The sequence below is a fragment of the Lagenorhynchus albirostris genome, chromosome 2 (genome assembly GCF_949774975.1).
Source record: "Lagenorhynchus albirostris chromosome 2, mLagAlb1.1, whole genome shotgun sequence".
Classification (NCBI taxonomy): Eukaryota; Metazoa; Chordata; class Mammalia; order Artiodactyla; family Delphinidae; genus Lagenorhynchus; species Lagenorhynchus albirostris.
In genome coordinates, this window is record NC_083096.1 from 98551196 (window position 1) to 98695374 (window position 144179).

Consider the following 144179-nt stretch of genomic DNA (forward strand, 5'->3'; position numbering starts at 1 on the left):
AATTTCTTTTGGATTTCTCCCTTATAAATCATTCCCATCACCATCATCCTTGGGTTTTTAAATATTTGTATTAGCACCTTAAGTACTACTCCACTTACTTTGTCCTACTTATTCATTTACTCCTTGGCCTCCGGAGCTTAGAAAAAAGCCTGGGCACCCTTCCTTTTACAGAACATTGGCAATTTTTTAGGCTCTATCCACAAGCACTCATATTTCATACTTCCTACCTTCCTAAAAGACCTTCCTACATAATCTTTCCCTCTTCCTATATGTTCTGAAAAGAGTCGACAGTTTTATTCTTCTGAAATATGAATTTGATCTTTCTTCTCCCACTCCCCTAATTCACTTTCCCTGAACATCAAATTCTATGTATGGATATATATTTCTATCAGTGTTTCTATCTAATTCTCCTCTCTGCCCCAGGTAAGGACAATTTCCTTTCTCGTCTTTGAATACATTGTATTTCCCTCCCTCTGACACTTAGAGATGACTTCTTTGCTTTTAAGTTCTGCTTTCTCCCTGTAGTAGCTTTCCTGCAACTCACATTAATTTCTATCTTCTTCAACTTATTTTGCACTTACTTTTTGTGCCATACACCACTATTACTAACCATGCTATACTATCGTCGTCTCAATTAGTGCAATAGTTAGCACTACGTTTTGTCAGAATACAGTGACAGTTTGTTTACTATTCTTTTGTCCTGTAATTGTTTCAAGCCTATGTCTTACTTCTCCAACCAGAAAGCAAATTCATTTTAAGAAAACGCACTGTCTCAGAAGCTCTTATGTCTCTTAACTCCTAATATAAGGTAAGGTAATGGACTGTAACTTTTAACTCTTGCCATCCTCATTTACATTGGTTGGAAAACAGCAAAATATTTAGTAAAATTACTTTAATAAGATAATTGAGAGCAGATAGAGCTCTACTGTGTATTTTACAATGACTGAATTTGGTCATAAATATATATTTAACATTGAATAAATACTAGTTCACTAGATTATGCTGCCTTGTGGACCATAATTCTAGATATTTTGTGATCCTACTTACTACCAGAGATAAAATAAATTTTATAAATCCAGATGAGCCATCTTTCCTGAACTCCAAACTCATATATCCAATTGTCTATTCAACATTTCCGCATGATAACTAATCCACTTGTCCAAAACTGAGGACTTGGTATCCACCCTCTTCCTCAAAAAAAAATTATTTCACAACTTCTGCATCTCAATTGATGGCAACTTCCATTTGCTCAGTCCAAGGGTCTTAGAGTTATCATGAATCCTCTCTTTCTCTCAAACCCTGTATCCAATCTCAGGAAATACTGTGGGTTCTACTTTAAAATATATCCACAGTTTAACCAGTTCCCACTACGCTCATTGTACCACTTTGGCTCAAGCTACCATCATTTCGCAGCTGAATTACTGCTGTAGCATCCTGCCTAGTCTCCCTACTTCCATCCTTGCAAAACATGCTAGGTCATTTTACTTCTCTGCTCAGAACACCTCATTGGCTTCTTACCGCACACAGAGCAAAAGCCAAAGTCCTTACAATGGCCTAACAAGACCCATTCATGGACCGAGACTAGTTACAATTCCAATCACATCTCCTGTTATGCTTCCCTTCAGTCCCAGCTGTCTAACCATACTGGCCTTGCTCCTAAAACATGCTACATAAAAGTCCACCCAAGGCCCTTTGCACAGGCTTTTCCTGATCGGCTCTTCCCACTGATATCCTCATGGCTAAGTCCCACCCCTCCTTCAAGGCCTTGTTCAAATGCTCCTCTCTCATGGAGGCTACCTTAAGAGCCCAATTCTAAACTGCAACTTGCCACCCATTAGAGATCTTTATTCTCCTCCCTTGCTCTATTTTCTTTCCACAGCATTTATCACTGTGGCTGTCATGAGAATGTGCCGCTCAGACATCCAACTATGAGAATAAAATCGACCAGGGGTCCCAGCTGTTGTACTCTGAAATCCATCCCTGTATTTGCATCAAGACCGTGCCACTCAGGGGTTACTCCCAGCCATTGATTGAGTCTGGCAGGAATGCTAAAATAGGCTCATTCCTCGGAGACACAGGACCTCTCTGGTAGCTGACTTTGGCTCCAGCACTCTCTGATGGCCTTGCCGATCCTCCTTACACTGAACTGCAGGTTGGACTGTTTTCACCCAACTTCCCCTCCCTCTTGCCTTCAGTCTGGTCAAATATGCACCATGGCCTGACCACTCTCCCAGACCTTCCCAGCTCCACCCTTTGCTGCCTACCTCCCCATTTTTTCTCATACTGTCATTCTCCTAATAAAATCAAACACATTTAATCCATCTTGGCATTTGTTTTTCAAAAGGACTCAGACAACATAGTCATCTTCTCACCTCCTATATTTTGCTTGTTTATTATATTTATCTTTTACTGCCTTCTAGAATATAAGTTCCAGCAGAGCAGGAATTTTGTTTATCCATGTAACTCAAACATCTAGCACAGTACCTGACACATCATAGGGGTTCAACAAATATATGCAGAATAAATGGATAACAAATGCTGAAAATTAGCAATTATTAGTATTATCAGCTAAATAAATGAATAAACACATGATGATCCCAATCAGTTATTACAGTTTTGCTCCCTCTTAAATTCCCTGATTCTCTTATTTAATCTAGTCCTCCCCTTACACTAGAAAACACTTGGGTTTTCCCATTACAGAAATGAGATTTAAGAGGTAAATTAGTTTTAGGAAAAGATCCAGACTAATAATTGGATGGCTGCCATCTGTTCTGAGCAGCAAATATGCAATTCTGACTGAGATATTTATCACTACCGCTCTCTTGTCTTTAATTTCAGCCAGGATCTGCAGATAAACAAAATCAAAAATTTTAAAGGTTTGATCTTTTAAGCTTAAATATCCATCCAATAGCATTCAAGCTTGGCCCACACCTGGTCAATTCTCCCATTCTCTAGTCTCCCTAAATGTCCCTTGAGGATGTATGAGTAAAGACAAACTACACTCATGTATGACTTCAGACTGTGGAAACTGGTGAGTTTCACCTTAGGGTTCTATGGTAGGGTGACTTTAAATGACAATATGGGGAAATCTTTTCTCACTAGGGCCACAAAGGTCACCCAGGGGAGATCCCCACAGAGTTCTAACTAAGGGGTTTAGAACCAGCTCTAAGTGTTCTGGGAGCTAGATGGAGGAGGAGGCTGGGGGCCCAACTCTTTCTCATAACGACTGATGTAACTTTCAACCTGTGTTTCACATTGCCCTGTTTCTTGGGCAGAACTGATGAATGGCTATTAGAAAGTCCAGGTTCCAATCCTGGCATTGCTACTTATTACCTGTGTGACAAATGACCTCTCTGAGCCTCAGTTCCCTCATTTTTAAAATAGGGCTAATATCGCCAGCACCTTGTAAGAAATATCAAACGTAAAACATTTGCCTATAGAGAGTACTGAACAAATGTTAGCCATTATTATTACTGATATCAATAATGCAAAGGAAATAAGAACATCTGTTCAATGTTTGGGGTGTCCTTTTAACCTCTTCAGCTGAATGTTGATATGAAGGTGCTTGATAGCATCTAAACATGTAACAATGAGGTGGATGGTAAATAGGATTTATTACATCAAAATTTAATTAAAGAAATGGTAGGGGAAAGAACACAAAGTCAGCCATAAAGCTTCCCAGCCTCTGCTTTGACCTAAGAGTTTCACTGGGCTTGACTTCCTCTTTCTAAAGGGCCAGGGAATACTCACATGGTGTCAGACTACATGAGTTACAGAATGTCTCATCACACTTTCAAAGTCTCATTCCTTTCTCTTGCATAACTGGTGAGGTCAAGATGGGCAACTTTCTGAGTGTCATTGCTGAATAGGATCCAAGAAAGAACTGCATTCCATAGAAATCCAAGACAAGAAATAAGGGAGGGTGGTACTTGTCATTTAAACCACACTGAACACAGCCGATGGACCAAGTTCTTAACAGAGTCACGTTAATGCCTTTAATTTCTCCATGACCTAAAGATTCCAAAATTTGAAACAAACTGCTGAAGTAGGAGGGGAAGGGGAAGGCAAGGGCAGCCTGACGTAAGTTTACCATATTAAATTCTAAAGTTACTCTAGAATTTTGTATTCTTATCTAAATGCAATTAAAGGAAGAAAGGCAAGCAAGTGACTTGATCCAGTCAAGGTAAGGCTTTGTCTTTGCAACTCTGGAGGACAGTACAGGTAAACAACTTTGTACAAATACACACAGACCCACACATGCAGAGATTTGCTTGTGTGTGGCTAGAGCAGAGGCTGATTAAGCACTCAGTGCATGGGCTTCTAGCGCTACTCCTAGGAAAGAATGAATTGGGTAAGGAACAGTTAATAAGAAAATGTGCCTTGCTAACTGTGCACATTACAACAAAGAGCTGGCAGCTCCTGAAGGAAAAGGGCTTGTACGGCTGCCGTTCAAACTTGTCAGTCAACCCGTGCTAGCAGCCTCAGCGTCTGCTTCCCCAGCACACCCTCATTACATGTGTCTGGCCTGATCTGTACATCTGCTCAGAGACGCTCCTGCCGAGTCGGGGATTTCTGCTTTTCTCCACCGCTGCCAAAGCGGATTTCTCCCTGCTTCTCTGTCACCTCCACTCCTCTCCCCAAGGAGGCTCCTGCTTTATGGTAGTTTTGGACTTCCCTCACTGGCTGCCTGTCCTTGACTTCTAGAATGGAAGAAGCTGAACTGGTGAAGGAGAGACTCCAGGCCATCACAGTAAGTCTTGCATACAGTTATAACTCATGGAGGATGTTGCTCATACAAACAACAGAAGCGTTGCTAGCTGCCCCGGCCGCTGAGCCCCGTAAGTGGAAAAACAGAACTGTCACCTTTCATGGACGACGGGTCTCTGCCACTCTCTTAACCCTGGTGACCCTCTGTAACTCTTGGTTTTCCGAACCTGAGTACAGGGCAAATGTTCTTGATTTCCACAAAAACTGTGCCTATGTTTTAGATAGCAGTCAGAAGCTTTTAAGGCAGTTTGGTTAACCTTCTATGTACCTTAAAAAAAATGCAGATTTTCCTTAAATTTATATTCGACAAACAGTAGATCAAAAAACAGATCCCTAACTTGGAAACTTTTTTAAACAATTAATTCACCAAAAAGTTAAAATCTTTTAAAAGGAGGAGAGAAAAAGAAATAAAACAAATGACTTGAAACTTTTTATTTGTAGTTGTGGAAGTGTGTCCAGAAAGCCTAACAAAATTAAAATGAATGTCGTTGTACTTAAGCTAAGCATTAAACAAGAGAAAAGTAGGTAAAAGCATGTATCAGATTAATTCTAAGATATCAGTTTCCAGCAGAGTCACAAACTGAATAAGATCCTGATAAAGGAATGCAATGCATGCAATGCAATGGATTTGGAAAATATTTCGTTAATACCGGGAAGGAGAATAGTGCATTTTTTATGTTTGTTCTGGGAAAGAGTCAAAGTGTGAAATGAATTACTTTCCTTAAATGATCCAGCTTTTTTTTTTTTTTTAATTTTCCAAAATCCTCTATTTGGCAGTAACCTGGAAATCTCTGGCACAATCACTTATCATTAGCTACAACTTATAATTTTTTTAAAGAAAAACCACTTTGGAAATCAACATCCCAATTTTTTCAGCATTTTCTGCCACTGAAATTAACCGTCAGGAGTACTTTTTAAAAACTGATGCATAATATCACAGATGCGGATTTATTAATTTCAATGTATATTGGACATTACTATCTATAAAAATAACTCTTCATTGCCTTGTGGAAAGAAAACTGATGCAAAATCAGGGTGGGTAGAAAGATATTACTCTTTGCTCTTCAAAGTCCCACAGCATAAATTATTACTATGCTAAGCCCAATTTAGAATTTTTATTAGAAGGATACAATGTTTCAGTTCCACCCAGAAAGATGCAATAACTTGAAATATTTTCTCAGCCAATGGTTAGGAACCAAAAATCCACAGATAAAATTGGCACTTTTCCATAAGACAGTGTTCTCGAAATGTCCAACTTCTAATTAGTACATTTTCCTTTCAGAAAAACTTGGTTTGGATTATTGTTTGTTTTGCTTTGTTCTTTTTTGTTGTTAAACTCAGCCACCATTTCAGCTGTCCCGCTTTAAGGGACAGGAACTGGGCCCTGCTCTGTTGTTTTTGGCGTGGGCCTTTTAGGTTACAGCTGTTGTCTAAAGGTTACTGTATTAGACTGTGTGACTTGTGCAGGCACAAGCTCCGCTTTTCCTGATGCTTCTGTCTCCTAATTAACTAAATTAAATCATGTATCCAATGAAATCCACAAGTAGCCCCTTGTTCCACATTTTCCTTTTTGAATCACAGCCCACCCTTGCTTCCACCCTTTTTACACCCAGTGCACCTTACAACTCGTACTAAAGCGCATGTGTTCTAAAGGTATGACTGCATACAGTTATTCAGGAAAACTAGGAATTTTCACAGAGGGTTCCAAATGCAAATAGAACTAGAACAAAAGTCATAATGCCTTAAATGCCTTACAAGCAGACAAGACAATAAATAGGTTCTTGAATATACTGGTGTGTGTTTTTATGATCATTTAAAAAATAAAATAAAATAACAACTACTTTTTGGAATATTTCATTAGCTTAACCATATCCCATTAGAAAGAATTAAGCAAATCTCCAAAGTAAAATCACAAAGTAATTCTATTTTGGAAGTAAGATACTTGTATAAAGGTTGTAGAGAAAAAATTGAGAAGAGTTTGTGGGAGCAAATCTCCAATAGTGTACACCTCACCAGACTAAGTCCAGTCACAATGGTCACCACCTAAAAGGAAAAAATGGAGCAGTGGTGTGTCCATGGAAACAACACATCCACTCAATTCCCCTGGACACCCTGGGAAATGCCAGCTTTCTCCACCCTTGCCTTACGCAGGAAGCCACCTCAGCTATTGCCCTTCCCCCTGGGGAAATGAAAACACACAGTGTCCAGAGAGTTTGCAGGGATTGTTTCACTTTTGGAAGTACTTAAAATCTTCAAAATCTCTGACCTAGACTAAAACTCAGAGACAATATCCTAATTTTAACTGTTTTCCTCTTATTTCCCTACACTGAAATAATTTTTATATACTTTATAAAATCATAAGACAAAATCAAAATCATAAGACAATTGCCCAATGTAACCCAACACAGCAACTCATAGGCACTTTGTTAGAAAAAATAAAAAACTTTTGACAGTCTAAGAAAGATCTATTTGATTATTATACTAAAAGTTATCCCTCCGATTCCTGGCTGTGTAATGAAATAATCTTCACTGTTATATTTATTACACATGATTTTGAGCGTCCAAAAAGTCATTATTTCCACTGCAAGGAATTTAAAAAACAAATGTATATGCCTATAACTTGACAGACTCAAGTGCCAGTCTTATTGTTCCTCTTTTTAAAAAATCAGATTAAGCGTAGTAAGTAGATGGAATGTGACACCAGGCTCTCAAACTGAAAACAAAATTACTGTGATGGTGACATTCATTTCTCATATCAGTAAGTTGAATTTTAGATTAGTCAGAAGTCCTTCTCAAAGACTTTAAGAGGGGGAATTCCCTGGCGGTCCAGTGGTGAGGACTCTGCGTTTTCACTGCCGAGGGGGTGGATTGGGTTGGGCAACTAAGATCCCGTAAGCCACAGGGCGAGGCCAAAAAAAAAAAAAAAAAAAAAAGACTTAAAGAGAATAAAGACAAAATTATGAAAGTACATAGAAATGATTGTTTAAAAGAAGGCACCTCATTTGGGTATACCAAATATGGGTTATATTTTGTACACTTACTCTCATGTTTCTCCTTCATTACTTTATCCATGTACAGGCATACCTTGGAGATACTGCAGGTTTGGTTCTAGACCACTGCAATAAAGCAAATATCATAAAAAAGTGAGTCACACAAATTTTTTAGTTTCCCAGTAGAGATAAAACTTATGTTTGGACTGCATAATACTATTGCATAATACAGTAGTATTATGTCTAAAAAATAACGTACACACCTTAATTAAAAAAGACTTTATTGCTAAAAAATGCTAACCATCATGAGTCTTCAGCGAGTTGTAATCTTTTTGCCATAGTAACATCAAAGATCACTGATCACAGACAAAGAAATACTGTATGTTTTCACTTATATGTGAAATCTAAAAAATAAAATAAAACAAACAAACAATTATCACAAAACAGAAGCAGACACAGAGGAAAAACTAGTGGTTACCAGAGTAGGGGGAGAGGTGAGGGGCAAAATAGGCAAAGGAGATTAAAGGTACAAACTATTAGGTATAAAATAAATAAGTTACAAGGAGGTAATGTACAGCACGGGGAATACAGTCAGTATTTTATAATAAATTTGTATGGAGTGCAATCTATAAAAATATTGAATTGCTAGGTTGTACACCTGAAACTAATATAATATTGTAAGTCAACTATACTTCAATTTAAAAAAAAGACTGCTCACAATGAAAAATGCCAAACAAAAAGATCCCTGATCACAGATCACCATAACAAATATAATAATAATGAAAAAGTTTGAGTATTGCAACAATCAGCAAAATGTAAAAGTGATCAAATGCTGTTGAAAAAACGGCGCCAATAGACTTGCTCCGCGCCCATTGTCACAAACCTTCAAACTAAAAAAAGAGAAAAAAGCAGTATCTATGGAGCGAAATAAAAGTGAAGCACAATAAAATGAGGTACACCTGTACCAACTCTTCACTTACTAAATTAATGGTCAAAGTATATCTTAGCCAAAGAGTTTAGTTTTCAACTCTAAGTGGAAAACAGGGTACTTCAAACTAATTAAATATTACATTGATTAAAAGGTTTCTTGAGGCTTAAGTTAGTACATAGTGTTTTAACAAATAGCGAATTTTGATACAAAAGGAGAGCTACTGAAGTAGGTGATTGGAAATGTGCCTTGAATATCACTGGAACTGATAATACCAATGTCTCCAGCGTTCTCAGGAAGAGTGAGATGAAGGACTGAAAGAGTTATCCCTACAGGGTTCCTCTCTGGAAGTAAACATGGTCCACACCAAAGAATGATGAAAAGGTGCAGGTAAATTTCCCTCAGAAATAGCAAGATCCCCTTATGACCAGTAATATCCTATGCTGCTCACATCCTCCTCCAATAAGGAACACGTTTTCTTGTCTCCACTCCGATGGTGACATTAGAAAATACTGTTACTAAATACCATGGGGAGACTCAGACTAGAAAACTCCTAGATCTTAAACTGGCTAGAGATCATAGATTCACAAAAATAGGACTGTTTGGGGTGAGGGGGTTGAGCTCAGAAGAATTCTGAGAACTAGAAGCAATGTACAGAGAACAAACCAGCTGAAGAGAAAGGGGGTAAGAATAAAGCTGATATTTTTACTCTTTTCAAAGCTTAACCTTTAATGTTAGAAAGGCATGTTATCCACTCATTCTCTCATTCCCTTTATTCAATTTATGGTTATTGAGCACTTACTCTGTGCCAAACCTCATGCATTCACATTAAAATAAGTGAAGAAAAGGGAATCAGGAGTGTCAGGAGTGGTATGGGATGGGTTGCAATTTGCAGTAGCATGGTCAGGATGGGCCTCGTGGAGAGGGTGACATTTGATCATAGATGAAGGAGGTGAGCTTGGTCAAAAGTTAGACAACAGCAATAATCACAAGGACAAGCACCTGCCTAGGACTGATTCCTTTTGGTAATGAGCCACTTAAAGGCCTGATGCTGGAATCTGAGCAACAGATTTGCAGGCCAAATCTGCTCATGACGCAGAATTATCAAGAGCTCTCACATTTCCCCGGATCCACTCCCTATTTTGTTCCACTCCCAAGGAATTTTTTCTCGACTTGTAAACATAGGAATGTAGGAGGTAGAAAGCTCTTTACATAAAACAGAAATCTACCCAATACAAAAGACCACTATTAAAACAATAACATAAATACACACAGGTTCTATTAATAGTTACTTCCTCAGCACGTTTCCTCTCACTAGACACCCCACCTCATCTCGTTCTCTTTTTTTTCAATATCTGGAATCTTCTAACACTTAATAAAACAGTTAATGACCTCAAAGCAGGACCTGCTACATAATTTGTGAGGCCCCGTACAAGATGAACATGTGGGGATCCCTGCTCAAAAAGTGTTCAGAATTTCAAGGTGGTAACAGCAGAAGTTTAAAAGCATTCAGACTAAACACTGGGCCCTTCTGAGCATGGTGCCCTCATGTATGACTTCACAGGTCACATGTCCAAGAAGCCCAGGCTGCTGGCCAGGTACATTTTTTTTCCCTGTTCATTCTTCCTGTACAAATGAGAGCATGAAAACAAGTGCAAGCCAGCCTGGATCTTGACAGAAGTTAGACCTTAACATGTGTTTGGATCGCTGTGTTATTTAGAGCTCTAAGGACTCCTTAAAGTAATAATGACTAAAAGGAAGCATAATGAACCATTGTTCCACTGTACCTCGCGGTTAAGACAAAGTTACAGGAAGAGTTCCCAATTTGTCATGAGCATCCCAGGACATTCACATAAAGATGGTATGTGGAGATACAGGAATCTCCTAAGTAAAGATGTCCTGTGCCACTATATTCAAACAATAAAGCCTCCACACAATTTTCCACAGTGCTATACTGAGATTACATGTTTCTTCCAGAGAGGGAAAGGTTTCTTCAAACAAAAGTACTATGCCACATTTCTTTGCCAAACATAATAGCCCACCCACAAAGGAGACCATGTGATGAGGTATAATAATTTTGATAGCTTATTAAGGAAACTGCCTTTTGATAACCAGGGGTGGTTTTTCCAGTGTGCTACAGAGCGATAATGCTACTTTGCAAAGCCCTCTACTGACAAGGATCCCCATGAACTTTCTCAACATTACTAGATGGTGAAAAGGAAAAGCTTCTTTTATAGAAAACTGTGATTAAAACAAACCAGAGAGTAAGTCTAACAAAAGTCTAAACAAGTACAGCATAGTTCAGGCTAAAACCAAAACAGAGCTTCCACTTCCTAATCTAAAGTCTCAAACTACCTAGCTTCTCTTGAAATAAAATAAGAATATTTTAATTTTTAATTTATTTAAATGGCAGTGGTGTCATTCTGGGGAGCTCAAGAAGTTTCCTCACCAGGAACCCTGTGACATGTCTATTTTTCTAAAACACCATAGGAGCAGTTTGAGTGAGATCTGAACTTACGGTTTTTATGTAAAACCCCAGTGACTGGATTCACTCTAACCATTTCAGACATAGAGCCAGGTTATTTTCTGAACCTCTGGCTTCTGTCTTAAGCATCAAGTTTTCAATGTGTAACTGCATCAATGATTGATATGGGGTGATACAACATGTTAAAAGGAGCTACAAGAGCTACTCAAAATCAATCTATGCTAACAAATATAGATATAAAGACATATCCTAAGCACAAGAATTCTGCGATTAAAAATAATAATAACACCAAACTCCCGGTCCATCCCTCCCCCATCCCCCTCTCCCTTGGTAACCATAAGTCTGTTCTCTATGTCCATGAGTCTGTTTCTGTTTTGTAAATAAGTTCATTTGTGTCACATTTTAGATTCCAAAAATAAGTGATATCCTATGGTATTTGTCTTTCTCTTTCTGACTTACTTCACTTAGTATGATAATATCTAGGTCCATCCATGCTGCTGCAAATGGCATTATTTCATTCCTTTTTATGGCTGAGTAATACTCCGAGGTATATATGTACCACATCTTCTTTATCCTTTCATCTAATGATGGACATTTAGGCTGTTTCCATATCTTGGCTATTGTGAATAGTGCTGCTATGAACATAGGGGTGCATGTATCTCTTTGAATTATAGTTTTAGGAGTTTGGGGTTAGTAGATGCAAACTATTACATATAGAATGGATAAACAACAAGGTCCTACTGTATAGCACAGGGAACTATATTCAACATCCAGAGATAAACCATAATGGAAAAGAATATTAAAAAGAATATATATAAGCTGAATCACTTTGCTGTACAGCAGAAATTAACACATTATAAATCAACTGTACTTCAATTTTTTTAAAAAAGATGGAAAAAATAGGGCTTCCCTGGTGGCGCAGTGGTTGAGAGTCCGCCTGCCGATGCAGGGGACACGGGTTCGTGCCCCGGTCCGGGAGGATCCCACATGCCGCGGAGCGGCTGGGCCCATGAGCCATGGCCGCTGAGCCTGCACGTCCGGAGCCTGTGCTCCGCAACGGGAGAGGCCACAACAGTGAGAGGCCCGAGTACCGCAAAAAAAAAAAAAAAAAGATGGAAAAAATAATAACAGTTTGGGGTTAACATATACACATTACTATATATAAAATAGATAACCAACAAGGACCTACTGTGTAGCACAGGGAACTATCCTCAGTATCTTGTAATAACCTATAATGGAAAAGAATCTGAAAAAGAATATATATATATATATATATAAATAAATATATATATATATATAAAACTGAATCACTTTGCTGTACACTTGAAACGAACACATTGTAAATTATACTTCAATTTAAAAAATAATAATAACCTATTCTTGCATAGCATTTAGACTTTAAAAATAAAAACAAAAACTTTCACATTCATTATCTCATTTGTCCAAACAGTCGTATGAGTATTTTCAAAAGCAGATGTTGCCATCCCCATTTTATAGGTGAAAAACCTAAGACCAAGGAAAGCTAAGGGATTAGTTAAATAGTAGAAAATGGCAGAGTCTCTGCTCATAACATCACAATAAATTCTAGTAAACTTCAAAACCATAAACCTCACCCTTGTTCAGAACTTCCTCTGTTGTTCACTCTTAATAAAGTTTGAAGTGGAGCAAAGAGAAGAATCTATGGAGGTTCTGCTTCACGTAATCCCCTTTTTTAACCCAAACCAGTCCTTCACACCCTGAAGTCTCCTCTCCTCTTCCCCAGGCTGATAGGAGTAGAAGTGGGAAAGGAAAGAATGTGATGCCATTGCAGAAGCATTTGTTATTGCTTTAACAGGATTGGGACAGAATCATTTTTCGGAGCATCCCATATTCTAAGCCTCGGTTACCTTCTCCCCATCCCACTTCCACTACATAGTCTCTTCCCTTCCAGCCAGGATTTCTTAAGGCAAAGACATTGTTGCATCTCTCACAGCTCCCCCCAACACCGAGCTCCACACTAGCTGGAGCCCAAAAAACCCATTATGAACAAGTGAATGAGTGAATACCATCAAGCTGAAAGGAGGGAGACAGCTAATGATTGTCCACCCAGCTAACAGATTTTTTTTTTTTTTTTACTGAAGACATGGCCAAGTTTACCATCACCCTTTGATTATTCAGGAGTTTGTTTTGTGTTTATCCTTGTTTTGTTTTGTTTTGTTTTGTCACAATTCATTAGAACAAACAGGAAAGGGTAGACAAAGGAATAAAAGAGTAGAACATAAACCACATTCTATTTAGAGATCTGTCAGAATTCGTTGTAAAGCTGGGAAAGAAGACTAAATTTACTAAATAAAATGAGGTTTAGAAAATTTGTGCTTTTTAATTCACCCCATAAGTAGTAGTGATAACTACATCCAATTCCCATGGCTAACATATGAATTAGGGTTTTTCAAAGCTAAATTCAGAAATAATCATAGGACCAGGAGAAAACTTAGAGATTTCATCCACATTCCCATCCGCATTGTACCATGCTCAAGAGATGCTCACCCAGTTTCTCCTTGAGCACTTCCAATATCAGGTGGATTAATACCTCCCAAAACACCCTATTCCATTTGAGAACAACTCTCTGTGTTAAGAGTTCTGACATAATGTACCAGAATCTAGTTTCCTTTAACTGCTTCCCAATCATGACTCTAGCCATTGAAGCTGTACAGCTTTATTTTCTTGATTTCAATCATTCCTCATATCACAGGCTCATTCTAGACACTCTTTTAAATGTCAGTGTCACTCTTAAAATTTGGTGCTGAGAGTTAAACTGAACACTCTGACCAGTACAGAGACCTTACTGCTATAATTTCCCTTGTTTGGCTAATCGTATTTCTACAGATATATTTGGGAAGTGATAAGGAGTAGTATAAGGAGCATTATATTTGGAATTATAGAAAATTAGGCTCAATAGCAATTCCAACACTAGACCAACTTTATGACTTGGGGAAGCTGATAAACTCTCTGGTCCTCACTTCAGTGTCTCTAAAATTAATAATGAATTAACCTGAAAGCTCAGTATTCAGATACACAATGAATATACAAAAATCAATAGCTTTCTGAAAAACAATAATTAGTCAGAAATTGTAATGTGAAAACATCCCATTCCTGATTGCTACATTTTTTTTAAAACTGTTGAAACATAAAAATAATCCTATTTAGAAAATGTGCAGAATTTATATGAAGAAACCTTTATGTTTTTATACCTACTAAGGAACTGTGCAGGATATATATAGTGAAAATTTACTAAGTGATATAATATATATGTCTAGAGAAGCACACCATTCCTTGAGGTAAAGTTTCAATACAAAAAAGCTGTCATATATTTTCAAATTTATTTTAAGCTTAATGCAATTCCGATCAAAATCTCTAACGAGGCATTCTTGTTCACTTCTGATGGCACCATGAAATTGCTAAAACAGGATGATTTGGCAATTGGTAAAAGAAAACTAAAAAACTGTTTTACCCTTTGACCAAGAATTTCATTAACAAGGAAATTTATATAAAGAAAAATAAGAGATGCATACAAGATGGATCCCTAAGATGTTCATAGCATAATAAAATCATTTCTTATAGTATATAGTACAAAAGTGGAAGCAAATTCAACGTCCAAAAATAGGCACTAGTTGAATAAACACAGTGCAAATATACATGTGTGTATATATATGCATGTGAAATAGAATAATGTGCATCCATTAAAAATAATTTAGAGGGCTTCCCTGGTGGCACAATGGTTGAGAGTCCGCCTGCCGATGCAGGGGACACGGGTTCGTGCCCCGGTCCGGGAAGATCCCACATGCCGCGGAGCGGCTGGGCCCGTGAGCCATGGCCGCTGAGCCTGTGCGTCCGGAGCCTGTGCTCCACAACGGGAAAGGCCACAGCAGTGAGAGGCCCTTGTACCGCAAAAATAATAATAATAATTTAGAAAACTATTTAATGACATGGTATATCATTGTGTTCATGATGTATTAAAAAAATAAGATTACTGGGCTTCCCTGGTGGCGCAGTGGTTGAGAATCTGCCTGCTAATGCAGGGGACACAGGTTCGAGCCCTGGTCTGGGAAGATCCCACATGCCGCAGAGCAACTAGCCCCGTGAGCCACAACTACTGAGCCTGTGCGTCTGGAGCCTGTGCTCGGCAACTAGAGAGGCCACAATAGTGAGAGGCCTGCGCACCGCGATGAAGAGTGGCCCCCGCTCGCTGCAACGAGAGAAAGCCCTCGCATAGAAATGAAGACCCAACACAGCCATAAATAAATAAATAAATAAAAATTTAAAAAAAAATAAGATTACTAAGTGTGTAACATACAATTCAAATTTTATATGAGCTATAATATATCATGCAGATGTAAATCATATATAACAGTAGCAATCTCTGATTACCTCTGGATAAAGATAATTACTATTAGAAGTAACTTTTAAAATTCCATCAGGGTGTGTGGTTTTTTTGTTTGTTTGCTTGTTTGGTTGATTGGTTGTTGATTTTTTTTTTTTTTTTTGGCTTGGTAGGGAGTGATGAAGCATAAGGAATTGGTTGAGTTTTCAATTTAGTTTCTATTGGAATGTAACAAAATGATTCCAAAGTCCAACTGGAAAAATAAACTACTGCTACTAATCAAGACATTTTAAAGAAAAGCAACAAAGGAAAACTTGCCCAATAAAATGTTAAATTATCTCATTGGTGCTACATAGTACCAAAATCTATAACTAAAGACACTATACAGATAACCTAGAGCCAGGCCCTAATGTACATTTTTTTGTGTGTAAATGATAAAAGTTAGTAAATGATAAAATTAGTAAACGAAAAAAGTAAACCAATAGGAAAGAATTCTTTGATAAAACTTCAGATTTAGTTTAATATTTGGGAAAAAATATTAGACCCTCAGCATTTACCATAAATCAAAATTAATTAGGCTGGATTTAAGAGGTTTTTTTAAAACTCTTTAGGAAACTGGAAGAAAATATGGGTGAATAATTACTGTATCTCAGATAGTAAAAGATATTAAAAAACGTAAAAGCAATAGGAAAGGGCTTCCCTGGTGGCGCAGTGGTTGAGAGTCATCCTGCCGATGCAGGGGACACAGGTTCGTGCCCCGGTCCGGGAAGATCCCACATGCCGCAGAGAGGCTGGGCCCATGAGCCATGGCTGCTGAGCCTGCGCGTCCAGAGCCTGTGCTCCTGTGCAATGGGAGAGGCCACAACAGTGAGAGGCCCGCATACCACAAAAACAAAAAACAAAACAAAACAAAAAAACGCAACAGGAAAAATCTTTCAGTAATTCTAGGAACACCATAAATAAAATTTAAAGGCAAATAGGAAAAATTATTTACAACTAGTATGGCAAACAAAAGGTTACTATTCCTAATTCAAAGAGTTCTTACAAATTGTTGATTAATTAATAAGCTTTACCCAAAAATAGGTAGCCATCACAAACAGGAAATTTTAAAAAATAAATAATACAAATAGCCAAGAAAATTATGAAAAATATTTGACCACACTAATATCAGAAATCTGATTAAGACATCAAGATAAGACACTATTTTTGCTCTACTTATATTGCTAAAGGATCTTTTACTTATAATATTCCTAATTAGAGTGAGGTAATGGACACTGTTTTGCAGAAATATAAGTTAAAATAACTTTTCATTGAAGTCCTTTACCAATCTGCATCAAGAATTTTTAAAACATCCATACCCCTTGACGAGCTAACTAAATTCTAGGGACCAATAGTGAGGAAATAATCAGACAAAAGTGGTCAAAATTTTACAAATAAGGAACTTTATCATACAACTACTTATTACAGCAAAAGATTCAAAACAACCTAAAAGGCAGAAAAAGGGAGACTGATTAGGCAAATTACAATATTCTGAATAAAATTCAATAATTTTATTAATAAAATTCAATTAAATGAGAAATGCTCATGACACAATATTAAGTGCAAAAGGTGGAACGCAAAACTGTGTGTATGGGCGTCCTTGTGTGGTTTTCACATGTGTGTCTGTATAAATTTTCATATCTGTGTTTTGGGTACACTGAAGAAACATTAGAATAAAATGCACCAAAATGTACATAGTAGTTACTTCTAAAGTAGTGGGAGTATAGGAGATTTTTATATTTTTCTTTAAAGTCGTCTAGATTTTTCAACTGTTCTGCAATTAACATATCCTATAAGTTTCATAGGTTACATTTATTAATAATAAAATTAATCATTAATTTGGGTCCCTTTTTCCTACCAGACAAGATGTTTGAAATCTTGGCTTAGTCATCTTCTATTTCATTGGTTCCCAAACCGGGCTGTTCATTACAGTTGCCTGGAGCAGCTTCTAGCAACAAGTCTTCCAGTGCACACCCACTTCACACTTGAAATTCTGGTTCAGAAAATTAGCTAAATATGTTTATGTTTACTTTTTTATTGGGCTTAGTTTTTTTTTTTTATACAGCAGGTTCTTATTAGTCATCAATTTTATACACATCAGTGTATACATGTCAATCCCAATCACCCAATTCAGCACACCACCATCCCCACCCCCCCACCGTTTTCCCCCCTTGGTGACTATACGTTTGTTCTCTACATCTATGTCTCAACTTCTGCCCTGCAAACCGGTTCATCTGTACCCTTTCTCTAGGTTCCACATATATGCACTAATATACGATATTTGTTTTTCTCTTTCTGACTTACTTCACTCTGTATGAAAGTCTCTAGATCCATCCACGTCTCAACAGATGACTCAATTTCGTTCCTTTTTATGGCTGAGTAATATCCCATTGTATATATGTACCACAACTTCTTTATCCATTCGTCTGTCGATGTGCATTTAGGTTGCTTCCATGACCTGCCTACTGTAAAAAGTGCTGCAATGAACATTGGGGTGCATGTGTCTTTTTGAATTATGGTTTTCTCTGGGTATATGCCCAGTAGTGGGATTACTGGATCATATGGTAATTCTATTTTTAGGTCTTTAAGGAACCTCCATACTGTTCTCCATAGTGGCTCTAGCAATTTACATTCCCACCAACAGTGCAAGAGTGTTCCCTTTTCTCCACACCCTCTCCAGCATTTGTTGTTTGTAGATTTTCTGATGATGCCCATTGTAACTGGTGTCAGGTGACACCTCATTATACTTTTGATTTGCATTTCTCTAATAATTAGTGATGTTGAGCAGTTTTTAATGTGCTTCTTGGCCATCTGTATGTCTTCTTTGGAGAAATGTCTATTTAGGTCTTCTGCCCATTTTTGGATTGGGTTGTTTGTTTCTTTAATATTGAGCTGCATGAGCTCTATTTTTTTTTTTTTTTTTGCAGTACGCGGGTCTCTCACTGCTATGGCTCCTCCCATTGTGGAGCACAGGCTCCAGACACGCAGGCTTAGCGGCCATGGCCCATGGGCCCAGCCGCTCCATGGCATGTGGGATCTTTCTGGACTGGGGCACAAACCCGTGTCCCCTGCATCAGCAGGCGTACATCAACCACTGTGCCACCAGGGAAGCCCCTGCATGAGCTCTTCATTTATTTTGGAGATTAATCCTTTGTCTGTTGATTCGTTTGAAAATACTTTCTCCCATCCTGAGGGTTGTCTTTCCATCTTGTTTATGGTGTCCTTTGCTGTGCAAAAGCTTTTAAGTTTCATTAGGTCCCATTTGTTTATTTTTGTTTTTATTTCCAGTACTCTAGGAGGTGGATCAAAAAAAGTCTTGCTGTGACTTATGTTAAAGAGTGTTCTTCCTATGTTTTCCTCTAAGAGTTTTATATTGTCCTGTCTCATATTTAGATCTTTAGTCCATTTTGATTTTACTTTTGTGTATGGTGTTAGAGAGTGTTCTAATTTCATTCTTTTACATGTAGCTGTCCAGTTTTCCCAGCACCACTTATTGAAGAGACTGTCTTTTCTCCATTGTATATCTTTGCCTACTTTCTCATAGATTAGTTGACCATAGGTGCATGGGTTTATCTCTGGGCTTTCTATCTTGTTCCGTTGATCTAAGTTTCTGTTTTTGTGCCAGTACCATACTGTCTTGATGACTGTAGCTTTGTAGTATAGTCTGAAGTCAGGGAGTGTGATTCTTCCAGCTCCATTTTTTTCCCTCAAGACTGCTTTGGCTATTCAGGGTCTTTTGTGTCTCCATACAAATTTTAAGATTACTTGTTCTAGTTCTGTAAAACATGCCATTGGTAATTTGATAGGGATTGCATTGAATCTGTAGATTGCTTCGGGTAGTATAGTCATTTTCACAATATTGATTCTTCCAATCCAAGTAAATGGTATATCTCTCCATCTATTCATATCATCTTTAATTTCTTTCATCACTGTCTTATAGTTTTCTGCATACAGGTCTTTTGTCTGCCTAGGTAGGTTTATTCCTAAGTATGTTATTCTTTTTGTTACAATGGTAAATGGGAGTGTTTCCTTAATTTCTCTTTCAGATTTTTCATCATGAGTGTATAGGAATTCAAGAGATTTCTGTGCATTAATGTTGTACCCTGCAACTGTACCAAATTCATTGATTAGCTCTAGTAGTTTTCTGGTGGCATTTTTAGGATTCTCTATGTACAGTATCATGTCATCTGCAAAGAGTGACAGTTTTACTTCTTCTTTTCCAATTTGTATTCCTTTTATTTCTTTTTCTTCTCTGATTGCCGTGGATAGAAGTTCCAAGACTATGTTGAATAAGAGTGGTGAGAGTGGACATCCTTGTCTTGTTCCTGATCTTAGAGGAAATGCTTTCACTTTTTCACCATTGAGAATGAAGTTTGCTATGGGTTTGTCATATATGGCCTTTATTATGTTAGAGGTAGGTTCCCTCTACGTCCCTTTCTGTAGAGTTTTTATCATAAATCGGTGTTGAATTTTGTCAAAAGCTTTCTCTGCATCTATTGAGATGATCATATGGTTTTTATTCTTCAATTTGTTAATATGGTGTATCACATTGATTGTTTTGCATATATTGAAGAATCCTTGCATTCCTGGAATAAACCCCACCTGATCATGGTGTATGATCCTTTTAATGTGCTGTTGGATTCTGTTTGCTAGTATTTTGTTGAGGATTTTTGCATCTATGTTCATCAGTGATATTGGCCTGTAGTTTTCTTTCTTTGTGACATCCTTGTCTGGTTTTGGTATCCAGGTGATGGTGACCTCATAGAATGAGTTTGGGAGTGTTCCTCCCTCTGCAATTTTTTGGAAGAGTTTGAGAAGGATGGGTGTTAGCTCTTCCCTAAATATTTGATAGAATTCACCTGTGAAGCCATCTGGTCCTGGACTTTTGTTTGTTGGAAGATTTTTAATCACAGTTTCAATTTCATTACTTGTGATTGGTCTGTTCATATTTTCTGTTTCTGCCTGGTTCAGTCTTGGAAGGTTATACCTTTCTAAGAATTTGTCCATTTCTTCCAGGTTGTCCATTTTATTGGCATAGAGTTGCTTGTAGTAGTCTCTTAGGATTCTTTGTATTTCTGTGGTGTCTGTTGTAACTTCTTTTTCATTCCTAATTTTATTGATTTGAGTCCTCTCCCTCTTTTTCTTGATGAGTCTGGCTAATGGTTTATCAATCTTGTTTATCTTCTCAAAGAACGAGCTTTTAGTTTTATTGATCTTTGCTATTGTTTTCTTTGTTTCTATTTCATTTATTTCTGCTCTGATCTTGATGATTTATTTCCTTCTGCTAACTTTGGGTTTTGTTTGTTCTTCTTTCTCTAGTTTCTTTAGGTGTAAGGTTAGATTTTTTATTTGAGATATTTCTTGTTTCTTGAGGTAGGCTTGTGTAGCTATAAAATTCCCTCTTAAAACTGCTTTTGCTGCATCCCACATGTTTTGGATCATCGTGTTTTCATTGTCATTTGTCTCTAGGTATTTTTTGATTTCCTCTTTGATTTCTTCAGTGATCTCTTGGTTATTTAGTAACATACTGTTTAGCCTCCATGTGTTTGTTTGTTTGTTTTTTGTGTGTGTGTGTGGTACGCGGGCCTCTCACTGTTGTGGCCTCTCCCATTTGGGAGCACAGGCTCTCCTGATGCACAGGCTCAGCGGCCATGGTTCACGGGCCCAGCTGCTCCGCAGCATGTGGGATCTTCCCAGACCGGGGCACAGACCCACGTACCCCGCATCGGCAGGCAGGTGGACTCTCAACCACTGCACCACCAGGGAAGCCCTGTGTTTGTACTTTTTACGTTTTTTTCCCTGTAATTCATTCCTAATCTCAAAGCATTGTATTCAGAAAAGATGCTTGATATGATTTCAATTTTCTTAAATTTACTGAGGCTTGATTTGTGACCCAAGATGTGATCTATCCTGGAGAATATTCCATGCGCACTTGAGAAGAAAGTATAATCTGCTGTTTTTGGATGGAATGTCCTATAAATATCAATTAAATCTATCTGGTCTATTGTGTCATTTAAAGCTTCTCTTTCCGTATTTATTTTCATTTTTGGATGATCTGTCCATTGGTGTAAGTGAGGTGTTAAAGTCCCCCACTATTATTGTGTTACTGTCGATTTCCTCTTTTATAGCTGTTAGCAGTTGCCTTATGTATTGAGGTGCTCCTTTGTTGGGTGCATATATATTTATAATTATTATATCTTCTTCTTGGATTGATCCCTTTATCATTATGTAGTGTCCTTCCTTGTCTCTTGTGTCATTCTTTATTTTAAAGTCTATTTTTTCTTATATGAGTATAGCTACTCCAGCTTTCTTTTGATTTACATTTGCATGGAATATCTTTTTCCATCCCCTCACTTTCAGTCTGTATGTGTCCCTAGGTCTGAAGTGGGTCTCTTGTAGACAGCATATATATGGGTCCTGTTATTGTATCCATTCAGCAAGCGTGTGTCTTTTTGTTGGAGCATGTAATCCATTCATGTTTAAGGTAATTATCAATATGCATGTTCCTATTATCATTTTCTTAATTTTTCTGGGTTTGGTTTTTTAGGTCCTTTTGTTCTCTTGTGTTTCCCACTTAGGGAATTCCTTTAGCATTTGTTGTAGAGCTGGTTTGGTGGTGCTGAATTCTCCTAGCTTTTGCTTGTTTGTAAAGCTTTTGATTTCTCCATCAAATCCGAATAAGATCCTTGCTGGGTAGAGTAATCTTGGTTGTAGGTTCTTCCCTTTCATCACTTTAAGTATATCATGTCACTCCCTTCTGGCTTGTAGAGTTTCTGCTGAGAAATCAGCTGTTAACCTTATGGGAGTTCCCTTGTATGTTATTTGTTGTTTTTCCCTTGGTACTTTCAATAATTTTTCTTTGTCTTTAGTTTTTGCCAGTTTGATTACTATGTGTCTTGGTGTGTTTCTCCTTGGGTTTATCCTGTATGGGACTTGCTGCGCTTCCTGGACTTGGGTGGCTATTTCCTTTCCCATGTTAGGGAAGTTTTGTACTATAATCTCTTCAAATATTTTCTCTGGTCCTTTCTCTCTTCTCCTTCTGGGACCCCTATAATGTGAATTTTGTTGCATTTAATGTTGTCCCAGAGGTCTCTTAGGCTGCCTTCATTTCTTTTCATTCTTTTTTCTTTATTGTGTTCCGCAGCAGTGAATTCCACTATTATGTCTTCCAGGTCACTTATCCGTTCTTCTGTCTCAGTTATTCTGCTATTGATTCCTTCTAGTGTAGTTTTCATTTCAGTTAATTGTATTGTTCATCTCTGTTTGTTTGTTCTTTAATTCTTCTAGGTCTTTGTTAAACATTTCTTGCATCTTCTCGATCTTTGCCTCCATTCTTTTTCCGAGGTCCTGGATCATCTTCACTATCATTATTTTGAATTCTTTTTCTGGAAGGTTGCCTATCTTCACTTCATTTAGTTGTTTTTCTGGGGTTTTTGTCTTGTTCCTTCACCTGGTACATAGCCCTCTGCCCTTTAATTTTGTCTATCTTTCTGTGAATGTGGTTTTTTTCCCACAGGCTGCAGGATTGTAGTTCTTCTTGCTTCTGTTGTCTGCCCTCTGGTAGGGGCTTAGTTTTATTTTTCTGTCCCTTATAGGGCATTGGTTTTTTTAAAAAACACATTAAGACAATCACTTTCAAATATTCCTCTCTCTTCACATTTACACAAATTTCCAAAAGAAAAATAATAAGAAATTTTGTCAAAAGTCATACTAAAACCAAGATATACTGAATTCCCATGATCTAGGTTCCTGTGCTCCTCAGTTTCTTTACCTGCATATGGGGGATAAACATGGTCCATACTTCCTAGAGACTTGGGGAAAATTAAATTGATACATTTAAGTGCTCTAAATAGTTCCTGACTCATAAAAATCTCTCAATAAATCTTAGCTATTGTTACAACCATCATAGTCATCATCATCAGCAGTTCTTAAAAAATTAAGCAAAAGAAATAGTCTTAAATGCTTTGTTTTTAATAACTGAATGCTATCTCTTAGACATTCCTTGTCTAAATACAAGACTGTTTAACAATTCATTCTACAACTTTGCCAGGTATTAACCAATACATTCACCAGTCATTAAATGTTCATAATTGACCTTTTTCTCTCTTCAAAAAACTGGGTCATTTGCCACTTTCAGCCTTATGGTGCCTCTTCACTTCACCCAAGATTCCAAGACTACTTGATAATATTTTCCTGTCGTGTCTATAAATTTTTCTGCTCCCTGAAATAAAACCCGTTGGAGTCTGAGCAGTTCTGTCTTTAGTGCTTTATATCCTCTTGGGCTTTGATTTCCCTTTAAGCATATTTTTTCTACCCTTTCCAGGATCAAGATTATTCTCCTCAATCAAAAAGAATGGAAGTAAAATAGGAGTGAAGTAGTTCTAGTTTATCTCTGACATGTTGATATTACACTCTGTATCTCAGCAGTAGTCCTTTTGCTCTCAACATAACTTAAATATTGAATATATATATATATATATTTACTTGTACACACATGCTTTTTGTGTCCTCAGTGTTTTTCACATGCTTCACATCTTGTCAGCCTGTATTTGTACCTTATTTACATATTTGTACCTATTACAAATGGGTACCACCTGTTTATCTGTATTCTTGGTTTCACGAGCTTTGGGGAAGCTCCCAGTGATATTAAGCTATTTAGTTTGGTTTTGTTTAGTTCTCTTTTCTTTTTACTTGAGATCATTTTTTAATTGGGTATCAACATTTCCATTGGTAAATTGCCCATACTTCATGATCTATCTTCCTTCTTAAAATGCTTGCCTCTTTTTCAAGAAATTTTTAAAATAATTTTTCAAGAATTTAAAAAATCTACTTTCATTGAAATGTAGTAAACCTCTAACTATGCTCAGGATTCAATTCTAGGAGCATTGTGTTAGCACATCCCTTTCCTTCAAGGTTATCATTATATACATTTCACCAGGAAGTTTTGCATTGTCGGTAGTATTTAAGTCCAAATAGTAGCTTCTATTATTGTTCTTTTGAGACCTTAAACAGTGAAAATATCAGCAAAGGTAGTCAAGAAGTTACAAGATACTTCTATCAGAATGAATCTGAAACCATTTGCCTAATTGAATTCACAAAGTTCTATTATCAATAATGTCTAATTAATCCCAAAATAAATTTCCATATGGGTTCCCTTCCTCCAATACCTCTTAAATGTAGGTGTTTCATGAAGGCTCTGTCTTTAGCTCTCCTTTACATAAATATGTCTCTTGTCATGCTCTGATGTAGTCTCCTGGCCTCAGCTACCCCTTCCAAAACTCTGGCATCTTTATCTCTAGCTCTGACTTCCCTTCCGATCTAGCTCCATCCAACATTTCAACTACCTGCCAGATTACTCCACCAGGTTGTTCCAAAGACACCTCAACCTTGGTGTGAATCACCATCTTCCCTCCCAAACTCTCTTTCTTCTCCTGAATTTCCTATTTCTATTAGTGATTCTGTTCTCCTCTCAGTTTACCTGGATATAAAAGCCTTATACCCCATTTGACCTCTTCCTCTCCTGCATCCATATGTCATCAGTTGCCAAGTCCTGCTAATTTTAACTCCTTGGTATCTCTGACATCCACACCCTCTGCTACCTCTTGTTCAAGCTCTCTTGATCTTATGTATGAGTTGTAGCCTAACTGATTATCCCTTTCAAGTTGTCCTCCTTCAGTATCTATAAATCAGGCTATTTTAAACTTCTTAAAACATGGTTTTAATTCTATTATTCCTCTCCCTCTGAAAACCTTTCATTGCTCCCTATCTCAATAAGTAAATAAATTCTAAACTCCTTTCCCTGCTTTTTAGTATTCTCTATTAAGGATTTATCCTCATCTCATTTTCTTATTTCGTTTCCCTCTACTCTCTGTATGACAACTTGGATTCCAGACTTGCTATTCCAAATAATGTCCCAATTTTCTACAACAGGCCTTTGCTCACAATGAGCTCTAGAGGTGAATGCCCTTCCTCCCCACCCCCAGCCCTCCAGCAACTACCCAACATACTCTATTTGGATGCTACTTGAAAGCCTCTCCTAACCAGATCATCTAGAAACAACCACTCCCTTTCGCCCCTCAACTCTCACAAGACCTCACTTGTGCCTTAGTAATGACATTTATCACTTATTTCTTAGACTATAGTTCCTTGCACAAATGATTTTCCTTCTTAAAGACAATGTAACCTCCTTGGTGAAAGTATCTACTTCTGAATAATTTTCAAACATAGCACAACTCTTAACATCACCTTAGCATAGCATTTATAGAGAAGTTCCTAAGTGCTGAATAAATTAAAAATTATATAACTCAGGATCAATCCTGCCTTCTTGATAGATTCAAGCATTTTAGAATATTAGCTAATCATTAATCAATAATATCTCTAAAATACTCACACTCCTAAGTATTGTGCTTACTTTTATCAAGTATGTGATTGTAGTAATATCAATGAATCATAGATGGTCACAATAGCTTTATAGTTGTACAATTTTACTAAATTAATTTTCAAAACAATTAAGAGCTAGGCTTTTACAGAACTGGAATCTGTGGGTGTCAGCTGCTAAAATATTCCAAGTCAGACAGCTGAAAATCTAAGCAATTGTTCATTGAACAAAACGTCTTTACTAGTTGAACACTGAAGGAGTAAACAGGACTTCTCTGGTGGTGCAGTGGTTAAGAATCCGCCTGCCGATGCAGGGGACACGGGCTCGAGCCCCGGTCGGGGAAGATCCCACATGCCGTGGAGCAACTAAGCCCGTGCGCCACAAGCACTGAGCCTGCTCTCTGGAGCCCGTGAGCCACAACTACTGAAGCCTGCGCGCCTAGAGCCTGTGCTTAGCAACAAGAGAAGCCACCACAATGAGAAGCCTGAGCACCGCAACGAAGAGTAGCTCCCGCTCGCTGCAATTAGAGAAAGCCTGCGCATAGCGACGAAGACCCAACGCAGTAAAAAATAAATAAATTTATTTTTTAAAAAAAGAAGTAAACAGAAATATATGTTATTACGAAGTGAGAGAGTGGCATGGACATATATACACTACCAAATGTAAAATCAATAGCTAGTGGGAAGCAGCCACTTAGCACAGGGAGATCAGCTCGGTGCTTTGTGACCACCTAGAGGGGTGGGATAGGGAGGGTGCGAGGGAGACGCAAGAGGGAGGAGATATGGGGATATACGTATATGTATAGCTGATTCACTTTGTTATAAAGCAGAAACTAACACACCACTATAGAGCAATTATACTCCAATAAAGATGTTGAAAAAAAAGAAATGTATGTTATTCGTAATGGTTAACGGTAATAAATATCTGACGTGCTGGATTATGACAAGTGTATATAGAGATGCTCAAGCTTCTGGGGAAATTCTGGGAAGCAGATGGCATTTCAATAAAAATCCATTTATTCCATGATAATTGGGAAGGAAGTAGCTGGCTATGATAACTTTTTGTATACTAGCAATAGAACTACATGTAAAACTTATAATTTATTCTGCCATAATGAAACTAAATTGTTGCCATATATTTTTCAGTAATGCTTATAGATCTTTATGAAATTTGGCAAAAGGATAATAACTTGCTGCTGATGAATACCTTATGAGGAAAAGTACTCCTATGTTAAAATAGAGTCATGCCCATAACATTATAAAATTACCTTCTTAACTTCCTAGACTGATATGAGACAGGCATCACATTACCGCTGAGTGACAAAACATTGGTATTCCTTAGCAACCCTTCGATAAGCATCGTGTTGCCAAAACACTTAGACGCCCTGCCTCTACCCACAGCTTTCATTACCTTATCACTAACCTCAGGATGAAACAAACAACCCAAACTGGTTACCGGCAGTGGTGGGGAAGCGTTGCTGGGTTCAGCAGTCACAGTCACACATACATAACGTGATCTTTTCTATGGGCTGTCCACGCAGAGAGATGGGCGGTTGCATACCAGCATGCAGGGAACTAAAAATGTGCTCCTTTCTAATGAGGGGCCCTCCTTTGGCGCTGGTTGTGCTGGCCTCCAGACCTCAGTACTTCCCGATAGACAGGGCAATGGGGAAGGTGTGAGAAGCTGGACTAATTTCCCACTCAGGGAAATGGTATAGTGAATTGGCTAAGAGGCTGAACTCAGATTGCCTGACTTCAAATCCTGGCTCTGCCACTTACTAGTTGTGAGAACCTGGACTGGTTAGTTAATCTCCAGAAACTTCCATTTCCTCTTCTATGAAATGAAAATACTACAATATCTCTTTGTTATCATGACTATTAAGTGAATATTACTATATCTCTGTTATTATGACTATTAAGTTAAATAGTGCCTGAAAAATACTTACCAAAATGTTTGGCACAATAAGTTTAAAATATTACCAACATTTGCTCGGTAACAGTTTTGAGATATAGTGGAGAACTGACTCACAGAGGTCTTCATAGTTTTTATTCCTAATGACCAGATTTCCTCTAAACAAACAAGTGAATCTGAATATCGATGCGTGTTGCCTAGCTCTTTTTTTCCCAAAAGAGCTGTTTATGCAAGTTAAAAAACAATACAGGCAAGGTCATATACACTTCTTACACACAAAGAGAAACATGACATAAATTTGGACAGCAATGTATTTTCAAATGAATGCTGTTACATTCAACAAATATACCTGAACTTGTGCATCAAAAAGGAGATTTACCTTCAAAAGAGTCACATCAGGAAGCCATGCACTTGTTTCAATAACGCTGCCAAATATTTTTGGAACTCTTCCTTCTAAATTACCTCCTGAGCCTGCTTCAAATTCTTTTAGATGTCTTCATTGGAAACAAATGTTTACCTTTGGGAGTTTTCAATTTTGAAAGCAGATTTAAAAACAACTCATAAATAAGATGGAGGATAATGTCACCTCTGGTCAAAAAATAAGGAAATAAGGGCCTTTTTGCATGGCTTGTAAAACATCTCAAACAACTCCAGACAGGGAATCTCTAAAACATTTCAGACCAATGGAACCATTATCAGAATTAGTGTGTTGCTTTCTGTGTGATTAACAGATTACATGTTTATTTACTTAATTGTATTAAACAAATACTTGTAGAGCACTATGTGTCAAGCCCTGTTCTAGGAGCCTTTGCATATATTAGCTAATTTAATGCTCATCTTATGAGGTAGATGCCCTTATTACTTCCATTTTACAGATGAGGTAATGAGGCACAAAGTTAAGGGTTTTGTCCCAGGACACACAGCTAGTTAATGGCAGAGCCAGAAATTGAAACCAGGCTTTCTATATAGTATAGAGGCTATATTTTCTAAAAAGTACAACTTCTGTGTATAGATAGTTATTCTATCTGGGATTTTAAGGTATTGCAATTTAAACTTGGTGAAAGATACTATACCTCTCCATGAATTTTTTTAACCTCTGCTAGAAGCCCTCTTAGTGTTAACATGCATTATCTGATCCTTCTTTTTTCTCTCTCTCTCTGCCCATAGCAAGGTTTACAGGAGGAAACAGTCTCACTTTCTAGTTTCCTCGTGTTCTATTGCTCTGTAGGCTATCCTGTTTTCCCACATAAGCAGATCTTTTACCCAGCAGTTTCTTCAGCCTTATGCCAGGAACAGTCTCTCTCCTCACAATGTTTCCTCATGCCTATTTCAAAACTCCCTCCTTAAAATTCACATTTTCCATTGCATCTCTAAGGAGCTCAGTCTTGTTAGACTTAATGGGGAAGATAGAAAAGATGAGGGAGGAAGGAAAGACATTAAAATATTTTTAAATTCTCTTTGAAAAAGCACCTTATATCATTTTCCATCAGTAAAATGCTTTGAATGTCTCACTTTGCTCTCCTTTGCCTTGAAATAGGAGTTTCCAAAGCAGCTTCATACCAATGCCAAGAGCATACCACTGGCCAGCCATTCGATAATGACAACATCCCCAAGGAAACATACTTAAGCAAATTGAAAAAAAATAGATTATGCTGGAACACTTTTTATTTCAGGATAAAAGAAAAATACAGGAAGAAATCTCACAGAAGCGTTTGAAAATAGAGGAAGAAAAACTAAAGCACCAGCATTTGAAGGTAACTTATGACTTTAATTTCATTTCAATGATTTTGCATTCAAATATTCTAATTGCACTCAAATTTCAGTAGTAAAGATGCTTTAGGAAGGAAAAAAATTCCAACAGTTATAATAACACCATAAGGGAAGCCAATAAGCTAGTAATATTTGCATATGAGACTAATACCTCCTGGCAAACATGTGGAAAATTGAAAACATGGTTTTATTACTTTTACCCTTTATTACTGAATTTCCTCACTTTCTTGGGTAACCTTGAGACTTCAGTCTTGATAGTTTGGCCCTGAATACAGTCTTGCTTAACATCCCTTGGGAGTGGATCCAGCTGGGAAGTCCGTTTTGAAATCAATGAAAAGCCAGCCCTTACCCAGGGCATGCAAAGCAGACAGTGTCTGGCCTGCTCAAGGATGCTCGTATTCAAAAGCTCAGTGCGATGAATTCAATGTTGTTTGAGTGTGGTTCAAGGTTCTGTTTTATTTTGTTTTGACAGAACATGAGATCATAACCAAAAATAAACCTCCATTTTTAAAATCAGACTTTACATCTTTCATGGGTGTGGTCATTTTGTAATTTAAGCACACTGAGTCTCACATTTTCTTATGTAGCTTAGTCATAGGGTGCAACCAAATGACAAACAGGAGCTCCTTGTGAACAGGCCCAAGCAGGAAACTACTTACCTGGCAGGGCTTCTGTCGATAGATGTAATAAATCCCTCAGTGAAACAATGCCGCACACTCGTGGGGTCTACAATCTTTTGGTAAACTTGCCGAATTCAGCTAAGTCCATCTTTCTGATGGATCAAGTAACCACCTCTTGAGAGAAAAAAGACACAGGTTAGGATTCCAATTAGCCTCAGTTCTCTGGATTCTGTTTGCTTCTTTGCTCCTATACAAATTGACATTTCCAATGTTTGATGAATAATTTCAATATGTAGTCAGCCTGCTATCCTTACAGTTTGTCACATTGAATTTACATGAGTAGGAGACATAGTCAAGAAATGCCGTGTGTACTCCCAGAAAAATCAATGAAATAACAAATCTTACCAAGTCATTGTGATACAAGTCAAATGAAGTCAAAAGCAAGTCTACAACAATTTTTGAGATAGGCAATTTCTAACTCCAAAATCTCCCTCTCTCTCTCTCTCTCTCTCTCTTTCACACACAAACATACACACACACACACACACACACACACACACAATTTGGATCTCACAGTGAACTAATTACTGCTTCTGAGTAATTGCTATCCTTGCAGAATGAGTAGCCAAACAACATTAGAGTTCACAGTAGAAAAAAAGTTTTATATATCCTCTCTGTTCATTCTAGGAAGTAAGTTTCACACAGGAAAATTCTAACACACTGAGAGGTCCATTTCTGAAGTGACACCTCATTTCAATACTTAACAAAAACAGTCCGAAAAGTAATATATACTGTTCCCTATAGGTTTGCTTTCTGGATCCCAGAAGACCTCTTCTAATCCAATCCAGTCAAAGCATGTATCATGCTTTGGACTGCAGTACACAGTTGTGCAGATGGTATACTGCGTAAAGTTACCTGAGACGGGGGGGTGCTGAAATCCTGCCCATACTCCCTTGGAACAGTGTACTCTGGCACAGGGCTGCTTCTGTCTGGAGGACAAAGTTTCTTTCTCTCTGCACAAAAGTGCTGTCCACCTTCCCAAGCTGTGCACTGACCTGAAGGAGTAGGAGTGGGGAACTGTACCTTTTCCTAATTTGCATATTAATGCCTTAGAGACTAGCGGTGGACTTGAGAGTTGTAGCCCTTTTGCTTGCAACCTACCGGGAAATTCAAGGTTAAGTAAATAATTAGTACAAGTTAAAGGATGATTTTTTTTAATTTAAGCATAAGTGTAAGCATTAGTAATTCTTTAATCTGGGGTGGCCAAAAAAAGTTCTGTTAAAGGTGTGGGATTTAACCTGAGTCTTAACTGATAAGTAGAAAACCTTCAGTCAATAAACATTTATTAAGTACCTATTATGTGCAAGGTACTAAGCTGGGCATGAAGAATATAAAATAAGTTTGATCTGTGCCCTTAAATGGTAATTGACACATAAACTTATAATGACATTTATACTGTGATGAACACTATATTCAAGGCATCAACTGCAAAGGGAACATAGAGGAGAGAATGGCTGTTTCAGTAAGCACATTCTTCCAAGTTCTGCAGAAAATGGTTGGCTATTCCAACAGCAACTAGGCACAATTCCAAAGTAGGGTTCAAAAATGTGCAGAAGTGTTCTAAAAATTGATTCCAAAATATCTTCACCAAGTCAAAAAAGCTCTGTTGGCTTCTGCAATTACCAGCCTTTCTTTTTATTTTCTTCTTCATCCATTTGTCTCCATTCCAGTGACTATCCTCACCACTTTCCCGATTGCAAATTATTTCATTACATGTCAATGACTCACTTTGAACAACACAAATGTAAATATTTACAAAGTGCTCCTTCTATGTGAGCAGTACACACACTTCAAAATAGTTGTGGTAACTCACTCTAATATCCTTTAGCTCTGGAACCTGACATTCATACCAATGACATCCTGGAAAGGGAGTTTCCACGGCCATTAACAGCATTCTCACATTCAAACATTCTGAGACTTGCCCACTCTTGATCTTTTTGCCTAGTACTCAACCTAGAAAACTTTTCTGGAAGTCCATTTAAATCATGGTATGAAAAACTAATTTATTCTTAACGTCTCCTGTAACTGCTGTGCAGAATATAGAAGTGTTTCAAGAAAACCTTTCCCTAAAAGACTGCCAAAAGATCTACTACCTGCGTTATCACCTATATTTTTATTTAGTTACTATGGCTTTTGATTCTGAATGTCATTGTTGTGAAATAGATTTTATTCTATTCCTCAATCTCATAGACTAAAGCATAAGTCTAAACTCTGACATAAAAGCAAAATAACTGTCTTGTGGTTACCACAATACGTGATTATACCATATCATTCTGATTGTACATCTAAATTATATATTTTATATTTAGAGGCAAAAAGTTCTCTGCCAGAGTTAAATGACAATTCCTGAACTATGAACAAAGTTTATAAGGCTAAAATTAAAATTATTCTTAGTCCTAACTAGACTAAGAACCAAGAATGAAGCCCCATAATTATGTCACAGGAGCCATTCTCCACCCTCTACAACTCAGCATCATAAGACCATCCCATCTGAGTGTTTCTTACAGTGATATGGATGTAATTGACTGAAACTATCCTTGCAGGTGGTTTGTAAGAACTGTAATTTACTTTGATGGATGTCATCTATATTCTTTACTGTGCATTAGCTATCATCATATTCCATCAAATAAAAATAAACTAAAATCAAGGTAAATTCTTAAATGCTGATATATTGAGATTTTCTTGGCATATTATCAGGAAATAAATCTTGACCTTTATTAATAATATTTACTGTGTCTGTGGGAACACATTTTTACAAACAACTGAACAGCTATAATTAAGGGAAAAGATAACATTGTGGGAAGGAATCTGGCTACAAACTGGAATAATACAAACTGCTTTTATGGGGTGTGTTGTCCACATGAAATTTCTTGAAACTCTGAAAAAAACCAACACAAATATGATGATTTGGGTTAAGATAATTACTGACTTAATCTAGTGGTTTTCAAACTGTGTCCTGTGCATCTGTAGGCTTCCAGGCCCCCTCATTGCTTCAACTAGAGCAGGCCACATTTCATCTATTCTACAAGTTATAATTCCAAATAACACTTATTTGTAATCAGTGTAATATTTTTAATGATTTGAAAAAAAATTGCCTTAGTTAAAATAAACTTCCTTTGGTAATTATCTAGCCCAATCAACCTTATTTAAATTTATTTTAAATTCAGAGGTATTTACATTCCAGTTGTATTAATTCTGTTTTAAAAAACAAGCATGTTTTTTAAAAAAGACAAATATTCCTCTTACTTACTTTCATTCTAATCATGGTGTTAAGAGAGAGAAGTGTCAAAAAAATAAGGAAAATTCCCATTCTTCTCTTCTCACCATTTTAGAAACAGTAAATTCCCAGGGAATAGCTATTGAACAAATAATTTACAAAGGTAGATAGATATATAGTGACAGTACTTTTCTTCAGGAAGAAAAGAAGAAACTCAAACACTTTGAAAATAATATCTAACAGTTTTCCCTTGAGACACAGACAGGATGCTAGCTAAAGCCCCCTGAAGTTTACAGGTCTTCTTCATTTGCTTTGTCTTCTTAGGCTCAAGTCCAGGAATGTAATTATTTCATGCAAATTCGAGGGCACTTTTTTTCCACCTGATGAAACATAAATCTTTTTTGTTTTATTAAAGTTGACAAAAATTCAACTCACACGTATTTAGACAGATCGGTGAATTTTATGTATCATATGATTGGGATGAGTAGGGAGCTGAATGTAACGGATATCTAGAACCAAGGAGGTTCTCAGAAGAAAGAAGGGGTATTGGGTAGGCAAAACAATAAATGTCAACCACAGAGCCTAAGACTGTCATTGAATTAGTTTAAGATACAATAGCAATCTCTTGTTTTGCCCACCATTCCAATTAATCCCACAAACGATTTTTTTTTTTTTTGGAGGGGTCACTATGTACTGTCACTGGGATGAATAGCAAATGGCTTCAAGGAGCTTGTTACTTTGACACAGATATACACCCATCAACCCAACAAATCATAGTAAGGCATCATCATGATGAGGTCCCTACATGACTGTTAAAAATACAGTAAATATACAGTATAGGTAAACATACACTGCTGTGTGATTCTGAAGAAGGAGAGTTCCCTGGGGGTGAAGTGAGGCTGGGGGTGGGGTGGGGGAAGATGCAGAGGTAGGACAGAGATCTTCATAGAGAAGGAGGACCTGAACTAGACCTTAGGATATACATAGGATTCAGATACATAAACCCTGGCTTTAGAAGGGGATCAAGAAGTGTGCAAAGTAGGAAACTATCAGATTTATTCAGGCAAGACAGTGAGAGAAAACAATTTCTCTTTAATATTTCCACCATTGAAATTAATAAGATTTGAAAGCATTCAGATTTTGGAATTTTCGATTGATATAAGAACATATATTTATGTTTCCTGATATCAGAAAAAGGCCTTGAGGGAGAAATGGCTTCTAGATGGAATCAGCAGTGGAAAAGAACAGGAAGAGATGAAGAAACAAAATCAACAAGACCAGCACCAGATCCAGGTTCTAGAACAAAGTATCCTCAGGTATGGCCCTCTCTGAGATACTCCACAACTACCTTTATTTTGACTTTGTCCTATGTTGAATGTATAAAGGCCATTCTCCTTTTTAGGGGCACAATCAGATCTTCCATTTGGATTTCTAAGACTAAGAAAACACACCAGAAAGCAACAACAGAAATTTTGCTGTAAAGGTCCCCAAAACATAGCAACACGAGACTCATTTTTAAAATACATATGGGTGGGGCTTCCCTGGTGGCGCAGTGCTTGAGAGCCCGCCTGCCAATGCAGGGGACACGGGTTCGTGCCCCGGTCCGGGAAGATCCCACATGCCGCGGAGTGGCTGAGCCCATGGGCCATGGCTGCTGAGCCTGTGCGTCCGGAGCCTGTGCTCCACAACGGGAGAGGCCACAACAGTGAGAGGCCCGCGTATCGCAAAAAAAATAAAATAAAAAATAAAATAAAATAAAATAAAATACGTATGGGTGACTTACCCATAGCTCTCTGAGCCCATTTCCTCATCTACAAAATGGTAGTAACAATATCTATCTTTCAGAGTTGTTGAACAGATTAATAAATGCATGTACTAAACTACTAGCACCTACCTGGCATTTGGCAAGAGAGCAAAAGCAGTTCTTCACTGCCTCAACCCCCTCTCTCATCTTAGGACAGGTGACAGTTATAAGAGTGTGTGCATACTCTCCCCCCATCACACCTCTTCCCAGGCCCTCCTTAGCCTCAGCCATGATATTTTGGAAGAGAAGACACTGTAGGACTACTTCACTAACATTTTCTCTCTTCTACTTCTCTGATTGGTCACAGGGGTTGACTTCACTTCTCAGTGTCCTTTCCTGACCATCAAACACAATTAGTACAGACTCAGCAACTTCGGATATAGCAAGTAAAGTGTTTTAATTGCCTTGGCTTAAAATGAGGTGCTGGACCTGAAAAAAATTGGAAAGCTCAAATATAAGATAGGATTATTAATATTATCACAAAGTATAGATAGCACAGAAGAAAAAGGTGTGAGAAATGTCAGAATCATTTTCTAGCCCACACATGGAAAAAAGATGGAATTTTTTGTGGTATGATAATGACAATAATTTAAAGCCTACACATCTTTGAAACATAGGTAACTTTCAAAGCCTCACTCACTGCAAATTTGTTATCTTTTGTGAGGACCATAGGAAAGACCGGGAAGATAAAAATATCCAATAGCTGTGCTATGACCACATTTTGTCCATACTCACCACACTATGTAAACAGATTGCATTAGGCCTTAAATTGACAACATGGGAAAAACAAAACAACTTTCTTTTTGCAACTGATTTTTATTTTACTAGCTTAATTTCATACACTTGTATATTTAATAGCTAAAATCATTGACTGCTCATTCTTATTTAGATGTTTTTAAATTAACCATTCTTTTAAAGTTATATTTTATAACTGAAATGTTTATATTTATAAACTCCTCAGTTGTTTGTTCAAAGATATGAACTGCTACTGAATGGAAGATAGTAAATACTTTTAAAATAACTCAATAAATCAACTCTACAGTTTGGAAAACTTGATTATTCGTAAGGCATCCCTTAGCAAAAGCTTCCTAACAAAGTCTGGTTTAGCTGAAGATTGCTTTCCTCACCCTTCCACACACAATCCTTATCTCTCAAGGAGCTCTGAATTTAATCCCTGTAAACCCTTGCCCTGCACAGACACCTCCTTTCTTCCCCCTCAGAGCCCCTTCTTTGGAGTCTTTCCACATACTGAAAACCTACAACTTTCTCTGCATCTGATGATAAATGAAGTAGTTACATATACTCAAAGTCCATTAACAAGTTTGGGCTCCTTTCTGAGTAATCCAAGAGCATTTACTAGGACTATACTGATGGCTTTCAGGCCTTGCCTAAATGCTCTGAGAATCACATAAGCTTCTAGGAGTTTTGGTAGTGGCTTGCCTAGTTAGGGCTCCTATGTGACGAAAGAGAGAGAAAAAGAGGGAGGGAGGGAGGGAGGAAGGAAGGGACAAAGGGAGCAAGAAAGAAGAATAAAAACAAGGAAGAGGAGGAAACCTATTTGCTGAGCCATATTATGCACCAGGCACTTTGCATATATCATCCCATTGAATCTCCATAACCCTATAAGGCAGGTGTTATGATCTTCACTTTTTGCAGAGAGATTAAAGAATTCGCACTGTTAGGAAGTGGCAGATCAGAGACTACTTAATCTGACTATCCAATGCTGCCTATAAAATAATGGCACACAGCAACATCTGTGGACTGAAAATTCATTACCTTGTAAGAAGTCTTTGAAGCATGTTCTGTCCCTTGGTTCTGCTTTCTCCAAACAGCCTTTACCACAATCAGGATCTTCTTCCACGTCCAATTAATATCTTTGTTAAACTATCAATTAAATGTCTATTCATTACCCAATTTCTGGCATCTCACTGCGACTTTATTTTAGATCTTTAGGATGTCATTAACCCATCAGTGCTCCTTTATTAACACCAAACGATTTTAATCCCCAAATATAAATAATAATAACAGTAATGGTTCATTTTTAAATGGCCTTGTGCAATTTACAAAGCAGTTGCACTTCCATTAAGTCATTGATTACTCACAGCAACCCTAGAAAGAAAGCATCAACACCTCCATTTCATAGATGAAGAAATACGCTCAAAGAGGATAAGGGACTTCACTAAGATCACAGAGCCAGTAAAGGATAGATTTGGGTCTCAAAGTGAGTCAAATTCAGTGCTCTCCAGCTGTAAATAGAGAGCTATAGGTGTCAATGCTCTGGAAGTAGTAAAATACCTGACACCTAAGAGCAAACTGCATGGTTTAAGGAGTAGTCCTAAAAAGATGTATTTGCAAAGAGCTAGTAAAGAATTTGCACCATCATAACCCATAAAGGCATGTTTATCTCATTAAAAATGTGCAGGGAACAGAACATTCTAAAGCAACATACAGAGACAAAAAATAACAGTGCATTGTCAGTATTAAGCAGCCTCCACTACCGCCTAGCATTATAGAAATCACGTTGCCAAAGCAGCTTTACCTGATAACTGAACATTTTTTCCTCAGATATTTCTAAAGCTGCTAAATAATCAGGTACATGTTTTTAAATTCATTCTTTTTCAGAAACAACTACCCACAGTGCTTAAGAAGCTTTTATTACCAGCTAAATACAGTGCATTTTCCTGTAAGCTCTGAATGGCAACCAAGCCAACGGATGAGGTTGAAGTAGGCAGAGCCATCCTCCTTCCCTAAGCAGAGAAAGTATCCCAATCCCTGAATGTGATTTATCACCCTACTTAGGTGCCTGCTCAAGGGTAACATTTGCCATCTGCCAGGCCTCTCAGCTACAGGATAAGATTTTAATAGGCACATCAGAATAGAAATGTTGCTATTACCTCAGAGTCTGTAGCAAGGCCAGACTGCCCATGAAGTTTGCATTCCTTTTACTTCCACGGTTTCATGAGATGAACTGAAAGAGCATGGTCTTTGTCATTCAAATCCCTGTTCTGCCGACCATAATTCATAAGCCTAGCCATGGTCTTTCATCTCTTTGGGCCTCAATTTCCTTGTCTGTAATAGTGGACCATCATGGGACTGGGATGAGTGAAACAACTTCATGAGTGCCTGACACATGGTAGGTGTTCAGAAAACATTAGATACTATTTCTTATAAGGAATCAAAAATAATTAAAAGAAGGACACTGCCTAGAGCTTTATCTGGAGATTTTCATCTTTTGGCTAAGAACTCTCATTTCTTTATGCTAGTACAAAGAATCTTTTTCTCTGAGTAATCTTAGGTTATCCCCCAACTAAGATTCTCTCCATATGGAAAATAATTGATGGATTTTCTTTATGGTTTGAAGACTAAAATGTTAATAATATCAGCTAATTTTTACAGAGCATTTGTTGTAGACCAGGCACTGTACTAAGCACTTCATATATATTATTTCGTGAATTCTCACAACCATCTTATGAGGGAGATAACATTTAACAGGTGAGAAAACTGACATTTATAGAGGTTAATTTGCCCCATGTCATACAGCTAAAAAATTAAGAGCCAGAATTTAAAATAGAATTAAAAGTCCTAATCATAAAAATAAATTGTGTCTTGGATCCATAGCAAAATTTTACAAAAGTTAAATCCTACAAAAGCTATGCTCTACAGCATTTTTAATTTCCAATCCATGCTATCATTTCACTTTTATATGCATCATTTTATAGAGACATTCATGTGACTCTTTATCATATTAAAAGCACTCAGAGTTTCCCTGACTCACACATAACCTTTAAGTAAAGTATGTCTTCATATTTATCCTCTCTTTTTTCCTTTCAAAGAGAGGCAACATTTCAGAAACTAAGTGGGTTTCCATAGTTCATGTTTCTGAGTCACACGTTAGCTCTGGAACGTTAGTGAGCACTTTGACTTGTGCCCTGATTAATACCTTAGGAGAAAACATTCCCAGGGGGAAAACTCTATTGAACATCTTCTGAATCACTTTGCTCAAATTAGAGTTTCAATTTGCCTCCCAAATGAGCCCTGCTCTTAGTGTGACCACTGAACCCTTTACTTCCTGATTGTAGGCACAGGTGCAAATCCAGCACTGACTTCTCAATCCAAATATCCATGCGCACAGATTTATAGGCTGAATTAGAAATCCTGTTCTGTCACTTCTGCTGCTTTCCTCCATCCAATACCTACCCTCAAAAGACACCCCAAGCACCCTAAGAAGTGTCCAAGGGAGCTATGTCATTCACTTGCTAGGTTCCTCTTTGCTATCTAGCTACCCTGGAGTTCTCCATGACTCCCTCTGCCAAACTGCCTTGCATCAAGCTCCCTTCCACATACTTGCTACTTTTTGTACTGTGTCCAAAGACCTCTGACTTCAATTGGAGTACACAGAGTGCCTGAAAGAAATGTCATAAGCTTAAAATGCAAAAGGTTAACTGCCAAGGAGAATGATGCAAATATACTGCATTCCCTTTGAGAAGGATTATCTACTTCTGATTAAATGTTCCCTAGTAACATTTAATATTCCAAAATACCCTTCGGACCATCTGCCTTTCTTTAATGCACTTTCATTCGTCTCCAAATAGGCAGAAACTGCCTTCCACGTATCATACTCAGGGGAAGGTGCATGTGAAGCTTGGATTTCTATGTGATTGAATGTCATGAGAAAAGCTAGATAGTGGGCTGTTATAGCAGCTATAGCTGACTCACATCACTTAAGGGAAATCCCTCCACAGGTGGAGATGGACAACTAGAAAATGCACTCTGCTCAACAGCACGTAGAGCAATAAACTACTCAGTTAACTCAAAAGATAGCAGGCAAGATTCAATTTCAAAAAGGAACCCAAAGTACTGCTATAGAAATATAAAGGTTAAATGACTTTGTCGCTGGTTATGGCTTATCAAAGTTTAGCTCATTATTATTTCTATCCAAGTTTAACCACTACCTAATGTTCTTATCTACCTGTACAAACCAATTGTATCTTAGTGAAAATAATGTCTCATCAAACACAGTGGCACATGCTGCATGGAAAATATCACAGGCTAAATATTTCTGTCTTCCTGCTCTGACCCAACCAGCCACATCTAACATCACATTGCACGGAGATAGACAAGCTGCTCTTCTGTGACAACATAAGAGAAGATAAAGGGGGAAAAGGCAAAAAGGGAGAAAAAAACCCCACCATTTGTTTCTTCTTAAATTTGCTGTTGCCTAGAAACACACAAGAAATTATTCTGAGGCAATTATCTGAGTCAAAATCATTCCAAGCATGTTTTTCACTGCCAGTATTTGACTAACTGGTTTACCAGATTTGTAAGAGTTCATCTGCGGTTATTTTTAATTTCCCAGATATTCTGATTATTTTTAATTCAGGAGCTTTTTTAATTTAACAAAAAGAGCTAAGTTAACCAAATTTCCAGCATAAGGAAAGGGGGAAATTTTATCTCCCCCCACAAAAAGATACAATTCCTAGCACATAGTAGGAATATCTATGACTACATAGCTTAATAAATGAATGAATGATGGATGGATGAATGGACTTGAAAATACCACATATTTAAGGAGACCAGATGAAGATCAGACATTGATTTGAATGTTAGTAAACTACAAAGGAATATCTTGAAATTTTTTAAAAAATAAAGAATAAACACCCAACTATCTTGAGTCAAGGGCAAAGTTACATGGCTATCGTGCCCCTGGTTTTTGAGGCAATTGTTGATAGCATGTTTCACCACCTCATCATTTTACTTTCTCACTTTCCCCCTTCTTCATATGCTCTTTTATTTCCTTATTCCTGCCTTCCAGCATTCTCTCTTGCTCATACCTGCCAATCTCGTTTATATGTTAGTAGAAATAAGGATTAAATGGTTACCTAGAATAAACACTCCCCCACCACAATGGTAAGCTGAAAGGTAGATTAGAATAACCTCTGAGAGCCCTCTCTCCTCACCCGACTGTAATTCAGTAACAACAGCTATCCTTTACAGAGTACATATTATGTACTAAGCATTATTTTGAGAATGACAGTTCTCTGAAGGAAGTCTAATTAGCCTTGTTTTACACATACAGACGCTAAAGCACAGAAAGCTATGAACCTTGTAACAACTGACCTGTAAGTCACACACAGATCTTTCTGATTCCAGACCCTTTCCATCATGCTTCACCCTGCTTATTCTTGATTCATTTCAATGAACATTTATTAAGAACCTGCCACATATAAGTCTTTGTTCTTTTAGAGGAGATTTAAGAATCATAAACTCCTCAAAGCAAATTTTTATTTGTTTACCTCTCTTTACATCCTTTAACTTTTCAATGTACTTTTACATTAAATATCTCATTCAATACAATATTCGGTAACTTGAAACACAAGTTTAAGGCAGTTAACAGGGATGTCATAGATCTTTGGCTGTATTGGCATGAGTAGAGAAGGAAAAAAGGAACAATTGAACAATCCAGAAAGTGGGAGGAGAGTTCGTTTCAGTGATCCATCTTCCAGGTGGCGGTCATGTTCAAAAGCAGAGACTCATTGTGTTAGAGAAAGGGTCTGTGCTGCCATAGGGCCTAGGCTTCCCCATTCCCCAGGAGAGTCCCCAGACACTAAATTTATAGCTCAGAAAACTTCCACACCACCCCCTTGCAATGCAACTTTTGTCTGACATAAAACAAATGTCACTTAGTTCATTTAGACCACCCCAGGCTAACTGGTCTTTGTTGGTTATTCTGTGTTATACTGAGGTTGGAATTTACATTTTTGGTGTTCAAATAATAAGAGTTCTGTTCTTGGCATCAAATATGAACAATTAACACTAGGCGCAAAGTCATAATGAAGTGGATAGAAAGTAGAAAATATAGTGGCTGCTCTATAATAGTGTCAGAGATAAATGTTAGGGGTTACAAGACCCTAAGCCAGTAATTATTTCTGAATGGAGAGAGTCACTGGCTGTATACATCACTGAACAGGTTTTGTCATTTCATAATATGGTTACAAGTAGTATATTCACTAAAATTAGTTTTCCCCTACAGCTTATTTTTTTTTTTAAGAAAAAAAAGCTTTCCAAAATCATGGATAAGCATATCTGCAGTTAACTTGCCATGACCTGGCTACGACATTACTTGAAGGTCACTGGCAGAACATCTGAGAAGCCCATAACTAACCAATTTGCCATATCACACCAACCTCCTGGGTGTACTTTTATTTGTGTTCATTTGAAAATCACATTTGTAACTCGCACATAAAAATAGCTTATTCTCTGAAAACCAGTTTGGATTCTTGTTTTTCATGGCAAATGCATACCTTAATTTACAAAATATTATTCTGAATGAGAGGGTTTGGTTTTCTACTAAATCACTCTCTTGAATGCCTACCAGGCAGTTTCAAATCGTGATAGTATTGTCTGCCCAAAAGATAATTGTTAATATTTACAGTTATATTAGGAGATGAGATTCACCCCTGTAAAATCTGCTCACATGTAACTATAAATTATTCAGCTTTTCTAAACATCTGCTCTGTTCCCAATTATCAGAGCAAACTGACACTTGTTTCAATGTCACTGTTGGGCCAGCTCTCTGCTTCTAGTTATCTTGAAGCTACTGTGCTGTATTGCTTGTCCTGTTCTTCAGTGCTCAGGGTTAGAGGCAGTAGATCTGACTCGGGGCAAACAGTGTTTGCTGTATGCCAAATGCCCTTTAATTCTCTGGCAGGCTTACCCGTGGCATGTGATTATTTGCACTTGTGGGTTAGAGCTTTCTTATTATACATGCTCTTCGGCAAGGGCCGATTGAAAGGCAATTCTTGTCCTATGTCCACGCATAGGAGCATTCTTCATCTTTTTTGATATACTTTTATTTCAGTTTGGTGAAAAAATGTGCCTGACATGTAGTAGGTGCTTAATAAAAGTTTGTTAAATGTTTGATGAAAGTGATTGGACCCCAACTTTAAAAATAAAACAAAACAGCCTACTTTCTACCTGATTACATACTCCCAATTTTATTTGGAAAATATAGTTTGACATTCCCATTGGCCACATTATCTGTAAAGATAAAATATCTATAACCTCTGACCCATTAGTAATAATGTATCTGCCCATTACATGTGATCAACACACAACAGTCAAGAATACCTGATTAAAGTCATCAACTATGTGTATTCAATAGTATCCATTGCAATTTCAGAGCAAATTTTTTAGATGAGTTATGATTAAAAAATAAAATGACTCCCTTTTTTCATTGCAAACTTTAGCCATTCAATATTAACTAGCTTATGTCAACACAAACCATGTCAGATTTGATATATCATTTAGAAACATGTAAATTCTTTAACCACTTGGAGCAAAGACTGATTTATTATTCTATTGCTACTGGTGAACTGCCTGAAATGCAAGATACTAATGATTAATTCTGCAAATCAACAAAAAAAATTATGAAAAAATTTCATAAAATTTGTCACACCAAGACTCATCCTCCAGAAGGTTATACAATAATTAACATACTGGTTTTTTTGCTTTAAAAGCCTCCAGAAGAACAGTGGCTTAAACAGGATTAGAAAGGTTCATTTTCCTCCTACACATAACAATCCTAGCTGGGAGAAATTCAAGGGAGGGGAGCGGCAACATTACATGAGATGATCAAGAGACCCTGTTTCTTTCTGTGTTATAGCTTTGCTACCCCCTAAGGGATGCCCTTGGTTGTAAGGTTAAAGGCAGCTGACCATCACCACATCTGCATTTCAGCTTAGGAAGGGGAAGATAAATGGAGGGCAAACAGCTCTAGTTTAAGGATATGACCTGAAAATTGCAGAGGTCACGCTTGCTAATACGCTATTGGCCAGAATTTAGTCACATGACATCATTTCAATGCAAATAAGACTGGGAAACGTAGTCTGTAGGAGGGCAGCAGGGAGACACATAAAACTCAGGGAGTTCTATTACTAAAAAGAACAGGAGAAATGGATTTGGGGAGAAATCAGTGGGTTGTCAAAGCAAACTAGCATATTCTTTCTTTAATTAAATAGACATTGTTTATTAAATTGCATTTATTAAATAGACACTATCCCCATAAAGGTTATGAAAATTCTCATAATGCTGGAGCACTGCTTTTTCTGTTCTGTCTAGAACGGTATTTTCAAGGACAGGTGTGTTTCTTTTTTTTTTTCTTGGAGTGGAGCACATTTTATTTTATTTTATTTTTGGGGGGGTGTTATACATGTTTATTATCTTTTCTTTTCAACCTCTTTATTGGAGCATAATTGCTCCACAATGGTGTGCCAGTTTCTGCTGTATAACAAAGTGAATCAGTGATGCATACACACATATCCCCACATCTCCTCCCTCCTGAGTCTCGCTCCCATCCTCCCCATTCCACCCCTCTAGGTGACAGGTGTGTTTCTGACGCTATATTAGCACCATGCTTGCTCTAAAATCATTGCTTTCAAGGTTGAAGATCAAATCCAAAAATGGACCCGGTAGGTTTTCTCTTTCACTGGAGTTGTCAGAGAGGGCCCTCCTCTCCCTAGAAAACTGAGGAAGAGAAAGGAGTAACTAATCATTATTTAGGAATTCCTCTATGTCAAGCCCTGTGCTAGAGACTTACAAACATTATCTCATTTACCTCCTCAAAACAACCCTTTGTGAATATTATTCCTTAAATGAGAAAACTGAAGCTTGGAGGGGGTCAATAATTAGGCCAAGTGAGTTAGCTTTGATATGAGCTTACTTTCTGTTTCCATGGGTAGAGCTGGGGGAAAAAAGTGGACCTCCCCCACCAAAAAAAAACCCTCACGAAACATAGGTAAACCACCAGTCACCTCCTGTTCTCCCAAGATTCAGTGGGGAAGAAAAGAAAGAATCTCTGGCCCAAGGGAAGAGTCAGGGATTACAACTGCTTACAACTCCATGTTGAATTCAACACCCTGTTGGAGGCAAACATATCTGAGAGGCTGTAAGTCCCAAAAAAGAAACTGGGTCCTTCTTCGTCTAGCCTGAGGTGGGCTTGGAGAGGTGGTCCTAGCATGTCCATCAACTGGTCTCAGAGGTACATCAATAGTGGCACAGCCTGGGTCTAAGAACTGCTGACTCAGGCCATCCCAGAGAAGTGGCCATTTGGCGCCCTCTCTGTGTAGTCCTGACCTTTAATAAGAGAGCCTGAGTTACCAAGACATAAGTATTAATTCATCAGTCCTTTCAAAGTATATAGCTAAAGCCAGTCATAAATTTAATTTCAAACATAGCATTGGTGGTTACATTCAAATTGTGGAGTTGTAATCAAATTGTATAACCAGCTTTATATTTAAGACCTAAAGCTTCCATTATTTTGAAAAATAATCTTGTGTCCAAGCAAAGAAAATCTCTCTATAAAGTAGCACTAGGTTGGAAAACCTCAGACTCTTTGAAAAAGACTGTTCTAAGAACTCCTACCAAAAACCAGACTCAAGCAGCCAAAGAGAAAAATGACAAAGCCTGGACTTTAATCCTGGTCGTACTGACTAGACCACTAAGCAGAGAAGTTCTCTGCACAACAAAATCACTCCAATGAAGACCAGGAGAGAAATATTAGCTTTACAGGTAATGAGTCAGCACTGTTACATTGTGGTAGACCCCAGCTAGCATTTCAATCTTCACTTTATTATCACAGAAAGTAAAAAAAAAATCCTTTTGTACTGTTGAGCAAATGAATGTTGTTTGTAAGTTCATAAGAATCCATTTTTTAAAGTTTTGTTCCCATTGTGGCTAATCAGCAGGGAGTTCAGAGCTCAGGCTCTCTTGGCGGAGACTTGATTTCAAATTCCATCCTGTCACAGGCTACCTGTAAGCCTCTGGACCAGCTGTCTTTCTAGGTGCCCAGTTTGCTCACCTGTTGAAAGGAACTAATAACAGTACTCCTGGGGGGTGTTGTGAGGACTAATTAGGCCAGTGCCTGGTACGGTGTAAATACGCAGTACATATTAAATGTTGTTATAATCGCTAACAAGTGAAGTACTGTAAGGTAGGGCATAAACTTTTGAATTTTTTTCTCCTGATTTCTCATTTGTTTGGCGCCTAATAGCAAACCCCGTCAGGTTGTTAATCCTTGTTAACACCACCAAAAACTGAAAGAGATAAATGGACCCTTAGCAGCAGAAAAATTGCCTTCTGAAATAACCCTTTCTTGGCGCATGCAGCGTTAATGTGCTGTCCTTTTTCTAAGACAGTAACTTGCATGTTGGAATTGGATTGGGGATATTATCTCATGATGGGGATTGGGGATATTATCTCATGATGATTAAGGAAAATTATTGCTAGAACAGTGCATGAAATGAAAGCTACCTGCTTTCACCTAGGGAGCTCTTGAAAATAACCCTCTTTTTCTCCAGCAAATAAGCAAGGAGAAGAAAGATTCCAATAATGGATAGCATTACAAATCCTTTTTCATGTACTTTGCTTATCTAAATTGGCACATGATGCCTGCTCACCGTCTCTCAGAAACTGAGAGAGGTACTAACTCATCCATCAGACCCCGCCTAAGAGCCCAGGAGGCACCAGGAAGGATATTTCTCTTTCTCTGCTGCCTGTTTCTCACCAAACTGAATCAGCATTTCTAGGAGCTTAATTCCCATTCGGGAAGGTAATACCTTCTAGAGATGGGGGTGGTAGCACTTATGGAAATTCTAACCCATCAGCTGAGAGATAAGTAGATGAAAGTTAGAGAGTTATCCCCCAGCGACCTACCCGAAGCTTTCCAAGTAAAAAAAAATTAGTTTTACATATGCATGTATATACACATAAATTTATACTTTTATATGTAAAACTAAAATTTTATATATGCACACACAAAAATACAGACATACATATATACATATATGTGTATACACGAATGTACCTATACACACATACAGATATATAGATATATATTTCCCCAATTCTTCACTTATACTTGCTAAATTTTCCCTCCACCCGAAACCTTTAGAAAAGGATTGGATATGAGGCCCTAATTTAAGCCCTGCATTTTGTTTGGTTTTGTTTTCTTTTGGGCTGCACCACATGGCTTGTGGGATCTTAGTTCCCCAATCAGGTATTGAACCTGGGCCCTCAGCAGTGAGAGCACGGAGTCTTAACCACTGGACTGCCAGGGAATTCCCTGCATTGTTGGAGCTTCAAATCAGGGTTAAGTATACTCTCAATTATGAATGGTCACTGAGCCAGGAAATAAATATATATTTATATATAGAGAGAGAGCAATTTGAAAATCAAGTGAACCCAAATGATAATTTTAAATAAAAATAGGATGATCAAATTCTATTCAAAAAATAATAAGTTTGGATTCTATATTACAGCTAAATGGAAGAGAGAAATAATGAGGAAAAAGTAAAAATATACCAGAGGTAGATATTTCAAAATCTCTTGTAAAGCATGTATCAAGCACCTATACTACACCAGGCACTGTATTAGGTGCCCAGCGTTTCTCCACTTCAGCACTATTGACAGTTTGAACCAGATAAGTGTTTGTTGTGGGGGACTGTGCCGTGCATTTAGGATGTTTAGCAGCATCCCCAGCCTCTACCCACTAGATGCCAGTATCACTTCTCAAGCTTTGACAACCAAAAATGTGTCCAGACATTGCCGAATGACCTCAGAGAGGAGATTGTTATCAGTTGAGACCCACTGTACTAACTATACAAAGATAGCACCTGCCTACCAGTTGTAATTTTTGTTTTATGTTCCTTAAGAATCCTCATTCCTCAAAAACTTGTTACATCATCTGGTGTAGAGGTTGTGAGGACTCTTCTTCTACAGCTGAGCTACCACAGTGCCTGCCCCTCTGAGTTCTGGTCTTTTGAGAGGGTAGGCTAGAGAGAGGCCGGTTCCTTATCTTCAATTACTATTTCCTAGGTCTCCCATTACTTCCACTGACATTCTAATCTTTTAGAAAGCTTTGTCAGAACAAAAAACATCTAAAGTTTTTCTCTTAATAATATTTATGTTATCCACAAATAATATACAGAAGCATCAAATCAACATATACAAATAGCATATTGAAGTGAGAATTTTAAGAAATGCTCTATATCAGTAAGCATCTCCTGGCAGAATTTTGCAATTCTAAGTAATTAGCACCAAGATACTTCCTTATTAACCTATTTAATGGAGAGTTGGTTGTAATTGTTATAAAGAAGAGAAAGGGGTGCGTGTTTGTTTCTATTTTGTTTTCACAAACATATCATGATGTGTCATTCGACGACAACCTCATATTAATTCAGCTTTCACTGAGGACTTGAAAACCTTCAAAAACATTCATTAGCAGATACTCTGACGAGGTTAGCAGGCTTTCAACCTCATATTCTTACAATATTAGTCTAAAGATATTCATGAGAACTACATGACATTTCGTTATGCATGGGCCTCTCTACAGAGGAAAACAACTACCAATACCAGCGCATTTCATACTTCCCTGAGATGTAATTGCCCAGGCAGATCAAGAGCTCTATCTCTGTGCCCCAGGAATAGAAAAGGGCAGAGACAGGAGGAAACTAGCATTTGCCAAGTGCTCGCTATTTCTTTTATTTTATTCCTTATTAAACCCTACGAAGTAGATAGCATTGCCCAGACCTCTAAATGCTTAATTGCCCCAGGATTCAGTCCTTGGAATCCCTAACTTTCTAGGAAATCTTATCCACTCCTATGGCTATAAATACCAACTCCCAACTTTATATCTTCAAACCCAGACTTCACTGAGCTCCCAACTTTTATATCTGTCCTTTCCATATCACCATTTGACTGTCTCACATTTAACACTTCCCCACCAAGCTCCTTCCTTCTCCTTTCCAGGTTAGTTTTGTCAATTGCATTCACATTTTTTCAATTATTCAGATTACAAACATTGGAATCACCTTTGACATCTCTCTTTCTCTCACTTCTCATATGTAATCTATCGACATAGCCCGGCAGCTCTTCCTTTGAAATATTTCCAGCATCCAATCACTTCTCACTCTTCTACCAGCAAGGACCCTGGATTAAGCCATCTTCGTCTGAATTATTTCAACAACTGAGACCTCCATGTTTGCCCCCCTCCAGTCTATTTTCAACACCGCAGCCAATGTAATTGTTTAAATTTCATGTCTTGGCATGTTTCTCATCTGCTCAGAATTCCCAAAGGCTCCGCAAAGGCCTTACCATGCCGAAGGCCCCCCATGATGTGGCGGCTACCCCCTCTCTGACTTTATTTCTCACCACTCAGCTCCTTATTCCCTTGCCTCTCATTTCAAGTTTTCAAATTACTCTTCCCTCTCTATGAAGCACACTCCCACGACACCCTTGTGTGTCCCTCCTTCACTTCCTTCAATCTCTACTCAAATGACACTTTGTCAGAAAACTCCCCATCACCACACTCTGTAAAATAGAGCCCCCTCCCCAGGCACTCTCCGTCTCCCTTATTCTTCTGTTTATAGTCCTTATGCTACTTTTTTCATGGAAACATTTTTCTTCATAAATAAATGTATATGTGTGTGCATATACACATATTTGTTTATTATGTATATATATTTGCATATATGTGTGTTTATAAGTATATATATGAGATGTGTATATGTATATATACGTATATGTATATATATATAAAGTCCAGGGCTAGATTTGATCCTGGGTCATACACACACAACATTTACAGGAGTTGGCAAATCTAGCCCTGGCCTACTTTTTATATAACCATGAGCTAGAAATTGTTTTTATATTATTAAAAAGTTATAAAATGGAAAATACGAAAGATGAATATGCAACAGAAACCAAACGTGGCCTGCAAAGCCTGAAGTATTTACTATTTGCCGGCCCCTGTGTTAATGTGTTGTCCACTAGAATGTAAACTCCTTGAGGACAGGAGCTCTGTTTTGTTCACTGTTATAACCCAGCAAATAGGATAGTGCCTGGTATAAAGTAGATGCTAAACAAACATTTTGAATGAATGAATGAAGACAATGAGACTTAGCAAGGTCTGGTGACTTGTCTAGGGTCACCCAGGAACTTGACAGATGAACCAGAATTCAAACCCAGGTCCACCTGGTTCCACAGCTGGATCCTGAGGTCCCAGAGCTTTATACAGCAATGACTTGAACTTTCTTGTTTTCTACCCAAAAGCCCCTCATTAGACTGTCTCTAACATGCTGTCAGGTAAAGGACCCTGCAGAACAGGACATGGAATAGACATGGTGTATTGCAGAAAACCTTTGATAATTATACCATAATAACATTTACATCTGATATCAATTATATGTAATGTGCTTTCAAATACATCACTGCTTCTTAGCTTCACCATGTTTCTGTATAAAGTGAGGCAGGTACTATATTCTCATTGTACATGTTACAAAACTGAGTTTCAGGCAAGTTAAAAGAAGTGGCTCTCACAAGTCGTGAGTAGCAGAAACAGAATAATCCAGATATATCACTTTCAGTATAGAACTTTCTACTGTACCAACCAACATATATCCCCACAACTCTACTGATGGGCAAATGTGCTCCATGGATGTGGAGGGAATTTAATAGAATGGCATCACATCTCAGTAACTTCTAAGAAACCAGAGGTACTGCATTTTACTTGGAGTTCTATGATATGCAAGAAAACCTCCTCAGCTATAAACAGCCAACTACCAACAGCTAGAGGCAGGAGGAAAGTCAGAATTTTGAAACGAAAGCAATAAGTAGGAGAATGATCTGCTTGGACTTGTATTGGTGTGACAGTGGCACAGGAATTTTGAGCTGCCAGATGCATGACCATCTTAAAGAAGGAAGTCAAAATAACTGACAATTATCTTAGCTGACAGTAATACCCACAGCTGTCATCTCCTGAACTAGCGCGCTATATCGAAGCAGCCATCTTTTGAGGCAGCTTATTTGAGAGCTAGGAGTATTTGGCTGAGAAACTACATGCGTTTCACGGCTGCCCAGGGCCAGCTTTACTAACTTTGTGAATGCTAGTGGTTGTGTGTTTTTATCCAGGATAGAGGTCACGATGCCACACCCTGGAATTAACTTGAATCAGACATGTAGCTCTAAACTAGTCTAGATACCAGCTCAGAAAGCAACAATCTAATTTCAAATGTCTGTTTCTGTCCCTACGAGTTCCCTTATACTTTGTCAGGCCATGTGATAACATTTTTTTTTCTAGGAAACGTAGTCTCCATAAACAGCAGCAGCTGAGGCCACTGTACTAGATTTTGTCCATTTCTCACTTCTTCACTCTACTCTCTATAATATGGTACAACTTTTAGAGAACTGTGAAATTAAAATGAAGTGTCATTCTCAATGTTAGGATATGCAGGGTTTTTAAGTGTTAAATATCTATGATTTTAAATCAAATTTAATAATTATAATGTTACAAAGTGTTGCTTGGCTAGAAAATAAAATTATAATGTTTTCTCCAAACAATTTATATGAAAACTTGTATAAGAAAAATTAACAATCTGAAGGATAATGACAGATGGACCATTCCTTTTGGTCCAACTTTAAACTTAAGTCTCTTTGTAAAACAAATCTCTGTTTCATGTGGAAGTAACATTAGTAGTCGCAATGAAGAAAATGGGACCAAGGGTCAAATATTTTACCTAAGAATCCCCTTTGTCAAAAATAAAAAACAAAAAAATTTTCATTGAAAAATGTTGAGCCAAATTCAGGTATTGGGTATCTTCTATGTACTTAATGTGATGTTTGGTGTGATGCTAAGTTCTTAGAAGGTATCTGGATACTTACCTTTAATATTCCAAGTAAAGTTTGTGTATGGGGAATATATATTTGAGAGCTCTATATTTGTACTGTCTTAAGTAATATAAAGTATATCTTTTTGTTCAGACTTGATAAAGAGATCCAAGATCTTGAAAAAGCTGAACTGCAAATCTCAACCAATGAAGAGGCAATTTTAAAGAAACTAAAATCAGTTGAGAGGACAACAGAAGACATAATACGGGTAGGCATTAGCTAATTTAAAAACTGAATCCCTCCCAAAGTGATTCCACAAATAGTATATAATTCTTCAAAGTATATCCATATATAGAATTTATTTTTTAACTGTATTAATCATGGAGAATTCTTTTTTCTTATAGTCTGTGAAGGTGGAAAAGGAAGAAACATCAGGAGGTATGTTTTTGAGCAGCCTATGCTATGTCTAACTGAGATATTTTTTGACAAGTCCACTGAATTTTTCCCTTTATTGTAAATATATTCTAAATATATTTTAAATTAATATTGATTTTACAGAGTCAATTGAAGACATCTATGCTAATATCCCTGACCTTCCAAAATCCTACATACCTTCCAGATTAAGGAAGGAAAGAAATGAAGGAATAGAAGATGATGAACAAAATAGAAAAGGTATACGAAAAATCTGTCTTCAATGGTAGGTTCTCAAGTTCAGATTTTACAACATCAAATATTAGCAACTTGCTGTGACATTCTATCCTTCCAGGTTAAGCAATGGTCCATTTTACAAAGTTCCATGAGGTATGTGAGTCACTTACAAAAGTAGGGATAATGGGGTTACAATATTTATTCCACGCATTTCATTCCCCTGCAAACTAGGTAAGAACAGGGAAGATAAAGCCTGAAGGAAACAAGAAGCTCTTAAAGCAAAGCTTCCCTGCTCAAAAATATCTCTCCCAACATATTCCATGTAGTAGACACTAGAATAAAATGAAATGAAATGAATGAAGTGAAAATATTCCCCTTGAGAAGGCTTGGCATTATTTACCCCCATGTGGGAATGATTTGCATGACACTAATACTTCAAAGCCCCAGGGAAAATGAAGGCTTGTATTGGAGCAGAGAGGGAACCTTTGAATTTTAGAGCGAAAAGAGAAGCTACACTCTATCTGCAGGAAGTAGTCATTCATTCATTCATTCAACAAATATTCAGTGAACCCCCTACCCTATGCCAAGCTCAGTTCTCACACTAAGAATACAGTAATGAATAAAACAAAAAATCTCTGCCCTCATAGAGCTGACATTCTAAGGGAGAAAATAGATTAAAAATTAGGTAAACAAATAAAATATATTAGGAAGTGAAAATGCTAAAGAGAAGAAGAAAACAGAGAAGGGGGATAGGGCAAGTGTGGGTGAAGGTGTTGCAGTTTTATTTGGGTAGCCAGGGAAGGCCAAGAACCACTGGGCTACGGCGGAGAGATGACATGCAAGACGCATTCACAGAGGAAGGCGGGAGCGCACAGTAAAGCAGGCAGTACAACGTTGTGATTTTGCCCAGGATCCCATTAGCTTTACTCTGCCAGTTAAAATCACAGCCCTCAGGATCTTGCCAGGGACATGAAGCAGATTTCAACTTCCCCAAAATCAACCAGTTCTCCCCAGTTCAGTTGTTTTAGTATAGCTGATAGTGCTCTATTTTTAGCCCTTCTTAAAAATGGGAGTGAAAATGAAAAGAAACATAAGGCAAAATGAGAAGCATGTGATTCTAGCCTACTCCCTCCCTCTTCTATACCAGTTCTACATTTAACAACCTCCTAGTTGGGAAAATTTTAGAACACTCCTCTCTCATTTCAACAGGCTACTGGCCTGTGCAGCAAGGCTGTAACAATAAAATATACAGTGCTTGGCCTTTTATCTACAGTAATGCACAGAGCGATATATTCTTCCTCACTAAAAAAAAGATCTGATCCCTGAGCAATGTAAAGAATGTAAATCTGTTGTGTTGGATTCATTCATTAGAAAGGGGATATCTTTTGGTTCCCCAATGAAAATCCTTACCGTTAGGAACCATCAGTTTCTTTTCTCCAATCAGCTTCTCTTCTTCAATCCTTTCCATTTTTTCAGTAAAATGGAAAATTTCATACATCCTTACATAAAAACCCATGTCATTAAACTATTAGTCATTATATAATTAATGAATAAAATCAGAAATTTTAAAAAGACATCTCATAAAAGAACACAAAGGGGATACTTAATATAAAAATAAACACTGTGAAAGCTAGCTAGTTAACAAGAGAAAAAGTTAACTAAATCAGGGATCAAATTTGTCTCTCGACAGCTTTGTATGCCATGGAAATCAAAGTTGAAAAAGACTTGAAGACCGGAGAAAGTACAGTCCTGTCTTCAATACCTCTCCCATCAGATGACTTTAAAGGTACAGGGATAAAAGTTTATGACGATGGGCAAAAGTCAGTATATGCAGTAAGCTCTAATCACAGTGCAGCATACAACGGCACCGACGGCCTGGCACCAGTTGAAGTAGAGGAACTTTTAAGACAAGCTTCAGAGAGAAATTCTAAATCCCCAACAGAGTATCATGAGCCTGTATATGCCAATCCATTTTGCAGACCTACAACGCCACAGAGAGAGAAGGTAACTCCTGGACCAAACTTTCAAGAAAGGATAAAGATTAAAGCTAACGGACTGGGTAATGATGTGAATAGATCCACACGCAACATGGACAATGGACTTTCAGAGGAGAGCGGCAACAGCTTCAATCACATCAGTCCCGTTCGGCCAATACCTCAACCCCGATCGATGCTTCAACAAGCAGAGGAGACACCCCACACCCAGCAAAAGAGGCTGATGACTCCTTGGGAAGAATCAAATGTAATGCAGGACAGGTATGCTCCCTCTCCAAAGGCGGGACTGAGTCCCAGCGAAGCACTAGTTGGGAAGTCAGAACGCCAGGGCTCTTCACCTACTTGCCAGGAGGATGAGGAAGACATTAGATATAATATTGTTCATTCCCTGCCTTCTGACATGGATGAGAAAGAACCCGTGACAATGATTTTCATGGGTTATCAGCAGGCAGAAGACAATGAGGAAGAAAAGAAGCTTCTGACGGGATATGACGGGGTCATCCATGCTGAGCTGGTTGTGATTGATGAGGAGGAGGCGGGTGAAGGAGAAGCTGAGAAACTATCCTACCATCCCATAGCCCCCTACAGTCAGGTTTTCCAGCCTGCCAAACCAACACCACTTCCAAGAAAGAGATCAGAAGTTAATCCCCATGAAAACAGAAACCATAAATCTCCCCACAAAAATTCCATATCCCTGAAAGAGCAAGAAGAAAGCTTAGGCAGCCCTGTCCACCATCCTCCACTCGACGTTCAGATAGCAGGAGATGGGACTGAGGATCCCTCCTTAACAGGTAACAAAAACGACAAGGTTTGTCACTGCTGTCTAGTCCTGTGAAAATCTTCTCTTTGTGTTGTTACCAAACCCTCGTGCTTTCAGCTTTTTTTTGACCACTTCATAAGCTAATACATGCTAAGATTTTTTTATTAATGCTGATATGAACTGTTATCATCATAAGCAAAGTGACTAAGTCACTTCAAAAGATAAAGAAAGTGAAACAAAAATTTGTTGCCTTATTTGGGTACTGCACTGATTGACCTTAGTAACTTGAAATTCATCTTCTGGCATGATATGGGTGTAAATGTATTTGAATTACTATCATGTTGGATCAATATTAGATCTTTTCCCATGAGAATCGAAGCCAGCTCTTTTTTTGTGTCTCTCTGTGATTTAAACTTCCTGCATAAGTTAACAAATTGCCTTAATTTTGCACGAAAAAACAAGAAACAAATTTTATTTTCAATGTGATATTTTATTACTTTGTTATATCTTGTTTCTCTATACTTTTATAATTTTATTAACTTTATTTCCTTAAATTTTCTACATTTTAAAAAAGAATATCAGTTTATTCTACATTATCTATAACATTTAATGTCACATAATCTTCCCTAACTTAGAAATTTTATTTTTTTATTTTCTAAACATTTGCATTCCACATATTCTCATTCTCTGTAAAGTTTTAGAGCTATCTAGCTTTTCTAGCATTGAATAGAAAATAACATTTTTTCTACAAAACTAATAGCTCATCAATTTTAGATTCTTTATTATCACTTGAATATTGTATTCTACTTATTTGTAAACAATAAATAAGAATATGATAAAATTAATTATAATAGCTGATAAAATGAATTATAATAGCTAAAGACATAAATCAAATTACCCAGACATACGTACTAGATCTGTGAAAGGAACAGTAATTTTAAATGTTCTAATAGAAGAATTTTCATTAAAAAGCAATAACTATTGAGTCCCAGCTAATCCAGCAATCAAAAAACCTGATAATTCTACAGAACTGTTGGTAGTACCTGCACCATTCAGGAAGGATTCTTCCTCTGCAACCAACAAACCCAGTCTTAGGTTGCCAATAATACGATAAAATGGACCTCTTCCATTTTTTAAGTAGTTAAATTAAACATACCTATTGTAAATTTAATTATCTGAAGAATTTCTAAGCTCTTGGTAAGTGCGCACTTATATTATCTTCCTAAATCAGAGTTGAATGGTGTGTCCGCACAACGGAAACCTGATAAAACTAAAAGCCCCCTTCTGTTATGAGAATGATCAAACTTTGCAGCTTAAATTCATTTTTTAAACAACAACACCAAAGACTTAGAAAAGAGGAGCATGCTGTTTATGGTCAAGAGCAGTGACATTACACACTATAAAACCTCCCATTTTTTAACTTGGATGTTAGCCAGCTCCTCCCGAACACCCTTATTCCTTCTCCCCTACCCATGTCAACACATATATCCCAGAGAAAAAGACAGGAAGTGACTAATGTTTCCAGACAACACTAATCATGCCACTGAACTAAAATAATGAAAACAGGAAGACCTTTTGCAGACAAAGTAACAATGCAAATGTTGTACTATCAATCAAATCATCTTATAAACAGAATGCTCCAAATTCCTTGCCTTCTGTTATGACATCATTTTACATTCCCATTTTCCAATTCACCATGTGGATTACAGAACTGATATTTTTAATGGGTTTTTTAAAATAAGTATATCATATTGACATATGCCTTCAGGGTACATCCATATTCATAGAATATATAGCCACCTATGCATTTCAATTTCACAAGCACCAACTAGGTTGAGCTTCTCCCTCTAAACGCCTCCCCCCAAAAAAATACATATTGATACTTGAAAATCCACCATTTCAGTCCATTCCTTTATTTATGGTATAGGTGCCCTACTATATATAAATATTCCTAGTAGGCACAATAGTTAATAAGTGTAAGTCTCTTTTCTCTTAGTGTAAATGCTGTTATCAAAGCCTGACCTAAGAGCAATTTTTAACTTGAAAAAGAACATGAAGAGGAAGAAAGATGGAAAAAGGTGGAGCCTGGAGACCCTAAAGATCAAATTTTTAAGCCAAAACTTTGAAAAGGATAAGACACAACAAGAAAATTTAGGCAAATTTATGTCTATTTATTTATGTATCAATAAATATAACAGGATCATGTTCAAAATATCTGGCTCAATGCCAAATGCATCTAACGAGTGGCCCCTGTAAGCTTTTACTGGGACTCCCCTACTATCCCCACCAGCCAGACAGTTGACTCCCTTTGGTAATCCTCACCAACCTACTTTTGTACTCCTTTTAGCTCTGTTCTCCCTTCTTTCAGATGTCAGTGGCATTTCAGGATGAAGAGGTAGGGAAACTCAGCTCCGGGGGATTCAAAAGCTATTGGTGGCAAAATTGCCAACCTGTGGCAACCATTAGAAGCCAAGGGACACCGAGAGTAAGGAGGCAAGCTCTCTTCCCTCAAGTTAATACCAGCCAAAACTGTGCATCTGAATTGCTATGAGGAGAGGAGATATAGAACAGAGAAGAACAGAAAGGAGAAGTAAAAAGGAGAGCTGATGACTCAGATCTTTTAGCTGCTACACCAAGGGGCCTTCCCATTGCCAGAAGCTGTGTCCCCACACATCTACTTGGAACTCACACCATCTACTCACCGTAGGCCTAAAGAAAGGAAGAGCAGATTCTAACAATCTAGAATTCTTTTTTCCCCCTTAAGAAACGGGACAGTGAGTTACTGGATTACCCCACTCCTGAGGATGCAAACATCCAGGATGTCCTTTAAGAACTTCACCGAAAATCCACAGCACACTGGCTATGCCTGATTTACTGAATCTAAGTTGAGGAGGAGCTGTAGGGAGGAGGATTTTGCCCCAGCCTTAAAAGAGACCTTCAAAATTCCCTTAAGATGAACGTTTCCTCTGTTTTCATTTTTGGTATGGGCAAGATAGAGGTCCAAAAATCCCAAAGTAAAACCTATAAAGACTTGCCTTCTGCCTTCTGCCTTCTGCCTTCTTGCTGTGGAAGCACAGTCCTGTCCTTCAGTTTCACCGTCCGACATCTCCCAGCAATCGACACCATCCTCCTGGCTACAGAGCAAAGGAAATTCTCTCAGCTGGTCCTGAATTCAAGGGAATATTCTTGATCCTGCCACTGGAAATAATCATTTCCCTTAAAATTCCAAGGGAAATAAAGCTCTTTGACTTCATTTAAATGAAAACATTTCATATAAGTAGAGTGAAAATAAAAATGACCATGGCCTTCTTACAATATTAGATCCCCAACCTTCTCGTATTTGTGAAAAAGAGCTTCTTAGAAATAGGATCATTTCATTTGTTGATAGACAACTAATATATGGCTGTGAAATAAGAAAACATGATTTCCCTTTTTGATTTTTTTTAATTAAACAAAATTTTGCAAACAGTTAAATAGCTGGTTCTTGGGCCATATTACACATGATTGTAATGATCAGTGCCTTGAAAGCATCTCTCAACTTTTGGAACGTGACTGAGACAGCTATACTCTGTTCTTAAATATTAATGGCATGATACCAGAACATCAGAGAAATGTTATGAATTTTAAATCTACAGTTTTAAAATGGTTTCTACATCCAATATACCATTAGCAGTGAAATATTCTCAAAAAGATAAATTTGCCCTTTGAAAGCACATATAACATATCTTGACAAAGACATTTTATCATGACTTCAACTCCTAAATACTGGTTCGTATCGTTTCATTATTAAAAATTTTGTTCTTGCTATTCTATATCCAAGGATGAAGCCCTTTGGGATAACCAAGTTTGATGAGTTAAAAGATAACCCAACCATCATGAATTAGGGTTTATGTCAATGCCTTTTTTCTCTTTAGTAGTACATAGCTCAGAAGTATGCACAAAACAGTCATTGACCCATAGCTGTTTATCTATGGCTAATAGTGATACTGTGCACTAATCCTGTATTTACTCAATTTATGCTGTGTTTGCTCTTTTAATTTTTATAGAAATAGGTTCCTTCTAGTTCTGAACCTGCTTCTTCCCTAAGTTAACCATAGCTTATTATTTCTACTATCTTTTTATGCTACTAAAACAATGCTCACATTGTTGGATAAAATCATCTGAGGTATGTTTCAAACTTTCCTGCAATCTATGTAATGGTCATTTAGAGTGAAAAGTAAAGCTTTTTTTTTCCATAACTCTCTCTCTATTTTTTCTTTATTTTGCAGCCTTAAGGATGAGAATGGCAAAGCTGGGGAAAAAAGTTATCTAAGAGGTGTACCATCTATGTAAACACCCTTTGAAGAAGAAACTAAGAAACATTTGCAAATTTCTCTTCCGGATATTTTGTTTCTTTTTCCTGAGATACAAAAAATTATAATTATACCCATATTAAGCTACGTGAATAAGCAGTAGTCATTATTTGAAACAAATACCAAAAAAGCTGGGGAGAACAAACTCTTAACTTTTCCAGTTACTTGACATGATTCAGTGGGGGGAAACCAACATATTTTTATTGTATTGATACCAAAGCATTTCTAATAAGAGCTTGTTAAATTTAAGAATAAAGTTATTTAAAATAGCCCGACTATATTTTATTAACTGACCTTGTAATTTTGCTGACACAAAGATTGAAAGATCATAGGAAGCCACTGCACCTCATCACAGAAATATTCATCTTCAACTCTGACAAGTAAACATGCCATCCCAAGTCAACAAGGCTCTAAGACAACTACATCCTCCTGCTAAGGACCAATTCAATTGAGACTTAAAACTCTTCGCATACATTTTAAAGGTGCATGCAATAATTATCCTCATATTTGGGGACTGGATTTGGATTATCTTGATAGCGTACATGACTTTACAGTTGATAACCAATATGTTCAGTTTTCTTGAAATATCATCTTTTCTTTCATTCAGTTCAATGTGAATTCCAGGGTACAATGACTGATTATGACCCAAGACTGTTGGATGGAGGACTTCCCAAATTCTCAACACAAATCTGATCTAATGTTTGACCAATTCTTGTAAACAAGTTAGAATCCTAATATTAAAACATTATAAGAAAGTGTACAACATTTCATTCCTAAGTATTCTTGCCAGGATATTAAATCACGATTTGAAGGAGAATACTCCCATACCAATTATTTCCTGCCTTACCTTGTTATACTGCCCTCCATCCAACACCCTCAAAATCCACTCAAATACATCTTCCCCTGGATCGTGCCAGTGCTAATTATCCAGGTCCTGACAAGTCTTTCAGTGAATGGTCTGTTTTCTCTTGGGAAAACACTGAATTGCCCTGGTGAGACCATGATGAAATTATCTTAGCTACTAGTGTGGAGGCAATGAGAAGTAAAACAAGCAGATCCTGATGAGGGCAAGCATTACCTGGAGAGCATCAGCCTCAGATGAGGTGTCTGCAAGGGGCAGTTGTTCTCTAGGAGGAAAGAGCTCCTCTGCTGGCCTGGAATGTTCCAGGAAATCTGGAAGGTCAAATTTCAGAAGCACTTTAATACAAACACCCCTATCCCAGGTCCAAGGGTCCCATTCCTTCCTTTTCATGCTTCTGACTTCAGCATAAGTGACTTGTCAAATCTGCACATTCTTTTGTAGCTCTGCCATCCTTGTGATTAAATCACTGGGTTTGGGTTTTGGTTTTTGTACACAAAAGTTTATTAGAACACTGCCTGGCACCTAGTAAGTGATCAATAAGCAAATGAATGAATAAGTGGTTCAGAAGGGGAAAGATGTAGTCTGCAAGGGGAGGCTGTGTAACACCAGTTGGGTTCAAGCAACATAAGCCTGAATCTGTCTGGCAGATCATGAGGCATGGACCAGGGCTTGTATGCAGAAGTGGCCCAGCATGGCCAGAAGGTGTGGGAAGTGGGAACTGGTCTTTTGCCTGGGGGTAAACCGGGCGCTGCTGCAGAACTGGCTGCCAGGTGGGCAGAATGGGGTCTGAGTGCAAAGCTGAAGCCGGTCAGTCAGGGCTGCTGAGGTGAGTCTGGACCATCTACACACCAATCCACTGGCTCCTGTGCTCAGGGAAAAGGAAAGAAAGCTGGAAAACCGAAGTGAGGTGCCTTCTTGCTGCTATTGCCATGCAGCATCCCTCCAGTACCCTCTACTGGCAAAGGCTAACATTGCTTCAGCTGGCAAAGAAGAAATGTTTACATCACAAAGCAGGGCAAAGAAGGGTGGATTTGGAGATGAAGCATTAAATGATGAAGATAAAGATGAAGAATTAAACTGGCACTGTCCACTCGTTTTTCTACCCAGCTTCCGGGTTTATCTTTCTACATACTGTTGACCATTCAAGCAACTAAAAAACAACTGTTTCCATCTAATAAGATGCAGCTATCCTTTAATAAAAAAGATCTCACCTTCTCACCCAAATGAGGAGACACACACTCCCGAGTTATGCTACCCACAGCTAACTATACTCAACATTAAAGAACAGTTTTAGATTAAGAGAAAAATCCAAAACATAATACAAAGTTCCCATATACTCCACACCCAGTTTCCCCTATTATTAACATCTTACATTAGTATGGTACATTTGTTATAATTAATGAACCAATAATGATACATTATTATTAATTAAGGTCTTATAGTTTATTCAGATTTCCTTAGTTTTTACCTAATGTCCTTTTTTCAGTTCCAGGATCTCATACAGAAAACCACATTACTTTTAGTTGTCATGTCCTCTCAGGCTCCACTTGGCTGTGACTGCTTTTCAGACTTTCCTCGTTTTTGACAAGCTTGACAGTTTTGAAAATTACTGGCCAAGTATTGTGTAAGATGTCCCTCTATTGCAAATTGTCTGATGTTTCTTTCATGATTAGACTGAGGTCATAAGTTTGGGAAAGGAAGACAAAAGAGTAAATTGCCATTTTCATCACATCATATCAAGGGTACGTACTTTCAACATGAAAGTACATACTGTTAATGTTGACCTTGATAACCTGGCTGATATAGTTTAGTCAGATTACTTCACTGTAAAATTATTCTTTTTTGCTGTATGCTTTGGCAGGAACTCACTATGCACAGCCCATACTTAAGGAGTAGGGAGTTAGGCTCACTCTCCTTGAGGATAGAGTATTTACATCAATTATTTCAAATTCTTCTGCACAGGAGATTTGTCTATTCTCCCGCATTTGTTTATTTATTCAATCATTAATTTAAATCAGTGTAGACTCATGGGTGTTTACACTACACTTGAGTTATAATCCAACACAATTTGTTGCTAAAATAGCTCCAGCTCTGGCCACTGCAAGCTCTTTCAGTTTGTTCCTATGCACCTTTGACATACATCCATAAATGTTTTGAACATGAGATGACTTTCCATTTCATCAGATCTTCTTTAGTTTCTTTCAATAATGCGTTGTATTTTTCATTGTACAAGTCTTACATCTCCTTAAATTTATTCCTCTTTTATTCTATTTGATGGTTGTGAATGGAATTGTTTTTTTTACATCTTTATTGGAGTATAATTGCTTTACAATGGTGTGTTAGTTTCTGCTTTATAACAAAGTGAATCAGTTATACATATACATATGTCCCCATATCTCTTCCATTTGCATCACCATCCCTCTTACCCTCCCTATCCCAACACTCCAGGCAGTCACAAAGCACCGAGCTGATCTCCCTGTGCTATGCGGCTGCATCCCACTAGCTATCTACCTTACGTTTGGTAGTGTATATATGTCCATGCCTCTCTCTCGCTTTGTCACAGCTTACCCTTCCCCCTCCCCATATCCTCAAGTCCATTCTCTAGTAGGTCTGTCTCTTTATTCCTGTCTTACCCCTAGGTTCTTCATGACATTTTTTTTCTTAAATTCCATATATACGTGTTAGCATACAGTATTTGTCTTTCTCTTTCTGACTTACTTCACTCTGTATGACAGACTATAGGTCTATCCACTTCATTACAAATAGCTCAATTTCGTTTCTTTTTATGGCTGAGTAATATTCCATTGTATATATGTGCCACATCTTCTTTATCCATTCATCTGTCGATGGACACTTAGGTTGTTTCCATTTCTGGGCTATTGTAAATAGAGCTGCAATGAACATTTTGGTACATGACTCTTTTTGAATTATGGTTTTCCCAGGGTATATGCCCAGTAGTGGGATTGCTGGGTCATATGGTAGTTCTATTTGTAGTTTTTTAAGGAACCTGCATACTGTTCTCCACAGTGGCTGTATCAATTTACATTCCCACCAACAGTGCAAGAGAGTTCCCTTTTCTCCACACCCTCTCCAGTATTTATTGTTTCTAGATATTTTGATGATGGCCATTCTGACTGGTGTGAAATGATATCTCATTGTAGTTTTGATTTGCATTTCTCTAATGATTAGTGATGTTGAGCATTCTTTCATGTGTTTGTTGACAGTCTGTATATCTTCTTTGGAGAAATGTCTATTTAGGTCTTCAGCCCATTTTTGGATTGGGTTGTTTGTTTTTTTGTTATTAAGCTGCATGAGCTGCTTATCAATTTTGGAGATTAATCCTTTGTCAGTTGCTTCATTTGCAAATATTTTCTCCCATTCTGAGGGTTGTCTTTTGGTCTTGTTTATGGTTTCCTTTGCTGTGCAAAAGCTTTGAAGTTTCATTAGGTCCATTTGTTTATTCTTATTTTTATTTCCATTTCTCTAGGAGGTGGGTCAAAAAGGATCTTACTGTGATTTATGTCATAGAGTGTCCTGCCTATGTTTTCCTCTAAGAGTTTGATACTTTCTGGCCTTACATTTAGGTTTTAATCCATTTTGAGCTTATTTTTGTCTATGGTGTTAGGGAGTGATCTAATCTCATACTTTTACATGTACCTGTCCAGTTTTCCCAGCACCACTTATTGAAGTGGCTGTCCTTTCTCCCCTGTACATTCCTGCCTCCTTTATCAAACATAAGGTGACCATATGTGCGTGGGTTTATCCCTGGGCTTCCTATCCTGTTCCATTGATCTATATTTCTGTTTTAGTGCCAGTACCATACTGTCTTGATTACTGTAGCTTTGTAGTATAGTCTGAATTCAGGGAGCCTGATTCCTCCAGCTCCGTTTTTCATTCTCAAGATTGCTTTGGCAATTTGGGGTATTTTGTGTTTCCATACGAATTGTGAAATTTTTTGTTCTACTTCTGTGAAAAATGCCAGTGGTAGTTTCATAGGGATTGCATTGAATCTGTAGATTGCTTTGGGTAGTAGAGTCATTTTCACAATGTTGATTCTTCCAATCCAAGAACATGGTATATCTCTCCATCTATTTGTATCATCTTTAATTTCTTTCATCAGTGTCTTATAATTTTCTGCATACAGGCCTTTTGTCTCCTTAGTTAGGTTTATTCCTAGATATTTTATTCTTTTTGTTGCAATGATAAATGGGAGTGTTTTCTTGATTTCACTTTCAGATTATTCATCATTAGTATATAGGAATGCCAGAGATTTCTGTGCATTAATTTTGTATCCTGCTACTTTACCAAAATCATTGATTAGCTCTACTAGTTTTCAGGTAGCATCTTTAGGATTCTCTATGTATAGTATCATGTCATCTGCAAAGAGTGACAGCTTTACTTCTTCTTTTCCGATTTGGATTCCTTTTATTTACTTTTCTTCTCTGACTGCTGTGGCTAAAACTCCAAAACTATGTTGAATAAGAGTGGTGAGAGTGGGCAACCTCGTCTTGTTCCTGATCTTAGTGGAAATGCTTTCAGTTTTTCACCATTGAGGACGATGTTGGCTGTGGGTTTGTCATATATGGCCTTTATTATGTTGAGGAAAGTTTCCTCTATGCCTACTTTCTGCAGGGTTTTTATCATAAATGCGTGTTGAATTTTGTCGAAAGCTTTCTCTGCATCTATTGAGATGATCATATAGTTTTTGTCCTTCAATTTGTTAATATGGTGTATCACATTGATTGATTTGCATATATTGAAGAATCCTTGCATTCCTGGAATAAACCCCACTTGGTCATGGTGTCTGATCTGTTTAATGTGCTGTTGGATTCTGTTTGCCAGTATTTTGTTGAGGATTTTTGCATCTATGTTCATCAGTGATATTGGCCTGTAGTTTTCTTTCTTTGTGACATCCTTGTCTGGTTTTGGTATCAGGGTGATGGCGGCCTCGTAGAATGAGTTTGGGAGTGTTCCTCCCTCTGCTATATTTTGGAAGAGTTTGAGAAGGATAGGTGTTAGCTCTTCTCTAAATGTTTGATAGAATTCGCCTGTGAAGCCATCTGGTCATGGGCTTTTGTTTGTTGGAAGATTTTTAATCACAGTTTCAATTTCAGTGCTTGTGATTGGTCTGTTCCTATTTTCTATTTCTTCCTGATTCAGTCTTGGCAGGTTGTGCCTTTCTAAGAATTTGTCCATTTCTTCCAGGTTGTCCATTTTATTGGCATAGAGTTGCTTGTAGTAATCTCTCATGATCTTTTGTATTTCTGCAGTGTCAGTTGTTCCTTCTCCTTTTTCATTTCTAATTCTATTGATTTGAGTCTTCTCCCTTTTTTTCTTGATGAGTCTGGCTAATGGTTTATCAATTTTGTTTATCTTCTCAAAGAACAAGCTTTTAGTTGTATTGATCTTTGCTATTGTTTCCTTCATTTCTTTTTCATTTATTTCTGATCTGATTTTTATGATTTCTTTCCTTCTGCTAACTCTGCTGGTTTTTTTGTTCTTCTTTCTCTAATTGCTTTAGGTGCAATGTTAGGTTATTTATTCGAGATGTTTCCTGTTTCTTAAGGTAGGATTGTATTGCTATAAACTTCCCTCTTAGAACTGCTTTTGCTGCATCCCATAGATTTTGGGTTGTCGTGTCTCCATTGTCATTTGTTTCTAGGTATTTTTTTATTTCCTCTTTGATTTTTTCAGTGATCATTTCGTTATTAAGTAGTGTATTGTTTAGCCTCCATGTGTTTGTATTTTTTACAGATCTTTTCCTGTAATTGATATCTAGTCTCATAGTGTTGTGGTCAGAAAAGATACTTGAAACAATTTCAATTTTCTTAAATTTACCAAGGCTTGATTTGTGACCCAAGATATGATCCAACCTGGAGAATGTTCCATGAGCACTTGAGAAAAAAGTGTATTCTGTTGTTTTTGGTTGGAATGTCCTATAAATATCAATTAAGTCCATCTTGTTTAATGTATCATTTAAAGCTTGTGTTTCCTTATTTATTTTCATTTTGGATGATTTGTCCATGGGTGACAGTGGGGTGTTAAAGTCCCCTACTATGAATGTGTTACTGTCAATTTCTCCTTTTATAGCTGTTAGTATTTGCCTTATATATTGAGGTGCTCCTATGTTGGGTGCATAAATATTTACAATTGTTATATCTTCTTCTTGGATCGATCCCTTGATCATTATGTAGTGTCCTTATGTGTCTCTTCTAATAGTCTTTATTTTAAAGTCTATTTTGTCTGATATGAGAATTGCTACTCCAGCTTTCTTTTGGTGTCCATTTGCATGAAATATCTTTTTCCATCCCCTTACTTTCAGTCTGTATGTGGCTCTAGGTCTGAAGTGGGTCTCTTGTAGACAGCAAATATATGGGCCTTGTTTTTCAGCCAATCTGTGTCTTTTGGTGGGAGCATTGAGTCCATTTACATTTAAGGTAATTATCGATATGTATGTTCCTATTCCCATTTTCTTAATTGTTTTGGGTTCATTATTGTAGGTCTTTTCCTTCTCTTGTGTTTCCTGCCTAGAGAAGTTCCTTTAGCAGTTGTTGTAGAGCTGGCTTGGTTGTGCTGAACTCTCTCAGCTTTTGCTTGTCTGTAAAGGTTTTAATTTCTCCATCAACTCTGAATGAGATCCTTGCTGGGTACAGTAATCTTGGTTGTAGGTTTTTCTCCTTCATCACTTTAAATATGTCCTGCCAGTCCCTTCTGGCTTGCAGAGTTTCTGCTGAAAGATCAGCTGTTAACCTTATGGGGATTCCCTCTTGTGTTATTTGTTGTTTTTCCCTTGCTGCTTTTAATATGTTTTCTTTGTATTTAATTTTTGACAGTTTGATTAATATGTGTCTTGGCATGTTTCTCCTTGGATTTATCCTGTAGTGGACTCTCTGTGCTTCCTGGACTTGATTAACTATTTCCTTTTCCATATTAGAGAAGTTTTCAACTATAATCTCTTCAAATATTTTCTCAGTCCCTTTCATTTTCTCTTCTTCTTCTGGAACCCCTATAATCTGAATGTTGGTGCATTTAATGTTGTCCCAGAGGTCTCTGAGACCGTCCTCAGTTCTTTTCATTCTTTTTTTCTTTATTCTGCTCTGCAGTAGTTATTTCCACTATTTTATCTTCCAGGTCACTTATCCATTCTTCTGCCTCAGTTATTCTGCTATTGATCCCCTCTAGAGTATTTTTAATTTCATTTATTGTGTTGTTCATCATTGTTTGTTTCATCTTTAGTTCTTCTAGGTCCTTGTTAAACGTTTCTTGCATTTTGTCTATTCTATTTCCAAGATTTTGGATCATCTTTACTATCATTATTCTGAATTCTTTTTCAGGTAGACTGCCTATTTCCTCTTCATTTGTTAGGTCTGGTGGGTTTTTATCTTGCTCCTTCAACTGCTGTGTGTTTTTCTGTCTTCTCATTTTGCTTATCTTACTGTGTTTGGGATCTCCTTTTTGCAGGCTGCAGGTTCGTAGTTCCTGTTTTCTTTGGTGTCAGTCCCCAGTGGCTAACGTTGGTTCAGTGGGTTGTGTAGGCTTCCTGGTGGAGGGGACTAGTGCCTGTGTTCTGGTGGATGAGGCTGGATCTTGTCTTTCTGGTGGGCAGGTCCACGTCTGGTGGTGTGTTTTGGGGTGTCTGTGGACTTATTATGATTTGGGGCAGCCTCTCTGCTAATGGGTGGGGTTGTGTTCCTGTTTTGCTAGTTGTTTGGCATAGGATGTCGAGCACTGTAGCTTGCTGGTCGTTGAGTGAAGCTGGGGGCTGGTGTTGAGATGGAGATCTCTGGGAGATTTTCGCCATTTGCTATTATGTGGAGCTGGGAGGTCTCTTGTGGACCAGTGTCCTGAAGTTGGCTCTCCCACCTCAGAGGCACAGCACTAACTCCTGGCTGCTGCACCAAGAGCCTTTCATCCACATGGCTCAGAAGAAAAGGGAGAAAAAGTAGAAAGAAAGAATTAGTAGAAGTAGAAAGAAAGAAAGAAAGAAGGGAGGGAGGGAGGGAGGGAGGGAGGAAGGAAGGAGGGAAGGAAAGAAAAAAGAAAGAAAGAAGATAAAGTAAAATAAAATAAAGTAAGATAAAATATAATAAAGTTATTAAAATAAAGAAATAATTATTAAGAGGAAAAAAAAAAAGACGGATAGAACCCTACGACAAATGGTGGAAGCAAAGCTATACAGACAAAATCTCACATAGAAGCATACACATACACACTCACAAAAAGAGGAAAAGGGGAAAAAATCATAAATCTTGCTCTCAAAGTCCACCTCCTCAATTTGGGATGATTGGTTGTCTATTCATGTATTCCACAGATGCAGGGTACATCAAGTTGATTGTGGAGCTTTAATTTGCTGCTTCTGAGGCTGCTGGGAGAGATTTCCCTTTCTCTTCTTTGTTCTCACAGCTCCCAGGGGCTCATGATCATGGTGTATGATCCTTTTAATGTGCTGTTGGATTCTGTTTGCTAGTATTTTGTTGAGGATTTTTGCATCTATGTTCATCAGTGATATTGGCTAGTAGTTTTCTTTCTTTGTGACATCCTTGTCTGTTTTTGGTATCAAGGTGATGGTGGCTTCGTAGAATGAGTTTGGGAGTGTTCCTCCCTCTGCTACATTTTGGAAGAGTTTGAGAAGGATAGGTGTTAGCTCTTCTCTAAATATTTGATAGAATTCGCCTGTGAAGCCATCTGGACCTGGGCTTTTGTTCGTTGGAAGATTTTTAATCACAGTTTCAATTTCAGTGCTTGTGATTGGTCTGTTCATATTTTCTATTTCTTCCTGATTCAGTCTTGGCACGTTGTGCCTTTCTAAGAATTTGTCCATTTCTCCAGGTTGTCCATTTTGTTGGCATAGAGTTGCTTGTAGTAATCTCTCATGATCTTTTGTATTTCTGCAGTGTCATTCGTTACTTCTCCTTTTTCATTTTTAATTCTATTGATTTGAGTCTTCTCCCTTTTTTTTCTTGATGAGTCTGGCTAATGGTTTATCAGTTTTATTTATCTTCTCAAAGAACCAGCTTTTAGTTTTATTGATCTTTGCTATGATTTCCTTCATTTCTTTTTCATTTATTTCTGATCTGATTTTCATGATTTCTTTCCTTTTGCTAACTTTGGGGTGTTTTTGTTCTTCTTTCTCTAATTGCTTTAGGTGCAAGGTTAGGTTGTTTATTCGAGATGCTTCCTGTTTCTTAAGGTAGGATTGTATTGCTATAAACTTCCCTCTTAGAACTGCTTTTGCTGCATCCAGTAGGTTTTAGGTCATCATGTTTTCATTGTCATTTGTTTCTAGGTATTTTTTGATTTCCTCTTTGATTACTTCAGTGATCTCTTGGTTATTAAGTAGTGTATTGTTTAGCCTCCATGTGTTTGTATTTTTTACAGATCTTTTCCTGTAATTGATATCATCTCATAGCGTTGTGCTCGGAAAAGATACTTGAAACAATTTCAACTTTCTTAAATTTACCAAGGCTTGACTTGTGACCCAAGGTATGATCTAACCTGGACAATGTTCCATGAACACTTGAGAAAAAAGTGTATTCTGTTGTTTTTGGTTGGAATGTCCTATAAATATCAATTAAGTCCATCTTATTTAATGTATCATTTAAAGCTTGTGTTTCCTTATTTATTTTCATTTTGGATGATCTGTCCATTGGTGAAAGTGGGGTGTTAAAGTCCCCTACTATGAATGTATTACTGTCGATTTCCCCTTTTATGGCTGTTAGTATTTGCCTTATGTATTGAGGTGCTCCTATGTTGGGTGCATAAATATTTACAATTGTTATATCTTCTTCTTGGATCGATACCTTGATCATTATGTAGTGTCCTTCTTTGTCTTTTCTAATAGTCTTAAAAGTCTATTTTGTCTGATATGAGAATTGCTACTCCAGCTTTCTTTTGGTTTCCATTTGCATGAACTATGTTTTTCCATCCCCTTACTTTCAGTCTGTATGTCTCTCTAGGTCTGAAGTGGGTCTCTCGTAGACAGGAAATATATGGGTCTTGTGTTTGTATCCATTCAGCCAATCTGTTTCTTTTGGTGCGAGCATTTAATCCATTTACATTTAAGGTAATTATCGATATGTATGTTCCTATTCCCATTTTCTTAAGTGTTTTGGGTTCGTTGTTGTAGGTCTTTTCCTTCTCTTGTGTTTCTTGCCTAGAGAAGTTCCTTTAGCAGTTGTTGTAAAGCTGGTTTGGTGGTGCTGAACTCTCTCAGCTTTTGCTTGTCTGTAAATGTTTTAATTTCTCCATCAAAGCTGAATGAGATCCTTGTTGGGTAGAGTAATGTTGGTTGCAGGTTTTTCTCCTTCATTACTTTAAATATGTCCTGCCAGTCCCTTCTGGCTTGCAGAGTTTCTGCTGAAAGCTCAGCTGTTAACCTTATGGGGATTCCCTTGTGTGTTATTTGTTGTTTTTCACTTGCTGCTTTTAATATGCTTTCTTTGTATTTAATTTTGACAGTTTGATTAATATGTGTCTTGGCATATTTCTCCTTGGATTTATCCTGTAGTGGACTCTCTGTGCTTCCTGGACTTGGTTAACTATTTCCTTTCCCATATTAGGGAAGTTTTCAACTATAATCTCTTCAAATATTTTCTCAGTCCCTTTCTTTTTCTCTTCTTCTGGAACCCCTATAGTTCGAATGTTGGTGTGTTTAATGTTGTCCCAGAGGTCTCTGAGACTGTCCTCAAGTCTTTTCATTCTTTTTTCTTTATTCTGCTCTGCAGTAGTTATTTCCACTATTTTATCTTCCAGGTCACCTATCCGTTCTTCTGCCTCAGTTATTCTGCTATTGATCCCATCTAGAGTATTTTTAATTTCATTTATTGTGTTGTTCATCATTGTTTGTTTCATCTTTAGTTCTTCTAGGTCCCTGTTAAATGTTTCTTGCATTTTGTCCATTCTATTTCCAAGATATTGGATCATGTTTACTATCATTATTCTGCATTCTTTTTCATTCCTCTTCATTCGTTAGGTCTGGTGGGTTTTTATCTTGCTCCTCATCTGCTGTGTGTTTTTCTGTCTTCTCATTTTGCTTATCTTACTGTGTTTGGGGGTCTCCTTTTTGCAGGCTGCAGGTTCATAGTTCCCATTGTTTTTGGTGTCTCTCCACAGTGGCTCAGGTTGGTTCAGTGGGTTGTGTAGGCTTCCTGGTGGAGGGGACTAGTGCCCCTCCTCATCTGGTGGATGAGGCTGAATCTTGTCTTTCTGGTGGGCAGGTCCACGTCTGGTTGTGTGTTTTTGGGTGTCTGTGGACTTATTATGATTTTAGGCAGCCTCTCTGCTAATGGGTGGGGTTGTGTTCCTGTCTTGCTGGTTGTTTGGCATAGGATGTCGAGCACTGTAGCTTGCTGGTCGTTGAGTGAAGCTGGATGCTGGTGTTGAGATGGAGATCTCTGGGAGATGTTCGCCCTTTGATATTATGGGGAGCTGGGAGGTCTCTTGTGCAGCAGTGTCCTGAAGTTGGCTCTCCCACCTCAGAGGCACAGCACTAACTCCTGGCTGTAGCACCAAGAGCCTTTCATCCACACGGCTGAGAATAAAAGGGAGAAAAAGTAGAAAGAAATCATTAGTAGAGTTAGAAAGAAAGAAAGAAAGAAAGGAGGGAGGGAGGGAGGAAGGAAGGAAGGAGGGAAGGAAGGAGAAAAAGAAAGAAAGAAAGAAGATAAAATAAAGTAAGATAAAATATAAAAAAGTTATTAAAATAAAAATTAATTAGTAAAAAAAAACCAAAAAGAACGGACGGATAGAACCCTAGGACAAATGGTGGAAGCAAAGCTATACAGACAAAATCTCACACGGAAGCATAAACATACACACTCACAAAAAGAAGAAAAGGGGAAAAAAATCATAAATCTTGCTCCCAAAGTCCACCTCCTTAATTTGGGATGATTCGTTGTCTATTCATGTATTCCACAGATGCAGCGTACATCAAGTTGATTGTGGAGATTTAATCCGCTGCTCCTGAGGCTGCTGGGAGAGATTTCCCTTTCTCTTCTTTGTTCTCACAGCTCCCAGGGGCTCAGTTTTGGATTTGGCTCCGCCTCTGCGTGTAGGTCGCCGGAGGGCGTCTGTTTTTCCGCTCAGACAGGACGGGGTTAAAGGAGCCGCTGAGTCGGGGACTCTGGCTCACTCAGGCAGGGGGGAGGGAGGGTCACGGAGGGCGGGGCGAGCCTGCAGCGGCGGAGGGCGGGGCGGGCCTGCGGCGGCAGAAGCCGGCGTGACGTTGCACCAGCCTGAGGCACGCTGTGCATTCTTCCGGGGGAGCTGTCCCCGGATCCTGGGATCCTGGCGGTGGCGGGCTGCACAAGCTCCCCGGAGGAGGGGTGTGGATAGTGACCTGTGCTCGCACACAGGCTTCTTGGTGGCGGCAGCAACAGCCTTAGCGTCTCATGCCCGTCTCTGGGGTCCGCGCTTTTAGCCGCGGCTCGCGCCAGTCTCTGGAGCTTCTTTAAGCAGCGCTCTTAATCCCTTCTCCTCGGGCACCAGGAGACAAAGAGGGAAGAAAAAGTCTCTTACCTCTTCGGCAGGTCCAGACTTTTCCCCGGACTCCTTCCCGGCTAGCCGTGGTGCACTAGCCACCTGCAGGCTGTGTTCACGCCGCCGGTCCTCTCCCAGCCCGAGCCTCAGCTTCCAGCCCCGCCCGCCCCGGCGGGTGAAGAGACAAGCCTCTCGAGCTGGTGAGTGTCGGTCGGCCCTGATCCTCTGGGCGGGAATCTCTCTGCTTTGCCCTCCGCACCCCTGTTGCTGTGCTCTCCTCCGCGGCCCCGAAGCTTCCCGCCTCCGCCACCCGCAGTCTCCGCCCGCGAAGGGGCTTCCTAGTTTGTGGAAACCTTTGCTGCTTCACGGCTCCCTCCCTCTGGTGCAGGTCCCGTCCTTATCCTTTTGTCTCTGTTTATTCTTTTTTCTTTTGCCCTACCCAGGTACGTGGGGGGGGGGTTTCTTGCCTTTTGGGAGGTCTGAGGTCTTCTGCCAGCGTTCAGTAGGTGTTCTGTAGGAGTTGTTCCACGTGTAGATGTATTTCTGGTGTATCTGTGGGGAGGAAGGTGATCTCCGCATCTTACTCTTCCGCCATCTTCCCCCAACGGTATATTTAAATTGTCCAGTTTGCCTCTGTGTGTACTCAGCTGCTTTTTAAACTTGAAAAGTTTGAACTTTCTTTGTTTCTTGTTTTGAAAAATTATTTTGTATTTTTCTCCTCAAATTTGTGATTTTAGTTTAAAGAGTAACTGTAAGTTTTAACATTTGAGTAGTTGGATTTTTTTTGCCCTAGATTTGCACAAATATTGAGTGGGGCCCCTTGTATTTACTAAAATTTTCGCATTCCCTTTTTACTTTCTCCTTAAGTTTGAATCTCAGGTTTTGTTGGTATAGCAAAATAAATAACCTTATATATGTATTGGGATCATCCATGCAGATAGAGAAACTGATCATTGAGGAGCTATCCTCCCCATAAAGGAGTCACTGATTACCTAATTCTGCTAGACTCTTGAATTTAGACTCGGGGATTCCTGGTTCTCATATTTAAATCTCAAACACCTGTATTCCCTGAGAATGTTCAGAGAACAGTTTGGCCATCACAGGAATGAAATTATGGAATTGGGTGTTGAATTGTAAAGGGGTGTCTGTACTACATGGGAGCCCAAGTACCCTGAGTTCTGATCATTTGTTCATTCATCTATCCATACATCACACGTTGGTCAAACATCTGACTATGCAACTGACATTGTGCTATGTGCTAGAGACAGAAATGAATAAGACAATGAGCTCTTTTCAGTGGAGAAGACAGCAGATAGAAGACAAGTAAACTCTGTGTGAAAAGTGCTGGTCACTAAAGTCAGACTCAGGGCAGAGGGAAAACCAGAGTTCAACTAAGTCATCCTAGCAGAGATGACAGCTGAGCCAAGTGTCTGAATCTTTTAGATTTGGACAATAAGGAGTTAATCAAGAGAATGAGTCAGGTTGGAGGGTGGGGAAGCAAAGGGGAAATAGTACAGTCACAGTCCCTGATTTTCTGGATCATCCCAGACAAACTGAATATTCTCCCCAAATACACATTCCTTAGCAGATGATAGAATGACTGACTTACCAAGTTGTCCACATAGGCTTATAGGTCCCCAGTTTATTTTGTAAGGTATGTGGTATTCAAAGACTATATGTATGTATGACCCAGCAATCCCACTAGTGGGCATATACCCTGAGAAAACCATAATTCAAAAAGAGTCATGTACCACAGTGTTCACTGCAGCTCTATTTACAATAGCCAGGACATGGAAGCAACCTAATTGTCCATCGACAGATGAATGGATAAAGAAGTTGTGGCACATATATACAATGGAATATTACTCAGCCATAAAAAGAAATGAAATTGAGTTATTTGTAATGAGGTGGATGGACCTAGAGTCTGTCATACAGAGTGAAGTAAGTCAGAAAGAGAAAAACAAATACCGTATGCTAACACATATATATGGAGTCTAAAAAAAAAGAAGGTTCTGAAGAATCTAGGGGCAGGACAGGAATAAAGACACAGACATAGAGAATGGACTTGAGGACATGGGGAGTGGGAAGGGTAAGCTGGGATGAAGTGAGAGAGTGGCATGGACATATATACACTACCAAATGTAAAATAGATAGCTAGTGGGAAGCAGCCGCATAGCACAGGGAGATCAGCTCAGTGCTTTGTGTCCACCTAGAGAGGTGGGATAGGAGGGTGGGAGGGAGATGCAAGAGGGAGGAGATATGGGGATATATGTATATGTATAGCTGATTCACTTTGTTATACAGCAGAAAGTAACACACCATTGTAAAGCAATTATACTCCAATAAAGATGTTAACCCCCCCGAAACAGACTATACATATGTATACATATATACACACATATAAATGTTTGTCTACATATATATTTATTAATGTCCTTAACTAATTCACATATATCAAAATCTTGATTTCTTAATTAGAAAGTTAATAAATATAGGTGGTTTAGAGTCAGAGAGACATGGGCTTATTTTCCAACTTTTCCACTTACTAGGTGAGTGAACTTGGAAAAATCATTCTCAGAGAGTCTGTTTCTTCAGGTGTAAACTGATAGTAATTATAGTTCTCATAAAATATTTTGACCAAAGTCAAATGAATATTTAGGTAAAGGTGATAATGGAACATAATAGTTGCTTAATAAACGGCAACTGTTATTATTAAACTTCTTATTGTACAAGTCAATTTCTTAGACAGGTCTATTAAATCTTGCAGGCACATTATTATTTTTTTCAGTGCTTTCACATTTGCTGAATGCATCTTTCTACACATATAACCTAATATTGTGATTGACTTGTTCAGGAGAAAGACCAGAGTCTCATCCTTCTGTGTGAACCAAGAAGCTATCAGATGGGTTCATTTCCAACATGGGGAAACTGAGGCTTAGATGGACTGATTGATTGGGGCAGGGAGCCAGTTCATTAAATGTTAGCATTCTCTGTCCAGCAGTCCTTTCATTCGACTGTCTGTGGAAATCTTGGAAGTCTTGGTCTGATTCTTTGTTATTATGGAAATATGCTAGAAGCTTATCCAATTAGATTGGCTCCTAGTAGAGCCATCACTCTGAAAGCTAGGGTGCGAGCCAGTTATGTTAAAGAAGATTTACATGGCAAAGCAAGAAATGAGCCAGCTGTCAGTGTGTCTACCCTTCAGTCCATTTTACTATTGAGAGTGAAGGCTCTGAGGTTTAGCCTACTGACATTGGATTCCAGACAATAGCAATTCTAACCTGAAGATTTTTAGAAATAAGTGTTTTGAAAGATGCCAACTGGAAGTTTACTTCTAAAATATTTAATCGGTCTCTCTTTGGAGAGATGGATGTTTTGTAAGAGCCAGTGATTATTGCATGCGTTAGGCCTTTAAAAAAGAACCTAAACAAAACAAAACCAAAAAAACCCCAAACATTTTCATTTAGAAGTTTTACTCTGTGTTAGCATAGTATGAAAAATCGTTATCTTGTGATTAGATCTGTCATCTTTAGATCCTTTCCTCTCCAACTCCCCCACCCCCACCCCTCCCTTCTCTCCTCTCTCCTTTCCCCTCTCCTCTTCTCTCTGGTGAGATTCTAACTGTAAGAGTTAGATTGCTTAATGCCTGACCAGGGCAAAGACCAAAAGAATTGCAGTATGCAGTCATGCAGTGGTGTAGGTGGGGTGAGAATTTAAGAGAACACTAAGTTCCAAGAAATATAGTTGCCACAAACAGATTTATAGGACCTCCCTTAGAGCTGGAGGTTAATTAGCGTCCTTATTTCCTGTGAAATGTGAAGTTCTAGAGTATAGTCCAAATAGTGTCAAAGATAGCTGCCGCTTTATACCCACATCGGTTGTCCAACACCCACTGTTTAAAAAAAAATCCCAGCAACAAAAATATTCCTTTGTATATAGCTAATTTTATTTTAAAATTTATTATTGAAGTATGTTGATTTACAATGTATTTATATTTAATTTTAATCTTATAATATAAAAATATTCTTGGAAGAGAAATTTAACAATTTAGCTAAAAATTTCCTTCTAAGTGAAATTCCAAAGAGCAGTCCACTCTGTTCCTGATAGACATTGGAATTGTTAAAAATGAAATCCTAAGCCAATATGGTACCACAATAGTAACCAGCCCTCTAAAGGCAGCCCCTGAATAGGGAAAGAATAGTAATTCAGTTGGGAAAGAAAGGTCAAGCCAGGTGACTATCTCTGGTTAATTTTGTCCAAGGCTTTATTAACTTACTATGGTTTGCCCATTTGACATTTGATTTTTATCAAGCTGTATTCTTATCTCCCTCTTTTAATTACATATCCCTTTCGGAAATGGGTATGAATGAAATAAAAATCACATCATTTTGGGGTGTGGGCAGATTCATTTTCCTTTGTTTGAATTTACCAAATCTGTGTGTGTTTGTGTGTGAAGAAGCCAGAAATGCATTTTATGATGGCCTCATGAAGTAAGTATTATGTTTCCTGGAGCTATTGAAAGCAGTCAGCTCACTTCCAACAGTGCAATGTAAACACTTTCAATTTTGTGTCAAGCTTTGTGTGATTGCTGGGTCTTCTCCCTCTTTCCACAAATCTACCAAGTACAAATGCATATGCTGACAAATGGAATGCAAACAAATGCTATGCCATGGGTACACAAATGGGTGAAACGCACAGAGAGGCTCTTATACGTCGGTACAAATGGTAGTCCCCAAATGCCAAGTTATTTATAACGAGGAGAAGAGACTTCCTAACATAGGGCTCAAAATAAAGAGGGTTTGTCTACAAAAAAGAATCTGGTGATTCAGTTCTGTGCATTTGTTTATTGACGATCACTTTTTCCCCTTATGTCTTGACATTCCACCAAAGCAAACTGCATGATCTTCCCCTTGGGAACCAATCCAGGGGCTTAGCTTTATTCACAAGTTTCATTATACTAAAGAGCAAAATGTTCTAGCTGATTGAATAGATATCACATGGCAGCCCACTGACTTCTCTATTTGGGAGAAGTATTTGACTCCTACAGAGAAGTCCTAAATGTTAGCTGATTCACTGTTAGTTTTGTTTTTGTTTTGTATTTACCGTAGCCCAAACCACTGCCTGTGGTTCCTTCCTCCCTCCCTCCCTCCCTCCCTCCCTTCCTTCTTTTTTTTCAGTATGGTGTTTCTCTACTTCAGGGATCCAAGGGAATGGGAAAGACCTAGACTCTTAGGAGTGGAGTGCCCTCATGGGCTGGGGGCTCCAGCATCAAAGATAATTGCAATGACTACTATATCCTTGATGGTCTCCCTGGCTCTCTAGGATGGGTGTGGCCTGGGGAAGATCTTTTAGTACATACTGGTTATTCCAATATCAAAATGTAAATTCAACACTCTACAGAAATAACATTTTTGAAAAGAGACTAGACTTTTCTAAAGTCACTTTGGTAAGGTATTAGAATAATAGTTGAGAGCCCTTGCTTCTCACAGCAATATTACTGCAGCTTTTATTCCTGTCTCTGCCAATAGCCCTTGGTTCTTTCCACCAAACCAATGAGTGCTAACACATTTGAAGCTTATAGCCAACATTGTGATTCAAGCAGCATGCATAGCTAATCCCATATCATGGCCAGTATTACTTTCTCTGTCTCATCCAAAAGTGCACAGAGCTCTTGATTATTACCTGTATCCTCACTACCTAAATAAATTTCATCTGTCCCCTTCCCTTTCTCCTTCCTCCCTTTAACCTCCCTAAGAATTGTTATTATTAGGTGGAACATAACCAAATGGGTCTCGGTATATTTATTAATTTACCACCCCTCAAAGTGTTTAGGTCAATCTGAATGATATATTTAGGGATGAAAACACTTCCCATAGTCTAAATGGGACGTAAGGTTAAGCATTAAAGTTTTACTGAGTGGTCAACTCACGTACGAAAAGAAGTAACCCTTCACCTGAGGCACTAGCTTGAAATCAGTAAGACTTTTGTGGGAATTACAGTCTGCATATCACCTGTGTGTCAGCTGGTGTTGCGTTGGTGCCTCTGTGGTTGGTTGGAAAGATAAATCACTAGGAATGACAAAATCTTGGTTCAAACATGTTGATGGGAATCAAATGATTACTGAAGGTCTTTTGAGATTTAAAACTCTGTTCACAGTGTGAAACTTTTCAATGCTGTACACCTTAGAGAAATGACTGTTGTGGCGTGGTTGTATTCATGCACTCAGCCAGTATTCATTGTGTATTTGCCGTGACTTGGGCACTGTACATGAGGCTGGCGACAGGGTTCTGAGCAGATAGACACTGTCTCTGCTCTCCTGAGCCTTAGATTTCAGTGGTGAAAATAGACATGAGAAAAGCAAACATGTAACCATAGTTTTAGATAGTGTTAAGTGCCATAGAGAAAAAAAAGCAGGGTTTTCAGTAAAGTTACTGGTTATGGGTGGTGGCAGTGGTAGGGCGTTTAGCTAATTTAGACTGAGCAGTCAACGAAGGTCTCCCTGAGGAGATAATATTTAACTTGTTCCACGTTGAAAACTCAGGGATCGTTTTGAATTAGATTCCTCTTTTCATAGTTCTAGATTTATGAGATTTAGCTGAATACTTATTTGATTTTTATTTGCTCTTTCTCAATTAGCCAAACCTTTTTGCTGTTGTCATAGAAACATTTAATAAGCTTGCAAATTGACCATAGGGGAGAGTTTGTTTGTTTCCTTTTAAGAGTTACCATAAATATCTCACAGCTACTTAAAAAAAAACAAAACAAACAAAAAAACAAAAAACAAACAAACAAACAAACAAAAAACTGCCTCCAGGTAACAGGTGATACTTGTTAAAAAAATAGCCTCATGACTTTAATAGCCAGACTTTAGCTATGAGCATATTTTTTTTGAGCAATAATAGATTTTTTTTTCCCCAATGAAAAACCACTTTTCTTTTAGTAACTCTATGTAGTTAAACCCATCCCAACACTGTTGGCCTGAGAGGTATGTCTTTTTGATGGCTTCTCAATCAAAGAAGTGACAAAAGTTATCTCAGTCCTTTCAGAAGTTAGCTACGTGAAAAGAGAAGTAATTTAGTAATTCCAGCTATGGTAGAGCCACCAGCCTCCTCAGAAAATGTAACCCACCCAATGTCTTCATTGTCAAATCAGCTTGCTTGACCTTCGTTCTTTATGCATTTTAACTAGGTACAAGGGTAATTGGATCCTGGGGTGGATGTTTCAACAGGGATAGCTCCCAGTAGATAGATATTGAGATATTGAAGTACTGGTCAATTACGCCTTGCCTTGCTGGTGGGTATCAGTCAGTTGCTGTCCTCAAGGCCCCTCCTGTAATGCTTCAGAAGACATCCATTAGGGATGAGAGCTCTGAGTTTATTTCTACTAGAGGCTTGCCCTGGAAGTCACCCAGTCCCGGTCTTTCTCTCTTAAGGAATTAAGTAAAAATATAGGTCCAAACAGAAACACTTTAGAGACCCTTTAAAAAGTTTATGAAAGATAGTATTTGAATGAGACACAGGTGGTTAACTGTATGGTTCATTTATGACTCATTCATTCACAGATATTTAGAGAGGGAGCACGGCAGAGAGACTTCAGGCTGTGACGCAGGTCTGCCACCTGTGAAAGGAGAGCGGCAAGGAATAAGGATTGTATAGCAGGAGCTTCAGAGCTCAGTGCAATTTTGAAAGCATCTTAGGTAGGCTGATGGGGAGTTCCTGGGTCAAGGTTGTTTGTTAGAGGAGTCCCACATCAAAACAGCCTGGCTGTAGTTCTCCTACTGCATTTAGTCATTCTGGGAACAGCCAGGAGGAAGCATTGCCTCAGAGTGAACTTTGAGACAGATCTGAAGTGCCCTGTGAGACAGGTTTTCTTGAAGGGAGGTCTGAATGGTGCATCCATGGCCACCATAGACAACATCCAGAATTTTATCTTGAGTGACTCCTGGTCAGAGAGAAACAGGTATGTTTTTGTTTTGTGTATAAATTAAGAGTGTGGTTTTAAATTTGATAAATACGAAGTATCTAAGACATCCACATGGAGGAAGACATACACCAGGATTTACTAGATAGGATCTCAGAGAAGAGGTTGGGCTGGAGAATCAGTTTTGGAGTCATCATATTTTATAGATAGTATTTAAAGCCATGCGAATAGATGAGATCATTTTGGGGAGAGATTGTAGAGAAAGGAGAAAATGTCCAAGACTGAGCTCTATGGAAATCCAATACTGAGAGGCCAGGAACAGGAGGAGAAGCAAGCAAGGGACACTGAGTAGGAACAGCTAGAAAGGTAGGAGGAAAGGCAGGAGAGTGTGCAAGATGAGTGTTAAAGGGGGAGGAAGTGAGACAACTACACGAAATGCTGCTTTTGGGGCTAAATTAGAAGATGACACAATTGGCAATATGGAAGTCTCCGGTAGCTTTCTTTCTTCTGAGTATCATGAGTTCAGAAGACAGTTCAGAATAGGCTAAAGAGAGAATGGAAAATGAGGAACTGGAGTAAATATGTATCTAAAACTCAAGAAGTTTGGTGATTTATGGGAGCAGGGAAATAGGGCAGTGGCTGGAAGTGGGTATGGAGAGAAGAAAGTTCTTGTTTTTCATGACTGTAGATATTGGAAGATATTTGTAAGCCAATGGGAATGATCCTATGGAGGGTAAGCAATTAATTTTGTAAGAGAAAGAAAGGATAGCTAAAGAAGAAAAGTTGCTGGAAAGTTGAGTCTGGGACTCTGAATGCAGATGGAAGGCCTGGCCTTTGCTTGGAGGAGGGAGATGGCATATGTATGGGATATCATTCTTCCCCAGGTGTCTGCAGTGCCTCTCCGCTCAACTTTCTGTTTGTCCAGGGAAGGCTGGAAGGCAGCCTTCATTCTCTTTGGCCATGTGCTCAGCTAGAGACACTATTACCAGGGAAGAAAGAAAAATGGATACGGGAGGACAACTAGGAAAAATCTTTATTAGATTTATTCCTAGGCACCGTATATTTTTGTTGCTTTTGTAAAGGACGTATCTTTTTTTTTTAAGTTACACTCCACAGTTCTCTTTCAAAGCATAGATCTTATCATATCATACCACTTCACTGGCCGCCTTTAACTACACAATAAAGTCCGAACCTCAGCCTGGCAGTCAAAGCCCTTGGCAGTCTGTCCTCATCTACCTGTTCCCATACTTTCCATTTTACTTACTAGTCCCTGCATATGAAATGTACCTATGAAGTCACTCTGTCCTTCCTTTCTTCCCCAGCTTTGAAACTTCTCACCCTTCCAAGGCCTGCTGAAAGGACTCTTCCTCTCTGAAGCCTACCTGGATTTGTAGAACTAATTATTCACTCACATGTGCCTCCATAGCCCATGATACCTGCTTTTATTATACCACTCAATAAATTGCAGTTTCAAATGTATTTGGAAATCTGTCTGCCCATGAAAACATGAGATCTGCAAGTTCCGAAAGTGTTTTAGTCATCTGGCAGTAAATTTTTATTTAATTCTTTTTCTTCCTTCCTTCCTTTCTTTCTTTCTTTTTTTTATTTTTTAAATTGGAGTATAGTTGATTTACAATGTTGTGTTAATTTTTGTTGTACAGCAAAAGTGATTCAGTTATACATACATATATATATTCTTTTTAATATTTTTTTCCATTGTGGTTTATCTCATAAACCATAATGGAAAAGAATATTATTTAATTCTTAGTGTCAAGCTCATAAGATATATTTTTGGAGAATTTTTCTTACAGGCTTATGAAAGCCATTTGATGACATTGGCCCTAATTTTTTCATAAAAGGTGACGATAAAGCAATACTTTTGCATTGGGCCTGAGTATTTGGGTGGAAATATAGCTGCCCTTGCAACATTACCATTTCTTCTTGGCAGCAAGGACACAGTTCACCCAGAGACAGGAATATATGCCAAAGGGGAAGTACTGGAAGGGGGAAAACATACTTCTCTTGGACACATGTCCATCCTTTCCAGTTTGCCTGGCCTGGAAGTGGGTAAATGCAGTGCTGGAGCACACACCTTCAAACCTGTTGGAATCTCTAGCCACCTCTCTCTCTATTCCTTAAGTTTTAGATTTATTATGATTAAGCAGTCATTGTGTGCCAGCTACTTCACTAAGTGCTATGCCATTCTTATCTCACTGACTTCTTACAACAATACTAGAAGAAAGGTAGTTTTATGATTTCCGTTGGAAATTGAGACCAAGAGTGATGAGGAGACTTGCCCAAAGTCACACACACACAACCTGCAGCAGAATGAGGATTTCAGTCCTTTTCTGCTTGAATTTAGAGACTGAACTTTGAACACTGTGCTCCGAAAACTCTCCTAGGTGTTTGGTCAGCCCATGTCTCTGCTGGGAAGGCCCAAGTTGGAGACAGAGCTGATTTAAGAGAGCCCCATGGTGTATGACAGCACTCTAGGTCAAATCCCAGGAAAGATAAAGCTCCTTTTAATGTTTTCCAAATTTTTCTTCCCTGTAGTCTATTATAATGCTGCCTTCCAGCTGTCCAAAGCCCACCCAAACTCACTCGAAATTTCTTTTTTTTCAAAAACAGCTTTATGGAGATATAATTCGCATACCATATAATTTACCCATTAAAGTGGATTTTTAGTATATTCAGTGTTCATCCTTCACCACAATCAATTTTAGGGCATTTGTATTACTTCAAAAAGAAACCCATGCCCCTTTGCCATCACCCCCAATCTTCTTGCACCCATAGCTCTAGGCAACCACTAATGTACTTTCTGTCTCTATAGATTTGCCTATTCTGAACATTTCCTATAAATGGAAGTGTACAATATATGGCCTTTTGTTTCTGACTTTTATTAAGCAAAATGTTTTTCAGGTTCATTCATGTTGTAGCATAATTTGGGACTTTTCTGTGGCCAAATAATATTCCATTGTCTGAACACACCATATCTTATTTATCTATTCGTCAGTCGAAGGGTATTTCAGTTATTTTCACTTTTGGGCTATTAAAAATAATGTCGATGTGAATATCATTCAAAGTTTCTAGTCCATCTTTTCATTTTTCTACTCAGGACTTCCACTTCCCCATTTCTAAGTCCAGAGCTAGGAGAGCATTAGAACAGTCTAATGATCGTAATTCATACTGAGGGTAGGTGACTAAGGTACTAACTGCATTTTAAAAGAGGAGCGTTATAACTCAAGTAAGCTTCAAACTAGGGAGATGGTTGCAGGTAGTTCTTTTTGAGAAATGAAGTCTTCCCGGTGCCTTTTTCTTATACTGGCTGCCACCTGTCACTTTTCTCTCCACACCCACAAAATTCCCAAAGAAGCAGTTTAGCAGTCATTTCTGAAAAGCTGCAGATCCTTTCAACAGTTCTGGGTTTAATCCTTTCTCATTTTCTTCCTGTCACATTTTATTTTTCTTCTCTATTATAATTTTTTTTTGGGTAAAGATTATTATTCTGAATCTTGTCATTACCCATAATTGCAATATCTCCATAATCTCTTCCCACTCTATGACCATTACTTCCTATCTTCTAGCTCCCTCCTTCTAGAACGATGATTCCAACAATTTGATTCCACTTAGATCTGCAACCCACTGATCTTACTACCTTTTCGCTGTCACCCTCCTGATGTCCTCTCTTCACTCTTGACCAAGCTTGAATTCCATTTGCAATCAGTATAGTCACTCTCGTGCATATACCCTCAATTCCCTTGCCTGTTTTGGCTTCAGTGTTCGTCCTCGCAAAAGCCACTAAATCCATCTGTCTATTACACACCTACACCAATCCATCAGAATATGACGAGAAAAACAAAAACCCTTGCCTCACTATATAATTTGCACAGATTTATCCCACTGTAAATTGATGACTGTCTACTTCAGCTGGGCCTCTGTTGCTGTATACTTCATCCTTAATGCTGCCTGGAAATGGTTTCCCTAGTCTATTGGCTTTCCCAGTTTTCTAGCTAATTTTTTCACATCTCTCCTCAAACCTCAAATACCTCCTCCATCATCCTCAATCGCAACTGAAAGAAAATTCCCCAGCCTCCAACCCCCATTTTTACCCATCTGCAGCAACCGCATCCTTTAGCTCCACCCTCTGCACTTGTTTCTATTGTTTCTCCTTAGAGTGAAAGCTATCTTTCTACTTGTGTGCTAGATCCCACCTTTTACCAGCCAAAGATCGTTGCCCCAACAATTCTCCCCTCTCTCTCCTGCTTCCTCAATTTTTCACTTTCTTGGAACTTTATTACCAATACACAAATATGTTATTTATTATATTTTCTATCTTGAAACAAATAATGAAAACCAAAGCTTTCTACTGACTCCACTATCCTTCCCAGTTACCACTCTACTTCTTTGCTTTCCTTTGCAGCAAAACTCTTTGAAATAGTTGCATCTATCCACCACCTTCTTGAAATCTCCACTAAAAGAGCTAATCAATATCACAAACAATATATCCAAAATGGAATATCTGATCCTCACGCCTGCAATACTTCTTCTCCATTTGTCTCCATCTCAGTTGATGCCAACACCACCCTTTTCATTGCTCAGAGCCAAGTTCCTAGAGGTACCTCTGATCTTCTCTTTCTCTCTTGCCCCACAGCCAGTCAGAAAATCTCATTTGCCCTGCTTTTAAACTCTGTGCTTTATCTGATCAATTCTTATCATCTCTATCATTAGCACCCTGGTACAAGCCCACTGTTGTCTCTCACCCCCTAGTTGGTCTCCTTGCTTCCATCCTTGCTTCTTATCATTTGTTTCAACAAGGACTGATCCTTGTAAAGCCTAAGTCAGATCATGTCACTTTTCTACATATAACCCAGAGTGTAAAAGCCAAAATACTAGTAACAGCCTACACAACCCTGCACGAAGGACCCCTATTAATCTCTGACCTCGTCTTCTATTGCTTTTCCCTTCCTACTCACAAAGCTGATGTGCTCTACCTCAGGACCTTTGCATGGGCCTCTGCCTGGAATCATCTTCCCCTAGAAACCCCCATGGCCAGCTCTTTCAATTGCTGAAAGCCTTTCAAACATCACCTTCTCAATTATGTACACCTGAGTCACCCTATTTAAACTTGTATTAAAAAAAATAAAATTGTATAGCATCTCCACCCTGGTGGTCTCACCCTGTTCTGTTTTTGTATAGTGTTTGCCACCTTCTAAAATACAATGTATATATAATTTTGCTGTTTTTTACTTTATTTATTTATTTATTTTTGCTGTACGCGGGCCTCTCACCGTTGTGACCTCTCCTGTGGCGGAGCACAGGCTCCAGACGCGCAGGCTCCGCGGCCGTGGCTCACGGGCCCAGCCGCTCGGCGGCATGTAGGATCTTCCCGGACTGGGGCACGAACCCGTGTCCCCTGTATCGGCAGGCGGACTCTCAACCACTGTGCCACCAGGGAAGCCCTGCTGTTTTTTTTTTTTTTTTTTAACAGCTTTATTGGGGTATAATTGCTTTACAATGGTGTGTTAGTTTCTGCTTTATAACAAAGTGAATCAGTTATACATATACATATGTTCCCATATCTCTTCCCTCTTGCGTCTCCCTCCCTCCCACCCTCCCTATCCCACCCCTCCAGGCGGTCACAAAGCACCGAGCCGATATCCCTGTGCCATGCGGCTGCTTCCCACTAGCTATCTACCTTACGTTTGTTAGTGTATATATGTCCATGCCTCTCTCTCGCCCTGTCACAGCTCGCCCTTCCCCCTCCCCATATCCTCAAGTCCGTTCTCCAGTAGGTCTGTGTCTTTATTCCTGTCTTACCCCTAGGTTCTTCATGACATTTTTTTCCTTAAATTCCATATATATGTGTTAGCATACGGTATTTGTCTTTTTCTTTCTGACTTACTTCACTCTGTATGACAGACTCTAGGTCTATCCACCTCATTACAAATAGCTCAATTTCGTTTCTTTTTATGGCTGAGTAATATTCCATTGTATATATGTGCCACATCTTCTTTATCCATTCATCCGATGATGGACACTTAGGTTGTTTCCATCTCCGGGCTATTGTAAATAGAGCTGCAATGAAAATTTTGGTACATGACTCTTTTTGAATTTTGGTTTTCTCAGGGTATATGCCCAGTAGTGGGATTGCTGGGTCATATGGTAGTTCTATTTGTAGTTTTTTTTTTTTTTAACATCTTTATTGGGATATAATTGCTTTACAATGGTGTGTTAGTTTCTGCTTTATAACAAAGTGAATCAGTCATACATAAACATATGTTCCCATATGTCTTCCCTCTTGCGTCTCCCTCCCTCCCACCCTCCCTATCCCACCCCTCCAGGCTGTCACAAAGCACCGAGCCGATATCCCTGTGCCATGCGGCTGCTTCCCACTAGCTATCTACCTTACTACGTTTGTTAGTGTGTATATGCCCATGACTCTCTCTCGCCCTGTCACAGCTCACCCTTCCCCCTCCCCATAACCTCAAGTCCGTTCTCTAGGAGGTCTGCGTCTTTATTCCTGCTTTACCCCAGGTTCTTCATAACATTTTTTTTTCTTAAATTCCATATATTTGTGTTAGCATACGGTATTTGTCTTTTTCTTTCTGACTTACTTCACTCTGTATGACAGACTCTAGGTCTATCCACCTTATTACAAATAGCTCAATTTCGTTTCTTTTTATGGCTGAGTAATATTCCATTGTATATATGTACCACATCTTCTTTATCCATTCATCCGATGATGGGCACTTAGGTTGTTTCCATCTCCGGGCTATTGTAAATAGAGCTGCAATGAACATTTTGGTACATGACTCTTTTTGAATTTTGGTTTTCTCAGGGTATATGCCCAGTAGTGGGATTGCTGGGTCATATGGTAGTTCTATTTGTAGTTTTTTAAGGAACCTCCATACTGTTCTCCATAGTGGCTGAACCAATTCACATTCCCACCAGCAGTGCAAGAGTGTTCCCTTTTCTCCACACCCTCTCCAGCATTTATTGTTTCTAGATTTTTTGATGATGGGCATTCTGACTGGTGTGAGATGATATCTCATTGTAGTTTTGATTTGCATTTCTCTAATGATTCATGATGTTGAGCATTCTTTCATGTGTTTGTTGGCAGTCTGTATATCTTCTTTGGAGAAATATCTATTTCGGTCTTCTGCCCATTTTTGGATTGGGTTGTTTGTTTTTTTGTTATTGAGCTGCATGAGCTGCTTGTAAATTTTGGAGATTAATCCTTTGTCAGTTGCTTCATTTGCAAATATTTTCTCCCATTCTGAGGGTTGTCTTTTGGTCTTGTTTATGGTTTCCTTTGCTGTGCAAAAGCTTTTAAGTTTCATTAGGTCCCATTTGTTTACCTGCTGTTTTTTAATGTTTATTTTTTACTCTGTCTCTTTCCACTACAGTGTGAGCTCCATGAAGCCTGGGATTTTTTTCTGTTTTATGCATAGCATTTAGGTGCTCAATTAATATTTGATCAATGAATTAATCTGAGAAGTAGAGAAATGCATCCAGTATAGCCTAATAAATTTAACAATCAAATTGCTCTGTGTGAAATATCAATTTTCTTTGAAAGTTTGGTACTTGAATCATATATTAAATCTGAAACTTATTTTTAAAAGATATATATATATAAGTATACCTACTTATCTTTATCACCCCCATTACCTCTCCTGTCATAAGGTTTCATTGAAATGGTTGCTATTTTGAGTTTGCTATAGAGAAATATTTGTTTTAGCCTACATTATATTTAAAAGCAACATTCTTTTGATAACTGAAACCTAAAATCATTCGTTTTAAAAAGAGAAGTTTGAAGCCATGGTATTAGCTTTGTGTCCTGGAATTTGGCGTTGAGGACTCCCCGGAATTCTCCAACTGCTGAGACCTAGCTGAGAGCTAAGAATAGTGCAGAACATAAACTTCTATAGAGGCAACTGTGAAAGGAATTTTTAGAAGCAGTGTGAGACTACAGCATTGTCAAAGAGTTTGGGAAATGGCAGTCTTTAATTGTCAAACAGTACAGAGTTTTAGTTATATATTTTATTATCCGAAATTTGTAAGGAAATCTGTGGAAAGCTCGTAGGACTCTGCCTCACAGTTTCATTAATTCTCTATTCATTCATATCTTATTTAACATTATTATGAGGGAACATAGGGTAAGGTCTATATTTGGTAAAAGGCATGTTGTTATTGCCACTTTTTAAAATTTATTTATTTATTTTTTAACTTTATTTTTGGCTGTGTTGGGTCTTAGTTCCGGCACATGGAATCTTCGTTGAGGCATGCGGGATCTATCACTGCGGCGTGGGCTTCTCTCTAGTTGTGACGTGCAAGCTCCAGAGTGCATGGGCTCTGTAGTTTGCAGCATGTGGGCTCTCTAGTTGAGGTGCGCGAGCTTGGTAGTTGTGGCACGCGGGCTTAGCTGTCCTGCAGCATGTGGGATCTTAGTTCCCTGGCCAGGGATCGAACCCACATCCCCTGCATTGTAAGGTGGATTCTTTACCACTGGACCACCAGGGAAGTCCCTATTGCCACGTTTTATGGAGTACCTTCAAGGCACCCCAGAAATGCATGTGGCAATTTTATTTGACATTGGATTATAATTTGTTGAATTCACTTTAGACCTGGGATCCTCATTTTTGTTTGTAACCTTCCAGGGTACATTCAAGGACAGTCTAGTAGAATCTGGGAAACGAAATGATGCTGGTTTTGGTTTTCCTGTATTTGCCCTTCCAGCATTCTTATTTCCCCTTTCAGCATCTTAATCCTCATGGCCAGTTTGGTCATGGGGAATACCACAGAGCTCTGCCCTCCTCAGGAAATTGTTATTTCCTGTCCCTACCTGGCTCCTTCCCCTTCAGTGGAAACCTGTTCTTAACCGACTGCTTGCTGGGGGAAAAAATCTAGTCTACAGTTTTGTTTTGGTAAAATAAGGAAATTGGTCTAGATGACATCCAAGATCTCTTCCTGCTCTAGAATCTTGTGATTCTATGATCCTCTCTTTTCTGGGCACAATGAAAACTACTGATTATAAACTTTCTCGAGAAAACTTCCATTTTCACCATGTTTGTGGAATTATTCTTTTTGTTTTGTTATCTCTCTCTCTAAGGAATATTATTTGGACCTAAACTAGTATTCTGCCAATAGCACATTTCATAGAAGACAGGTCAGTCTCAGGCCCAGTTTCTAGGTGCTTGGATTTCAAGCTCCTAACTGGGACTGCTGGGCAGTTTGGTGGAAAGATGCTGGTGTGTTTCCCACTCTTGGTAAAGGCATTGTTTCACAGCCACTCTGCATGTGCTTCTCCACTTTTGGACTCAGCATGGACCACTGAGTCCTCGATAGTATCATTTATTAAAAGGTGTAATATTGTTAGTACTATGATAGTTTTCTAGTCTCAGTCCTTGCAAGCGGTCCACGTGAGAGCACACTATGGACTAGAAAGAAGTAAGTGAGAGCGTCTATCCCAAAACAGACTGGCCTCTGCTGAGATTAATTGTTGGCAAACTCTCTCTAAGATCCTTGACTATAAAGCCCTCTGGGGAATGCAAAAGATTACACTCATTACCCTGATGAAAAGCCGAGGTAATTTTGTCTGGATCTGACCCTCTGGTTCCAGGGAGTCTAACTATTCCAGTCCTGTCGCTTAGATGACACACCGTAATGATGACATCGAGAACGTGATCAGCTGCTTATCAGGTGCTGGCCCCCTGGCATTTCCTTTCCAGCTCACAGATAGTCCCCTGGAATTTAAACACCTTCTGAAACAGGGGTCCTTCCATCTCTTGTCAGTCATCCCTGCTTTGTAGCTGGTCAGTCACTGTCCCCAGAGGGTGAGAGGACAGACAGCCTCAGACACATGAATCCACAGTGAGCCCTGTGGAGCCACGGGGGAGAGGAAAGAGCAACAGGTGCTGGCACCCGGGACACAGGCAGGAAAATACTCTCAGAGTGAGGGCTTAGGGGAATTCAGCACACTACCTGCAGAGCAAACTCATTAAGTTTCATGTTCTTTTCCAGAGCTTTCTTCTTTGTTTCTGTATGACTGGCAGACAACCACAGTCACACTTGATTATAGTATTGTTTTCTTCGTTATTAAGGAAGCTTTATTACTGAAACCCGGTGAAATATTATAAAGAAAATAGTCGTGATGTGTCACTAAAGAGCCCCAATGAAGGCAAATAAAGTCTTAATAAAAGAGAAGTGATGATCTAGATCAAGGTTTCTCAACACGAAATAGTGCTGTCTCTGTGATACAGAATGAAATTGGAAGGCAGCGGGGAAAGAATTTGGAATATAGATTTTTAGTTAAACTATGGTTTCAGCCCAAGGGTAAACGTGGGGAGTTGAGTTTAATTAGAACTGAAATGACTTTGGCAGCATCCACTTAGGTCACAGCTGTCAAAGGGCCTGGAAAGTTCCTAAAATCCTCCCCGCCCCCAAACGGTTAATCCTCAGGAAGGAGGCTTGTTGAATCATTACTGCTAGGGATGAGATGGTACTTTACAAATAAAGGAGGCCTGTTTGAAAGGCAGCGTGTACAGCACAGCATTGTAGCCCTGAATGCTCACCCATCAAGATTTCTTTGAGGAAACTTGCTTCATCCGAGTCCCGTTTATGGTTTCTTACGGCAGAGATACTTGGCGTACTCTTAGGAGTTCAGAGTTTCACTGATGTACACCAACAGGCAGAACTTGAGCGAAGTTTAGAAGATAGGGTAAGAAAAGGGATTTGTATGTTAAAGTGTCAGCACAGAAAATACATGTAGTATATTAGTTGTATTTTATCCTTTGTGATTCCATCCCTCATTCTACAACACTAGAACTTTTTTTAAAAACACAATTTTTTCTTTTTCTTGACAAAAGTTGCCTTGCCCTGATTTGCTCACTCCATCAGAAAAGCCCTATTTATAACACATGTAGCTTAGTGTGGACTGGAAATCCTGACTCATCCATTCTCACTTTTAATAACTGCCTAGACTGAATATTTGCCTCTTGACAGTGCTCAGTCTTTGCTCTGGGAAAGGGATAGTGAGCAAATTTTGGTTCTAAGGCGCTAGCAAGGGCTAGAAATCATTTTGAAAGCAATAATATGCTTAGCCTGTGTCTCTAAGAAGTTTTTCACCCCTTGAGATGTATTCGTGAATGTAAAATAATAGTGGTGTTAACATTTAGTGAGAACTTGCTTTGCCCCAGATGGTGTGAATGCTTCACACTTAATTTTCAGAACAACCCAGTGAGCTGAGTCCTATTAGCAACACCTCAGTGGAAGGGCTGAATGGCTAGTGCTCTGGGTTTAATGCACGGACCAAGAGTAAGAGGAGGGGAGATTGATTCTGAACATCATGTGGTGGATGACCCTTTGGATATAGTTCCCCTGGCACAAGGTTCTGTTCTGGGGACAATGGCTAAGCATGTGAGGATTAAAGAAGTATAAGTTTGAGATGTAAGGGTGGGGAAGCACTATGGCCATGACTGAGATCTGGTCCAGTAAAGATGTCACCTTAGCAGTGGGTAGTGTCTTTTAGATAGTGCAGGGACTCTGACAGTGAACCAACCTATGGTGCTAGTGGACTAATGGGCTTTTCCATTCTCTTCTTCTCTTAGCATTTAGAAGAACAAATGATCCCTGAATTGAATTGTGAAAGCTCTTAGAATTCTTGGACAATTCAGCGTTAGGATGGGTTGCCATTTTTAGGAGAGAGATGCTAGACTTCCTGCTAGGGCAGATACAGTTTCTAGCAACAAGTTGGAAAGGTAAAGGAAGTGTGACTATATTTATGCCAGAAGCTGGAAGAGGGTCTTATCTCTATGAATATCCATTTCTATGGGTCACTGCCTTGTCCAGAAATCTCCAGTGACTTCCCATTACATATGGCATCAAACTTAAATTCCTCACGCCAGCCACCAATGTACTTCACCTCTAGATGTTCTTTTGGGATCCAATGGACCTTCTGAATACAAGTACAGATCTTCCTCAATTTATGGTGGGGTTATGTACTGATAAACGGATCGTCAACTGAAAATACCGTAAGTTGAAAATGGATTTAATACACCTAACCTACCGAACATCGTAGCTTAACCTAGCTTACCTTAAATGGACTCAGAACATTCATATTAGTCTACCCTTAGATAAATCATCTAACACAAAGCCTATTTTATAGTAAAATGTTAATATATCATGAAATTTATTGAATAAGGTACTGAAAGTGAGAAACAGAATGGTTGTATGGGTACAGAATGGTGGTTAAGTGTGTTGGTTGTTTATTCTCGTGATCGTGGGCTGACCAGCAACTGTGGCTCGATGACTGCCGAGCATCAGGAAGGAGTATCTACTGCATACGGCTAGCGTGGGAAAAAATCAAGATTTCACAATTTGAAATATGGCTTCTACTGAATGTGTATCACTTTTGCACCATCATGAAGTTGAAAGATTGTTAAGTAAAACCGTTGTAAGTCATGTAGTCTCATTTCTGTTTCCGAAATATGCTGTGCTTCCCTACTTGAAGCTTTGCTCAAGATTTCTTCTGTACCTTCAAAAGGAATAACTTCTCCCCTCTCACTATCCATATTAAGCTCCTCCACTAAAACCCCCTGCTCTTTGTGAAGTTTTTCTCTAGTGCCAGCAAATCTCTTCCCTCTCTAAATTCCTGTTGCCTTTGCTATCCACATTGTTCCTTTGTTTCCATGAGAATAAAGTGCTAGTTATCATTAATTACCTACTTTGCATATTTATATCTTTTCTTTTTAACAAAGCTTTACATTCTGAGAGGATAGGACTACAGGACTAATATTTCTTTTGTATTCTCCATGTGGCAACTTTGATCAAAGGGGGGAAAGCTATGCATTGAATCGGAAGACCTGGATTTCAGTCGTGGCTCTGCCATTTCCTAATTGTGACCTTAGTTGACTTTTTCAAGCCTCAGCTTCTTCATCTATAAAATGAAGTTAATGGTCACTATCTGACAGGGTTACTGTGAAAATGAAACATGATAGGGTATGTGAAAGTAAGTGTGCAAAGACCAAACACATGTAAATTATTAAGAATATTTGCTCGTAAAGTCTTTTTAAAGTGAGTAACTGTTATGCAAGCATACTTTTCTAATGCAGGAATTTATGCCATTCCAGTAGCTTTATTAGGGATGGCAGAATATCTTAGCATACTTAGTCTTCATTTTAAACTTCTCGGTGAAAACCATGACCTTCCTTCTAAGCAACATTTGTTTTCTTAGGCAGCCTGGCCCCTGTTGTCAGCATCACACCAGAGGTGTGCTATCAATCACCTTCAAGTCTTTCCCCTGCTGACCTCCTTCATGTCCAGTTTTGCTGTATTTTTCTCTATTGCTGCATAACAAATCACTCTAAAATGTAATGCCATGAAAGAATCATTTATTATTTCTCATTGTTTGGTGGAATTTAGGAGCATCTCATGACATTGCAATCAGATGTCAGGTGTGGCTCCCATCATGTGAGGGTTTAACAGGGGCTGGAGGATGGTTTAGTCACATAGCTGTTGCCCATGCACCTCAGTTCCTCTCCACGTGGGCCTCTCCATGGGCTGCTTGAGTTTCCTCATGGTATCGTAGAGGAGGAAAATCTCTTTTCCTTCTAAGTTCTAAGCCATATCAGAGATGTGCTATCTATCAGTTTCTAAGTTCTAGGCTGGGTCCCCTGTAACAAAAGACAGATTAACAAGAGAAAAACAAACAGAAGTTTATTAACATGTATATTGTTGGGGAGAAAATTTTTTTTTCCGCCTACCTGTCTAGGTTCTTTGGCTGTTCTAAAAATCAAACTGACATAAGAGAGATTAATAGGAGAAAAACAAATTTAATTACATATATACAGGGACCCCCAAAGACAATGAGACCTAAGGGCAGGTCTGGCCGTTAAGGCTAATATGTTCTCTTGAGATAAGGAACAGGATAGGGGCCTGGGGCTTCAAAGGGGAGGAGGCCAATTCACAGGACAATAAGAAAAACAGATGTTTGGTAATTAGATGTTTGCCTTGCCATCTAGATAGGTCATTCAGATAAGAAGTTCTCTCTGGTAATAACTCTATTTCTGGGTTAGGCCCCCATCTAAATTCTTTTAGGTGGTTAAGGAGAGGTAAATTTTTTCTTGAGTCTGCTGGGTCTTGATTCCTTTCAGCTGAAAACAGTCTACATGCCAAAGTGGCACATTTTGGGAAGGCTCATTCTGAACTCATTCAATATCTCATATATACATGGGAGAAATTTAGGGGTGAGTAATTCAGAGGTGGTTAGGATTGGGGCTTACATACCATCTTCAGCTAAAACAAAGAAAAAGGGACAGGCAAGTTATGGGAGGGAAGGAAAAGCACAGTAAGCAAGGGTAAGGTTTTTATGCAGATGTAAGTGTCTTCTCCACTGACAAGTCTTTTGCCATTTAGAGTATCCTTTTCTTCCTGGTACAAATAGGGAGATGTCTTTACAAATTGTGATTTTCTTTAAAAATATAAACTTCCCTTAAAAAAGGGTAACTTCTGTTCTGTTTTTAGAGCTTCTCCCGTGTCTGCTGTTTACCAAAATAATTCTTATGGCAAAGAGGCATATTTTGGGGAGGCATATTCTGGTCTCCTACATTGTGACAGTTGGCTTCCCCCAGTGCAAATGAATGAAGAGACCACCACAGAAGCTGAAATGCTTTATATGACCTAGTCTTAGAAGTCACACACTGTTACTTCTGCCATATTGTAGTGGTCACACAGGGACAGACCTTATTCTTTATAAGGGGGGTGGCTATGCAAGGCCTGAATATGTGGAGGTGAGCATCATCAGAGGCCATCTTTGAGACTGGTCACCATGGTCCACCTTCTGGTCCCCAGTGGAAATATACTGATGGCTAGTGGGAAGCTGCTGCATGGCACAGGGAGATCAACTCGATGCTTTGTGACGACCTAGAGGGGTGGGATAGGGAGGGTGGGAGGGAGGCTCAAGATGGAGGGGATAAGGGGATGTATGTATACGTATAGCTGATTCACTTTGTTATACAGCAGAAACTAACACAACATTGTAAAGCAATTATACTCCAATAAAGATGTAAAAAAAAAAGAGAAATATACTGATCACATTCCACAAGACCCCCAAAACTCATGCCATTGCAATATCAGCTCAAAGACCAAAACTGCAACATCTAAGTCATATCTGGGCACACCTTGAACATTGTTCCTCTAGATCTGGAAACCTGTGAACAAGTTTCTGTCCCCTACAGTGCCCAGTACCCAACAGTCATTAAGAAAACACAGGATAATCGCATCCAAACTCTTCAAAAAGGGAGAAAACAGGAAACACACAGAGCCAGTGGTCTATGGCACTTTGGCAGATAGCCAGGTGCACATTGCCAATTCCTTGATGAGTGCTCAACTCTACTGCCTGGGAAGGATTCTCCAAGACTCTGGGTGCTTGATTCTACCGTCTGAGTCTTCCTTCCTTTTTTATAAGAAATGGCCAGTATTTGCACCCGAGTGGTTTTCTCAACCTGCTTCTTGCCCATAGTGGTTCAGGGAACCAGAGCCCTCTCATTTTGTACTGTGTCAGTCCTTTAAATCCAAGAAGACATAATTCTTTTTCAAATTTTGTGGGTTTTTAGTGAATCCATTTATAATCCACTCCGTTAGACAAAAGGCACACGTACATATCTTTTCAAGACAGGCCTCTCTTCACCTGGATCTTCCTGTGAGGCTACTGAGAGACATCACCTTGAAGGGTCTTAGAGGGATTTTTGTTTAAAGGAGTGAATTTTTGAGACTTAGACCTTAGAAGGTGTAAGTCTGACTGAATAGTTTTCTCAGGTACTGCCTTAGATCTTTCTAAGGTCTTAAGAAAGGATCTTATAATTCTTCACTGTATTTGATCTCTGTTCTGAAGTCATTTCTTAATTTGAGAAGCTTGGAAGGGCTGAGAATGAGAAGGTTTCATTTTTGAACTCAGCAAGTCTTGGCTTCTTTATACACTTAACTGTTGTTCGTCAGCTCATCTCTCCTTTTACATTTTACTATGAGGGGCAAAAAGAAGCCAGGTGGCACTTTTAGCACCCTGCCTGGAAATCTCCTTAGCTAGATCATCTAGTTCATCAGGTACATCTTCTACTTTGCCCATCACTGCGGACAGCAGACTACTAAATTTCCTGCCACTCCATAATAAAGATACTCTTTTCTCCAGCTTTCAAAAACATTTTCCACCTTCCCTTTTCTTTTTTTTCTTCTTTTTAAACTAGACTTTACTTTTTAAACAATTTTAGGATCACAGAAAAGTTGTACAGAAAGTACAGAGAGTTCCCATGTCCCCACTGTCCCCACAGAGGCACCGCTTCCCCACTATCAACATCCTCCACCACGTGATACATTTGTTACAATTGATGAACCTACACTGACACGTTATCCCTCAAAGTTCATAGTGTACATTAGGATTCACTCTTGGTGTTGTATATTCTTTGGGTTTTGACAAGTGTATAATAACGTTTATCCACCACTATAGTATCAGGCAGCGGAGTTTCACTGCCCCAAAGTCCTCTGTGCTTAGTCTGTGTGTCCCTCCTTTCCCTCTAACTTCTGGCAACCACTGATCTTTTTACCTTCTCCATAGTTTTGCCTTTTCCGGAATGTTATACACGTGGAATCATACCATACGTAGCTTTTTTGGATTTAGCTTCTTTCACTTAGTAATATGCATTTAAGATTCCTTCATGTCTTTCTATGGCTTGATAGCTCATTTTCTAAAACTGTGGGATAATATTCCATTGTCTGGATGAACCACAGTTTATTTATCCATTTACTCACTTTCTTTGAAACCCTCATTGAAAGCCTCCTTGAGGCACATCAGGCTTTCATTTAATGGTATCATCCAAGTCCCTTAGGCTCTCATTAGCATTCTTCTCAAGATCCTTCCAGTTTCTACGTGTCACCTCATCTCAAGCCACTCTCCCATGTTTTACATTTTTGTTGCAGTAGCATCCCATTTCCAGGTACTTAAATCTGTATCACTTAGGGTTTGATCAGAGAACCATTCTCTCTCTCTGTGTCTGTCTCTTGTCTGTATAATCTATATCGATCTCTATATCTCTTAGTTTATAAAAATCAGCACACACACACTATAAAGGGATTTATTTTAGAAATTTGACCTTATGCGATTGTGGGAGTTGATCACACAATTTATATGAGGTGTCTGTTTTTTTGTCTGGTAATGGAACCCAAAGCTTGCAGGACAGGCAGTTGGGAAGGGCTGAAAGCATGAAATGGTTCTAAAGACAGATCCTCACTGACTTCCTGACACTAAGCCTTTAACCTTGGTGATGGGCACATCCTGCAAGAGAAGCTGGCACCTTTTATCACAGAGCTAAACGTGCACCTGCCCAGGATTTGGAGAAGCTGAAGAAGGAGATCTAGCAGGAGCTGGAGAAGTGTGCTTGGCTGCTGCCAATCAGGGGAGCAGCACAGAAGGAAAATGCCAAGGAGCTGCAGCAGTGCCCTGAGCCTGGCACTGACCTTCACAGCACAAAAGGAAGATGACTGCTCTTTCTTTTTCACCTTTCAAGTGTCATGCAAGTGTCTTCTATGCTCCAAACTCATCTGTGCTATGTAGGGAAGGGAATTCTTGGAAATTTACTTCAATTGACATGGTACAAATCCGCTACACTTGCCTGTTCTCTACCTTGTCTTTTCCCTGCCCTGTACATTCTTTACTTCTTCTCAACTGCAGGGACCATAAAATGAGATGCAAAATTTTTGCACATTGGATTAACTAAATTCAATTGAATCTTTGTTATTACAGAATGGTTGTTTTTTCACTTGTTCAACTCTATTTAGTTCTCAGTAAATTTGTGGCAGCAGCTGTTTTAGACTTTTTCTAAATCCTTATTGTATTGTATTTCAAACCCTTATTATTGCCTCATGCTTCTCTCTCCTATTACCAATGACAATTAAAGTGAAGGGATATAGGCTAGACTGGTGGCTCCCAAACCTTAGTGTGACTGAGACTCAGCTGGGGGCCTTATTAAGACAGAGATTGCTGGGCCCCACCCCCAGTGCTTCTGATTCAGTAGGTCTAGGTGGAGCCTAAGAATGTACTTCTAACAAGTTCCCATGTGATGCTAGACTCCAAAGGTCTTTAGTGATGAGCTAGGGATAGGGGATAGAGATTGATCCAGAGCAGGCTAAGCATGGTACTATGGTAATAATGAGACTTGGGGGAAAGACCAATGTTTTAAACATTTGGATGTCTCCCTTGGGCCTGGTGTCACACATCCTGCTACAGCCCAGGATTAGCTTTATGGGTTTCTAAGTGGATCTCAAGACTGTTCCATGTGTATTTTGGTTTTGGCAAAAAAACCAAGACATTTTTTTTTTCTTTGCGGTACGCGGGCCTCTCACTGTTGTGGCCTCTCCTGTTGCGGAGCACAGGCTCCGGACGCGCAGGCTCAGCGGCCATGGCTCATGGGCCCAGCCGCTCCGCGGCATGTGGGATCTTTCCGGACTAGGGCATGAACCCGTGTCCCCTGCATCGGCAGGTGGACTCTCAACCAGTGCGCCACCAGGGAAGCCCAACCAAGACATTCTTGAATGAATGCATATCCACACCTTGATGAAATGGTGAAGACATGAGGAAAAGAAGTTCACATCTTGCCAACTGGGTGTAGCAATATGGAGGATACTTTGCTGTGGAGTATTGCATATTTGTGGCAGCTGATATCAGCACCCCTGTCCTTGCAATCTGTTGGTGTTTAGACATGTGGTGTCCTAAAAGTGCTGCAAATCCCTGGGGGAAATTTTCATACTTTAAATAAATACTATTTTCCTAATCTTGTCCCAAATGTGGGGAAGAATATTTATTTATTTATTTTTTAAACATCTTTATTGGAGTATAATTGCTTTACAATGTTGTGTTAGTTTCTGCTGTATAACAAAGTGAATCAGCTGTATGTATACATATATCCCCCAATCTCCTCTCGCTTGTGTCTCCCTCCCACCCTCCCTATCCCACTCCTCTAGGTGGTCACAAAGCACCGAGTTGATCTCCCTGAGCAATGCAGTTGCTTCCGACTAGTTACCTATTTTATATTTGGTAGTGTATATATGTCCATGCCACTCTCTCACTTCGTCCCAGCTTACCCTTCCCCTCCCCATGTCCTCAAGTACATTCTCTATGTCTGTGTCTTTATTCCTATCCTACCCATAGGTTCATCAGAACCACTTTTTTTCTTTTTTAGATTCCATATATATGTGTTAGCATATGGTATTTGTTTTTCTATTTCTGACTTGCTTCACTCTGTATGACAGACTCTAGGTGAATCCACCTCACTACAAAAATTCAATTTTGTTTCTTTTTTATGGCCGAGTAATATTCCATTGTATATACATGCCACATCTTCTTTATCCATTCAACTGTTGATGGAGACATAGCTTGCTTCCATGTCCTGGCTATTGTAAGTAGAGCTGCGATGAACACTGTGGTACATGACTCTTTTTGAATTATGGTTTTCTCAGGGTTTATGCCCAGTAGTGGGATTGTTGGGTCATATGGTAGTTCTATTTTTAGTTTTCTAAGAAACCTCCATACTGTTCTCCATAGTGGCTGTATCAATTTACATTCCCACCAACAGGGCAAGAGGGTTCCCTTTTCTCCACACCCTCTCCAGCATTTACTGTTTGTAGATTTTTTGATTATGGCCATTCTGACTGGTGTGAGGTGTTACCTCATTGTAGTTTTGATTTGCATTTCTCTAATGATTAGTGATGTTGAGCATTCTTTCATGTGTTTGTTGGCTATCTGTATATCTTCTTTTGAGAAATGTCTATTTAGGTCTTCTGCCCATTTTTGGATATTGAACTGCATGAGCTGCTTATATATTTTGGAGATTAATCCTTTGTTAGTTGCTTCATTTGCAAATATTTTCTCCCATTCTAAGGCTTGTCTGTTCATCTTGTTTATGGTTTCCTTTGCTGTGTAAAAGCTTCTAAGTTTCATTATGTCTCATTTGTTTATTTTTGTTTTTATTTCCATTTCTCTAGGAGGTGGGTCAAAAAGGATCTTGCTGTGATTTATTTCAAAGAGTGTCTACCTAAGTTTTCCTCTAAGAGTTTTAAATTCTCTGGTCTTACATTTAGGTCTTTAATCCATTTTGAGTTTATTTTTGTATATGGTGTTAGGGAGTGTTCTAATTTCATTCCTTTGTATGTAGCTGTCCAGTTTTCCCAGCAACACTTATTGAAGAGGCTGTCTCTTCTGCATTGTATATTCTTGCCTCCTTTATCAAAGATAAAGTGACCATATTTGCATGGGTTTATCTCTGGGCTTTCTATCCTGTTCCATTGATCTATCTTTCTGTTTTTGTACCAGTACCATACTCTCTTGATGACTGTAGTTTTGTAGTATAGTCTGAAGTCAGGGAGCCTGATTCCTCCAGCTCCGTTTTTCTTTCTCAAGATTGATTTGGCTATTCAGGGTCTTTTGTGTTTCCATACAAATTGTGAAATATTTTGTTCTAGTTCTGTGAAAAATGCCAGTGGTAGTTTGATAGGGATTGCATTGACTCTGTAGATTGCTTTGGGTAGTAGAATCATTTTCACAATGTTGATTCTTCCCATCCAAGAACATGGTATATTTCTCCCTCTGTTTGTATCATCTTTAATTTCTTTCATCAGTGTCTTATAATTTTCTGCATACAGGTCTTTTGTCTTCTTAGGTAGGTTTATTCCTACGTATTTTATTCTTTTTGTTGCAGTGCTAAATGGGAGTGATTCCTTAATTTGTCTTTCAGATTTTTCATCATTAGTATATAGGAATGCAAAAGATTTCTGTGCATTAAATTTGTATCCTGCTACTTTACCACATTCATTGATTAGCTCTAGTAGCTTTCTGGTAGCATCTTTAGGATTCTCTATGTATAATACCATGTCATCTGCAAACAGTGACAGCTTTACGTCTTCTTTTCCGATTTGCCTTCTTTTTATTTCTTTTTCTTCTCTGATTGCTGTGACTAAACCTTCCAAATCTATCTTGAGTAATAGTGGTGAGAGTGTACAACCTTGTCTAGGTCCTGATCTTAGAGGAAATGGTTTCAGTTTTTCACCATTGAGAACGATATTGGCAGTGGGTTTGTCATATATGGCCTTTATTATGTTGAGGTAAGTTCCCTCTATGCCCACTTTCTGTAGGGTTTTTATCATAAGTAGGTGTTGAATTTTGTCAAAAGCTTTTTCTGCATCTATTGAGATTACCATATGGTTTTTATGCTTCAGTTTGTTACTATGGTGTATCACCTTGATTAATTTGCATATATTGAAGAATCCTTGTGTTCCTGGGATAAACCCCACTTGATCATGGTGTATGATCCTTTTAATGTGCTGTTGGATTCTGTTTGCTAGTATTTTGTTGAGGATTTTTGCATCTATGTTCATCAGTGATATTGGTCTGTAGTTATCTTCTTTTTGTGGTATCTTTGTCTGGTTTTGGTATCAGCATGATGGTGGCCTCGTAGAATGAGTTGGGGAGTGTTCCTCCCTCTGCTATACTTTGGAAGAGTTTGAGAAGGATAGGTGTTAGCTCTTCTCTAAATGTTTGATAGAATTCGCCTGTGAAGCCATATGGGCCTGGGCTGTAGTTTCTTGGAAGATTTTTAATCACAGTTTCAATTTCAGTGCTTGTGATTGGTCTGTTTATATTTTCTATTTCTGCCTGGTTCAGTCTTGGAAGGTTGTATCTTTCTAAGAATTTGTCCATTTCTTCCGGGTTGTCCATTTTATTGGCATATAGTTACTTGTAGTAATCTCTTATGATCCTTTGTATTTCTGCAGTGTCAGTTGTTACTTCCCCTTTTTCATTTCTAATTCTGTTGATTTGAGTTTTCTCCCTTTTTTTCTTGATGAGGCTGGCTAATCGTTTATCGATTTTGTTTATATTCTCAAAGAAACAGGTTTTAGTTTTATTGATCTTTGCTATCGTTTCATTCATTTCTTTTTCATTTATTTCTGATCTGATCTTTGTAATTTCTTTCCTTCTGCTAACTTTAAGGTTTTTTTTTTTGTTCTTCTTTTTCTAATTGCTTTAGGTGTAAGGTTAGGTTGTTTGAGATTTTTCTTGTTTCTTGAGGGAGGATTGTATTGCTATAAATTTCCCTCTTAGAACTGCTTTTGCTGCATCCAGTAGGTTTTGGGTCATCATGTTTTCATTGTCATTTGTTTCTAGGTATTTTTTGATTTCCTCTATGATTTCTTCAGTGATCTCTTGGTTATTTAGTAACATATTTTTTAGTCTCCATGTGTTTGTATTTTTTACAGTTTTCCTGTAATTCATATCTAGTCTCATAGTGTTGTGGTCAGAAAAGATACTTGATATGATTTCAATATTCTTAAATTTACAAAGACCTGATTTTTGACCCAAGATATGATCTATCCTGGAGAATGTTCCATGAGCCGTTGAGAAGACAGTGTATTCTGCTGTTTTTGGATGGAGTGTCCTATAAATATCAATTAATTCCATCTTGTTTTATACGTCATTTAAAGCTTGTATTTCCTTTTTTATTTTCATTTTGGATGCCCATTGGTGAAAGTGGGGTGTTAAAGTCCCCTACTATTGTCGTGTTACTGTCAATTTCCCCTTTTATGGCTGTTAGCCTTTGCCTTGTGTATTGAGGTGCTCCTGTGTTGCATGCATAAATATTTACAATTGTTATATCTTCTTCTTGGATTGATCCCTTGATCATTATGTAGTGTCCTTCTTTGTCGCTTGTAATAGTCTTTATTTTATTTTATTTTTTTTGCGGTACGTGGGCCTCTCACTGTTGTGGCCTCTCCTGTTGCGGAGCACAGGCTCTGGACACGCAGGCTCAGCGGCCATGGCTCACGGGACTAGCTGCTCCGCGGCATGTGGGATCTTCCCGGACCGGGGCACGAACCTGTGTCCCCTGCATCAGCAGGCAGACTCTCAACCACTGTGCCACCAGGGAAGCCCTGTAATAGTCTTTATTTTAAAGTCTATTTTGTTTGATATGAAAATTGCTACTCCAGCTTTCTTTTGATTTCCATTTGCATGGAATATCTTTTTCCATCCCCTCACTTTCAGTCTGTATGTGTCCCTAGGTCCTAAGTGGGTCTCATGTAGACAGCATATATACGTGTCTTGTTTTTGTATCCATTCAGCCAGTCTGTGTTGGAGCATTTAATCCATTTACATTTAAGGTAATTAATGATATATATGTGCCTATTACCATTGTCTTAATTGTTTTGGGCTTGTTTTTGTTGGTCTTTTCCTTCTCTTGTGTTTCTTGCCTAGAGACGTTCCTTTAGCATATGTTGTAAAGCTGGTTTGGTAGTGCTGAATTTTCTTAACTTTTGCTTGTCTGTAAAGGTTTTAATTTCTTCATCAAATCTGAATGAGATTCTTGCTGGTTAAGTAATCTTGGTTGTAGGTTTTTCCCTTTCATCACTTTAAATATGTCCTGCCACTCTCTCCTGGCTTGCAGAGTTTCTGCTGAAAGATCAGCTGTTAACCTTATGGGGATTCCCTTGTATGGTATTTGTTGCTTTTCCCTTGCTGCTTTTAATATTTTTTCTTTGTATTTAATTTTTGATAGTTTGATTAATATGTGTCTTGGCATGTTTCTTCTTGGATTTATCTTGTATGGGACTCTCTGCACTCCCTGTACTTGATTTATGTTTCCTTTCCCATGTTATGGAAATTTTCAACTATAATCTCTTCAAATATTTTCTCAGTTCCTTTCTTTTTCTCTTCTTCTTCTGGGACCCCTATAATTCGAATGTTGGTGCATTTAGTGTTGTCCCAGAGGTCTCTGAGACTGTCCTCATTTCTTTTCATTCTTTTTTCTTTATTCTGCTCTGCAGTAGTTATTTCCATTATTTTATCTTCCAGGTCACTTATCCATTCTTCTGCCTCAGTTTTTCTGCTATTGATCCCTTCTAGAGAATTTTAAATTTCATTTATTGTGTTGTTCATCACTGTTTGTTTGCTCTTTAGTTCTTCTAGGTCCTTGTTAAACGTTTCATGTATTTTCTCCATTCTATTTCCAAGATTTTGGATCATCTTTACTATCCTTACTCTGAATTCTTTCAGGTAGACTGCCTGTTTCCTCTTCATTTGTTTGGTTTTTGTGGGTTTTTACTTGCTCCTTCATCTGCTTCGTATTGCTCTGTCTTCCCATTTTGCTTAACTTACTGTGTTTGAGGTCTCCTTTTTGCAGCCTGCACGTTCATAGTTCCTGTTGTTTTTGGTGTCTGCCCCCAGTGGGTGAGGTTTGTTCAGTGGGTTGTGTAGGCTTCCTGGTGGAGGGTATTGGTGCCTGTGTTCTGGAGGGTGGTGCTGAATCTTGTCTTTCTGTTGGGCAGGGCTGTGTCCAGGGGTGTGTTTTGGGGTGTCTGTGAACTTAGTATGATTTTAGGCAGCCTCTCTGCTAATGGGTGGGTTGTGTTCCTGTCTTGCTAGTTGTTTGGCATGGGCATCCAGCACTAGAGCTTGCTGGCCATTGGGTGGAGCTGGGTCTTAGTGTTGAGATGGAGATCTCTGGGAGAGCTCTTGCCGATTGATATTACATGTGGCCAGGAGGTCTCTGGTACTCCAGTGTCCTGAACTAGGATCTCCAACTTCAGAGGCTTAGGCCTGACACCAGGCTGGAGCACCAAGCCCCTTCTGGGAAGTCTGAGCTCTTCTGCCAGCATTCTGTAGGTGTTCTGTAGAAGTTGTTCCACAGGTAGTTATATTTTTGATGTATCTATGTGGAGGAATGTGATCTCCATGTCTTACTCCTCTGCCATCTTGAAGGTCCCATCTGGGGAAGAATGTTTATGCTTATTGTATCTGAGATTGTCATCTGTATTTGAGGCTCTTGCTTCATGAGTAGATTCTGATGCAAATGAGCAAGAGGCAGTTTTTTAGCAAAGGACACAGGCAGGTATATTAAACTTTAGAGTGGCTTCACTTCCTAATGAAAAGAACACTAGTCTCAGGAATCAGGAGACAAGTTCTAGCTCCAAATCTGCAATTGACATGTTGCAAGATTTAAGCAAGTCACTTAAATTTTCTGGTCTTAGTTTTCTGGACTGTAAAATAAAGGGGATGGATGAGATAATTCCAGAGGTACTAAGTCTAAAATTCAATGACAATTCTAATGGAAAACATGTTCATTAAGTAACAGGATTGATGTGTTTCTTCTGGGAAATAATACACGGTCATATTAGAAATGAACAAATTTGCAAAGTAGATTGAAACAACCTATTGTAGCTTCAGAATCTTGATCAGAGTCTTACAGGACAAACATCTTCTAACTGGTTTTAAGTGAATTGAACTTTTTGAGGTAGGGTGAGAGGGTTGGCTCTAAGGCTGTGCCCCTTGGCACACCAGGCCCTTGTTTAATATAATTTCCTCTCAAGGGCCAATGTAAGCAATCAGGCACACACAATGAAAGCCATTGAGTCAAAGTTCAATGCTTAAGCAACTGTGACAGGGTAAGTTTTGATGGTGGAATTTGTCAAAGCATCTAGATTATTTACTTATGAACTTCATCAACTGAAACTTAATTGTAAATAACTCTGGACACTTTTGACATTGAATGTCCTCTGTGAAGGCATCTTTTTGGAATTTAGTTACATCATTTGGTGATGATAATAGCATGAAACATTTTTTAACCTGATTTCTTCAGTATACAGACATTGAAAATTTATATTTTTTAAATGGAGTAAACCATGTTATTTAGTATTCCCAGGAATGATGGTGAATTCAAATATAGTTAATTTTTTCCCAAGGAGAAGTAACGATTTATAAGCAAAACTTAGGTTGAAAAAAACCTCTATTTCTACTATCTTAAATAGTGAACAGAAGGAGGAACTCAGAGCAATCAGTGCAAGCAGGAGAGGTGTAGAGTTACAGGTCTTTGGTGAGGCAGCTAGGTCAATTCTTGAAAAATTGTGAATAAAGGTGGTTTTTGATGCACTTTCCTATCTTTTTATTCATTTCCAAGCAATTTAATAAAACGTCTGTCAAGTGTAAAGAACCTCTGTGCTGGAACCTATTCTCAATGCCTTTGTGTTTTTCAGCTAGGATATAAATACATGTGATGAATTTTGATGGTAACACGACAAAGTAGAAAAGAACCCAGAAGTGAGAATGGTCCAAAGACAGGAGTCTTTAAAGTCTTAATCACCCAAGGGTGTGTATTTTTATAGACAGGATAGTTCCACAATAATATTGAGTATAAACCATGTTTTTTTCTAACTTTACAAAAATTCGCAAAGAGTTATCATTATCTCTACTATTAAAAAAACAGAACAGGGCTTCCCTGGTGGCGCAGTGGTTGTGAGTCCGCCTGCCAATGCAGGGGACACGGGTTCGTGCCCCGGACCGGGAGGATACCACATGCCGTGGAGCGGCTGGGCCCATGAGCCGTGGCCGCTGAGCCTGTGCGTCCGGAGCCTGTGCTCCGCAACGGGAGAGGCCACAACAGTGAGAGGCCCACGTATCGCAAAAAAAAAAAAAAAAAAAAAAAAAAGAACAAAACCAACTGAGCCTTAGTGTTTAAATAACTTCTAGTGAGCAGTGAATATGAGATTCACACCCAAATCTACTAATGCCAAAACTCGTCCATTGCACCACAGATTGCCAGATGTAGCTCCTTAAATCAGAAGCCTCTTCATTAATCTGGACCATTAGAAAGGTCCAGTCTAAATATAAACACTGCAAAGAAGCTTTTTGACTCTAACACCCCTCCCCACTTTTCCCTACCCTACCCTCATCCCTGACGACTAAGGAGAGAGGAATTTATAGAACTGTAGTCTTTGCAGAACCAAGTTGGCTGATTCAGGAGACTACTACCCTAAAAATAGATTCTGGTAGAAGGAAAAAGTATGTACAATTCTGAAGAATGCCCTTGCAGTGTCTTGATTACTGATTAAAATATGATTTTGATAGGGCTGGTTACATAATTTTCAGGGTTCAGTGCAAAATGAAAACGAGGGGCCTCTTAATAATTCAAAAATCATTAAGTATTTCAAGACAGAGACAGCAGAGCATTAAACCAAACGTGGGGCCTCTGTAAGTGTGGAGCCTTTGTGATTGCACAAGGTTGCACGCCTCTGAAATTGGTCCTGGATCCTGAACTCAGAGAAGTAATGACCTCTCTCAGTTGTTTTTATTGATCTACATTGAAGATAGCTTGATATAAAGATTGAAAGATTATTCCCATTAATAAGGTTGTGGGATGAAAAGCAAAGTTCCATTAAAATTTTAAAAGTTTTAGTCTGCATAAAATTTATAGGCACAGACAAGTTCTAGAGTGGTTAGGTCTACAATTTTGTCATTTTCTTGGTGGGAGAAGACAAGAGTGGCAGAAATGTATTTTAATAAATACATTTAGAATTGGAGTCCATAATTAGCTCAGCTGTTCAGAAACTGCATGTTGACTTCATGGACAAAGGAGGTAATAGGAACATGACAATATGTTTTATTTATATTGGTAATCTACTATTTTTTTCATCTTCTCCCTTTGAGGGAGAGGATAAAAGGTAGGCTGCAGGTAAATGACACAGCTGAGTATTTGAAAATGCTTACTTGTCCTTGGACTTTGTGGAGCTGTAGGTTAAAGTAAATAAATGAAAGAAACAGTCTTGCTTTTCGAAGAAATGACAACTTAGCTTATATTTCAGCAAACAGATTTAGAAAAATACTTAAAGTGTGTGGTTGGGCTTAAAGAAGATTGAGGATGATATAAGAATAACTTCCAAATATTTTAGGGATAATTTACATAAATCAGGAGGTCAATGGAAAAGTGCCATGTAAGATATACGATCTACAAAAGAAGGGCTTCATTGATAATTCTGAGAGATCATCTTTTAGTTTTTCTTAAAATTAATAGTCTAAGGCTCTCGTCTTTGAGAGGTATGATGCTTTAAAGTAGAACAATCAAGCTGCTCATTAATATTTATAGAATTTTAATAAGCTTTCTAGAGAATTACGACATTCTTCATCTGAAATTAGTTTGTCTTTATGAATTAGCTACATTGGCTCCAAACATCCTCAAGACAAAGACCGTTTAACCTGGTAGTTTTTATATTTAAGTAATACAACACTATTTACAGATGATGTTAGCTGCACATAATTGGCCTGAGGTCCTCCAGCCCAGTAGTTGTAGACATTTTTAGATGAGCTTTTAACGAGAATGGTTTTTAAAATTATGGTAATAAACTATTTTTCCACTTTTATTAAGCTATATTGGTGTACAGTGCTGTGTAAATTAAGGTGTACAGCATAGCGATTTGATGTATATACATCATGAAATGACTATCACAGTAAGTTTAGTGAACATCCATCATCTTCTATAGACACCAAAGTAAAGAAATAGAAAAAATATTTTTTCCGTATGATGAGAACTCAGGATTTGCATATATTACATACAGCTGTGGTAATTATATTTATCACAATGAACATTACATCCCTAGTATACTTATTTATCTTATAACTGGAAGTTTGTACCTGTTGACCACCTTCATCCAGTTCCCCCTTCCCCACCCCCAACTTCTGGTTCCACAAATCTGATCTTTTTCTATGAGTTTGTCTGTGTTTTTGAAGTATAATTGACCCACAACACTATGTTAGTTCCTGGTGCATGTCTTAGTGAACCAGTATTTCCATGCATTTCAAAATGATCACCACGTTAAGTCTAGTTACCATCTGTCACCATACAAAGATATTACATCGTTATTGACTGTATTCTCCACACTATCCATTTCATGCCCATGACTCATTTATTTTCTAACTGGAAGTTTTTACCTCTTAATCTCCTTCACCTATTTCTTTCTTTCCCCCACCCTTCTCCCCTCTGGCAACTACCTGTTTGTTTTTTGTAACTGTGACTCTGTTTCTGTTTTGTTATGTTTGTTCGTTTTGTTTTTTAGATCTTACATATTAGTGAAATCATATGGTATTTGTCTTTCTCAGTCTGACTTATTTCATTTGGCATAATACCCTCCTAGGTCCACATGTTGTTGCAAATGGCAAGATTTCATTCTTTTTGATGTCTGAATAATATTCCAGTATATATATATATATATATATATATATATATATATATGCTGTATCTCTCTTACGTGGGGCTGGGGCCGGGGAGGTTCTGAGGCTGCTTCCTCCAGCTGGTGGGTGAGGCCAGGTCTGGGGATAGGGCTGGCCTGCTGGTGGGTGGGGCTTTGTCCCCATGTGACTGACTGCTTGACTTTGGGGGGATCCCAGGACAAGTGCTGACTGGCTGATGGGTGGGGTGGCCACATCCCAGTGCTAATAAGTTAGAGGGAGGACCCCAAAGTGGTGCTTGCCAGCCCCAGAGTCCTTATGGTACAGTGAGCTCCCCCAAGTGGCTGTCATCATCATCTAGGTCCCCGGGTGAATCCCAGTTGCTTCCTGCCTCTCTGGGAGGCTCTTTGAAGATTAGCAAGTGGGTCTGAGCCAGACCCACTTCTGTCCTGGGTCTTGGAGTGTGTGAGATTTTGTGTGCACTCTTTAAGAGTGGAGTCTCTATTTCCAACAGCCCTCTGGGTCTCCTGAAAGCAAGCCCAGCTGGCCTTCGAAGCCAGACATTCTTCCAGTGCAAGACTCCTGGGCTGAGGAGCCCAGTGTGCGGCTTGGACCCCTTCCTCCATGGGGAGGACTTCTGTGATTGTGATATTCCTTCCCTTTCTGTGTTGCCTACCTGGGATTGCAGGTCTTGATTATACCATGTCTCTGCCCCTCCTCATTGTAGTTTCTTCTTTATAGCTTAGTTGTAAAAGGTCTTTTCTGCTTACCTTCAGGTTGCTCTCATTGATAGTTGCTCTGTAAATAGTTGTAATTTTGGTGTGCGCATGGGAGGAAGCGAGCTCAGGGTTTTCCTACTCTACCATCTTGGCCACTTTCCCAATAATAAACTATTAATGCAACAATCTAATTTTATAAGCTGAACTGGTTTAAAAATTATTTTTATTCTGCAGTCTGTATTATACTATTTTAAAAGGTCCCGATAAGACCGCTTGGCAGTTTCTCATAAAGTGAAACAGATTTACAATATGACTCTGTATTCACACTCCTAGGTATTTCCCAACTGAATTGAAACCTCTATTCAAACACAAACCTATAAATAAATGTTTATAGAGGCTTTATTTATATTCACTAGAGATTGGATTTAACCAAGATGTCTTTCATCAGAAAAATGAATCTTCTTTTACTAAGTGAAAGAAGCCAGATCACAAAGGCTTCATATTGTATCATTCCATTCATATGACATTCTGGAAGAGTAAAACTACAGAGACAAAACAGATCACGGGTTGCCAGGCATTGGTCTAGTGGTGGTTGGCCACAAAGGGGATGCACAGGTAATAGAATTATTATTATTCTACCCTAAATAGAATTTAGGGTAATAGAATTATTCCGTATGGCACTGAGATGGTGGATACATAACTCTATGCATTTGCCACAATCTATAGAAGTGCATATCACATATAGTGAACCTTAATGTATGCAAACTAAAAAAGTCAGTGAAGATATTAGATATCCCAAGGTGGAATGCAGACTTTGGCCTGTAATTCTAACTATAGGATAAATGTACAACATAACTGCACTAAAGGGTGTGGGAGGAAAAAGAGCTAAGTTGAAAAACAGTGTTTTGACTGAAAACTGTAAGGATGAAGACCAAAAGAACTATACATGAACACTGTATTCTAGTTGGTAAATTTGTTTCTCATGGAGGTATAAATTAATAATTATGAAACTGCTTTACATTTACAATGGTAATGCACAAATAAGTAAATGGATGGTGGATGGTGGGTACCATGTTTCTCACTGTTGCAGTGGAAGGTTACAGGCAAGCAAGAGGGGAAAGCTAGAATCAGCCCTGTTGTACTGGATTAGAGTTGAAGACATCAGTATGAACTCACATGTGGCTTAATATACACACAGATGGATTAATACCAAAAAATTTTAGATGTGTGTATGTTTAGGTTCATATACATATATCACCTAGGTTCATATACATGTATCACCTAGCTCTGTCTCAGTGGACTCTGAGACAGAGTCCACTGAGAGTCTAGAAGCAATGACATCTCAGGAGAAACAAGCACTCTCAGTGCACAGATCTTGATTTCTAAATATCTTTTTGCTATAAAAGCAACTAGGGGTCCTTGGAAAAATGGTTGACTCTAGGGCTGGTTAGGGAAAATACAAGATGAGCCTGGAGCATCTTGTAGTGCTAAAGAGTAAGGAAATGTTCTCAAAATTAAAGGATGGAGCGTGTCAAAGGAACTAAACTGAAGGAATGCCCATAGTCCAAACAAGAATAATTTGAGTAGCAAAATAAATCATAATATAGGATTATAATATGAAATATAAAATGTACCTACATTTATAGTGATATACATAAATGATTGAATAAAAAAGTAAATAGGAGAGAAGAGATAAATCTTCCTAACAGAAGAATTCCAAATAATTTATGTAGTACTTCCCCGCTCCACTTTTTGAGTGTGGTTGGACTTACTGACTTACTTCCAAAGGGCAGAGTAGGGAATGGGAAGAATAGTAACTTCATTGTGGAGAAGTCCGGCAAACACTATCTCAACTGTATGACCAAGGTTAACATCACCAGTGTTGTCACGTGCATATCATGTATCCTTGATATGATATAATGAGAAAGATGCTTCACCTCTGCAGTTTTCTTTCCAAAAACCCATAACCTCCAACTAATCATGAGAAAAACATTGGACAAAACTAACTCTAAGGATGCTCTACAAAATACATAATGAGTACTCCTTACAACTCTCAAGGTCATGAAAAATAAGGAAAGACTGAGAAACTGTCACACTAAGGTGACATGCAGACTACATACAATGTGGTACCCTGTATCAGGTTCTGGAATAGAAAAAGAACACTAATGGGACAATTTATTGAAATCTGAAGAAAGTCTGGAGTTTATTTCATAGTAATGCACTGATTCTAGCTTCTTAGTTTTGAGAAATGTACCACAGTCAGATGATATCATCAGGGCAAACTGAAATTGGATAAGGACATACTGGAATTCTCTGTACTATCTTTGCAATTTTTCTGTGAACCTAAAATTATTAAAAAATCAAAGGTTTACTTAAAAAATAACCCTGATGTTAAAAATCTTAATTGATTAATTGGTTGTTTAATTAATTTATTCAACAAGGAGCTACTGAAAGCTGTAGTCTCTGGTAAGTGAAATAATAGTGATGAACAAGTCAGATGTTGTCCCTGTCCTCCCCAAGCTTACAGTTTAGTGAAGGATAGAGACAATAGGTGAGTTCAAATATAGTTGTAAAAAAACCTTTTATTTATTTATTTATTTCGGCCACATGGTATGTGGGATCTTAGTTCCCCGACCAGGGATTGAACATACACCCTTGTGACGTCTCAACCACTGGATCACCAGGGAAGTCTATATTCAAATATAATTTGATAAGCACTTTGAGAAAGTGCCAGAGGTTTAAAAAATATTTTTAACTCCTATATTGAAGTTAATAAGTATGGCATGCTAACTGGATGCTGTAACATAGAAACCATATTAGTCCAAAAGTAATACTCCTATTGAATATTTTTCATATGGGATAATCTCTAAACTCTGAATGATTTGCCAGGTATTTAAAAAAATTTTTATCAGATAAATTTGGGGATATTCTTTAGTTTAGTATACTTTGTTCACCAAGGAATTATGCCCTTACCAAGTGGAGAGCTGTTTCCCTTTTTCATATATAAAATGAAGAGTTAGCCAATACATTCTTAAAAATATCTTTCAATTTAAAAAGTCAGGGCTTCCCTGGTGGTGCAGTGGTTAAGAATCTGCCTGCCAATGCAGGAGACGTGGGTTCGAGCCCTGGTCCGGGAAGATCCCACATGCTGGGGAGCAGCTAAGCCCGTGCGCCACAACTACTGAGCCTGTGTGCCACAACTACTGAACAGTAGTAGCTCCGCAACAAGAGAAGCCACCGTGATAAGAAGCCCATGCACCGCAACGTAGAGTAGCCCCCGCTAGCTGCAACTAGAGAAAGCCACGTGCAACAATGAAGACTCAACGCAGCCAATTAAAAAAAAAAAAAAAGTCAGCGAGCTTTGTCAAATATGTGGCATTTTCTTGGCTTTTAATTAGTTCAGTGAAGGTTTACTTATTGATCACATAAAAATAAACATCATTATATTTTCCTTTTCCATCATCAAGATTCCTATTTTGTCAGTTTATTTCAAGTAAAAACATGTATCCCAAAGAAGAAAGATATTCTCATAGTGAAAAAGAAAAAACAACAACAACAACTTATATTTCCTTAGGCAGGCAGTGCACCTCAAAAGAATGAGAAATCTTGTTCCCTTCATAATAAGGCTGGGCCTTGAAATGCAGCACTTAAATCACAGACTCTACTCTGCCAAGCCTAGCCAGCCTACCTTAGCTCTCAAAACCCTCAGGAATGGATATTTTAAAAGGAAGCACTTTTTGTAGATTTGTGATTTCTCACTGCAAAGAAATCCACCTCAGTTTGAAGGATCCTGTGGGTTAAAAGTCAAGACTTATTTGGGAATGCTGGATGACAGACATTCTGTGTCTCTCTTGCTGAGATGTAATCTCACGAAGGACTTATAGTCAATGGCTGTACATGAAGGCAGCTTCTCTGAGGGGCCCAAACTTGTGTGTACTTCAAGTGGAAAGGTTGGAGGGGTGAATATGAAACATGCCCAATCATGAAATCTGCTCCTTTAGTTACAGACAGAGAAGTTTTAGAACCAGAGGCTGGAATCTAAAGTGGTAAAAAGATGTCACAAGGCAGGAGTTTCCAAGAATGCACTGGGGAAGGAAGGGGGTGGGGCAGTGGCCAGATTTCCTCTAAAGAAAAAGAGACAATAGAAAAGGAATTTCTAATGGGGTAGGGGAGACAAAAAACAAAAAAACCAAAACCCAAACCAAAACAAACAAAACCATTTTTAGTGGAAGCAAACCTGTCATTTAACACTCTTTTTAAAATTACCCTTTTGCTGAATAATTTTGTTAGTCTTCTGTTTTACCTTCCTGTCACTAATTTCTCCCTCCTTGAGTTTATTCTGCAAACTACTTTCTGAATGATCTTCCTAAAACATCCTAGAGATGATATGACCTTCATGGTCAAAAACTATCAATAACTCATAACCGTCCCAGGAAAAAATCCAAACACATCAATTTTCATTTTCAAGTCTTTAATTTGTAATTTTTTGGTTTTCAAGCCTTTAGATCATTAGCCAAATCACAAAACTTCTGTGTATTGTTTTCTTCATTTGTAAAATGACAGTGACTTACAGGAACTTACAGAGTATCTCAGCAGCCTAGGGCAGATATATATCTAAATACTAATTTTATAAAATGGTTCAGAAGTAGTATTTTGCTATATATCTATCTATCTAATCATCAATCTTCTAGTAGTAGTAGTAGTAGTTTGTACTTAGGGTGAATATAAATATGGGATATGAATTATTTGTTTCCAATGTTACATTGATTTACCTATACAAGTGGTTTTCATTTTAGTTACTTTGAAACATGCTAAATAAATAAATATAATATCCAAAAGAAAAAAACAATCACACTTTTACTATTTATTAGGACTTAGACCAATCCTAGCAATATTAAAAAATGAGAATTTTTTTTGGTGCTTGCTATATATTTTCAGGAGGTTTAGTAAATAATTGGTTTAATTTAATCTTTTAATCTTCAAAAATCTCTTGAGCAAACTCCTGATCACATCTGCTTTCAGTAGGTTAATTATAAAACAATTAGGTTCTAATGAGGATTTTGCTTCCTTACCCTGTTTACCAGAACAATTTCAACATCCTTCTATTGATATGAAACGTGTGGAAACATCATTTTTTTTTTTTTCTTTTTAATCTTGATTCTGAGAGTCCTGTTAGAATAGTTAAGGAGATTTCTTAACAGTGAACAGGGGAAGTCTTTTTTTCTCTTTTGGTTTTGGGGGTACACAAATTATCTCGTTTCCTTTACTGAGCTGGGAACTCAGAAAAAGAAACTTGTTGGAAATATGAACATTCCTCTTCTTCCTGACTCTTAGGTTTCATTAGAAAACTTTTTACATTGCATAACTTCTACTGAGAGGAGAATGGAGGCAGGGTTAATCAAGAATGTTTGTTAATGTAGAAAAACAACATAGAATCACTAATCACTCATATAACAAACAACGTAAACACCACTGCTTACAGAAATGGTGTAATTCTGAAGTAAAGTTTTAAGTTCATCTCAGGTTGCCATTGAAAGAAGGGTATCAATATTTACCAGGCACCTACTCTATGTCAGGCACGACATAGATGTAAAGCATTTTCCCCCATATTTCATCTCATTTAATTTTTATTGCAGTCCTGTGGTTGCGTAGTTTTTCAATCCAAACTATTAGAGATAAGGAAATTGAGATGTAGGGAATTATAATAACATGTTCAAGGTCATACATCTACTAAATTGCAGGGTTTAGATTTGAAACCACATTTGTTTGATTCAAAACTGATACAGTTTCTACTATAGCACACTTCTTCATTGGGGTTTCTATACCCTTCAGAGTCCAGTTTCCTGGTTTAGGGGACTAGCCTGGTAATCTTGACCTGTTGTGCAAGAATGAATGGGCTAAATAATTGCTAATTGTAAAGTACTCTGATACTTGTAGAGAACACATATTATTAAAAAAAAAATCTTATAGTTACTTTCTCAGATTTTTTTGGTTCAAAAAAACCAAATAGCTACATGAAGCTATCTCTACTCCCTCTTTAATGGCATGAATTAATGGAAAACAAACAAGAATTTCCAAGAATTTCCTAACACAGTTAACTCATCCTTCCCTGCTGCTAACTTCTCTCAAACGTTTAGATTCATGGGGACACAAAAGGCCAGACTGCTGTCTCATTAAATCCTTCTTTAGATAGAAATATGTAAGATGCAAATGAGAAAAATGCCAAAGCTCTGTAAAGACAATCTCTGGATTTTATAACCCTGCTTTAGAAGAGTGCATTCATAGGATATAAAGGGAAGAAAAAGAAGCATGCACAACTGTATATGTAATAGGGCTGCAATTTCAGAATATATAAAATAAAAAATATATCTACATAGAGGAAAGACCTGAAATAAATATGCCCAAATGTGGGCCATTGGTCACCTGTAGGTGAAGAGCTCATATGGGCCTTTAACTTCATTTAAAAAATATTTTTCTGCATTTTCTAGTTCTTAAAAAAGAACTATATATTTCTTCCCTAATCAGAAGAATGCAATGAATTTACATCCATATTTTTAAAAAGACACGTTCTTTTGAAAGCAGCTCTGATGGAGTGTGAGGGTGAGAATACTCTCAAATGGAAACAATTTTGTTTGTAAGGGAATGCAGCTTTAAAATGGAAGCAAGGCATTTGTCTCTCTGATGCCATGGCAACCAGAGGAAAACTGCAAACTCCAACAATGGTATGAAAATGTGCCTCAAGAGTGGGTAAGAAGGAGGCAACCTTGGACCTCTTTTTTTTTTTTCCACTTCCCTTAGCACAGAAGCCTGCATTGTGTTTTTCTAGCTGACTCTATTGCTTTCCAGCTAGGCTGCTGCGATAGGAAAGAACAAACAATAATACTAACCTTTTCCTTGTGAAATTTTGGACCTCTCCAAAGAACTGTGTGCTTTCTCTGTGCAGAAAAGCTCAGTTTCTTTTGAACTAGTTTCTCTTCTTCCCCTCCCCTTGACATCTTCAAGTTCAGTCATTTTTATGACGAAGTTTCTCATATTTCCCTCTCAGAATTCGCCTTGGTTTGCCGTCCTCTTTGAAGCTGCAGGATTGGATTGATCTTTTCTCTGTGTTCACTGTTTTCTTCATCCCCAAGAGTTTCTTCTATGAATTCTCTCTTTTTCAGACCGCAGTTCTCAATATGTTTCTCTTGGTCTCCAAGGACTTGGCAGTCTGATACTACCTCTTCTTTAGAAAATTTTAAAAAATTTAAATCTAGTTTTATTCTTCAGGTAAATCAAATTCCTCCAAGCCACTCAAGATTGCTAAGGGTCCTCATTTTGGCAGTACTAATTCAAATATTGTGTTGTTTGAGATTTCCAAGGGAATTCTTCCCCATTAGAGAGGAAGTAGTGATGTTGCAAAGCTTTCTCTTGTGGTCTGTGTCATAGTACCTACTAACATGACAGCAAGATCAATACAGTAAGGATTGTTGACCTCTGTGCTGGATTTTGCTTAAGATTCTAGTGTTTGGATTTAGAACTTGGTCAACTTGGAAGGCCCAGGAACCTGAGCAAGTAGCCCTCTTGTTTTATCCCTCATATCAATGCTTTTCAACCAATACAAAGAAAAGGTATTAGGAAGAGAGTCTTTAGGGCGACCAGAAAAGTAACTTTAAAGAATTGCTGGTCCTCAGAGTGGCAGCCAGAGATGCAGATGTGGGAGTGGAGGATCCTGCATGGCAAAGCTGGTCCATGCCCCAGCGTGGCCCTCTGGCGTTAGAAACCGCAGGAGATTAGTGCAGCTGCCTGGCCTCCAGTGGGCCTGGGCAGCTGGTCATTCCAGAAAACTGGCAGCGATGGTGTCATTCCTAGGAACATGGTCCAGCAAGAAGAATGAAGATTTTATAGCCATGAGAAAGCTAACTATGGAGGATAGAGGGTTCATGGTATTCATCTTTTGAATTTGATGACAGTACTATTGGGCTTTCCCAGGTCAGATAAATTTAGATTAACCCAAGGTTTTATCAGAATGGTACCAGACTTGATATACAGTAAAGGGAACAATTTAACAAGCCATGTTCTTTTTCTTGTTGATAGGAGAGAAACAATAGAGCATGAAGCTACGTGAAAGAATACAAGAAGTGAGTGTTCAGAAGCTGAAATAGTTTCATTTGATAAAATGATCTGGGGATGGGCATGTCTTTCTATAGTATATGTATGTACTTAACACAGTGCTGGTACTTCCTAGGTTCTCAATAAATGTTAATAAGATATAATAATAAATTATGCATGACCCTGTTTTGTTTCTGCTTTTTCTTTTCTTTTATTAGGCTTGGGTCCTAATTTCTATATTGCTTTTTGCTGCCAGGTTATTCTGTCTGCTTAGTTGGTTCTTGATATTCTAGGTACTCAGTAGAATTTGTTGAGTGGATAGATGAAGGAAGGAAGGCTTGCAGTGGTCCTCTGTATTTACTTCTGAGGCAATGTTAATATTCTCCATTCCAGAGGAGCTCAAAAAGATTCACATTTATTAGCATCAAAATTTCCATTATAAACGTAGTGGTGTTACACAATTTAAAGTAAAAATAACCAGTATGGCTTTCTGTAACATCTCCATCTCCTTTTCCTTTTTTCCCTTCATAGATTTTCTTGTACAGTCCTTAAAAACTGGGATGGTTCTACTTCTTAAGGTGGCAGTTTTGAAAGTCATTTTATTTTAGTATTTAACTCCTGTCGAAGATAAAGCCAGGCACTAGTTAAAGCGGTAAAGACAGATTTTAATCAATGACATACGATTGCAATAGGGAAAAAGAGTCCAGAAATGAACTCAACTTCGATTTATAAAGAGGTAACTGGGCATTTTAAAGGGAGAATGAGGGAATAGGTAGAGGGATGGGAGGGGACTCAGTAGCGTTAGGGAAGTGAACAATTACAAAAATCGGGAAGGAGGGGTTGGTCCAAGTGAATCCCATCTGGGTTTGCTAATTGGCACTTATCAGATCAGGCTCTGTGATGGTGTCAAATTGACTGGGCCACAGGATGCCCAGTCTCTGATTAAATATTATTTCTGGAAGTGTCTGTGAGGGTGTTTCCAGAGAAGATTAACATTTGAATTGGTGAACTGAGTAAAGAAGATGGCCTTCCCCAATGTGGATGGGCATCATCCAATCTACTGATGTTCTGAATAGAACAAAAAGGCAGAGGAAGGTTGAATTCACTCTCTGCCTGATGGGTTGAGCTGGGACATCGATCTTCTCCTGTCCTCTATACTTCTGGTTCTCAGGCTTTAGACTCAGATGGGAATCTACAGCATTGGTCCTCCAGCTCCCAGGCTCTCAGGCCTTCAGATTACCCCATGGGCTTTCTTGCATACCCAGCTTGCAGATGGCAGATAGTAGGACTTCTCAGCCTCCATAACCATGTAAGTCTTATGCCTTATAATAAATTATAATAATAAGTGTAAAATATTAAGCGCATAGCACATAGACAAGGTTCAATAAATGTTGGTTACTGTAACTGACATTATGTGTTGGCTAGCTCAACATCTCTTCCAACCTCCTTCTAGTATGCCTCTCCATAACGCTAGAAGAACTGCATTGCCTAGACTCCCTTGCAGCTTAGGAGCCATATATGATTTAGAGTCTTTCTGTCAGATGCAGCTGTTTGAGTCTTGACTTTGAACTGAAGGCACAGGGCATCCATTTCATGGCACAGTGTAATGGATTTGTACTCTGTTTGCTAAAATTGAACTGCATTTCTCAGAATTCCCTTCCCTGCATGATTCTGGGTTAGCATGGCTATGTGATCTTGCATGAAATTTGGAAGGTGGAAATGAAGCTGTAGTACTGTTGCAGTTTGTGTATGTTGTGGTTATCTGCTGGTTCATCTTGTTGGTGCGGGACAGTAGCTGAGCCCAAAGCAACTCTAGATCTCCTCCATCAGCTCCTCCAACTCCTGGGCCAGCTTTGTATGTGAAAGGGTGCCAGCTTCTCCTGCAAGACACCCCACTATTGAAGATGGAGGCTTAGAAGTGGTAAGAGACGAATGTGGGTTTTGGGTTTTCTCGCGGGCTCCATCTCATTCTTAGGTTCTGTGTTATCCTTGTTTTCTTCTACTTCACATCCATCTTTCCTTCCTAATTACTTGCTCTGCTTGTCCTGCTGGTCAGTCTCCAACACCAGGTATAGGAGCAATAATCATATAAAAGTCATTGAAACATCCACTCAATTGTGTAAGGTAAAATCCCCACAAGAACTCCCATATTCTGCATCATTCTTAGTGGCTCTGTTTCTCTGACTGAGACACAGAGGCAGTGTAGTCCTGTGGTTAGCATCTTCTTGCATTAGTAGCTTCCTGCAGAGGAAAAATGATTCTGAGGGTCTAGGTGCTTCCTAAAAGTCTAGAATCTATGGACTTCCAATAATTTTATAAGGTCCTGATACCTCCTAGTAAATCTCTTTGTTCTTTTACCATCCAGAGTGCTTTCTGCTGTCTGTTACAGAACTTTACTGTTGAAGGTATTATTATTATTACCAGTTTAGCCATGGTTTCTGTCTTCACGGAGCTTATGGTCTAGCAAAAGAGAAGATATTACAAATGTGATGTGTTCCTTTTCCTTCCACTGAAAAGATTTCCTTTGATTTTTAGTGATTCTTTTCCCAGTTCCCAGGAGGGAAGTCATCTTTTCCCCTTGTTGCATCAAAAAGAAGCAGAGGACATCTTGCTAAAATTTTCATGTAGGTTTGGTGTGAAAGCCAGCATCTCATTGCACGCTAGCTCCAAGATTTTGGGAAGTGTTGATTCAGAGTGGCAGCTGCTTGGACACTGGGTTGGGAGAAAGTGCTGGAAAATATTTTCTTGCTAAACATGATAGCGAAAGAAAGTATCTGGTTTGGAACCTTTCAGAAGATAAGAAAGAAAAAACAAAGCAACAAATAGAAAATGCTATCAAAAGGGCTGGTACCCCTTATATCTAAGCAGGTGTAACTTTCATATCATTTAAAGTCAAAACCAAACTCTACCTTATATTTGTGGTCAAATTTTGCCCTTCAAGCGTAGCTGAATGTTATTATTATGGGACTATTATGCTGAAGATTATAAATTGAAACACTCAGGCTAAATTATAAGCCACTGTTTTGAATTTAAGGTATTGCTGTTTGAAAATTCTAAAAGCTATAATAATATTTTACATTTTATATTTTTTCATCCAGCAGGATTTTAGGATTTTACCCCATTTTGTAAATAACAGTGTGATCAGATCTCTTTTTAGAGCTTCTTTCAGTCATGGAAGTCATTTCTTCTAGTGTACTCATTTCCCAGGAATATTAAACACTGCTGAGAATGTAATATAAAGAAAACACACATCTTTCCCTTCAGAATCCCAGGGCGCTGGAGCTCTGATTTTAGTCTCTGTATCTTCCTGATGCACCTGTGAAATTCCCTGAATACCTTACCCTGGTAGGCATTAATACCTAATACAGACTCTTTATTCCTGAATCTAAGCTGCTAATTTCCCAGTATGGAAATAATAAAGTGCTCCAGAAGCTGATGTCACCAGCTCAGGAAAGGCTGGTGCTGGCTCCCAGGATAAGGCGTCTGTCTGTAAGAGGAGGAACAGTCTTTAGCTGGTTTGGGAGCTCTCAGCACACTGTTTCAGGATGAGAGACTTAAATCCAACAGGATTTGAGTATTTATTATGTATCAGGCCTGTGCTACACACTTGAACATTATGTCATCTAATCTTCACAGCAATCTTGGGAGACCAGCATTATGATGCATCATTATTGCTATTTTACAGAGAAGGAAATTGACACTGATGTTTGAAACATGAGCATTCTTTTTTTTTTTTTTTTTAAATTTTATTTATTTATTTGGCTGTGCTGGGTCTCAGCTGCAGCACATGGGATCTTCGTTGTGGCATGCGGGATCTTCTATTTGCAGCATGCAGGATCTTTAGTTGTGGCATGCAAACTCTTAGTTGTGACATGTGGGATCTAGTTCCCTGACCAGGGACCGAACCCAGGCCCCCTCCATTGTGAGCTCAGTGTCTTAGCCACTGGACCACCAGGGAAGTCCCAATGAGCATTCTTTTAATATTTTCATGATATATCCTTTCCAGTCCTTTATTTCCAAATTTTCTGTGTACTTTTATTTTAATGCGTTTCTTGTAAACTGTATATTTTTTCTTGATAATCTCTGTTATTTAATAGGTGGTTTACTCTTTTTTACATTTATTATGATTATCAGTACATTTGGATTTGTTTGTACTATCTCAGTTGTGTTTTCTGGTTATCATCCTTTCCCTTTGCCCCTCCCTCTCTCCCTCCCTCCTTCTTTCTCTTTCTCCATTTTCTTTCTTTCTTTCTTTCTTTCTTTCTTTCTTTCTTTCTTTCTTTCTTTCTTTCTTTCTTTCTTTCTTTCTTTCTTTCTTCTTTCTTTCTTTCTTTCTTTCTTTCTTTCTTTCTTTCTTTCTTTCTTTCTTTCTTTCTTCTTGTGACAGAATTTTATACATACTCTCTCTTTTTGTTCCTCTCCTGGTTTAGAAGCTAAAATTATATAAATATATACACACATATATACATGCAATGCACATGTGTTTTATACAGTATATGTGATTATATATAATTTTACATGTACATTACACATGTAAACACATTTGTCTCTCTATACACACAGCGATCCTTGTTTATATAGAGTCTATGGGTATTCTTATTATGTCTGAAATTACTTTTATTTTGCTTCTAGACTTGAAAGATAGTTTGGCTGAGTATAGAATTTTAAGTTAGGCATTATCTTCCCTAAGGTTTTAGAGGGTATCACTATGTTATTTTCTGGCATCTATTGCTACTGATGAGAAATCTACTGACAATGAAAACATTAAGAAACATGTTTATTGTCATTACTTTTTAGGTATCCTCTCCTTTCCCCTGGTAGTTCTTAAAAGATTTCTCTTTACATATTGATATTCTTCTGATTTACTCTGATGATGTGTTTCAGTGCAGATTTATCTTTGTTTATTCTGCTTTTACGTAGAGTGCTTTTTTTTTTTTTTTTTTTTTTTTTCCAGTACGTGGGCCTCTCACTGTTGTGGCCTCTCCCGTTGCGGAGCACAGGCTCCGGACGCGCAGGCTCAGCGGCCATGGCTCATGGGCCCAGCCGCTCCGGGGCACGTGGGATCTTCCCGGACCGGGGCGCGAACCCGTGTCCCCTGCATCGGCAGGCGGACCCTCAACCACTGCGCCACCAGGGAAGCCCTAGAGTGCTCTTTTAATGAGCACTCATAATTTTCTTCATATTTTAAGCCATTTTATCTACTCTGTCTTTGAGTATTGCATCAACATCATTCCTTCTAATACCCTTCCTGAAACTACTGTTAGTTTGTCCTTTGTATTTTAACTACTCTTTCATATTAAAAAAGTCTTTTCATCATGCTATTCTGAATTTTGGTGAATTTTCCAGTATTATATGCTAATTTAATAATTTTCTGTGCTGCCTAGACTTTATCATGCTTGAGTTTTTAAATATCAGTGGTGATATTTGTCGTTTCTAAGATTTTAATACATTCATTTCACACTCCCTTGCTTTATTTCTCTGAATTTATTTCAAAATTTCTCTCTTTATTTTAATGGATGCTATTGCCTCCATTACCTTTTCAAAAACTTTAGACATTTTCATGATGTTTGTTTCATCTAGCAACCTCAGCACTACTGGCATTGGGCCAGATCATTCTTTATTCTGGAGGACTGTCCTGTGCACTGTAAGATGGTTAGAAGTATCCCTTGCTTCTGTCTGCTACATGCCTAGTAACATGCCTACCCCCATCAGTTAAGATGACCAAATGATTCACTTTGTTATAAAGCAGAAACTAACACACCATTGTAAAGCAATTATACTGCAATAAAGGTGTTAAAAAAAACAAACAAACTTAAAAAACCAAAAAACCAAAAATGTTACAGGCCATTGCCAGATCTCTCCAACTGAGATAAAATCATCCCCAACTGAGAACCAGTTCACTGATCTAGAGTGAATTTATGCTCTGTTGATTTTTTAAAGTAACTTTTTTTAGTGTTGATTTTCTTCATGTATTTTGGAATTTGATGTGTTGATTTATTCTCTCACCCTTTCTGCTGTACTTTTGCAGGCGCTGTCACTGACCCAGAACTAGTTCTTATATTGGTGGCTCAAGTTCCTATCTCATGCTGATCTTAAGGATATCACAGATTCAGGCACTGAGTGGCTAGGCTCACGTCCTGGTTAATGTCTATGTCTATTTCCTTTACCTCCGGCATCCAGCTTCCTGCAAGCCAGTTGCTTCAGAGAGCTCCGTGTAGCAGCTTTCCTCAACTTATTCTCAGAACGTGCTTTCATACAGTGAAACTTGCTCCATTCGCATGTCTCCATTGTGTACAGGAACTAAACTCCTGGCTGCCACTACACATATACCCAGCGTCTGGAAGGCTTTCCATTTCATGTTGCTTTCTGGTTCTGCTTCACGGAGATGCTTATCTTGATTGTAAGCAGAGTTCTGTGTTTCTGATGTCCTCATTATCTATCAATGCTGTGGTTGGAACACGAGCTTAGGGAGGATGAAGAGGGCTCAAAGTGTGAACTTAGATGAATGGTACACTATATTTAAAATTCATGGTTGCTGAAAAGAATTTAGGTTGATTTTTGGTGGCTCTAGTCCAGGATTTCCCCACCTAAGACTTATTAACATTTTGGGCCAGATAATTATTTGTTAGTGGGAGGGGGGATGTTGTGTGCATTGTAAAGTATTTAGCAGCACCCTTGGCCTCTATCAACTAGATGCCAGTGGCAGCAGCCCCCCTCCTTCCAGTTGTGATGACCCAAAATATCTCCAGATCTAGTCAAATATACCCTGAGGTCAAGTCACACCCAGCTGAGAACTACTGTTCTTGTCTGTGAATTTCTCTCCTTCTCCTGTCTGTATCTCATCCTTGGTGGTGTAAAATCAGTACTTGATGCTTTACATACATGAAGAAAACTTAAGCAGATTTTTCATTTAACTTATCATTTGAGTATGTATTGTTATAGCACTGGATTTCCAATGCATTCAGTTAGCAAGGGTTTCAAGATGATATTGTCTGATTTTGATGTTAGTTGCTTCAGATCACGTGTGACTTGGAAGGATGTTCTTGAGGGCAGTGGAAGCACATTAACAGTAGAAGGCTTGAATACTTGTGATTTGTCCGTGATGTTTTCTTGTTCTAATTCCTCTGACAGGACTGACTCTAAGATACAATATTACTTTCATAAATAGTTTCATTTAATAAATGCCACCTGCACCCAGCCCATTGTTGATAGGATGATGCTGTCAAGCTATGGCTTTGGGGAAAAGACATGGAGGCTGAGGTTGTTGTGTAAAATGCTCTTCACTTCTCCCAACAGCTTTGACTGGGCTAGAAAAACATCTTGATTAATGCATTAGGGTTTCACTAATCTAGCCCCTTCCTGGGTGCTCTACTCATTCTTTCAGGAAATCTAAGACTGAGGCTTGGTTTGTTTTTTGTTGTTGTTCTTAATTAGGTACTTTATTTATTTATTTTTAACATCTTTATTGTAGTATAATTGCTTTACAATGGTGTGTTAGTTTCTGCTTTATAACAAAGTGAATCAGCTATACATATACATATGTCCCCATATCTCCTCCCTCTTGCGTCTCCCTCTCACCCTCCATGTCCCATCCCTCTAGGTGGTCACAAAGCACCGAGCTGATCTCCCTGTGCTATGTGGCTGCTTCCCACTAGCTGTCTATTTGACATTTGGTTTTGACCTGACGTTTTGCAGTGAAGAAAAGCAGTTCTATTCCTGTAGGTGAAGGGCTAAGACACAAACTTCTCTGGTCCTGGACTGAGGTCTGAGTGAGTGGTAGACACTTGCTGTGTTCCCATAAAGAGGGATAGTTGTACAGAGTGCTCAGTGGGTGTCTGGAAGGTGGCAGCTTAGCTGATGCCTGCTGGCAGGGATCAAAGAGGTACAGCCTGAGGAAGTGGAACCAGATTTGGAAGGTAGGAAAACCAAGGGAAGCGTGTCCTCTCCCAAGGGAACAGAAGCCCTTGTTTCTGTTTTCTTTGTATTATAGAGGAAGCTTTTTCTAACAGACACTCACTGTTGTCCTTGTTTTGTTAGGCAGGTCATTCCCTTAAGGTCTGGAGTGTGCTGTTCTACTTGGGTATTAGAAGGCCATGTGAACTAAGCTGTGGCTTTTGTGACCTTCAGGACTCACAGCTGATGAGTGACAGTGTTGTTGTAGATTAGACCGTTGTCAAGAAACACTCCCTCTCTTCATGATTCTATACATTTCCTAGTTTTATAGGGTCTCAAGTCCTAGAATGCAGGCATTATTAACAGAAAAAACAACAACAACAAAAAAAAAACAAAAGAGAACTACCTCTCTCTACCTGTGGCTGTCATGGAGCTAGAGGTGCAGAACCTGACGGCCTTATCCAGAGGGGTTTATTAGGCTTGATGTCACCTCCATTTCTTGGCTTGGGCTCTTTCTGTGTTCCAGTGTTCACATCTAAACAGGAAGGATGCGGATTTGCTGCTATCACTGACCTAGATACTCCCATGAATTTAACATATGAACTCTATTAGTCAGGGTCCAGGCAGAGAAACAGAGCCACTATGAGTGTTATCAAATCAGGGGTTTATTGTAGAAATTAGAATTTTAAAAAACTGTAAGAGGAGCTGAGGGAGTGAACTTCCAAAAGAGGGAGTTGGAGAATAAGACAAGTGACGATTTCCTCTCAAGGCACTTACACAGGTGGAGAAGTTGGCGTTGTAGGGAAAAAATCTGAGAATCTATGTATGTCCAGCCATTGAAGCAGGACTGAGAACTTGTGTAATGTCTATGGAAAGCTGCTGATCTGTACAGCTGCTGCCTCTGTGGTCCACAACCAAACACCTGGTTGTGGGCACGAGGCAGAGGAAGAAGAGCTGGATGCCTGGTGGAGGAGAGCAAAGGCAAGCTGGGACCTGCGGGGTAACTCTGTCCCTCACTACATCTCACCTCAATGGCTTTCACAGAGTCATGACCACTGCTTCACTTCCGTCCGCCTACCAAATCCCACGCACGTTTCTCTTTTGGCCAACTCTATTCTGGAACCATACGAGAGAGGATTCTGAGGACCTTGGTTTCCAGCTTAATGATATTGATAATAGGAAGATCCAGCACAATAACACTATTCTACAGCGTGTGGCAAGGTGTGTTAGTACAGTCTACTGCCAGGAAATGCCCAACGTCATTAGAGTTCAGGGGAGACCACAGAAACTTCTAGTCACCATACACATTGTATCATCTAGTAGTCCATTCAGATTTACCTGTAGGTGGTATGGGAGATTGTATTTTATAAAGATGGTCATACTAATAGGTTTATTCAATTCCATGTGCTCTTTTTATAGTGTGACTTACACCACCTACAGATGGGTCTCCTAAGAGGTGGATCTTAGGTCCCCATTCTGTGAATCTAGGTTCTGATCAAGTATGACAGAAGTGATGTTTGTGACTTCTGAGGCCAGGTCATAAAAAAGATACAGCTTCTGCCTTTCCTTTTTCTCGCTCCTCTGTTTTTCTGTCAGGACACTTGCTGATGGAACCTAGCCACCAGTTGTGAGGAAGACAAGGCCACATGGAAAAGCCACAGGATGGTGTTCTATCCCCTGGCCTTTGAGTCTCCCAACTTTGGAGGGAGAGGTTCAGACACCATGAACAGAAACAAGCCATTTCCCTACTGTGCCCTGTGTGTTACTTATCCACAGAAACCCTGAGAGATAATAATTATTATTGTTTAAAGTCACAAAGTTTTGGGGATAAATTTTTATGTAGCAACAGATAACTAAAACAGGTGGACCCTGGAAATCTCCTCTTCCATCTGTTCCCCCCATTCTCCACCTTCCTTTTATATCCCTCTGCCAACATTCCTGGCTCCATCCTGCTCCCATCAAGATATATTTGAGACCAGTGGGTTACATGTTTGGTTCAGTCCTAGGAAACCTAAGATATAGCCTTGTAGGCATTAGATTGCAACTCCTGCAAGCCAACAATAAATCTTACTAAATACTGATCACCTTTCATAGCATAACTTTAATGTTATTAGGTTAGGCAACTAACCTCTAAGGAGGAGGATAAAGAAGGACAAGAAGGGAAAAAATGAAAAAGAATCCTTTCTGTTACCACTTGTGTGGCAGAACAGGGACTAGTGTATAGTGGGCACTTAATAAGTATATATTGAATAAATGAACAAATTACTATACTATGACTTGGACATTAAGAGAAGACTCACGTGGATTCATGGTGGGCATTATTGAAGTTTATGTAAAAGATGGCTTAGGTAGTGGATGGTGCCTGGGTTCTGCCCCATAGCAGAGCTGTTGAGAGATCTTTGGGCCTAGACACAAGTAGGCGGGCCTGAAGTATTCGCATCTGTTCTAAGGCAGGCCAAAAATCTGTAAGGTCGTGGTAGAGACTTAAGTACAGTAATTCCCCCACTTATCTGCAGCTTTGCTTTCCACAGTTTCAGTTACCTATGGTCAACCATGGACTGAAAATATTAAGTGAAAAATTCCAGAAATAAACAGTCGCATGCCATTCTGAGTTGCATGATGAAACCTCATGCTGTCTCACTCCTTTATTCCCCAGGAAGTGAATCATCCCTTTGTCCGGTGTATCCACACTGTATAAGTTACCCACCTGTTAGTCACTCAGTAGCTGTCTTGGTTATCAGATTCACTGTCGCAGTATCACAGTGCTTGTGTTCAAGTAACACCTACTTTACTTAAATATGGCCCCAAACTACAAGAGTAGGGATGCTGGCAATTTGGATATGCCAAAGAGAAGCCAGAAGGTGCTTCCTTTAAGTGAAAAGGGGAAAGTTCTTGACTTAACAAGGAAAGAAAGAAAATCTGACTTTGAGGTTGCTGAGATCTACAATAAGGACGAATCTTCTATCTATGAAATTGTGAAGATGGAAAAAGAAATTTAGTTTTGCTATTGCAGCTCAGACTGCAAAAGTTATGGCTGCAGAATGTGATAAATGCTCAGTTAAGATGGAACAGGCATTATATTTGTACAGTAAGATACTTTGAGAGAGAAAGAGAGAGAGAGAGAGAGAGAGAGGGAGACACCACATTTACATAACTTTTATCACAGTATATTATTATAATTGTTCTATTTTATTATTAGCTACTGTTGTTAATCTCTTAGTGTACTTAATTTATAAATTAAACTTTGTCATAGGTATGTATGTACAGGAAAAAACAGTATATTTAGGGTTTGGTACTACCTGAGGTTTGGGGCATCCCCTGGGGGTCTTGGAGCTTATCCCTGGGGGTCAGGGGAGACGACTGTAAGTGTTGTCCATACACCAGGCAAGGGATTTTTTTCGATTTCCAATTACGTAAGGCTAGGTTGAAAATTCTGGGACTACTTTGGACTGTAAGGAGGAGCACTATAACCTTGTAGGCCCCACAGCATCTAGATTCTTCACCAACAGGGCACTGCAGTCTGTTTATTATGAAAACACATGGCCAAGTAGTCCGGTGCTCTCCTTAGGCAGACTGCTCTCATGGGTTTATCATAGTTTAGTTTATCACTCTAAACTAATATCGCTCAGGGATGGAGGTTTTAGGAACCTTGAGCAACGTGGGCTCTGACTGGGAATTTTGTGACCACTTAGTGTTCAAGCATTGTCCTTTCCTGGGCGATAATAGTACAGCATGAGGTCTGGGTGAAGCTGGTCAAGGTCTTGGTTCTGGAGTCCAGTAGAACTGTGTTTGAATCTTAGCACTGCTGCTTACTCTGATGCTGAGCAAACTACTTAGCCACCTTAAAATTTAGTTTCATTGTCTTTTAAATGAGGTTAACAATAGTATCTGAGTTTATTGTGTAGATTAAATGCCATTACACATTATGTCATATATGACAATATCCTGCGCATTACATTATTATGTCATATATGACAATAGCCTGTGCATATGTCATATATGACAATATCCTGTGCATACACCTTACACATAGTAAGCCCTCATGGTAACTCTTCCTATTATTAAAATATATTCTTTGGCAATAGTCACTCCTTATTCAATTATCCCTTGAAAACATCAAAAGCCTTTCATCATGATGCACTTGGTTTTCCTACTTCCTGATTTTCTCTACAAAGCAAAATACTATCAATTCATCTTTTGAGATCAGCTTCCTTCATGATGTATTCCCCAACACTTTCATCTCACTCATATCTCTTCTTCTTGAAATTCCCATATTACTAAGGCCAAAACATACTATTTAATTTATCACTACTTGTTTTTCTCATATGGTTCTGGGTGTGGTCTTGTCTCTTTAATAGAATTTGAAGTAGCTTGAAGACAGGGATCATGCCTTATACCACAATTGTACTAACTTGAGTGTTCTAGATGATGCTGGGCAAAGAGCTGGTGCTCAATAAACAATGGGTGATTTTACTTTCTATTTGGAAGGTGATTAAAATAATATTCCTTCTTTGGCATGGATCAAGAGGACAGCTCATGAGATGTCATTGATAGCTCTGGGCTGGGTCTAGAGAGATGATCCCTGAGCTTCATGAAGAACAAAGGGATTCTGGCTACATATCACATGTGCACAGGATATGTGAGGAGACCAGTGAGCATTCAGTAAAGGAATATGGTTTACAGAAACCAAATGATCACATACCCTCTGCTCTGCCCCTGCCTATGGCTGATTGAGAGCCAGTGGTATGTGGCTGGAGAGGTGGGGAAGGCTCAGATGTCTGGCTTTATGGTCCACACCATTAACAGGGCTCTCTCTTTTCTAACCGTTCCCAGATTTCCCAGCAGGCCAAGGGCAGGGCCTGGTCTAGAATAGAAGGTTGATAACAACAGATCACCATGCTTAAGTAGGACTGAGAGAATGGAAAAACTGATCCACAGGAGGTCCACCCTGCCAATTCAGCGGCAGTTGGAGGAAGTGCTTTCAAAACATAGTAGTAGAGCCTGGCAGACCAGCACAAGGAGACATGCCAATGCTTGCAAGCTCCCTACCTGAAACAGGATGGATTCCACATGACTAAATCATACCTTTTCAAAAGGTATGGTACCTCCCAACTGTCTTGTGTAGCTCTGCCAATATTTCAGTATGGTCTGGACTGGCACTGTTTAGGCAAAACCCAAAGTGAGAAAAACAGTTCAGGTGCAGAGGGAGTGGTGGACTGGCTGATAGCTTACACTTCAAAAAATAATCATAGATATCCTATTTGATGCTAATTTTCCTATCCTCAAATGGTGAATTTCATGAATGCAACTAGACTATAGAAGATAAGCACTTAAGTTTCACAGACTTAGTACTTGCTTACATCATTGAACAGGTGAGTAGAATGGGGTAACACTTCTAGTGCCTTCTGGTTCTTTCATAGGTCACATGCTCAGTAATAGATCTCTAAATGACCACAGCTCTCACAGTGTTATCTTACGGAAGGGGCTGGCCTGATTTTTCTTGATTGGGAAAAAATAAACCTGTTTAACCAGATGACTTCACCCTTATTCCAGTGACTGGGAAAAAATTTAAAAAAAGACTAGCATATGCAAGAATGATGCCCGTTCCCCTGGAGAAACGGGTGGAGAGGGTGGTATTGTCGGAGGGACAGGTTATGACCTGCTTGGAAGAGATGAAATAAAATTGTGATTAACACTCACAGAGCAATTTTTAACCTTAGGCTTAAAGTAGCTGGTTCAAAAGAAAACAAATTCATTGATGTGAAACACTGTGATTATTGGCTTCAGATGAGAGAGAAAATGGAGCTATTTTGATTTGGAAATAGCAAACACATTGAGTTTATTCTGCCTGATTCATGGAAATCTATTTTTTATAGTACTTCATTAACCATTTTATGAAAAAAAATGGAAAGGGCCTTCTACTTTATTCTGTAGAAAAAGAAACATGCCTCTTCTCACCTCATTTCTGCCAAATATGGAGAGACTCCAGACTCACAGTTATCTCTGAGTGAGGAGGAAACCTTTATAGATAAACATGAATAAAAACAGTGGGACAGATTCCTTTTCTTTACCGTTGGCTTCAGGTTTCCCTGTCTTTCTAACGTCAGGTCTATGATCAGAGGATACCTGAAAAGCCTTTGTAAGGAAACGCTACACTCTGACTTGTCACATGTGTAGAGCAAGTGAAGAAACAGTGGCCTGGGAGAAAATTCAGTCCTTTTCTGTGAGCTGGAGACTTTGATAAACTCTCAAGACTGCTAGAAATGTTACATTTTACTTCACTCACTTCTTAATTGAGGTGAGACCCGTAGCACATTTCCTGCCAGTGGGGTGCAGGAAAGTTGATACTTTAGGGGGACTTGTGTGGTTTTAAAGTGATTTTTCAGAACTTCAGAAATGTGTATGAATGTCCTGAAATATCACTGCATGAATATTTGTGTCAGTAGTACTTTCTAAATTCAAATGGCTATAATTGGTAAGAAACTTGGGAGTAGGGAGTAAATTGAATTAGGATGCAGAATTAATAATCCTGAGGTACTGGTGAATGACTCAGGAAAGACATGGAGTCATGAAGAAAAGTACTTATTCTACTCAGTTTGGGGAAAACCAGAACAAGACAAAAAGTCTGGCTGTTTAATGTCAATTTAAATTCCAAATAGATTATAATTTAAATGTAAAAAGAAAAAGCATAATGATAGTGGAAAAAATATAGGCAAGATTTTCATAATCTAGGGATAGGGAAGGACATTCCCTAAAAGTGACATCTAAAGCCAAATCCAAAGGAAAATTCATAGATTGGTTACGTGAAAATAGCTCCATGATAGAAAGCACTATAAGCAAAGTTATTTATTTATTTATTTTGGTTGTGCCAGGTCTTAGTTGCAGCACGCAGGATCTTTAGTTGTGGCATGCGGACTTCTTAGTTGCAGCATGCATGCGGGATATAGTTCCCCAACCAGCGATCGAACCTGGGCCCCCTGCACTGGGTGCACGGAGTCTTACCCACTGGATCACCAGGGAAGTCACACTATAAGCAAAGTTGAAAGACAAAAATACATGGCTTTATTATATGAGGTTTATAAAATCAGTATAATAAAAGAGGTTTATGAAATCAGTAAGGAAATTGTGGATACCCCAGGAGAAAAGCAAAAGAAAATTACAAATGGCCAATAAACATATGAAATAAAACTTAAACTCACCAATGATGAAAGAAATGCAAAGTAAAAGAATGCTTAGGGGCTTCCCTGGTGGCGCAGTGGTTGAGAGTCTGCCTGCTGATTCAGGGGACGCGCGTTCGTGCCCCGGTCCGGGAAGATCCCACATGCCGCGGAGCGGCTGGGCCCATGAGCCATGGCCGCTGAGCCTGCGCGTCCGGAGCCTGTGCTCCGCAACAGGAGAGGCCACAACAGTGACAGACCCGCGTACCACAAGAAAAAAAAAAAAAAAAAAAAAAAAGAATGCTTACCATCTTATCAATAGAAAATATTTTAAAAAATTGGTAATAACCAGTGTTAGGCAAGACTGTGAGGAAACGGGCCCTCTCATGCACCGTGGGAGGGAATATATAATGGTACAAATTGTATGAAGAGTAATCTTGCAACCATTGTCTCAACATGTAAAAATGTGCATTCTTTGACTCTGTATTTCTACTTTCAGGGATTAGTTAAAGAAATAATCACATACAAGCAAAGACGTGTATGTAAAATGCTCATTGCTGCTTTATTTAACATAACAACAAATGGAAACCACCTAAATATCTGTAATTGAGAATTAGTTTTAAAAAGTTAAAGCAGGGCTTCCCTGGTGGCACAGTGGTTGAGAGTCCGCCTGCCAATGCAGGGGACACGGGTTCGTGCCCCGGTCCGGGAAGATCCCACATGCCGCGGAGTGGCCGGGCCCGTGAGCCATGGCCGCTGGGCCTGCGCGTCCGGAGCCCGTGCTCCGCAACGGGAGAGGCCACAGAGGTGAGAGGCCCGCATACCGCAAAAAAAAAAAAAAAAAAAAAAAAAACTTAAAGCAAAGCCATACAATGGACTACTTTTGCAAATAATACTATACACATACATTGATTGATATGGAGGAATGTCCATGTTACACTTGGTGAAAAAAGATCACAAAACAACACATGGTATAATATAATAATTTGACTGGGAATGCTCAGGTTATCCATATAAGTTTGCATAGGTTTTTTTTCCTCAACATTTTATTATAAAATTTTTAAACATACAGAAAAGGTGAAAGCACAGTAAATATTCTTATATTTTCCACCTAGATTCAATAATTGCTAACATTTTGCCACGTTTCTTTCTCTGGGCACATGTGCGTGAGCACGTGCACATACACACACTTGATTTCACTGAACTGCCTGATTCATGAATCTTCTCTCATGATTTACCAGATTCTGCTCGAAGAAGTAGTGAAGACCTCTGTCTCATAAAAGGCAATCTATTTTATTTTTGATTGTGTTTTCTAAGGAACTTTTCCCCTAATTTGCATTAAAATCTGCATTTTTTGGTGGGAGGTTATTGAACTATAGTTTGGCTGTCGTTTTTTCCTCAGGTAGGAGGGTGCTGACACCCTCCTCATTTAGGATAAATTGGGAGTATATCAACTGTAGCTTTTATGTTACCAAAGTAGCAATATTAATAAGTACTTGGCAGATTTGCTTAAAAGTCTGAGTAAGGTTTTAGAAAGAGAGATCTCTATTAGCCTATCTCTCTTGATGTAAACTGGAGGAGGGGAGGGGAACAGCACCGCCCCAAACAGACGTCTTCACCTGCGCACAGCTTTCCCTCCTACAGTTATGTTGAGCCACGTGCTCATGAGGCAGATGCTAGATAAGAAGATGCTGACGGCATTCTGGTACCCTTCCAAGCTCCCCTACCAGTTCACCCCTTTGTCCTGATCTCCCCATCTCCACCACCCACCCTGCCTCACTGGGCAGGGCAAGGATCTTTTCTTGCCACTTTTCTGTGCTTAGCCGAGCATCTCAGTGTAGATTATTGTAATCAACCCTCTTTGGTAATCTAACCTTCTTAGAGTGTGTGGTGTGTGTTTGTGTGCACGTGTGTGTGAGAAAGCTGGGGTAAGAAATGGCTTTCTGAAAGTTGGGAGACGGGATTCCCTGCCCTCCTACCTCCTACAAAGTTCTCGGATTTGGCCTTGTTCACCTCCTTTTCCTTTTAGTTTCTTAGTCACCTTTTCCACTTTCTGCTTCCCTTCCCATGGCACACTTACTCCTCTTCTCACTGGGATTTTCTCTTGATATTTCTCCTCTGTTAAAGCTGTCACTGGTCTCAATTTGCCTGAGTTTGATAGTTCAATTGTGAAACTGATTTCTTCTTCAGACTTGTCTGTTGGGTTCTCTCACAACGTTCTTCCCAGTTCTGGCTTATCTCAAAATTTCCAGTGGGACGGAAGTTTCCTAAATGGTGCTTGGACTCAAGGTTAATGAATATTAGAGATCTGGGCAGGGGTTTGGGCACCAAGTTGAATGCCGGATTTCCTGTTCATTATTAGGAGTCCACCATGTTTGTTTGAGGATTGGCCGCTAGAGATTACACTTTGCGGTAATGTAAAGGTCAAGTTCCCCAGACCAGATATAGTCCGAGTTTATAATGGATAGAGATAGGAAAATGCTTTCAGCTTTTATTCGAAGTTTATTACAGTCTTACATTGTTAAAAGTTGATACCTTTTAAAAAACTGGAAAATTCTCCCTGTCATCAGTTAATTTGTCATGGTTTTCTTGTACTGATTTGGTATATATCCCTCTATGCTGCCTTCCAAAGAAAGTCAGAATTCATGGTAAGGTACAGAGTGCTTGTCAGTTTCACCATTTACTTGCTTTATGGATTTTTCAAGGTAGAATTAAGTACATGCTGAATGTCAGTTGAATTTCTATATCATAATATAAAAATGAAAAAAATATAAAAGGCATTGGATCATTGAAAAGGAAATGGAATAATAAAATTAGAGAATGTTTGTTAGCTCTGCCAAAGCAGCAAATGAACCAATGCCTGAAAGTTTCAGAGCTTTAGAAAGATTTATACTGCAATGTTATCTGGCAACTATAGAGGGGTTAATATGTGCTAAAACATTTCGATTGAAATAACATCCTAGAATTATTAAGGAATGATATGTATAATACACTGAACAGTTTAAAATAATTTTAGACATTATAGCATTTGTACTATGTTTATAAAAAATGGTTAAACATTTTCTAAAGGACAGGACTTTGAAAAAATTGGAGCTTGTGTTTTTTTTGTTTTTTTTTACATCTCTATTGGAGTATAATTGCTTAACAATGATGTGTTAGTTTCTGCTTCATAACAAAGTGAATCAGTTATACATATACATATGTTCCCCTATCTCTTCCCTCTTGCATCTCCCTACCTCCCACCCTCCCTATCCCGCCCCTCTAGGTGGTCACAAAGCACCGAGCTGATGTCCCTGTGGTATGCAGCTGCTTCCCACTAGCTATCTATTTTACGTTTGGTAGTGTATATATGTCCATGCCACTCTCTCACTTTGTCACAGCTTACCATTCCCCCTCGCCATACCCTCAAGTCCATCCTCTAGTAGATCTGTGTCTTTATTCCTGTCTTGCCCCTAGGTTCTTCATGACATTTATTTTTCTTAGATTCCATATATGTGTTAGCATACGGTATTTGTCTTTCTTTTTCTGACTTACTTCACTCTGTATGACAGACTCTAGGTCCATCCACCTCACTACAAATAACTCAATTTCGTTTCTTTTTATGGCTGAGTAATATTCCATTGTATATATGTGCCACATCTTCTTTATCCATTCATCCGATGATGGACACTTAGGTTGTTTCCATCTCCTGGCTATTGTAAATAGAGCTGCAATGAGCATTTTGGTACATGACTCTTTTTTTTTTTTATTTTTTAACATCTTTATTGGGGTATAATTGCTTTACAGTGGTGTGTTAGTTTCTGCTTTATAACAAAGTGAATCAGTTATACATATACATATGTTCCCATATCTCTTCCCTCTTGCATCTCCCTACCTCCCACACTCCTTGTCCGGCCCCACTAGGTGGTCACAAAGCACCGAGCTAATATCCCTGTGCTATGCGGCTACTTCCCATTAGCTATCTACCTTATGTTTGGTAGTGTATATGTGTCCATGCCTCTCTCTCGCCCTGTCACAGCTTACCCTTCCCCCTCCCTATATCCTTAAGTCCATTCTCCAGTAGGTCTGTGTCTTTATTCCTGTCTTACCCCTAGGTTCTTCATGACATTTTTTTTTCTTAAATACCATATATATGTGTTAGCATATGGTATTTGTCTTTCTCTTTCTGACTTACTTCACTCTGTATGACAGACTCTAGGTCTATCCACCCCATTACAAATAGCTCAATTTCGTTTCTTTTTATGGCTGAGTAATATTCCATTGTATGTATGTGCCACATCTTCTTTATCCATTCATCCGATGATGGGCACTTAGGTTGTTTCCATTTCTGGGCTATTGTAAATAGAGCTGCAATGAACATTTTGGTACATGACTGTTTGAATTATGGTTTTCTCAGGGTATATGCCCAGTAGTGGGATTGATGGGTCATATGGTAGTTCTATTTGTAGCTTTTTTTTTTTTTTTTTGCGGTACGTGGACCTCTCACTGTTGTGGCCTCTCCCGTTGCGGAACACAGGCTCCGGACCCGCAGGCTCAGCAGCCATGGCTCATGGGCCCAGCCGCTCCGCGGCATGTGGGATCCTCCCGGACCAGGGCACGAACCCGTGTCCTCTGCATCGGCAGGCGGACTCTAAACCACTGCACCACCAGCGAAGCCCTATTTGTAGTTTTTTAAGGAACCTCCATACTGTTCTCCATAGTGGCTGTACCAAGTCACATTCCCACCAGCAGTGCAAGAGTGTTCCCTTTTCTCCACACCCTTTCCAGCATTTATTGTTTCTAGATATTTTGATGACAGCCATTCTGACCAGTGTGAGATGATATCTCATTGTAGTTTTGATTTGCATTTCTCTAATGATTAATGATGTGGAGCATTCTTTCATGTGTTTGTTGGCAGTCTGTATACCTTCTTTGGAGAAATGTCTATTTAGGTCTTATGCCCATTTTTGGATTGTGTTTTTGGTTTTTTTTGTTATTGAGCTGCTTGAGCTGCTTGTAAATTTTGGAGATTAATCCTTTGTCAGTTGCTTCATTTGCAAATATTTTCTCCCATTCTGAGGGTTGTCTTTTGGTCTTGTCTATCGTTTCCTTTGCTGTGCAAAAGCTTTGAAATTTCATTAGGTCCCATTTGTTTATTTTTGTTTCTATTTCCATTTCTCTAGGAGGTGTGTCAAAAAGGATCTTGTTGTGATTTATGTCATAGAGTGTTCTGCCTATGTTTTCCTCTAAGAGTTTGATACTTTCTGGCCTTACATTTAGGTCTTTAATCCATTTTGAGCTTATTTTTGTGTTTCGTGTTAGGGAGTGTTCTAATCTCATACTTTTATATGTACCTGTCCAGTTTTCCCAGCATCACTTATTTTTTTTTTTTTTAACATCTTTATTGGAGTATAATTGCTTTACAATGGTATGTTAGTTTCAGCTTCACAACAAAATGAATCACTTATATATATACATATATTCCCATATCTCTTCCCGCTTGCGTCTCCCTCCTTCCCACCCTCCCTATCCCACCCCTCCAGGCGGTCACAAAGCACCGAGCTGATCTCCCTGTGCTATGCGGCTGCTTCCCACTAGCTAACTACCTTACGTTTGGTAGTGTATATATGTCCATGCCTCTTTATCGCTTTGTCACCGTTTACCCTTCCCCCTCCCCATAGCCTCAAGTCCATTCTCTAGTAAGTCTATGTCTTTATTCCTGTTTCACCCCTAGGTTTTTCATGACATTTTTTTTTTTAATTCCATATATATGTGTTAGCATACGGTATTTGTCTCTCTCTTTCTGACTTACTTCACTCTGTATGACAGACTCTAGGTCTATCCACCTCATTACAAATAGTTCAATTTCCTCTCTTTTTATGGCTGAGTAATATTCCATTGTATATATGTGCCACATCTTCTTTATCCATTCATCCGATGATGGACACTTAGGTTGTTTCCATCTCTGGGCTATTGTAAATAGAGCTGCAATGAACATTTTGGTACATGACTCTTTTTGAATGATGGTTTTCTCAGGGTATATGCCCAGTAGTGGGATTGCTGGGTCATATGGTAGTTCTATTTGTAGCTTTTTAAGGAACCTCCATACTGTTCTCCACAGTGGCTGTATCAATTTACATTCCCACCAACAGTGTAAGAGGGTTCCCTTTTCTCCACACCCTCTCCAGCATTTATTGTTTCTAGATTTTTTGATGATGGCCATTCTGACTGGTGTGAGATGATATCTCATTGTAGTTTTGATTTGCATTTCTCTAATGATTAGTCCAGCATCACTTATTGAAGAGGCTGTCCTGCCTCCTTTATCAAAGATAAGGTGACCATATGTGCATGGGTTTATCTCTGGGCTTTCTATCCTGTTCCATTGATCTATATTTCTGTTTTTGTGCCAGTACCATACTGTCTTGATTACTGTAGCTTTGTAGTGTAATCTGAAGTCAGGAAGCCTGATTCCTCCAGCTCCATTTTTCGTTCTCAAGATTGCTTTGGCTATTCGGGGTCTTTTGTGTTTCCATACAAATTGTGAAATTTTTTGTTCTAGTTCTATGAAAAATGCCAGTGGTAGTTTGATAGGGATTGCATTGAATCTGTAGATTGCTTTGGGTAGTAGGGTCATTTTCACAATGTTGATTCTTCCAATCCAAGAACATGGTATATCTCTCCATCTATGTGTATCATCTTTAATTTCTTTCATCAGTGTCTTATAATTTTTTGCATACAGGTCTTTTGTCTCCTTAGGTAGGTTTATTCCTAGATATTTTATTCTTTTTGTTGCAGTGCTAAATGGGAGTGTTTTCTTGATTTCACTTTCAGATTTTTCATCATTAGTGTATAGGAATGCCAGAGATTTCTGTGCATTAATTTTGTATCCTGCTACTTTACCAAATTCATTGATTAGCTCTAGTAGTTTTCTGGTAGCATCTTTAGGATTCTCTATGTTTAGTATCATGTCATCTACAAACAGTGACAGCTTTACTTCTTCTTTTCCAATTTGGATTCCAATTATTTCCTTTTCTTCTCTGATTGCTGTGGCTAAAACTGCCAAAAGTATGTTGAATAAGAGTGGTCAGAGTGGGCAACCTTGTCTTGTTCCTGATCTTAGTGGAAATGGTTTCAGTTTTTCACCATTGAGGACGATGTTGGCTGTGGGTTTGTCATATATGGCCTTTATTATGTTGAGGAAAGTTCCCTCTATGCCTGCTTTCAGGAGGGTTTTTATCATAAATGGGTGTTGAATTTTGTCAAAAGCTTTCTCTGTATCTCCTGAGATGATTATATGGTTTTTCTCCTTCAGTTAGTTATTATGCTGTATCACATTGATTGATTTGTGTATATTGAAGAGTCCTTGCATTCCTGGAATAAACCCCACTTGATCATGGTGTATGATCCTTTTAATGTGCTGTTGGATTCTGTTTGCTAGTATTTTGTTGAGGATTTTTGCATCTATGTTCATCAGTGATATTAGCCTGTAGTTTTCTTTCTTTGTGACATCCTTGTGTGGTTTTGGTATCCGGGTGATGGTGGCCTCGTAGAATGAGTTTGAGAGTGGAGAAATATTTTCTATTTCTTCATGATCTAGTCTTGGCAGGTGGGGCATTTCTAAGAATTTGACCATTTCTTTCAGGTTGTCCATTTTATTGGCATAGAATTGCTTGTAGTAATCTCTCATGATCTTTTGTATTTCTGCAGTGTCACTTGTTACTTCTTCTTTTTTATTTCTAATTCTATTGATTTGAGTCTTCCCCCTTCCTTTTTTTCTTGATGAGTCTGGCTAATGCTTTATCAATTTTGTTTATCTTCTCAAAGAACCAGCTTTTAGTTTTATTGATCTTTGCTATCGTTTCCTTCATTTGTTTTTCATTTATTTGTGATCTGATCTTTATGATTTCTTTCCTTCTGCTAACTGTGGGGTTTTTTTTGTTCTTCCTCTAATTGCTTTAGGTGCAATGTTGGGTTGTTTATTTGAGACGTTTCCTGTTTCTTAAGGTAGGATTGTATTGCTCTAAACTTCCCTCTTACAACTGCTTTTGCTGCATCCCATAGATTTTGGGTCGTCGTGTCTCCATTGTCATTTGTTTCTAGGTATTTTTTATTTCCTCTTTGATTTCTTCAGTGATCACTTCGTTATTAAGTAGTGTATTATTTAGCCTCCATGTGTTTGTATTTTTTACAGATCTTTTCCTGTAATTGATATCTAGTCTCATAGCATTGTAGTCAGAAAAGATACTTGATACAATTTCAATTTTCTTAAATTTACCAAGGCTTGATTTGTCACCCAAGATACGATCTATCCTGGAGAATGCTCCATGAGCACTTGAGAAAAATGTGTATTCTGTTGGTTTTGGATGGAATGTCCTATAAATATCAATTAAGTCCATCTTGTTTAATGTATCATTTAAAGCTTGTGTTTCCTTATTTATTTTCATTTTGGATGATCTGTCCATTGGTGAAAGTGGGGTGTTAAAGTCCCCTACTATGAATGTGTTACTGTTGATTTCCCCTTTTATGGCTGTTAATATTTGCCTTCTGTATTGAGGTGCTCCTATGTTGGGTGCATAAATATTTACAATTGTTATATCTTCTTGGATCGATCCCTTGATCATTATGTAGTGTCCTTCTTAGTCTCTTCTAATAGTCTTTAAAGTCTATTTTGTCTGATATGAGAATTGCTACTCCAGTTTTCTTTTGGTTTCCATTTGCATGTTATATCTTTTTCCATCCCCTCATTTTCAGTCTGTATGTGTCTCTAGGTCTGAAGTGGGTCTCTTGTAGACAGCATATATATGGGTCTTATTTTTGTATCCATTCAGCCAGTCTGTGTCTTTTGGTGAGGGCATTTAATCCATTTACATTTAAGGTAATTATTGATATGTATGTTCCTATTCCCATTTTGTTAATTGTTTGGGGTTTGTTATTATAGGTCTTTTCCTTCTATTGTGTTTCTTGCCTAGAGAAGATCCTTTAGCATTTGGGTTAGACTGGTTTGGTGGTGCTGAACTCTCTCAGCTTTTTCTTGTCTGTAAAGGTTTTAATTTCTCCATCAAATCTGAATGAGATCCTTGCTGGGTAGAGTAATCTTGGTTGTAGGTTTTTCTCCTTCATCACTTTAAATATGTCCTGCCACTCTCTCCTGGCTTGCAGAGTTTCTGCTGAAAGATCAGCTGTTAACCTTATGGGGATTCCCTTGTGTGTTATTTGTTGTTTTTCCCTTGCTGCTTTTAATATGTTTTCTTTGTATTTAATTTTTGACAGTTTGATAAATATGTGTCTTGGCGTGTTTCTCCTTGGATTTATCCTGTAGTGGACTCTCTGTGCTTCCTGGACTTGATTAAGTATTTCCTTTCCCATATTAGGGAAGTTTTCAACTATAATCTCTTCAAATATTTTCTCAGTCCCTTTCTTTTTCTCTTCTTCTTCTGGAACCCCTATAATTCGAATGTTCGTGCGTTTAATGTTGTCCCAGAGGTCTCTGAGACTGTCCTCAGTTCTCTTCATTCTTTTTTCTTTATTCTGCTCTGCAGTAGTTATTTCCACTATTTTATCTTCCAGGTCACTTATCCGTTCTTCTGCCTCAGTTATTCTGCTATTGATCCCCTCTAGAGTATTTTTAATTTCATTTATTGTGTTATTCATCGTTGATTGTTTCATCTTTAGTTCCTTGTGAAATGTTTCTTGCATTTTCTCTTTTCTATTTCCAAGATTTTGAATCATCTTTAGTATCATTATTCTGAATTCTCTTTCAGGTAGACTGCCTATTTCCTCTTCATTTGTTAGGTCTGGTGGGTTTTTATCTTGCGTCTTCATCTGCTCTGTGTTTTTCTGTCTTCTCATTTTGCTTATCTTACTGTGTTTGGGGTCTCCTTTTCACAGGCTGCAGGTTCGTAGTTCCCATTGTTTTTGGTGTCTGTTCCCAGTGGCTAAAGTTGGTTCAGTGGGTTGTGTAGGCTTCCTGGTGGAGGGGACTAGTGCGTTGTTCTGGTGGATGAGGCTGGATCTTGTCTTTCTGGTGGGCAGGTCCATGTCTGGTGGTGTGTTTTGGTGTGTCTGTGGACTTATTATGATTTTAGGCAGCCTCTCTGCTAATGGGTGGGGTTGTGTTCCCTTCTTGCTAGTTGTTTTGCATAGGGTGTCCAGCACTGTAGCTTGCTGGTCGTTGAGTGAAGCTGGGTGCTGGTGTTGAGATGGAGATCTCTGGTAGATTTTCGCCATTTGATATTATGTGGAGCTGGGAGGTCTCTTGTGGACCAGTGTCCTGAAGTTGGATCTCCCACCTCAGAGGCACAGCACTGACTCCT

The 144179-nt window shown here is 38.7% G+C and overlaps 1 protein-coding gene and 1 long non-coding RNA gene across 3 annotated transcripts; one reads left to right on the forward strand and one right to left on the reverse strand.

Annotated features, from left to right (window-relative positions):
* The first annotated feature begins 3952 nt into the window (after window positions 1-3952).
* On the forward strand, window positions 3953-60011 carry PALMD (palmdelphin). Of its 2 annotated transcripts, none has more exons than XM_060139521.1 (9): window positions 3953-4080; window positions 4643-4750; window positions 29532-29612; window positions 34717-34841; window positions 52142-52256; window positions 52393-52426; window positions 52547-52660; window positions 54327-55421; window positions 59659-60011. In XM_060139521.1, exons 2-9 carry the CDS (start codon window positions 4706-4708, stop codon window positions 59700-59702), a joined length of 1653 nt encoding a protein of 550 aa, XP_059995504.1. In that variant the 5' UTR covers window positions 3953-4080; window positions 4643-4705; the 3' UTR covers window positions 59703-60011. The 2 variants fall into 2 exon arrangements, with proteins under 2 accessions (XP_059995504.1, XP_059995505.1); XM_060139522.1 differs by having other exon boundaries at window positions 3962-4080; window positions 4705-4750.
* LOC132514596 (uncharacterized) lies at window positions 58433-62960 on the reverse strand. The gene is made up of 3 exons (XR_009538870.1): window positions 62073-62960; window positions 60821-60915; window positions 58433-58524 (listed from the first exon to the last, which is right to left on the reverse strand). It is a non-coding gene; the product is annotated as an uncharacterized LOC132514596 (long non-coding RNA).
* Window positions 62961-144179: the final 81219 nt, after the last annotated feature.

What these genes read in the sequence shown, in the direction of transcription:
- PALMD (XM_060139521.1), top strand. Translation starts at nt 4,706, where the DNA reads ATGGAAGAAGCTGAACTGGTGAAGGAGAGACTCCAGGCCATCACA. An exon ending in AGAGACTCCAGGCCATCACA is followed by an intron (nt 4,751 to 29,531) that starts GTAAGTCTTGCA and finishes TTTTTATTTCAG; the next exon opens with GATAAAAGAAAAATACAGGA. An exon ending in TGATGAACAAAATAGAAAAG is followed by an intron (nt 52,661 to 54,326) that starts GTATACGAAAAA and finishes GTCTCTCGACAG; the next exon opens with CTTTGTATGCCATGGAAATC.